Below are 144,179 nucleotides of genomic sequence, written 5' to 3'. Positions count from 1 at the left end.
TATTTCAAATGAAAACTGACTCCAGATGTGCCATCCTGAAAGTTTTCTACAGTTTTGTGTCAACATGTCTGTACTTGGCATAGACAAAGTAGGAAAGGGAGATACAAAGAGACCACCAAAGCAGCCAGTCAGCAGTGTTACCCTGACTCTTGCTGCATTGCCCATATCAGCTATAGACGTGAAATCTGAATTTTTATCTATGCCATCTTCTGAGGTAGGAAGCTTTGGGTGACACGAATTGCTAATAGCAGACTGACAAGGAAGTTTGCAGTTTTGTATTGAAGTGCTGGGTGAAATTTCCTCAGGGAAATTCTGATACCGACACCAAGGAAGAGTGTTTGGCTCTGCCCTGAGCAGAGGCAGAAACCCTGGGAAAGGATTGCCTTCCCTGTCCTCGGTGATGCTGGTGTACGTACCTGCAGGCAGTGTCCTATGGCAGTAAATGGTGAATACTGCGGTTTGCTGTTAAAAATTGCAAAGGGTTTGCAGGGAGGGAGCATTACAGGGAAAGAAAATAGTACTGAGCTTGCCTCTAATTACACCAGAGTAATTGACTGGGCTCAGCGGGGTCACATGGGAATGACTGAAAGCCCAGAATATCTCATTAAATCTCCTCCTACCTACTGCATTCACCAGAGCCATCCCGAGGTTCTCAGATGCTGCAGATATGATCATAGCCCTAATTACAGGGCAACAGGGCAAGCCGCAGGAGAAAGAAAACAGCCCCAGACCTTCAGCAAATGAATAAACAAGCGTAAACTATTCAGTTTATTCCTGAGGCTTGCTCTGCTGTGACACAGGTATGTGGTGCACGCTGCCTTTGAGTAATTGTCGCCGGGTGGCCTCCTGCACTGAGGAGCTGCAAAGCAGGCCTCCTGGGAACATGAGGTTTCTCACAAGGCATAAAAGAGCAACTCTACTTTAATGGGCATTTGAGCCTGCTATTCCCTTTTGCAAAAGCCGCTTTCCCCTAACAAAGAGAGTTTGGAAAGGCACTTAAAAAATATATGAATTTCTCACATCATTGCATGAATTGTGGTTTTAAGAAAAAAAACAGATATTGTGGACAAAATCCATTTGGCTTGTAAACTGTCTTGGGTAGCTAGGAAGCATGTGTTTCCTGCACAAGAACAAAGGGAGTAGAAGATAGAGAATATCCATGGCTATCAGATAAAGGGGGCCAGAGCAAACTGAGACAAGTATTCTGAAGTGATTGCCTTTTTACACTGAGAAACCAAGATAGATCTGGGGCTGAAGATAGAGAAAGGAGGGGTTTGAAGGCAACCTGGAAATTTTATAGAATCTATTTAAAAGACCAGTTTTGCTAAGTTGTCTGTGGACCAATACCATTTTTCTGAGACTGATGCTTTCTGTCTTCCAAGCACCTCTTCCATCTTTCTCATTCAGATAGCCTTGGTGCCAGTGAAGGCCCTGCTATTGTTTTCTGCTGTAACTGACTCTTCCAAACTGTACAACTCTAGATTTTGCTTCTAGCACAAACGCCGGTTCTAGTGTCACACAATACTTCTAGAGTGTGTGTGCCTATACTATGGAACAGAAAGTGTCTGCTGTTGTGCTGCTTTGTGTAGGAATGGTCCCCTCACATCTCTGAAATTGAATGCAGCCACAGGCAGCACCTCAGAAAAAGGGCATCTCAAACTAGGAGCTGATAATAGGGAACAATGTTGGATCTCTGTGTTAGGAGGGACTAGCAGAGTTTTCAGTGTTGAAAAGCAAGCATGCATGGTGGATAAGGTAAGCACAGAACAGGCTGCTTGCTATCACCCCAAAACAAGAAACATCCTAGCAGCTACTGCTAGGAGCACTTTAAAATAGATGAAAGGAAGTACTTTTCACATGGCATGTAATTAAATTTATGGCATTGCTGTTACACATTGGTGGAGACCAGATGTCAGGATGCTGCAGGGCTTATCTCAGTTTTGGGTATCCCATAATTGCCTGCTCCATTCCTGAGAGTGGGAGAGAGGGAGACTTCTGTGCAGCTGTGGAGATTTCAGTACATGCAGGCAGCCTGGCACCCTCGGCAGCCGTTGTGATCCATCGTCCATGGCCCATCACAATGGCTGCTGAGGCCACCAGTCTGCCTGTGTGTACTGGTCTCTTTCCCTCTGGTTGCTAAACACAACTGGAATGAGCAAGAGTTGCTCTTTGACTCAGGAGACTGGGAACTTCTTTTCCAGTTTCACATGCAATTGCAGTAATGGCAGAGTTAAATGGCTCACGGTGTGTCTCCATACAGCAGAAAAGCCAGAGAACTTTAGGGGAGGTTTAGAAGGGTCTTTCCTTCAGAGAAACCAAACACATATATAAGACCAGTACTGACATGAAAAGAATTTCCTTATTCATTTCCTTGGGAAGTAATTTGAACATGTTATCCTCGCTTGTCCTTGAATCTGGTGTTTGCTCTGTATATAGAAATGAACACTTGTACAGAACAGGTTTTATATAGTTACACAGGATATAAGCTATCTATTTACATTTTACTCCTGGTTATTATAGCTTTGCATATTTGCAGGGTCTGCTTTTAGGATTCCAGAGACATCTAGATGCGATGCAGTCTTTCACAGCTGAGAAGTTCCTGTGGTGGCTGGTGCATTTAGCATTATATGAGTCCTTCTGCTGATGCAAATTGTCCTACCATCCATAAATCTTGAAGGTCACCCTAGAAAAAAGTTGCCTTGAAAAGCTCTTGCCTTGCTAAGAAAATCTTGCTTTGATATTAGACACCAGAGTTTAGAATCTGAAGGCATATGCTTCAGGATGGAGATGTTGCGGTTTCCTCCATCTCCCTTCCACACAGATCTTGAGTTGTCCCTGCCGTCCATCTCACAGCCTCAGGCTCCAGGGTGAGTATCTATGTATTGCTGTGTTGTCTGGCCTGTGCTGTATGAGGCGTTAGAACTACTGTAAGCCCCAAACCTCCCAAATCATGTATCAGGAGCCAGAAGAGCTTGGAGATTTTGAGATTTTGTACAAAACATTGATATTTCAAATGCATTGGGGGGTTCTCCTCCCAGAATTCCATGGTAACCAGGTGAGGGGCAGGTGAATGATGACGCACTGCTTGCTTATAGCACTTCTGCAGCTTACTGTTCTGGGGCCCACACCTGATAGTGCTGTTCCCTGGGAAATAATACAGTGGTTGTGTGCATTTCCTACTGTATTTGTACATTTTTTTTTTCTTTTGATAATCTGTATACACGTGGTTCTCTGGCAATAAACATGTTTGCACAGGGATTAAATAAAAATAGGTAAGCAGTTTGATAAAGATAAGTGGACGTGTCTCGTATCAGCTTTGCCTGTGTCATTTTGCTCCTCTTTGTGATTACTTGGTAGTTTTGCAAAAAGATAAATATTGCAGTTTTGGTAAGAAATACTCAGAGATCAAAGCTAAACTGACCTTGCAGTTATCTTGGGATTTAATTATTAACCCAGCAGTTTTGGAATTGGGTGGGACGCTGGCAGCACGCTTTGAGCAGTGGCAAAGGTACAATGTGAGTAATTCCCATATGGAGGCATGTGGTGATCCATGTGCAGAGCCCATCACTGCGAGAGGAGCTGCTGACTGTGCTTACTGAAGAATTTGTTTGTTCTCCAAGCTGGGATTTGGTCCCATCATGTCAGCTGCGGAGCCTGTGCCTCACTTGTTCAGCCCTGGCTCTTGGCATGTGATTAGCTGCCGCACACAGCTCAGCGCGGCTGTCTCTGCGACCGCTGATGCACGAGTATGATGTGTGGCCTGCTCTCAGCCCTGGTATTTCAAGACTTGTTGGGATTTTACACAGATTAATTTGAAATGTCAGAAAACACAAATACTGTGGATTTCTATGTGTTTATAAATGTATTTGTCAGACCTCCCCTCATCTCTCACCAGTGGGAAGGAAATGGTAGCCCCTCTGCTTGTTATCTCTCCTTGACTGCCTGCTTTAGACTTGTCAGGAGGAGTGAATGGATGTGAGATGAATGAATCTGAATGGGACTTTAGATGACTAGACTTCTCACTGGCAAAAGACTGCCGACACCTTGGCACAAGTTTATGGTTCTTCAGAGCATATAGATGGAAAGTATAAATGATTTCTTACGGATTAGTAAGAAAAGTCCAAGCCCAGAGAAATCCTCTGTAGGGAAGGAGTCATTTCAATCTTTCACACTTCAGGTATGAAAGAGCTATAGGAAAACTGGTGAATGTGAACAAAAAAAATGCTTGCAGTTTAGCTCCTGAATGCTTATGCATGAACAGTATGCAGTGCAAACGCTTTGCCAGGGTATTTATATCAGGAAAGTTTCCGAGGCGATGTGTAGCTTACGAGTTCCCCCAGAAATGCAGACACATTTGTTCTCAACATGGCACCAGCTGTACCAGCAGAAAATGCCTTTTTGCACATAGGAGTTGCCTTTACACACCATGTTTTGCAGCTTAGCTGGAAAAAAAAAAATTGGTGTAAGACCTGACCGTAATCACCCAAAAGGCCATTTTTCATGGTAAGAGCAGAACAACTGGGGAAAGTGGAGCAGGCTGAGATATCAGATGTGACAGTATGGACACCAGGTCTGGCTCACGTGTTAGGCCAGGCTCAGACTGCGGTGGGAAGGGAGTGTGCACCCACTGTTGCCAGGCGGTTGCTAACACAAGTTTAGGTCTTGGTGGCCTTATCTCAGTTTGGATTATCAGGTAGGCTTTACAGTGATCCAGGACTAGCAACAAACTCCTGGGCATGAATACGTGCAGATGTTGACAGGCTGGGTTAATTCACGTACACTGGCAAATATTGCTCATGTTCTCTGAAAGTCAAGGTTCACCAAAGGCAGTGGAGGCTCTGGAAAAAAAAACCCCAACACCCCAAAACCAGTGTTTGCCTGGGCCTGATGTGTCAAAGCCAGCATTAAGGCTTATGAAACCCTGGCTAAAAGGGGTGTCTTCCTGCAGTGGGGCTGCACGCATGAGGGTATCCAGTGAGCTCTGGGCATCACTTTTCCTTTCCTGAAAGCAACAGCATGGCCCCAGGCCACCCAGGCTGCTGTCTGGATGTGACTGGCCCAATCCAGCCTGTTTTAACAAAAAAACAGGCGTTACCCCGTCAGGGGGAAGACATCTGCCAGGACTGCAGGATCGGGCCCCAAACCCTGGAAATGAAACACAGCTCAGTCAAAGGCGACGGGAAAACAAAGTCACCTGGAAAGAGTTAGCTGTTCAAACGGGGGGCTGGGAGGGCCCTGCTTTAATCTTTTTATAGTATAAAAATTTTCTGACTGAATTGAAGCCCTACTGTTTGGACTGGATGATGTTACCTAATTCTCAGAAACGAGAGCAGTTGGCCGCAGTGCAGATACCTCCTAGCAAGCTCTGCAGTGCACATCACATCATTTAGTAGGGCTGTAAAAGAAAGGACATTTATTAGGGGGCTTGGGAATGAAACTTAACGTGCTGGCTTGGCCTTTAGCTTGCTGGATTTCATTTCCAGCTCCTCTGTTTTATTTTCCACTTAAATAAATAAATAAATGAAGCCCTCTTCACCCACTGTCCCTAACTACTTTTTGGCATGCCTTTGGATAAATCCTGTGCTGAGACCCTGGGGGTCTTGATGTGAATGTTGTTAACCTCGTGGTGATCTAGCTAAACAGGCAAAGTTCCTGGCAAAATCCACTTTTGGGAGGATCTGGAAAAGGAGGGCAAGTAATGGAGGTGTTAAAAATCACCTGATTGTTGGGAATTTTCACTCTGAGGCAAAATGAAAACAAAATGATGTCCTGAGCCCACCAAATAATGTGAATTTTACAAACATTTATTGCCATTTCCTGTTCCTTCTTCTTCTTGCCTTTCAGCTGCCTCTCCCCACCAGCTGCTCAGGTCGGCCCTATCAGGGTAGCCATTTCTTCCTCACTTCGCGTCTTTTCTTTCCCCGTGTAATATGGTGAGGTGAAAAAAAGTTGTAGTTCTGGGGCCTGGGTTCCTCCATTTACCTACAGGACAGATTTTCTTCCCCACGCAGTTGCCAAAATGGACCTTAAGCTCATCCTGGTGGTCTTGCCCTGCTTTGCACTAGTGGAAGGTGACACTGGCAGCTCTCACACAACCCACCCTGGCTTTCCCACAGCACCAAGTCTGCCAGCAATGGCAGTGTGTCGATCATCTACCCATAGATGATGGGGCTGAGAAATAGCTGATGCTATTTTTTTTTAATGCTGTTTCCCAAAGTGATGAAGAGCTCTTTGGAAAATATGTCCCTGGTTGTGCCAGTCAGCGGTGCTCCAACACCTGTTGGGATGTGAGGAGTCCAGCCCTTGTTGCAGAGAATTTCTCACTTAAAAATAAAATAATGTAAAAAACCCCAGATTGTTCCATTCACAGTATCTAGAGATAAGTACTTAAGTTAAATAGCTAAACTTTAAGTAAAATACTTTTAAAAAGCATGCAAATGTAAGTACTTGGAATGCTGAAGTATTAAAACTGTAACTTCAATTTTGAATGTCCTGGAAATGCACAGGGTGGCACTAGGGGTAGCAGGAGCTTCCATTCTTCCACGCTTTGGAAATCAGCTTATTTCCTTATAGGCCCACTTCTATTTAGCCATCCCTCCCTGTGACAGATAATACACTTGCACTACTTTCCACAAGAAACATGTAGATGCTTAGCAGCTGTCACTGGATTTTTCATCCCTGTATTTGTGTTTTAAGCTTGAATGGCCTGACCCTTTGCCTTCTCTATGCTGGCAGACGAGTGCTTATGCCAGCAGTGTGCTGGGTTACTAAAGCAAGTGCTGTGATCAGTGCTGGAGGGAGGACCCCTGGGAGTGGGATGCAGCTTTCTGGCCTCCCCACGGGTGCCATGAGTGAGCTGGACCAGCGGCCGTGCTCACTGTGGCTTTGCTGCCCACCTGTGCAACTGCCATAATTTTCAAAATGTGCCTTTTTTTCTCCTGGCTGAAAGATCCTCACAGATTTTGGGAGAGCAGGCAGTAGAGAGGAGGGCATATGGACCTGTGCCTGGCACCAGCTAATGGGGTGCTGTTAATTTGTCACTTCAGTATTAATTAAACTAGGCAGGATCCGAGGAGCAGAGTTGTCAGGTGGGCAGGGTCCCAGTAGCACACTGAGAAACCAACAACAGCATGAGAAAAGCACCAAGGGCTTTATTCCGGCTCTGGGAGCTAACGTGCTGGCTTTAGCAGGAGCTGAGTGCACATAACGGCTGCCAGGGGACAGGCTCAAAAGTTTGGTATTTCTCCGAATGAAGGATAATATGAGCTTGACCCAGGGCACTCGGGGCTGAATTTGTAACCATCTGTTGTTAATAGCCTGAAGTGAAACTTCAGGCAAAGGTTTCATTTCTCTTATTATTCATCAGGAAAGTCCCTGGCCAGTGACTGCAGCTTTCCTTGTTAGAGGGAGAGCTTTCTACCTGCTGCCTTGCTGAGGGGCAGGGGGGATGCAGCAGCCCCCATGCTGCTCTGCTTTGAGTTTAAGCAAGTGGCACTGAGCCTCGACAGTGAGGAACTGCTTGGAGACCGTAGAGGAATTAAGAAGCTGAATATAATACATACTCTCTCACCCTTTTCACTTCACTGACATTAAATTTAATCTTCCTAAAAATCCCTGCCCAGGAGCCTATTGAATGGCTGTGCTCCTACGACAAAAAATTTCTACACTGAAATGTACTCCTAGTGTTGCCTATCCACGAGCAAAAGCTGGTTTTAGGCTCTTTGTTAATACAAATCTCAGCCCCTTCCCAGGCCAGGACTGGGTGGAAGGACTACGTGGAAAGCATATACTTTTTTTATTCCAACTGAAATTTTGCAGACAAAGCCTTCCCATCCCAAATGGCATGGACAGATGTTCAGTTTCTGAAGGGACTCTCATTGGTCTCCTAATTGCTCTGCATTGGAAGTCTCTGTCTGGGAGCAACCAGTGGCCAGTGCCAAGAGGTACGTCAGGCAGAGACACAGAAGACTGAGATGTGATCAGATATGTTGGTAAGAGAACCATACAGACAGCAAAAGTTGCAAACAAGTTATCAGGCTTGTCTGAGAACTCCAAGAGAAACTCCCCTGCTTACTAAAATTTCTGATGGAGACTTTTAGTCAATGCTGAGCAACCCAGAAGGTAGAGAGTGTTACTCACTAAGCACAAGAAATTGGAGGAAGAAATGGCACAGAGCTATTCAACCTGCTTCTGCACAGACATTAAGGCATCTCCATTAAAAATTTTGGGTCAAAACTCAAATGTTCCATATGGGAAATGTCTCTCTTCTCTGCTTTCCTCTATGTGGTCCAAGTACAGCAGCTGAAATACAGCTTGTGAAGGCCATCAAAGTTGTGTTTCTGGATCGAAATAAGTTTTCAGCAAAAATACTTCACTAAAAGAAAATTTCTCAGGGCAGGGAGGAGCTTATCTTACTTATCTTCAAACTGCCCAGTAACCATATTGCCACAAAAGAAACACGAGCAGTAGAGATGAAAAGTCACTTTAAAAACCTACTTTCCCCCTGCAGTCTCACCTTCTCAAAATCTTTGCCAGCCATTCCTCTATAACCCGATGTTAGACTCTTACCCCTGAGGGCAGGTTGTCATGGCATGGAAAATGCTGGGCTTTGCATCTCTGCATGGTAAGTCCTAATCACTGTGATCACAGTGAGGAGCTCATCTGACCCTTAACCTTCACGGTATGTGACTGCGCTGGTGGTCCCCTTTGATGGTTTTGAACAAGTTTCTCATGAGATCACCCTTGGCAGGGCAGCATGGTAACTTGCCACTTATTTGCTGTAAGCTGTCCCATCTGCATGCTACCAATGAGTTTGCCCTTGGTTTTTTGCACATTACCTCCTCTGAGGCATCGAACTCGGATGATGCAGAAATTTCCAGAGGTAAAATTTTGGTCTGTAAGGTGCAGAACATAACCACACCACTCACTCTCTTTCTCTTCCTTCTCCCTGTCCCAAGACTGTCACTCACTGGGAAGTCTGTGCTACGCTCTGCTTTTATTCATGGGGCTGTGGCTTATTTCAAGACCTACTGGGGAGGAAGCATCTCCATGCCAGCACAGCCTCAGCTTTACATTGCTGTTCAGCTAGCACCTCTGTCTTTTCCTGCAGTTTTTGCCAGAATCCTGAAGGCTCCTGAATCCCAAAATGTCACCTTTGGGTCTGTGGTGACGTTGCGGTGTGCTGCGACCGGCCTTCCAGTCCCCACTGTCACCTGGCTGGAAAATGGGAAAGCTGTAAGTGCCTCTTTTTTCATTCTTTTGGCCCTGGAGGCTGCTAGCATCCGGAAGCACAGCCCAGGGATTAAAATGCGGGGCTGGGAGCCAGCGCCTGTGGTTTCTATTCCTGCCTTTCTTAGTGACTTGCTGTGCAATCAGGTTGAGTCCACCTCATCTCCCTGCTGCAATTTTCTCCTCTGCAAAACACTCTCCCCCTTCTCCAGGGTGTTGTGTAGATTAATTTTTTAGGGTCTGGGAAGCCCAAGATGAAGGATGCTTTAGATGCTTACAACCTTCCTCTGAGCCAGAGTTTCTAGGACTTCATCATGGGTTTAAGTATCTTTGCAGCCACCCCTCCTCACCTTTCTCCTAATGTGGTAACAATAACATGGCAAAATTGCTTATTTGACAAAATAACACAAACCAAGGTAGTTAGGTAGAGCAAACTGCCTTGAGGCAAAATATCTGTGGGACAGCATATATGCACAGCACATTTGCAGGTGAAGAGATGTGAAATTTTCTAGACTGACCTAGGTGACGCGCTGAAGTATGTCAACAATTTATTCCTGGCTAGAAGCACGTCCTCAAGAAAGGGACACCCTCTCAGTGGCAGGCACCAAGAGATGCAAATCCACTGCTTCTCACAGGAAATTGTTCTGTGGTCTAATTATCCTGACCATTTGAAATAGGTGCCTGCATTGAATTCATCTGGCTTTCATGTCCGTGTGTAAGCTATTGCAATGCCTTCCCTTCAGCTGAACTGAAGAGCCGCTTGACACCCGATATTGCCTCCCCAGCAGTGAGCGGTGCACCACAGTCACAGCAGCTCTGCAGCCTGAGCCTGCCATGGGTTTCCTCCAGTCTTGATATGGTTATGGTGGACATGTTTTATACTCTCTGTGGTCTTTCCACTGCTTTTTTAAGGATGTGAGCCCCAGGGCGTGATGCTGTGGAGGCAGGTGGAGCAGCCACAGCTTGCAGGCTGGCACTTTGCCTCTGGTCTTTCTCATTGACCCCCTGTCAACCACTAGTCCTTCTGGCCATCAGCTGGCCATGACCATTCTTGTGGACTTGCCTGTCGAACAGGACGAATAAATCCTCTTGCTCAAGTTCCTTACTTCAGGAGGCTATCCCCATCCTGCTCTGTATCCCCTCTTTCCATGTATTAAAACACATTATTAAGGAGCCTGGGCTACTCTGTAGGCTGTCTTGCCTTCCTTATCTCCTCTAAACCTTATTGCGTCCTCCAGTCTGATGAGGGCTAATTTTCAATATTCTCTTGAATTTGCTAGGGAGAACAGCAAAGGGATCAGATCAGCTTCTGCAGGCCCCTGTGGGTCCTCAGTAGTTTCTGGAGATAATTATTTTGAGACAACTGCAGATGTGCATTCAAGACTTCTTCCTCATTGGAGAAGAAATCTTTTGGGGTATCTGGGGTCCCTGGCAAGGGCAGAGTATTTCCAGAGCACAGACCGCTGCTCTGCCAAGCTGCCGCCAGTGCGTCGGTACCACAGAGAGCTGTGTGTGAGACGATGCTCAGCTCCTGCCTGGGGCCGCTGCCTGGCTGGTCAGATTCACTCTGCCCCATTCCCGTCTGCGAGGCAAAGTCCAGTCCCTGGAGAGTGGTGCTCCAGACTGCTTCATTTTAAATATGACAGAGAGACCTTAACGAGAACCCGATGCTGGGAAAGTCAGGCCAGGAAGGAGGTGGACTGAAACTCATGCATTTGAGGGCTGGCTCACAAGCAAACAATGGTGAGTCATTTGAAGATGCAGCGTGCCTGCGGCATTATGGTCTCTGAATGCTGACCTGTAATTGTCCTGAGGTTTAAAGAGTGGGAATCTGCAGAGGTTGTTGAGATGCCTTTGAAGAGGAGGATGGAAACTCCTCTGGGCAGCAGCTGCCTTGCCTACCTAAACAGAAACACAATTCCTTTTCCTCCCACTATGCACCATGGGGCATCATGGACCTTAAACGGTAGTTTTCCACACCACAAAGAATAAGTAAGCCAGGTGTGAAGAGGGGTCTGCTTTGGTGGTGGCTGAAGTGGCGTTTTAGAGGCTAAAAAAAGACCTGCCGGAAACAAAATTTCAGGGAACGTATTTGAAAAGGGAAAGGAATCAATTAAGACAAGGGAATGGCTTGAGGTTCCCAGTGGAGTAGACAACAGCTGGCTGGTGTGGAAGTCCTAGGTACAACTACCTGACACTTTCACGTGTGATGTTTCACAATATATGTGACCATGCATGCTGCTCATACTGCTTGCAGCTACCTGAGCACCCTTTTCTTCCCATGGCCGAAGCCAGGAGGAACAATCCTGGCTCTCCATGCTTACCAGGCAGAGTCCAGCACTGCCGGGAGGGGAGCTAACAGATGGGGTATGCCTGAGGCCTGAGGGGTAAAGAGGGAGAGAGGACTGGATCAGCACAAGTGGCTCAGAGCAAGCGCCCACCTCTCCTGGGTAGATGCTGGGAGGCAGGTGCAGCCTGTAAAGAAATTCCTCCTTTCCACCAGGATGGTCCCAGTGGTGTCTTAGTGCTGAGTGGTTTCTGGGGAGAAAAAAATTTCTAAAAATAAATCTGACCAGTACTGTAATAAAAGAGAAATTTGTGAGAAAATATGCCCTGAGTCCCCATCCACCTGAACTGAGGTCACAGCATGAAGCCAAAAAATATCCCTGGTCCCTCCGTTTGCATGGTGACCAGCATACCCCCCATCCTTGATGCAATACTTAAAATAACTGTGTTGGTCTGGTTATTTAGTGATTTCTTCCCATGCACATTACCTCACTACAACTCCAAGTTGAGCTTGAGTGACGCAAAACAAATACATTAATTTCAGCATTTTGTTTTCAGAGAAACACATCTTTACCAAAGATATGATAAAACACTGATGCATCCTGTCTTGCTTTTTCAGTTATGGCTGTTTATACCTTTGGGAACAGACACAGATTCCATTGAAATCGCATTTCTACTAACCTCCAGGAAGGTCAGATTGGTCTCTCTAACCTCTCAGATAGATGCATAGATGGAGTGCTTTGCTGGGATGGATCCAGGGAGACAACTCTCACTGTCCTTAGGGCCAGGACACACTGGTGGGATTCAGGGGCAACTGCATCTCACTTGAATTACATTTGATGCTTCCTATCAGTATGAAGAGTAAAGCAGGCAATGTTGCTCCTTCCTACTGCCTTTGCAAGGTACAGTCTCAGTGTACCATGTCCTCCTACTTTAATAAATGCCACATGAGCAGGAGAGCTGTTGGTCAAAATCAGCAGGCTCCAAGCTCATTTACTGGGAATTCTGACCTGGGAAAAGAGTTGGCCAAAATCACCACATCTGCAGCCCCTTTCATATTTCTAGGTGTGAGATAAGAACATGTATCAGATATCTGCAAAAGTGTAGGAGACAGAGCACTTGCTTTGCTCACGACTGCTTTAGAAGTGTGGCAGTGGTTGTATTAACCCAGAATCAACAACTTCCAAACTATTTTCTTTTCTCCTTCTGTATAGCCATGGTCCACAAAACCATCTTATGCCCTTCCTTGCTAAGGCATCAATAGGCAAACAACTTATGAGAAGAGGTCCTGACTAATTGGCCAGCTCAATTACATGAGCAAAACTGAGACTACAGCCCTCTGGAACTGAAAATTAATTGCAGATATATTGCTGAAGTGCAAAATAGGAGAGATCTTTAACATTTGCTTTTGTCTGTGAAGTCAGCTGCTATGAAAGCACTAAAATACTGCCAGCAGCTTGAGCTCTTTGCCACGTTTATCTGCTTGCTACATATTTCTCTGCCAATTTAAATGCTTGGGGCTGGGTCTCTTAGGTTTTTCCTTGGTTTGTTTGTTTGCCTTTGTTGGAAATATCACTGCACTGGGCTTTTCGCTGTCTTAGGTTTCTGCAGGGTCTATAGCGGAAAGTGTCAAGGACAGAGTGGTTGACTCGAGACTGCAGGTGTATGTCACCCGACCTGGCCTGTTCACTTGCCTTGCCACAAACAAACACAGCAAAACTTTTGGAGCTGCAAAAGCCGCAGCAACCATCAGCATTTCAGGTATGCTGGGAGAGAAGGGGTCATTAGTTTTTTACCCTTGCAATCGCAGTCCTAGCTTCCCTGCTGGGGGAGAGGAAAGGGGTGTGAAGTAATCTGAAGGAGGAGGGAAAGCCTTGGAGAGCTGATAGTGTGCAGGGGGCTAAATTTGAGTACAAGAGCATCCCCCGCCAGGCTATTTGCTCATATATGCTTACACTTTGGAGACTGGCACTGCTGTCATTTCCTGAATGTTTGATGCCGTCTTGTACTTTGTGTCCCAGAAGCACACTTGGTAAGTTCATCCATGTGGAGGAAGTCATGGCCATGACCCAGCATTGGTATCACCTAACAGCAAGGTGAAAATAGCTTTTGTGAGCAGTTTGGCTTCTCAGAGGGTTGCATCCAGAAAGCAGGGAGGTTGCTGTCAGAGCAATACCATTCCTGGGTAAACTCTGCTCCCAGGTACATCTCTTGTTGGTCTCTTCTGTCAGTTGGCTGGAGATAGGACAAGACGAAATGGCCTCAAGTTGAGGCAAGGGAGATTTAGGTTAGATATTAGGAAAAATTTTTTTACTGAGAGGGTTGTCAAACATTGGAATGGGCTGCCCAGGGAAGTGGTTGAGTCACCATCCCTGGAGATATTCAAAAAGTGAGCGGACGGGGTACTTCAGGACATGGTTTAGTGGGCATAGTTGATGGTTGGACTCGATGATCTTGAAGGTCCTTTCCAACCTAAATGATTCTATGATTCTATGATTCTATCTCCCAAACAGGGAAAGGATGATCCAAAGAGGGGAAATACCGGTGGTCTGAGCTAGCTGACAGCATTTGTCACACCAAGAGAAAGGTGGAAGCTTGTGCCTTCCCTCCTGGGACAGGAAAGCAGGGGTTTAGTTAGAGGAAAGAGGAATCACCCTGGACTCCAGACATGGAGTGGTAGCCCTGGTCCTGCTGTCAACGAGACATGCACCTGCCCCTCTCTCTGTGCCTCAGGTTCTGCTCTGTTGAGAAAATAACCATGCCCTTTCTTACACAGGGCATTGAGACCTAGCAGCAAGCTCTTCCCATAAGACACTCAGCACTTGTACCATATTCACATCCCTACTTCTGCTTTTAGCCCAGGCAAGGCTTTGCCCCACAAGGCAGAGCTGCAAATGCAGTAGGGAGGGCAGGTGCCTGAGGCCGGTGGCAGAAGCTGCACTGCTCTTCTCCAGGCTGCGTGTGCTCAGCAAGAAGGGAGCACCCCCCAGACCTGAGCAGGAGGCTGCCGTGGTCTCGTCGCAGCTTCCAGGGGTCCCAGGGCAGAGGGGTCCCGGTCCTTGGCCAATGCTGAGCCTCCTCCCCGTGCTGGCGCAGCCCAGGTCCCTCTGGTGCTGCAAGCGGGGGGCACAGCCATGTGCCCTGCCCTGCTCCTCCAGCCCTGGTTTCTCCCACCTGTTACAGATGCTGCCTGCAGTGAGGGGTGCATGGGTGCCTTAAACAGAGAATGCTACGCGCCAGTTATCTAGGACCCAAGGATAAGGGTAAAGGTGTGGGTTTAGGGTGCAACTGCCCACCTCAGCAAGAACTGCAGTCAACAGTGCACTTCCTCCTCATTCCCTTGTCCCATATGGCATCCAGTGTTGCCCAACTCTTCTTCCCCACAAGAAGCTGCAAAATAAGGACAGAATTTAGCTGCATCCTTTTCAGACAGCTTACAGGTCTCAGACAGATTTCCTAGCATGGAAATCTTAACTCCCACATCTCAGAGGGGGCAATGAAGTGTCATTGATGTCTTTTCCATTCTTTCCTTCTCCTGGCTCATCACAATTCCTGGATCTGGTGCCTCTCGGCAGAGTGGAGGTAAGAATGACTTTCTGTGGCTGCCTGGGGGTTTCCTCTGGGCCGGGGAGGAGAACGATGAACCAAGGGGATTTGGTTAACTTGGCTTCAGTGAAGGGACTGGGTTTCTGGATGCCTGAGGTTCACCTGAAGGGAACGCTGAGCTCCTTTATACAGGCATAATTGGAGACTGGGCCCAGGTAGATAAGGATGTTTCTGTATTGAGCAAGCAGTGGATCACACGCCAGTAAGGGTATTTAAAATACAGTAGTGGGCAGAATATTCTGGAGTAAATTCTGTTCACAGTTACACATCCACAACTTCACTGACCTTATAAATTTACAGGCAAAAGCTTAACTGCCTGTTAAACTCCTGTCTGTACACAGCCAATAAATGTATTTTGGTTCGGTGGTAACCAGATTAGGGCAAGAGAAGTTTAGATTTTTGTTCCAAGCAGAGTTATGGATGAGTAAAACCACTTGTATGTGATCAGACATGCACTTTTGCTTAGTATTTTTTGGAGTACTGAACAATTTGGCTGGCTTTTTCTTTTTATAGTCCTAGCATATTTCTGCATGTTGCACTGGCAGATCAGTCTGGAAGGAAAATGAGAGGTTTAGCCTGTGAGCAGGGCTGGGAGCTGCTGGCCTTCAGAGAAAAGAGCAGAGTCTGAGATAACCTGAGCAAATGGCTTTGCCACTCTGCTGACACAGGCTCCCTGCAAAGGCTCTTGCCTCCCTCGCAGGGGCTTGCAAGATTGATTCAGGAAGTTTGTAAGTGATTTAGTGACCACCTGATGGTGATGGCAGACTTATGCCTTACACCTGCACCCATGTAGGTGTGACAGATGTGGGAACAGTCATCAAATGCTCAGCCCTTCTGTCCTGCAGTTGTTCTCAACATTTGCTGCATGAAATTCCCTTTCTGTGACAAGGCATTTTGAGAAACCTGTTGTTGCTGCTTCTCCATCACAGCCTGGTCCATGTCCTCCCACAGGTTTTAAAAAAAGGAGGAAATGCAGTATTAGCACTAGTAGCTCTTGTCAGGCTGCTTCTGCAGCCCGCTGAAGTCACCAGCACAGCTGCCCCATGCACACCTGTGCCCTCTTTTTCCTCTTGGGCCACAGGAAGGATGCACCTTTCAGATTAAGCACAACAGGCATCATCAGGAAAATGTGAATAATGTGACCTCTGTCATGCCAAGGACAGCTCTAGCAGGCTGCTGGAGGAAGGAGCACAGTGCTGTGGGGAAACCTGCTCTGTGTCAGAGAGATGTCACCATCAGGGACCAGCGCAGGATCCTGGGGGCTGCCTGTATAACATGAAGGGGTGTCCGTGGAGCCTGGGGTGATGCAGGGTGTCACAGCATCTTTGCTGTTTTGGTACTACCTCAAGGAATTGGTGCCTTCCTGTATTTTTTAGCCAGTGTGACATATAGAAAAAAAAAAGAAAAAAAATTGACATCGAGCCCAAAGTAGTGCAGCTAAACCAGGGCCAGGGAGTGTCATCTGCAGACCATGGCATCTGAGAAGCAGAAATTTGGGCATCCTGTGTAAGTCCTCATCCGTGTACCTCCAACTTCCAGAAGAAAAACAGCAAGAACCCTCAGGGTTGACAATGGGTGATTATTTGGACAGGGAAAAGAAATAAAAGGCAAAGATACAAATACTCTGCTGGCTACTCCAAATGGTTGGCGTGTTGTGAATTGAACTCCCTGACCCCAGTTACGCTGACCGAATGAGCAGTGGGGACAGCTGCACCCAGCCCTCCTCCCTCCCTGGTTTGGCCATCCGCCGCACACAGGGGAGGCTGTTTTCCCAGGTTTCCCCCTCTCCCCCTACCAAGGGCACTGCATCCCACAGTTTGCCTGGGTGGAGGGCACAGCCTCACCTGCAGACCTTGCTGCCGTGGGGCAGCCGTGGGAGCTGCTGGGAGCACGGCTGACCTGTGCGTGCCCTCTCCCTGCTGCTCCCTTTTGATGGCTGTGGGAAGAAGGGAGGGAGGGATGACAGCCGTCTCCTGCTAGATGCAAAAAACGCGGGAAAGATAAATAAACAGCCCACGAAGGAGCTGACCCTGCTGCGTAATTTATTGCTCCAGCATAGCTCTGGCCCCATGCTTTGCGGCAGGAGTTTGCAAAGCAGGAGATATGGTGAACAGAGTGAGAGGACAGACCTTGCAGGGAAGCACCAGAAAGAAAATTGCAGAGGCTTGTGCCTTCCTCCTCCCTGCGTCGCCCACCCAAACATGCGCGGAAGAGAGGCAGGGTCAGGAGGGATGCAGGAGCCAACGAGGGGCAGGCAGGACCTTGGTTGGTCTGATCTTATGAAGAATTTCCTGGCATGTGTTGGGTGGGACTCACCTGGCTCCTGCTCATCGAGTCCATCCAAAATTAAACTGTTGCTAGTCAGCAGAGCAAAAAAGCCTGAGTTATCACAGGTGTGCAGCAAGCAGCACAGCTGATGTCTACTGCAGGGAAGCAGGAAAACAAAACTTTTCCCCATTCCCACCCTGGGGGCAGGGTGAGAGGCCATGCTAGGTCACAGCTGTGCATGATTGCTCAGTCTTTTTGCCCACTTACAATGCTAGCAACCCTCGGCCAGAGCCTCAGCCATGGTGCTCACCAGGAGGGCCCTGTGCTCACACTGGGGATCCTTGCAAAAGTTTCATTTTTGGATGGTATTAGCTGTTTTTAGTGGTTATAACCATCTACCCTCCCCTCCACCCTCTGTTAGCTTTACAGATGGCACTTTATTCAGAAACAGATGCTAGGCATCCTGCTCCTGCAGGTGTTTAGGTCTGTGAGTTTACTGTGTGTGTATGATCTTGTCCTCGACAGCAAGCTGTACAAGGGTGATGCAGGCTACTGCAGCACATACAGAGGTGAGGTGTGTAGTGCTATCTTGGCGAAGAATGCTCTTGTTTTCTTCAACTCCTCCTATGCTGACCCAGAGGAGACTCAAGAGCTGCTTGTACACACTGCCTGGACTGAACTGAAAATGGTGAGTTCATTCTGCCAGCCGGCCGCTGAGTCTCTGCTGTGTAACTACATCTTCCAGGAGTGCAATCCCTCGGGAGCTGGGCCAGCTCCAAAACCAGTGTGCAGGTAAATGAAAAAAAAAAAGCTCATCTTTCACTTTCATTTTGTGGGGATGTGTAGGCAGCAGGGGACTGGTGAGGATCTGTCCAGACCTGCAGTAGCACTGAGTGAAAATGGGCCCTCTAGGTTTGCATGGGTTTTCCCTTTGCTCTCTCCTCTGTATGCACAAAGATGACCTGATCCAGCTCTCTCTGTGCTCATTGCTAGGGCACAGACTGACTTACAGGCCCAGATGTCTGTGTTATATCAGGCTTTCAGTGGACAGTGTTGAAAAGAAATATCCATTTGAATGACATAATTGATTTAAATAATTAACATATTGCTATTGGTTAAATCTTACTAGGTCAGTATGTGCTCATTATTACTGTCAAAAGTAATTGCTTGTTTGGATTTTAACTAAATATGGTCACAGTGTGTGCAAAAAATCTGGCCAAGGCAATACACTAATCATTCAGCACTTCCCACCACAACGAAGATGAAACAAAAAAAAGACAACACCATAGACACTGCCGGTGTAATTGTACCTGCTAAACCAAACCTTGCATCTGGCTCTTGTATCCTACCATATGCAGAGAAATGTGCTTTGAAACAGGGCTGGCAGGGACCCCGAGGAGTCCAAAGCATCTCCCACTACAGCTAATCCACTGCTGACAGGTGTCTGTGTGACACGTCCCAGCGACAGAGACACTGCTCCCTCCCCATGCAACCTCCTGAGCAGCCCTTCCCTCGTTGTTCCCTGTCCTCCCACCATGGCCACAGAGACGAGTTTCTTCCCCTCCTCTTTGCAGTGAGATTTTATGTCTTCCCCAACTTCTCAGACTAGAATAAAGCAGTTTTTTTTCCAAGCTAAGCCCATAGGTCCTGTTTTTCCAGCCTCTGAAGCTTCTGCTCCTCATCTTCCCTTAAGCAATAAACATATATAGCCTCCAGCCCAGGTTCTTTTAGTGTTAACTATAACAGAACAATCATTGTTTGGTGTGCCTTGCAGAGGACAGCCCCATGTAGGTATCTCAGGATGAAGCTTTCTTTTTTCTTAACACAACTGTTGGCCACATCTGATTAATATCAATTTTCAGCCCCTGGAGGACTGTTGTCTGGTCATTACCCATTTCACGTTTGGACAGCTGACACCCCTGCCTAAGTTCAGTACTTTGCTTTTGCCCTTCCTGAACTGCATCTTAAAACAGATTATTCAGATTTGTGTTTCTCAGGAGAGCAGCCCCAACTCTATTGTCTCAACTAAAATACAAGTCTTCTATGCAGACTTGGCAAGCACACCACCAGCTGGACTTGGGCCAGGTGTAGTCTACTGGCAATTATTTTTCCAGTTATGTAGGGGCTTTTTAGGACAATAAGCAGCATGTTGTCTTTGTAATCTGGACCTTTCTGATTGCTCCTCCTTTAATATCTCTAAAACGAAGGCACAGAGGAAAATCCCAGCACGAAGCTTGACAATATATTCTGTCCTTTATTTGGTGCCTATGCTGTTTGGTGTTCCTCCACCAGCACAGTAGTGCTATATATCCTACAAAAGGAGTGTATGTGCAAGTATCCACAGATAATCATGCAGCCAAGTACTGAAACTTGCTTTTTGCTGGCAGACTCCTCCCTGCCCCCTTGTTGTTCTGCTCTTTGTCATTGTGCCCTTTACGACATGATCTCTCTGCCTTTTTTCAAGATGTGTGACAGTATTTGTATCTAAGCCACACATGCACAGCACATTTGTCAGCTAAGGATTTTGCACAGTGCTGCACAAGACATTTCAGTGAGATTGGGTCTTGCTTCATTTACCCTGCTCATGAGTGGCCCTGCAGGACCAGGACTTGTGGTGATTAGACTGAAGACCTGCACTTGAAGTCAGGGTGATATAAATCAGCATATATCTGCACTTGATCTCGAGCTAACAGGTACAGCATTTGCAAATATATCTAAATCTTAATGGACTTACCTGGCATCATTTTCCTTCAAATCCATGAGTCAATGTTATGTTTTTTTCCCCCTTTAATGATTTTCCCCAGTGATTTTAATGCAGATTTAAATGCAGCTTTCTTCATAACAAGCCCTGGAATGGCATCCTTCCCGTTTCCTGTTCCCAGAGCAATTCAGCTGGACAACAGTTCTTCCAAAGCCCTAACCCAATACTCCTTTTGATAACTCAGATATCTAATATGTATTTTGAACAGCTGAGACCTCTGGGGGCTCTTGAACACATTTCACATGGTCTCGGCTACTTTCCAATTATCTTACCTGCTTTTTACTGACAACTTTATACCTCTGCAGAAACTGGCTAGACTGCGCCAGTTTTCAGCTGAAATACTTCATGAATAAGAATTTAACTATCTCACAGGCCAGAGATTTCTTCCAGTTTTTGAGGGACATGCTTCGCTTGACATATTTCCATGTGTTTTTGTCTTGTTATTTATTCTCTGCACCACTTTTTCTCTCCCCATGTCATTTTTTATGTTCATTTTGGTTTGGAAGCTAGTTAGCAAGAATAACAACTGACAAACAGCCTAAGTAAAGCTTTCATAAAAATAATCAGGGGGTAGAACAAGAAGTGAAACAGAAGAAAATGTGGGCAATATTTCACTTCATATAAATTAGGATGCAATTTGAATAAAAAATTAGAGTTTTCCTGTTTTTAAGGGAGAGTGATGTCTCATCTCATAGTTCTTGATTATATATACCTTTTACCATCTGCTGCTTCTGTAAGAGCAAAAGAAAACCCCTCAATTTCTGTTTCAACCACTGCTGATATGAAGTGACCAAGCTGCAAGCAACAGTCTCGTGTTGGGAAACATCTCACTTTTGTCTGGGTCTGTGTTCCCCACCTCATCTTAAACAGTCCTTTTTGGTCCCTGAAACGCTACTGACCCACTTGTCCTCTCCTGCTGCTACTGTTCTTTGTCCATCTGTCATTTACGTGACATAAAATTTCTAATAATAATCTCTAGTAATCTTTGCATATGATCTCATCAAGCTCTCGCTGCTGAGGATTAAGTGTTATAACAATGGTATGAACCCAGCTTGAGGAGACTGACCATCCCTCCCTCTGGCTGCCTCACCGTGCTCCTGGGGTGGGTTTGTGGGTGAAGATAACGTGCCTTTAATGCTGGAATGGACAGGATTGCAGAGGAATGGTCTTTCGCATTTTGCAGTTGCACACTGAATAAGGGGCTTGTTTAACGATGGTCAGGCTTCAGGAGTGAAGGCAGCTAATGCAATCCAGATCTCCAAGCCCTTCAAATGCAAGATTTTCTCATTTGTCTTGCTAAACATTTCTTTACTTCAGAAGGTCATTCCTGTTCCACATGTTGTTTAACATAAAAAAGATAAATTACCCCATCTGGCTGCATTCTGGCTTTCGGGGAAGTGAGGAAGGAATAAACCAGCACTGGCTGAAACCAAGCACGTGGCAGCTGGGCTTCGATGGCTTCAGCCTGCAGACTTGAAGGGCATCCATTGCTGTTGCAGAAAAGCTGCTGCCTTCGTAGAATTCCCAATGGCCTCCATCCTTCAGGTGCTTTAGAGGGTTTGCAGTCTTGGTAGTAATCGCCGAAACTCATGGCCATCTGCTTTTGCCAGAACAGTTGTATAAGTAAAGAGACTATATCAGCCCACCAGGTGATGAATTTGGCAAAAACTTTCACCATTTGCAGTGATGCAGTACCTTTCTGCATCACGGTGTGATGGTTGGGAAGGATGTGAATCCGTAAAGGACTTCAGCTGAGCTCAGAAAAAGTAATCACTGCACATGACCTTAAAGCTGATTTTGCAACTCAGGGTCTCAGGAATGAGTACACAAATAAGCAAATCATGCATACATTGTCTTTTTTTTTTTTTTTTTTTTTTGATAGAGCAGGTATTTCTGCCTTGGCCTTCTTCACAAACAGTTTCTGATCTAAGCAACATTTAAACATCCAAAGCACTTCTTGTCAGTCAATGTTTCACAGTGTTATGGAGGTAATACACTGGGTAGGAGACAGGTGTCTTGTTTTACCAGGCACAGTAAAGGTTTTGCTGCAGACAGCTGAGAGATTAAAAAGGGACTGAAAGTTGTCTGTGGAGGAGAGAAGAAAATTGGATGGGTGATTCTGTGAGATTAAAAATACAGGCAAATATTTAGTTTAAGAAGATTTAAGAATTGTAGCTCACCCCTGTCTTTAATAGATGACGCTTTAATGTACAATTTACAGAAGATAGGTAAGATTTTTAGAATGTGCTGAAAAATGCTAACTCCCAGACATGATGTTTATTAGTAGAAGATGACAATGAATCTGTAGGAAAAGATGGGAATGAACTCTTCACAGACTGTGATGTGTGTTGTGTTTTGAGCATAACCCTTCTAGTTAAAAAAGCAGCTTTGTGGGTTTCCTAAAGGAAGCTGTTACATTTTATACAGAGTTTCCTTTATGGTTTATGAGCCAGACAGACTGGCTTAAAGAAGCACAGCACAGTTAATGGATTTCTGTCAGCCTGCACAACCCCTGCTCACCACTGCTAAGTGCAGCCATTGTTATCAAGACATTGACTGCTGTATTTCACTGTTTTTTGCAAAATAATGTAGAGAGAATTGCCTTGCTGTAAAGGATCTCTACTGCTTTAAGGAATGGCTCTCAATGGAGGAAAACTCTCAGAAGGGGATTTACAAGCCAGGGCTGATGCTGCTCACACTTCCTGAATGCAACAGGCTGCCCAGCCTGCACCAGGACCCCAGCACCTGCACCCGCATCCCTTTTTTTGGTAAGGTGGCACAGGCTGCCCGTTGTCCGGAAAGCTGTGGTCTTGATGAGGGAGGGGGAAGGATGTGATCCATAATTTACAACTAAAGTAAAGGCTGATGGTGGGTACCGTCCTGTCAGTGCCTGTGCACAGAACTGTGACAGTCACATCATCTGTTTGCCTGTCTCATCTGACTGGGGTGGGGGAAAAATCCTTCAAGTGAATAAAGCCTGTCTCTTTATTGGGAGGGTCATAACAATCTCATTGCCAAAATCAGTCTTAATGTTGGCAAAATTGCCATTCAGTTGCCATTGCAAAGAAACAAGCTGCTTAAGCACTGCTGGGAGGGAACTTTTTCCCATTGCATGCTCCTAAGCAAGCACCCAGTTATATCACATTCTGGACAACCCCTCCTTACATCTTGTCTTGTCTTTTTACAGATTTTAAGAAGGAGAATATAACCAGTAAGTAGGCTGCTCCAGGCTCTATGTTTCTAGAGGTGGGCATGATATTCTTTGTTGAAGATGCAGCTTGCACAGCATTTTTGTGTTTTGCTCTGGTCCTGGCTGGCTGGATTCAGGTTATTACCAGGGAATGCCTGAACTTCCACATTCAAGGCATAGGGAAACACATTTCCAGCTCTTCAGAGCTTGGGGAGAACGTGGGCTGGAGCTGTTGAAGCCGATTAGAGAGACATGGTGCTTTTAGTTGGTACCCTTCCCTCCAACTGTTTCCCCTTCTTTCTACCCGTTGCTTCTAGTTTTGCTTTACCCATATTTGGTATTTCTGACACTGCTACTGAGGTCACCCCAGCCTTATATGCTGTTACTGACATGGTTACCTACATCAGGCTGGCCTTGCAAGACCTTGCAAGACCCAAAAGGCCCCAGTACTCTTCCAATTATCTCTGAAGTCTGGCTGTTTCTTGCATGACCCCCACAACCAATGGCAAGACCCAGCCATCCCCTGTGGCACTGCTGTGACTTCTGCTGGCCTCCTGCCCTGCTGCTGGTCACGGCTGAAACATGCACATCCAGCTCTTCCAGCTGACATGCAACTGGAGTTTAAAGCTCAGCCACTGAACTTGTCCTGTTGGAAGAAGGAAGGACCTCCCTCCTGCCATGCTTCTGAGCAGGCGAGGTCTGTAGATTTGGCAGTGGCAGGCAATTTCTGCTTGGAAAGAGAAAGTGAAAAAAAGTGAAATTGAGAATTTTGGGGAATTTTCTTTCATGGGAAGGCCTTGGCTCCACCTGGCCACCCAAGCCCCAGGCACCTGGTGGTGCACACCTGGGAGACAAGGGCTTTGGCAACCTGTGGACACTCCAGCGTCACTGCCCAATGCTTACAGCCTGCAGCTGCAGCCATCCCCTCCCTGGAGAAAGGACCACAAGGGAGGGATGCCAGCAAATGAGTGGTGCATTCATGGGATGCTTTCAGCCTCCCCTTGGATGTTTGCAAGTTCAGGACATGGCCTCTGTCTCTTGTGTAAATGTGTGACCTTTTTGTTCAGCTTTCGCAGTATTTTCCCAGGGTGGCATTGCATAGATGTGCACTATTCAGTCATGAATCAGGGAGACATAACGGTAACATTTTAGTGATACTGCCCCCTCTTTTTTTTACTTTAGAGCCACTGTTATGTGTACAAAGGTTTGGGGAGCATGAACCAAGCCATCTTCTATTTTGCCCATCAAAGTTATTCATTAAAGCCCTGTTGGACCATCTTTATTATTCCTTCTGTCCTCATTGTAGCAAGACCATGTATGAGAGTGTCTGCATTTTCCAGGCCACCAAGGACTTAGGGGTGCTTTCTTAGTGTTGCTGTTGCCCCTAAAGCTCTCCATATTGCTCCTCTAAGGTGTCACATTGACGTTTATTTCAGATCTGTGCAAAAGTTTTTTTCATGTTGGTTACTAGCTCAGTCATGAGGCAGGTTTCAGGCATTGCTTTCCCTGCCTCTCAAAGCAAGACATTTAAAATGCTGGGCCTAGACACACAACTTTGTTCTAGGGCAGCTTAACAAGATTTTACACCTCTGCAGAGCTACAGGTGCTGGTTATGTGGGGGCTGCTAGCTTGTTGCAGATGTAAGGCATAACATGGTAGCTTACATATAAGTCGAAGAAGTCCAAGTTAGATCTTTACTTTGCATTTGTTATGGGTTAAGTTTGCTCATGAAGTCCATGGCCATTCCTATACTGAGGTATTCGCATGTCTTGGGCTACAGGAACTTGATCCTGTGTTCGAGCTCACTCACATGGACCAATATTGTTATGGTGGTGTTTCTACCTACCGATGTGTAGTGCCTCGTGAAAGTTCAGAAAGCTAAGGGTCTATAGAAGACCCATAACTGCAAACCTGAGCACAGTGGGTAATGCAAGAAGAAAAGAGCAGATAGTCATCATGATGCATTTACTGTGTTCCTCCAACAGGAGAAACAGGACAAAACACATAGCCTTTGTTTCAAACTTGGATCAAAACTTATACAAAGCTTTCATGAAGCTGCAAAAGATTTGCTTAAAAAAAAAATCTTTATTTTAAAACAGGTCAGGTTTCCTCCTGTTTTTCTTTTTGCTGAGCTGCAAGAACACAACAGAAAATAAAATTATGACAACAGTGTTTGCTGGCTTGTTAATTTATCTAACAAGGTTAATAATGCAGTGGACCCTAATGCATGCCATCAACCAGAATTCTAGCCCCTGGTCAGCAGAGTTTACATAAGATTAGCTAGCATGTGTTAAAGTCTATAAGATGGCATTCCCTCTGTTGTCTTCCTGCTTCCTAGATTATGCCAGCATGCATTAAAGTCTCCTGTGAGGACAGGTGGTGTCTACATTTATGTTTTGGGAACATGTTCCCGCAGTAAAATTCTCTCAAGGCTTTCTGCTTAATTTTTCTGCAGCTGGAGTAAGCCTTGTGTATGGAAACTGAACTACACATTCGTCATTATAAAGAGCATTATTTTATACTGATACTATTCCTTCAGATCTGTGTTGTTTCCATGCATGCTGGAAACCATAGGCTGATTCCAAACATTCAGTCTAAGAGGACAAGCACTGCACAGAGGCAGGGAGGAGAGATACCACTGTATCACTGGGACTTTATGAAGCCCAGCTCTCTGCTACCTACCCTAGGAATGTGGGTGTCTTCCTGTTAGCTCCCCTGTAAGACTGCAGGCTGGAAATCATGCAATCAGTGCTGCAATTTGCTTTCTGCCTTGGTTTGGCATGGGTGGCTTCACTGTGGTCCCGCTCTGCACTTTCTGCATGGAAGTGCTGTGAACTAGGTAGATGTGGCGCAACCATTGCAGGTGCACGGCCTGTTTTCTCAATCTGGAAGAGCTCCAGTTCCCTCTTGGAGTTGTACCAGATTTGATCTTATGTATTGAGCTCAAAATCCATTTAAGTGTGAACAACAGGCTAAGCAGTTCCCTGCCTGCAGTTGTCTGGTCCTTTTACGCGCTTCAGAGCTGTTGCTAATTGCCACATGCTCTCATGCAATGATGTGAAGTTTACTTTTGCAAGTCCTTGCTGCAGGACATGGCCTGAGATGCCTTGACCCTGTGTTTTGGTTTTTTTTTTCCTCAGGGACTTGCTACAGTGGCAATGGCCAGTTTTACCAGGGCTGGGCCAACATCACGGCCTCTGGCATTCCCTGCCAGAAGTGGAGTGACCAGGTGCGCATCAGTGTGAGACCCCCCAAATGGAGAGCCATGCTCGAGGTCTGCTTTTCCAAAGTTTCCCAGAGCCAGGCAGCCCAGTCACAGTGGAAGGGCTGAGCGGGGGACAGGTTGCCTTCATTCTTGAGTTCACTGGTGTTTCAAACCCTCTTCCATACTTCAATCTGCAAGTTCCCCTTCCCATGGCAAGATGGGCTCTCTGTCATTCTGGCAGGCTACTGAAAGGCTGTTTTACCTCTGCCTTTCTTTGATCCTTTGTTTTGTTCTGTTTTGTTTTGCTAATACCAGCAGGAAAAATTATACTGAAACACTAATCCAATTTGTTTCCTCCCCCAAGGCTCCCCATTTGCACAGGAGGAATCCTCAAGTTTTTCCTGAGTTGTCTGATGCTGAGAATTACTGCCGCAATCCAGGAGGTGAGAATGAACGTCCCTGGTGCTACACAAAAGACCCATCTGTGACCTGGGAATACTGCAGCGTGTCTCCCTGTGGAGATGGTAGGCAACTGCAATTTATGATTTCTGCCACTGCATTTGCAAGATGTTTGCATACCGAATGCTCACAGCCACACTGATCTGTTCTGTCTTCTGGATTCAGCCAGTCCTAGTCCTTCTCATAGATTCACTCAGCATATTTAACCGGAAGGTGTAATGTGCACCTTAAAGATGGGAAAATGAAGACAGGCAAATTGAGCACCTTGCCCTGGATTATATTAAGGCCAAAGGATGAAATTGAATTTCCTGTGGTATCAAAAATGGATTTGCCACACTGTATTTTGAGGAGAGAGTAGAGTTTTGGGCTATTTTCCAAAGTTGCTTTGGTTCTGGCAACTTTTTTCAATGATAAAAACCAATTCTAACTAAAAAGAAATCTGAAGAAGACAGAAACATCTTCGCTCTGTGATGCTGAAACTAAGTCTTCCCCTTATTTCTTGTTCAAAGACTAGAACAATTTTTGAAACATATTTCATCCAAGGTGCAGAGTTTCTGGATCTCAGTGTTTTGAAATAAGACAATTCTGCTTGCACACAGAACAGGGGTGCTGTGGACTTAAGAGAACGCAAGTCAGTATCAGTTTAGCTGACCTTAAAAAGAATGGTTTAAATTTCTTTCTGTTCTCAATCACTGCATGTACAGATTAGCATTTTCTAGAATGTCTCAGAAAGTACTCAGTAGTTGACTACCTGAATAGTATTTTTCTAATGATACAGCCAAATGTATTTTACACTAGTTTAACATATTTGCCCCATAAAGATGCTGAGATGCAAATTGTTGGAGGCAAGGGGATATTTCAGGAAAGTATCACTGTGTACTTACTTGGTCATACACTCCTCCCTGCAGATTCCTTTTAGGACACACGATACATTGTGGTCCACATTGTAGACCATTGATCTTTCCCACTGCAGACATTACTATATTTGAATACTGTTGAGACCATCAGATGTGATCTCCCATCTGTAACTCTTGCAAACATTCCTTACCAAAATTGTGTTCCTAGCTCAATGGAAACTGTGTCTTGGTCTTTACCAGATCCTGGGTTTTCACAGTTGGCAAGCAGAAATGTGTTTTGCTTTCTGCAAACTAGGCTTCCCTAGTACGGTCCTCTCATGTGGTCATACAGTTGTATCTGTAATGTCAGTAATTCTCAGGACATGAGGCTGACTCCGTAAATACCTCTTAGAGAAAGCCCTATAAATGAGCACAGGCATAACCTTCTGATTTTGTTTGCATTACAGCATCGCTACCACTAGGAACAAGAAAACCAAATGGAGAGACTCCACATCTCCCCCCTCCTCCTCCTCCCTTTTCCCCTACATACTCCATGACTGTTATCATCTCAATCATCTCCAGCTTTGCCCTGGTTGTGTTCCTCAGCATTGTCACCCTGGTTTGCTGCCGTCGGCGAAAGCAGTGGAAAAACAAAAAAAGGTAGAGCTCGGGGCTTAATTCAAGGCAGCAAATGCTGCTTTGAAAAAGGGCTTGCCTGTTTCTAAGAGCACAGTACTGCAAACACCTGGGGGGGGGGGGGGGGGGGGGGAGCAGCCCTCCCTTTGCCTGCGGCAGCCCAGTGCAAGCTCTGGTGAGTTCCTGTGCCAGAGCAGAAGGTGGTCTGGTGACTGTTTTGGGGACATGACATGATGCCTTGCTGCAAGGGTCTTCCGACAGCCCTGCTGCACCTTCCTTTTCCATCGTGAAGAAACCAGCCCCAGAGGAGGTGCACATAGTTCTTTCCTGGTTGAGGGCTGTGTACACACTGACCGAAAACTGCTCTGTCATTGCAGAGAGTCAGAGACACCGACGCTCACCACTCTGCCCTCTGAGCTCCTCCTGGACCGGCTGCACCCCAACCCGATGTACCAGCGGATGCCCCTTCTCCTCAATCCAAAATTGCTCAGCTTGGAGTATCCCAGGAACAATATTGAATACGTGAGAGATATTGGGGAAGGAGCATTTGGGAGAGTCTTCCAAGCAAGGTAAGCGGCCTGTATGTGCGTCCTCTTTATCTGGAGGTGCCTGGGAAAAACTGGCAGTCGGCCAACCGCTTATCTGGGCTCTGGAAATCATTCATTCTTTCACTCAAACCAAGATCAAATGCATGTGCACCAAATGGTACACTCAGGCTTGAAGAACTGTTTCTGCTGTCCACTGCTTTCTGTTGGTATTTGTTAAACTTTTGTCACAGATGACTCTCCTGTTCTTCTCTCTAGTAGATATAATGTCTTACTCACATACCAAAGTCTGGTGTAAAAGCTTAGCTATATTTGTCATTACTGTTTTTGCCAAGAGTATTGCCTGTGACATGTGACCTATTGTGAAATTCTTGCATTTTCCAGTATTTGCGAATTGTCAGTGTGTGGTGTCCTCCATTATAACGCCAACACTGGCCAGTAATTACCACAGAAGGCAATGTGTCATGCTACAGTTAGGTCCTGACCCAGTTTCCATTTGATTCAGTGGCCAAACCAAACCAAAGCAAAAATCCCCTAAAAACCCAACCCACTTAGGCCAATAATTTTTTTTCTCTGTGTGTCCCCTTTAGTTACTCATTTTTTATTCTTGGAATTTGCAGCCATTGTTGCCTGTTTTAAATTTAAGGTATTAGATGAGATCCCATTTCTGTGAAATCTCATGGGAGGTGAGATCATGCACTTCTTCAGATACAAAAAATGTTTCATTGAAAAACCCAGAGATGAACCCAGTCCTGCCTAGACTGAGGTGCATGGAAGGTGTCTTGTTAGCCTTGACAGAGTCCGTAATTTCTGCAGGACAGTCCTTGGCCAGTACTGGTCTCCTCGGAAAATCCCATCCCCAAATTCCTGAAAGAGAGTGTCCAGTTCCATGTTTACTCAGGATGGTTTTCTTTGTCCTTCACAAGTTAACAAGTCTGGGATGTGACTGATTTTGTAGCTGTATTTGGAGAAGTGTATGATGACCTCAAAAAAACCAGGGGAGTATCAGAGTCCCACCACAGGCCAAGGCCTGCCTGGTGGGACTGCTCCCATTGTCTTCGAAGACAAAGGACTCTCCTTGCAAAAAGCAGTCATAATTGCAGATACTTTTAATGTTTATAGTTATGCTGTTGATGTATATGCTAGGAAATGAGTTACACGCAGGTTAAATGCGTTAGAGCAGGCAAACAGTTTCAATAGCTGTGATGGATTTTTTTTCTAATGAGGGGATGCATTTTTTCTAATGGAAGAAATGCAGGCATACTTCTCTTTAATACAGAGAGAGCTAAAAATAACAAAGTTCGAAGGGCGTGCAGTGGGAAAATCACAGATGCTTAGCCTGTGTGATTGATTGTTAGTCTGGATGGCAAAGCCAAACGGATCTGAGCTTGAAATGAGAACAAAGCTGCAGGAGCTGCACCACAGCTGTGCTCGGGGCGCCGCACGCCAGCCAGCGCAGGGGCACAGGGCAGTCCTTATCCCAACCTCAGCACAGTGCTCAGGATGCCCTGCGGAGCATCGCCATCCCGCTTGTGTGGTGGGGGTCTTCACCACGGTGCGGGTGTGCAAGCAGGGCAAGCGGTCTTCCTGCCAAGTGCCGCTTTGGCCCTGCACTGGGAGCTTCAATATAACTGCTGCACAGACCTTTCTGAGCTGGAAATGACTCTCACCCACATCAAGCAGGACCTCTCAAAGGGCATTCAAATGTCACTAACTCACTGGGTTAAGCAAGTGCTAAACTGGTGTAGAGACCTTTTATGTGGATTTCATCCACCCCAGTGCTGCAATTTCTTTTAATAAAATGTTTTTGTTATTGTCAGTGGAAACTGGGAGAAAAAGAGAAGGGGAAGAAAAAAAGCAACACATCTTCATAGCCAGCATTTGCAAAATGGAGAGTACCATACCCTCAGATATGCCTGCTCTCTGTGGCTCAGGGAGGAGCCACAGAAACATTTCTTCTGAGGGGCTTCCTTATTTTTATTAATATCTCTATCAAAAGTCCTTTCAAGGCCTTGTATTTCCAGGGAACATTTAAGCCACTGGCAATTTCTGTGCACCTCTGGCAGATCAGCACAGACTCTGATCCAGTAGTGCCAGCTGTGCATCCCTCCCTGTTACTGAAGCTATCACAACTCAAATTGTTGCCTTCCCATCTCAGATGGATAAAATGTACTTGTCTAAATGTGTTAAATGGACATCTCGAGCTAAGTTTAGTAACCCTCTTACTTCTTCTGGTCTCATATTTCTCCCTCTCCTGTAAACACAACTCTGTGCACGGTGCCAGCGATGCCTTTGCCAGTTGGCTTGCTGTGAGTCCTGATTCAGTGTTTACTCACTCTTGGGTCAAGCAACATGTTAGGACAGGAAGCGTCTGGCTATCGTTTACTAGCTTCTCCTGAAAGGCTGCTGTCTTCACGGGGTGCAGCTTCACACTGGAAAGGATGAGGAAGTAACCACTTACCCTAACAGTTGTCCTTAAAACAAGATTCAGGACCTGGCTCACGTCTGTCCCTACTGTGTTTGATGGCTGACTCAGGGTCCTCTGCCCCTGGGAGGACCACGCTGGCCCCACATGCTACCAGAGCACCAGCCCCATGTGGTTCAATGCAGACCAGTATGCAAGTCTTCTCCCAGAGCTGGAGCTGCATGGTCCAGGCTAAGCCTGAAGCCCAGGATTGCCTAAAAGCCTGGACGTGGGGTCTTTGCTAGCAGTCCAGTAGACCCCCACTGCAAAGGCACAGCTTGTTGTGTCTGCAAGAGACAAGGCTGTCCCTAAGGTCAGAGTTTCTCTGACAGAAGTCTCCTCACATTCTTTGCAAGTGCAAAGGGTGTTTCTTTGACCTGCTGTCTCAAATACAGCTGAAGAACAGTGTGGATGTTCATTAAAAAAAACCCACAACAAAACGAGCCTCTGCCAATTCAGAGCACTCTTCTGCCCAAATACAAATTTCTCTGAAGGGTAGGGTAAAGGTAGGTCTCCACCAGCCTCAGTAGATGTTAATTTCATCATGTAATGATCTAACAGAAGCTACCCAGCTATGATGCTGAGGAAGATGGGAGACAGGACACAATCCCAAATACAGGTTCAAGCTGCTCCTCAGTTTTTTCACAGTTACTGCTCTGGAAAGAACACGTGACTGGAAACTTAAAGTCAGGCACTCTGTAGATAGGTTCAGAGTGAAATCCCTAACTGCACTGCTGGTTAGTTCTTTGAATGACAAGTACTTAAAAGCCAAATGCTGTCAGTGTTGCACAAATCCATTGATGGTGAAGAAGGCGAGGACAGCTGGTGTCCATCCTGTGTGCAAACAGTGGGCATCTCTCCTAAGCATTTAGACAATCACAAGAGAGGAAGCCCAAGGTAATTTCTGTTGATGCTTCCCAGTTCTAGCAGAAATGTACCTATTTTCTAGAAAACATGTCATGTTCTGGCCTGCTGCCTGAATTCTCCTGTTAATTTCAGAAGCAGCAGCTACCCATTGCTCCCCTGCAGATGTGCCCCTATCCCTTTGTGCAAAGACTGTCTTTTGGGCACCAAAGGGGTCAACTTCAACAGCTGTCTGCCAAGACTGCAAACAGAGTCTGTCTCTTGTCTGTCTGTCTTGTCTGTCTGTGATCTTGTCTGTCTCTTGTCTCACATGAGTGTGATTTTCCCAGGTCCGCTAAGAACTGGGCTTAAGTAGCACAAGAGCTACCAAGGGTGAAATTACTTGCTGTTGACTGAAGGCCTGTTAAAAGGCTTTGTGCAGTTTAATCTCACTTAAGTTACATTTAGGTTAGTTTACATTACAGGATTTCAGTGAAGAGTAGATGGATGGGTGTACTTCAGGCGTTAGACTGGGGTGAGTTTCTGTCTCCAAAGCATGCCCCTGCTTTGGCACTGCACTAGGTCTGCACTAGTTCTGCTAGCCAGTGATGAGTGGTAATCTACAATGAGGCTGTTTGGAAGAGATAAAGGCTGTCCTCTTTTTACTTTTAAATGCTCTACTGGTTTCTTCAGGCTGTTGCTGCTGACTTTCTTGAGCGCTGAGATTAGACAGCAGCTAGTAGGTGCTGGTACTTCCCCACTCCTACTAGACTGGAAACTTGCTGCCAGCATGGAAGAAAAAGGAAGGCATTTTGCTGTAATGGAGGCAGTAGCAGACAAGTGTGGAGTCTGCTGTGGCATGCTGGACCTCCTTGCCTGAGCGTCTCAGCTGTGATCTGGCCACCTGTGAGATTCCTTTCTTGATGGGCACCCTGCCATCTTCTGACATTTGACATTTACAGCATCCAAGTGCAACTGTTGCAACTGTCGTATGTCTGGAGTACATGACAAGGAAACTGGAAGTTTGCTTTGGAAATCAGAACCTCCTCTTGGGGCTACTGAAGCAGTAAAATAACCTGGCATTTGAGCAATGGGAGGGGAGTTGGACTGGCATAGTAGCACGACACGTAAATGGGCACCGCTTTCCATGGCCTCTGGCTGGCTACCTGTAAGGAGTGTGTTTTAACTGCAGGACCAATGGGAAGAATTCATGTGGTCAACAAAATGCACGTCTGAGGTTTGATGCATGTTTGAAGAGCGGAAAGTTACTCTTCTTTGGCAACAGCTGCCCCTAAATCTTTGGCAAGTCCATCTAATTAAACTTGTTGAGGGCGCAGTGACCTGTGGATAAGAAAACAAAATGAATCTGTGATTGCTCTAAGTCAGGATGCTCTGTTTCCTATATATTTGTGTCTCTAAGCTCTAGCTGAAGATTCACCAGTGTCTTAACGTGGGTGTATTCACGCATTACGTTGTTCTTCAGACAGGGCACCTGTATGCTTTGTCCCTTGTGTCCTGTCACCTATTTCCCCAAAACCTGCATGAGCTTTACTGTTTCCTAGACCTCAGCTCCACCACGTTAAATTCAGCTGAAATTAGCTAATGCGTTTATAACTTGTTGAATTACAGGCACACACACATGCCACACACACACGCACAGAGAACAGTGGCACACACAGAACAGTGGCAAAAGGCTATTTTCCTTACGAAACCAGGGGAACATACTTACTGTAATTGTTACTTTCACAGTAATAGTAGCCAGATGTACCAGTGCCACCATTATGCCAGGTATGGGACAAGATTCAGTGAAAAGAGGCTCTTTCAGCATTTTCATATAAAATTGGTTTATTTTTAACTCTGGTAAGCTCAATTATTATACCCCAAAAGCAAATTGCTTGGACTGAAGAGTCCATCCTGCCCTCCATGAAGTTTCTGATGTGACCTTCAATCCAGGGAGGCTTACCAGCCTGTTATTTATTTATCTCTTTACCAGTCATAGTAAAGAGTCTGTAAGCAGAAAGAGCAGTGATCAAAAAAAGCTATACTGGATTTAGTCCCCTCTGAACTAAATTAAATGTCTCTGTACTATGCAATGCAGATATGCTTGAGGTGAAGATGGTCTTTCATGTTCCTTCAGTCGGTGCTGGGGCCTTCCACCTTTTTTTTTTCCTTTTCTTTTTTTCTATCAGCCTATCCTTTTGCACCAGAAACAGACCCTACATTTGGTGTGCATGCATCCATCACTGATGTTTTCCTTTCTCCCCTCCCTGCAGGGCCCCAGGGCTGCTGCCATATGAGCCTTTCACAATGGTGGCAGTGAAAATGCTGAAGGAGGAAGCGTCCGCAGACATGCAGGCTGACTTTCAGAGGGAGGCAGCCCTCATGGCAGAGTTTGACAACCCGAATATTGTCAAGCTTTTAGGTATCTGAATGAGGTGCCCGTGTCCAGGGTACCACCTACTGCAAATCTGCTGGGGGGTTGTTGGGCATGCAGGGGTAAACACACATGCGTGACTGGTGCTTAATGCAAATGGCAATATTGGTCTCTTTTGCAAAAGAAAATGCCTCTTGCAAAAGAGGTGAGCTTTTCTATGTGCCACTGCATGCTCTGCTAAATTGTCCACCAGAACAAGTCTCCAAACGTAGGTCTGATGCTGTTAACTTAACAGGATGGTGCATCGTAATAAACCCTCCTTGTCCTGCATTGAGTATACTGTTGACCATCTTGCTGCCTAGCTCTGCTTCCAGTTTAATAACATTGGCACAGACGTCACACAGGGAAAGCACAAGCTTCCTTGAGCTGCGATATATTTTGCTGGTACTTAAAAAAAACTAGGCACAAGTCTTGTTAGTTTTATGGTCCCACTTACTATTGTGATGTCTGAACAGTCACCAGCATTAAAAAACCAAAATGAAACGAATAAACAAAAAATGCCAACTGCAAAAATGGTCTCCCCCTTCCCTTTTACCTTCCCCTTCCCTTCCCCCCCTTCATTTGTTTAGAAATTCTCAATGCTGCAGCTTGGCTAATAGGACATTATTCTGAGAAGAAAGCTGCCGACCAAATTTTATTTCAGTAAATTTTCAGTTTTTGACTGAACTAGATGTTGCTAGCCACCTTCACCTGGCAATCCTGCTCTAAGTTGTTGTACACAGATCTGATCCCTGTGAACAGGCAGCTGAGAACTTCATTTATTTCAATAGGATGCTCCACAAAATTTGGAAATAGATAAACCGCAGTTTTGGGAAAGCTGAGTTGATGCAAGTAATTTGTCTAAAGAAAAGAAAAGCAGGAAATGGCCCAAACTCAAATAAACATTGTGTTTATTGTCAACACATTTTAGGTCAGGAAAGGGCAAAGGTACAGGAACAAACTAGTTTGACATTGTGGGGGCGTGGAGAAAACAGCCATGTTGTTAAGGCAGCTTAGACGATAAAGCTCTCACATACATTCCTCATGCTTGTCAGATCCTGATTTTATCACACTGGGAACAGCTATCTGCTTTTCCTCAAATATTCAAGTGTTAGGTCATCAACAAGAACTTCAGATTTCACAATAAATTGGATCACCAATTGCTAAATGATGGCCCTAAGAAAGCAAAACACATACATTTTAAAGGCTGGCTTTTGCCGGTTGGCAATTTAGTAATAGGCACACAAATATTTTTGCCAGATCACTGTATGCTCAGTAATGTGGGATTGGGGTCCTGTACTAATGCTGGCCCCAAGTAAAGGTTGTGTAGGTCTAAGCATGTGCCCTTCAGTGGGACTGGGTTCTGCATCTATCAGATGTGGCAACTCTCTCCTTTCTGATGTCTGTTTTTTCTTTGTCTTATTCTCTCATTTTTGAGCATCTGTGATGATAAAAGTAATTTCTGCAACCAACATTTTCTGCATGAGCTGTTAAAAAAAAAAAGAAGAATCCAGAAGTTGTAATGGGAGTGTCTTTGCATCTCCAGGATTCCACTGAACCCTTGAACAAGCCCTTTGTGATTACTCCTGAAGTCTTCCGGCATATGTGTAGCCCCTACACCCATATCAGTATAAGTACAATAATTACAACAAGCAAAAGAATTAAAAAATACCATGATCAAAACTATAAAGGTTACTTCCTGAAAGTATGTCCTTCCAGTTGCAGCTGGGAAGAGGCAATACTTCTGTTAATGCCAACTTAAGCAGGATTGGGCTCTTAATTAAACGTAGCTCCAAAAGTGTGTCTTTTTCCTGGGATGTCCAGAGAAATCAGGCAACTACATGACTTGTTAACATCTCCCACAGAGTTCAGCAATAGATCCCTGGTGAAGGAGCTTCAAAGACACAAAGGGATGCTTGAAAACTTGATGGTATTTGCATGCTTCATGTTTCTCTCTGTCCCTTCATGCATTGTTGAAAGTTTCCCCTTTGTGTAAGTATTTTCTGAGACTTTTGGTTTTGCACAACAGAACCCTCTGTGCTACCCAAATGACTTGCATGGTCATTTCTTGCATCACCTATCTTCTTCAGGTGTGTGTGCTGTTGGGAAACCGATGTGCCTGCTGTTCGAGTACATGGCCTACGGGGATCTCAACGAGTACCTGCGTGACCGCTCGCCCCGCAACCTCTGCAGCCTGGTGCACAGTAGCCTGGACACACGGATCCGCCTCCCCAACCCCATGGCGCTGAGCTGCACCAGCCAGCTCTACATTGCCAAGCAGGTGGCTGCCGGCATGGCGTACCTCTCCGAGCGCAAGTTTGTCCACCGGGATTTGGCTACCAGGAACTGCCTGGTGGGGGAGAACATGGTGGTCAAAATTGCCGATTTTGGTCTCTCGCGGAACATGTATTCAGCTGACTATTACAAAGCGAATGAGAACGACGCCATCCCCATCCGCTGGATGCCCCCTGAGTCCATTTTCTACAACCGCTACACCACAGAGTCTGACGTGTGGGCCTATGGCGTGGTGCTGTGGGAGATCTTCTCCTACGGCATGCAGCCCTACTACGGGATGGCTCACGAAGAGGTCATCTACTATGTGAGGGATGGGAACGTCCTCTCCTGCCCGGACAATTGTCCCCTGGAGCTCTACAACCTGATGCGCCTGTGCTGGAGCAAGCTGCCTGCTGACCGGCCAGGCTTCGCCAGCATCCACCGCATCTTGGAACGCATGTACGAGAGGGCTGTGGCCACCCCGTCGGTCTGAGGGATGGGCCCGGTGGTCCCCGGCGTCCACCTGTCCAGACTGACTCGGACAGGCCCATGGGCTCCTGAACGGCAGCTCCATGAGAAGCCCCGCTTTAGGGGGAGGAGAAACAGCTTGTTCCTCTGCCAGGTGAGAAGTGTGGGCTGCACCCCCCTACCGTGGGCTCTACCTCCCTGAGTGGGACTATACCTCCCAAACGACAGGGCTGACCCCTGGCCACCAAGCCTGGACTCCTCGGGTTGGCGAGGGTGCTGGCTGTGCTAACTCAGTACCTATATTAGGCATTTCCAGGAGCACAGAGTTCCCCAGGGAAAGCAAACCAACGTTTTGCTGGCAGCACTTCCCTTCCTAACAGGTCCCTCCATGTCCTTCTGCATTTACGCTCCTGGCTTTTACCTTTTTCTTCCCTTCCTCATATGTTTTCAAGTATTATTTAAAAAAAAAAAAAGATTGCAGAATTTAATCTTTTGGGGGATACTCTTTACTATTTTCTTTTCACATACTCACTTCCTTTTGTAGAAAAAGGATGTTTCTGAAGCCATAGGCCACTTTCTTTTTCCTTTTAACTTCTACACTCTCTTTGACGCTCATGAACATAAGATTGACAGAGCCAAAACAGGAGCCCGCAGGACCACTGGCAGCCGCCTGCATCTCACGTTACAGGGACGGGCAAACTCCTGTCAAGCATGGAGCCTTACATTTTCAAAAGTGGGAAATCTACAGTGAGGTTCATTTGATGTCTGTTAAGATCTCACCCAAAAGCTTGCCTCAAGCATTGCAGCCCATCTTTCCTGCCTTTTCCTGCAACAAAACTGTTTGGTGCTAAGGGAGAAATTCAGTCCAAAGGCCTTGTCCTGCACCTGGTAGGTCTCCAAGGTGTGTTTAATTGCCTCTGCCTGCGGTATGGTCCTCCCTGCACCACAAGCAGGGAGAAATGCAGCCCCTCCTTGCAGAAATGTGGCAGGTTGTGTCACTTATTTATCTCCTTTTCCCTTCCAATCTTTGCCTTCTGTTTCTGGTTTTCCCTTCCTGACAGCAGCTCCTAACTGCTGTAAGCCCCACTGCAACGTTTGCTAGCCGCCTTTCCTTGTGCTGCAGTTTACAGGCACAGAAGGAAAGTGGATGCCTGCCGTGAGTGGCCTTCAGAGACAACCTACCAGTTAGGAGAAGTTGGAAAAAGGGGGAGTTCACACTCTGCACAAGACATGTTGCAGACTGTCCATCTGCAGAGCAAAGATAAGACTGCCTTGGTTACACATGGTCCACAGTCCACCTCCAAACACCCAATGTTGATTCCCTGCTAAAAGTTCTCCAAATTGTAATGGAAACTTCAGTGCCAGAGAAATTTTGTTCCTCTGAGGACAGGTTTAACCTTCTATTTCTTTGGGCAATGAGAAACAATTGTCCCAGAGCCTCACTGCTGATATGAAATATAGCCAGAGGCAGGGATGTCCATTATCCCTGCAAAGCAGGAGTGCCAGTGAGTGAGCGGTTGGTGTGGCTTCCATAACTGGGACATACTGGTTAAGTCATCCAAGAAACAGCAGTGGAGAGCAGCCATCTGTGGGGCTACCAGGAGTAGCCTTGGTTTCTGAAAGGCAAGCTTGAAAAGCCCTGCCAACCATTACGAAGAACAAAACTGGAAAGTACGTAACTTCCTCTGCTGTTTTCCTGTAATGTGAGCTAATCTTTGCTACATCAGAACCTTATTTTTTTTTTAAATAACCATAGTTCATTCTGGTTCTGGCCACAAGAGCATAGTTTAGTGTTTTCAGACCACTGGTGTCAACTTCGCTTGAAGGAAAGCACTTGCAACTGCCCAAGACAGTGGGAAGAAAGAGGAAGCTCTGCTTGGGCTGCAAAACTTTAAAATGCTTGGATATCTGCACAGTGAGCACAAAATGACCAGTGCTGTCTTACTCATTTAGCAGTCCTGCCATCATGCTACTATGATGCAACAGTTTACTGAGGTTTGGATTCTAAAAAAAACCCTCGAGAACCCCAAAGCCCTCAATTTAAATAAAATAATTACTGGAGATCCTTACATAGCTCCTGTTACCACATTATGACCACCTCACAGTCCTCAGCATTAATTTCTGTTAGGTTTTGTCAGCTACCTGGCTGTCGTCCCTTCTCTGCAGTGGAAGGGGTGAGGAGGCAAGTCTGGAGGGATGGGAGGTGAGCTGCATCCCCAGCTGAGCAGAGGTGCCTGCAGCCTCTGCTGAGCTGAGCCCCAGTGCACAGCCCAGCAGCTGCTCCATCTCTGTAATGGAGGGTGCAAACTGAAGAACCTTGCAGTGCTTGCAGCAGCAGGGGTTTTGTCACTCCCTCTGAAGAGGGCAGGGTCAGACCTTGTATGTGGGTAGCGGTGTGGGTCCAGGCACCCAGCACCTCCTCCTAATCTGGGAAGTGTCTTACACCAAGCAGAGGGTGCAAGAGCAGGTTGTAAAACCTGCACCATATGCTAACGTGAACAAACACCCATTTACAGTCCAAAGGACAGTCTGCCTTTCTGCCTTCCAGGATCCCAGAGCTGGCTTCAGTCACTCACTCTCCATTTCCACCAGCTAGATTGCTTTGAAACTGTGATCATGGTTTTCTTCTTGTTTTCATGTAGGTGAAGTTAGATGCCTGTAATGTCATGTGCTATGAAGTTTCCCTCACTTTCTTTATGAAAGAAGGACTCCCACAAACTCAGAAGAGTAGCCCTTTTCATTGCACTTTCCTAGCCCAATTCCTTCTCTCAGTGACCGCCATGTTCAGGTCAACATGGGTCTGCAGTTATAAAACAGTGGAAAATTTGGTTTTCCTTGTCCAGCATTCCAGCCCTTGCTCTATAAGCATACACTGAAATGTGCAGGTGGGGATGGAAAATGCTTCCTGCATTGTAAGAGGAAAGAGATCATTTCAAGAGTGACTCACAGGGAAGCTCTCTGCAGCATGCTCACCAAGGATGATAATCACTTCTGCATCGCCATCCAGCAGGAGAGCTTAGCACCTAAATGGTGATGTCCTTTGAGGATTAAAAGGCAGACAGACCTTCTGCTGCCTTGGTGTGTAGATGGATTTTACCCTGAGAGTTTCCTCCTGTTGTACACTTTTAAGCTTGCTAAAAGCTGGAAGTTGAATTGCTTTCACAATTTACCTTCTTTCACAGCTTTCCTTTCTCCTCCTTTTGTTTGAGACTTCTGCTTTCTTCAATGTATGTTATACAGTGTGCTACTCCAGAGACTTCTAAACTTTCTGTATAACTATCACGTAACTCAAATTATTTTGAATGGGAGTAAACAAAGGGATTGTGAGAGAGTAGAAGAGAAAGAAAAATTTGTTACTCAAAAAATTGTTTGCAAACAAAAATATTTTTCAGTCTCTAGTTTGGATTTGGTTCCCATTGCCACTGATGGCAGAGGGAGCCTTGCAGTCAGTGGCACAGGATGAGAATCCTAAGAGGATTTGCAGCACATTTGATGTACCCATTCCCTCTGCAAGTGCCCTGCCTAGACCATTTGCAGCATGTATACAGCTTTATCCCGGATGACACATTGTGAAATCTGATCAACGAAACAGCACAGAAATCCTCTCATGTTCCTGTGACTCTATTTAACAGTTGTATTTAAATTATTAAAATGCATGTTAAAAGCATAAATTCTGTAATTGATTGGACACAGCCTGCAACATGATGAAATTTGGTTCAGAGGAATTGCCTCTCAAACACACTGTGGACTAAATTTAACTGTCTGGTCTCATTTCTCCAAGGGTATATAGTAATTATTAACCTGTGATTGTTTGTTATACATTTCATGAATGATGGCTTTGAAAGACATCCCAAGCAGAGATGTTCATTTCTCATTATCCCAACCCGTGTAACTCATGTGTGCAATATTTTATAAAATAAAGAGATATCAGAAAAGGATAATACTAATTCTGATCTCTCTGTTCTTTTCCTCCTCCAGCACTGGATTTGTTTCTGAAAATGGATGCATTTCATTTTATTCAAGCAGCTTTATTACAGTTTTAATATCACAGTGGTTATACTGTAGGCAATTGCAGTTATAAGCCTATAATGTGTGCTCAAAGGCATGTTGTTTTGATGGGTTAAATTGGGTGCTATAGGAACACATTAAGACACTATAGACTGAATAAGACTTCAGATGAAGAAGCTGGTCAGGTTGCTCTGGCGTCCAGGTCAGAATGGGAGAGCGGTGGGGACTCAGCATGACAGGTCCATGTCCTGACACTAAAGATATAAGGAGGAGACAAAGGAGGATGTTTTTTACAGCAGCATGGGTTGGAGTCCCTTGACCACTTTCCCAAGGTGAAAGACGTCTCATGTAGATGGGAATGACATCTGCTTTCCTCTCAATTTCTGCAGGCATTTGTGCCTGGATTCTGATCTCACACCTAGACATGCTGGGAATAAAATCAAAAGGGAATTGAGTTCGCTGTCTGTAGAACACAGCTGAGAAAAGTTTGTTACTGATATGGTTTTTCTAAAGAGTCATAACTCCTTTTTCTGCACATGATTCTTGAACATGAACTCATTCAGTAAGAGAATTTTAACTATTTTAAAATTAATTGCAAATATTTGACAATCAGAACTGGGGAGTAAACCCAAACTTCCTGACTACAATTAGCCAGGCAAACCATGAAGTACATTCTTCCTTTTTTTTTTTCTCTTTTTTTTTTCATTTGTCCAAATACAATGTAAATGTTTTCTGCAAATAATCTTCCTTGAAATCTTAGAAAAAAATGTTTTGTAAATATTACCCTCACTGAGAAAGTCAATAATGAAGTAGGGAATGAGTTACTTTTTTTTGTCCTTTCAGTTGGGGCTGGCTCTTATATGCCAAGTTTTTTCAAGGCGCAAGGAGAAGTGAGACCCTTCTTTCCCATCACAAAACCAAATGGTTTTGGAGTCTTTAGAGACACATTATTTTAGCCTGGGTTAAAAGGCTGACCCTGTGACAGAATCTGTCACCTTCAGCAGCGCGATCAGTGCCAGGCTCCCCTCCTTCCAAACCTGCTCTGTGATCACCTGAACTGGCCAGCACAAGCAGACATCCCCCAACATCATGAGTCACCCTGAGTATTTTGGGTAGTACACTGCGTGAAGCAATGAGACTAACACGTGGCTGGGGAAAGCAGAAGCATGTAATGGATTATTTCATTTTCCTTGGATTTTATTTGTATTCTCATGAATGCATATGCCTGTGCTTGTGTGTGTGTGTATGGGAACGGGCAGGGTGAGGAAGCACACTTTGTGCAAGGGGAGAAAAAGATTTGTTTCAGTCAGCCCTCTGTGCAAATTTCCTGTTAAGTCTTTCAAAACCTTCACTTCACCCATTTCATTCTGTTTCAAACTTCTCATCTTCAGCTGGACGTAATGACATCTTGCTTTCTCAAAGGAAACTTGAGGTCCTAAGAGGACTTTGCAAAGTCTCTGACAGTGCGGTGATGTGGGAGCTGCTGCCCCTCTCTGCTGCTGGTGTGGAGCTCTGAAGTACATGTGAAACTGCTTTTCTTGTTTCATGAAGAAATCAGAGGCTGCCAGTGGTTCTCAAATGCAGGACTAGGATCTTATTATTATTATCAAGAAGGAAAAAAAGGGGAAAAAAAGAAAAATCCTGTCAATTTACCAACTCCACCAAAGACATAGAACCTGCCGTAATAACGTCATGGATGTTTTTCAAGTTTCCAAACTTAGGAGAGAAAATACGCACTCATTCACTGGAAAATCTTTAGAAACTCACTTTTTTATATAGTCTTGCTGTATGTAGCCAAAAGTATTCCCTAGAGGCAGCTCTCCATACTGGTGGTACAGTGGCCAGCTGTAGCTGTACAAAGGGTAATGTCTGAGGAGCTCAATGCCGTCCTTAAAGACAGTACCTACAATTTTCTTCCAAAGCAGGAGGTGGTAGCCTGAAGTGAAGGTTGTACTTCATACCACTGACATCTTTCTGTGCTAACACAGCACCTTCTAGTGTCCTGCAAATTTAGAATTGAGTAAATAACAGTTTCATCAGCAACTGATAGACAGGATGTTTTATGACAGATTTGGACTAACATGCAATCAATTAATTAATTGATTATGTTTATTACAGAAATATTTTTTTCTGCCTGCTGGGATGCTTTAAATCTCATGCCATTTATAGGCCGACATATTTACTTTGCGACTCTGAGATAACCACAGTATACATTTCTACTGGGCATGAGTGAACACGTTGAGGCACTTGCATGTTTATCTGCCCTCCCCCACAGCTCTTATGTAAAAGAGATGTTACAGCTCAGGAGTTTATATAGGCTGGCAAAGTTTTATGTAAACAAACAACTTAATGGAAGAGGGGATCTGTGCAGAAGCGAGGAGTGCTGGATGAATGAATGGGGGTTATTCACTCTCCTGGATGGTGAGCTCATGCTGTGCTAAATTTAACTTCTTATTTAAAGTGGTGCTAACTTCACAGCAGCGACACTGGAGAACAGGAGGGCTTTGGTTACGGTGAAGACAGGGAACTTCCCGTGGCTGGCTGGGAGCAGGCAGGATGACACAGGATCTCTGTGTGGAAAGGGCAGCAGGGAACGGGGCGTTCCTTACCGGAGGAGCATGCCACTTTCCCAAGGGATGTGATACCAGGCGTGCTCGCTCCCGTGCTGAATTCACTCGGATTTGGCTGGGATTTACTCCCCGTGCCTTTGCCATCGTTCCTCCTGTTCTGGAGCACAGCGAGCTGTCTCGGTGCTCCAAGACCCTGAACTCCCCATGCCTTGTGCTCTTCTCAAGGAAAGTGGCAGAACAGCCTCGCTCCCCTCTCCCCTCCCTTCCACCCAACGCTGCACCGCTTTCATTTGACCGCAGGGTCCGGGCAGGTGCACGTCTGTGGAGCAGGGCAGCACCAGCAAACAAGGTGCACGTTTCCACGGCTCCTACGGCAGAGAAAGGACGTTGGCTGTGTGGCCCGTGCTCAGACCAGTGCTACCACTGCCCCAGGCAGGTGCCCAATGTGTGATACGGCTGCAAGTCTCCGTGGGGCTGGGAGGCTGTGCCTTGTTTAGAAAGAGTTCCTGGCGAGGACTGTACAAAATGTTCAGATCAAAACCTCCAGCAATGTGAAGCCACTTGCGTTTGGGTGTCATTACTTGCCCTGATGAGGTTTGCTAAGAGGATCTGCGAGCCGCTAGGCTGCTGCTCGGCTCCATTTCAAGAGAAACTGGCCTGATTTATAGCTTGGTGTCAGTAGCACATCTCAGTCCAAGAGTCGTGGACTGGCAGGGGAATGGCCAAGATGACTTGGTATCGGTATGTCTCGCATGTGAGATCTTCAAGTCAATAGCAAACCATGCTAATGATCTGTCCTCTCATTAATCTAGGTTGTGAAAAATTGTGAAATACTGTCTAGGCACCAGGTGGCACCTGTCTAGACAAAACAATAAAGTTTTTGGCCAATCTATTTTACTGTGTAAAACACCACATGCAGACATGACACTATGATACTTACACACTGTGCTGAACAGGGTTGCTGTCTCTTTTGCAAACAAGGAGCACTATTTCCCTGAGTGTGCAGTGCAGCAGAGTATTGGATTTGGCTTGCATGAGATAAATCCTGTCAATGAAAGGGACACACTGCCTATTTGGAAACATACCCTGACTCAGCAAGACTTGCACAAATATTTTTCTTGGACAGCTACCATACAGTCAAGTAGCTGCTACTACACATTTGCCCTTTTATGCCACTCCAGACAAAGGATTATCTGTTAGCAAGAAGATTTTAAAAATAACTTGAGATAAAATGTTAGATTGAAATCTTACACATGAGATAAAACTGTCCCTGTCTATGATAAAAAATATGCACTGTTCATCCTTTTGGGACTCTGAGATCCTCTTTGGCTTTGCTGGCAACCCTTCTAACTTTACTCAGAGTTTAGTGGGGCTGATAATTATTCACTGCATCTCCCAACACAGGAATGAAGGGGCCTCCAATGAACTTAACAATGAGGAAGCAAAAAATGTTACACAGGACACAATTACATGAACAAGAGGCTACAGATACCAAAAGTATGAATAAATTTAAAGAAAAAAAAGAGATCACACAAATTCACAGAGGGGAAGCCCGCCAATTTTCATTAAATTTGATGGTTTCAATGCCTTACAGTGCTGTTTTCTAGAAGCTTCTAGAGGAACACAAGACAAAAAAAATTACTTTATAGATATAGGTGTGACTTGATCTGGTGCTTTTCTTAAAACATCTGCTGGTGACAGTTGGAGTCAGGATACCAAATGTCTGACCTTCTGATGCCTGATTTACTACTTCTATTGTGAGATTCATTTGCAAAAGGGCCTGGGTTGTAAAATCTGGGCTCAGACCACAGATGTCTCCTACCTGAAGGATATTTGGTTGGTCTGAGCCTGACATAAGGCATGTAACTGGACAAAAAAAAGTTAACTTCCTGTTTCCCTGTGCAGTGTTTTAGTGTCTCTTGGATAAGGCTATAATACCTACTGAACCAACATCTGAGCACCCTTCAACAGGCAAACGCCTTGCGTGCATCTGCAGGGCCAAGGGGATCAGAACACTCTTCCTGGTGTAGCTCAAAGTCTTGTTACCCACTGACTTTTGAAGCCTTCAGCATGTTTCCAGCTGACAAAGATGCAACAGTACTAAAAATTGAAGGGAACTAACGGGGAGATACAATGAAAAATAGACTAGAGAATACAGAGCAAGGAGCCAAGCTCATCTGCAGAGGCAACTGCTAGTGGCATGAGCTGAAGACCTACAGCTGCCCATGTAGTACCTGCACTGCAACGGAGGACTCCAACTTTGTGATCCCACTGTGCTGGCTGGGATTGCACACAGCCATTTTCCAAATTAAAATCAAGAAAACATGCATTTTGAGTCCTTGCCTTTGAGGCAGCCATAGGGAAACATGTGCTGAAAGCTGAATGCACACTCCACCAGTTTCTGGAGTCTGGTCGTGTCCCTAAGGCTACCCCTGTGCTGAACTGATTTGGTGTGTCAACATTTCAGGATCGAGTAATTTTCTTCCTGCAGATTTGGCAATGCGGTTACTTGTAAAACACTGACACAGTGTCAGCAGCGGCATTTCTTCACAAGTGCCCTTTCCATTCAGTCCCTACCCGCTATCAGTCTCCTGGCTTCAAATGATTGCAGCCAAACATTATTCTTTCAGTTCCAAACCTTGAAACTGTTGACCTAAGCAGCTGGCTGCCTTGTCTCCCCCGGGCAGGCCTTTTTCCAAGGAAATCCGTGATTCATCTGCAGATGGGTCCCTGGATCAGCAGGCAGCTCCACCCACAGCCAAGAAAACCGGCAACCCCAGTGCTCGCTGCCCCAGCAAGGATGTGAACCCCACCGCTGACATGGATGTCCCTGCATTTCCAGAAGCTTCTTCCCATTCGTTTTGGGCTCAATGCTTGGCTGAGCGGTAGGAAGGAGAATGGCTTGCAGGCACATCATTTTCGTGGTGAAACCATTCTGCTGCAAATCTGCTTTGCAGAGACACAACAATACTGCAGGGCAATAGCCATGAGGGACCTCAGGATGGGTGTGACTACTTTTGGGATGGCTTTTCTATCCTCTTGAGGAACACAATTTGTCCTGGCTGAGCAGCAGCAAAGGTGTTGATGCTGTTACTAAGTAACAGGCACAGTGGGATACAGGAGGGATCATTTCCTGATCTGCTCCATTTCCTGGGGAAGGAAAAGTGGGGCAGAAGTAGAATACTCATCCTTTACCCTTCCCCTGCATAGTCAGTGCTGCTTGCTAGCCCTTGAAGTCAAACTTCCCTTGATTTTGGCGCCAGCAGGAGAATTTGGCTTGCTCAGAGCATGCTTGAAAATGCCACCCTCGCTGTTGATTGACAGTGACGTTTTCATAACATCAGTGGTTATGCAAGGCAAAGATTTCTAACATCTGTGCTGATGTGAATCTGCACAGTTTTGATCATGTAATGTAGCTTTTTGAGTTGCTGCATATTCATGCTGGATTTATATGAGTGAACTGTACCTGACCTCCTCTGGCAGCTTCCTGCGTGTAATTAGAGATCTCCTGGTGACAAATTTATGCTCGGATCCAAACAGTTTGGCAAATTCCAGATATAGTAATTTCTGGCAAGCTGGGAATCCAAATAGCCTGATGCTGCCCCTGAGACGTCTTCCTGGGGGACGCACGCTTTTGGTGGCAGAAGCACAAGGAAAATTTCCTCGCCCTCTTTCTCCTTTCCCCTTGCCTCACTTTCATAAGGAATAGGGTCCTGGCATCCGCTGCCTGCCTGAATTAATAGGTTACAGCGAGCTCTGGGGAAGTGCCCTTCCTATGAGGTTTGCCTTCTTTAACATCAAACATATGTTTTGATATGGTCAAAATGCTGCTGTCTGCCACCTACACCAGAGCAAGTTTACACTGTGAGGCTCCCAAGTCAAAATGACAGGAGGGCATTGGATGTCCCCTGCCTCCCTAACACTTGTGACATAGCGTTTGTCACTGCAGCGGAAGGAGAGCAAGTGGGAAAAACAAGGAGACATGAAGCACCTTGCTAGATCAAGTAGTTATCACCTAAACCTGCGGTGGTGGGAAAGGGAAGCTGTAACCCATGGCAATCAGGCAAACTATCAGCCCTAGGACTTAACTGAAGGCCAGTCCTAGGACAACTAGAGGTATAGTGCCAGCCCCATGGGAGGTCTGGCAGACAAAGGGTGCTGGGGCCATTGAGATACTTTACCCTTAGTCTTACCTAGCACAATTCTAGCCTGAACAGGCAAACGGGTGGCCTTAGGGCCATGGTGAGTTGCCCAGCAATGTTCAGTGAAGCATGGATTTGTCTAAAACCCATTTTCCTTATTCTGTCCAAACAGAGGCATCAAACATACACCCACAGTAGCATAATGGAAATTTTGAGAGACCTACCACAGCCAACTCTTTATCTGAGGCTCATACAAAATGGGATAGTCTGTCTGCTGGTGAGCAAAGAGAAACTCTCTACTGCTATTGTGAATGTGTCAGGATCAAGCTAGTAATTAATCCCTGTTGTGTATTTTGTATGAGTTGCTGAGAGCTACTCCTGTGGAGCCAATAGGTGAGAATACGTAACAAAGCTTGCCATAGGGGTGTGTGCAGTTTATCCCTTTTTAAGTACAAAAGTTCAGTGTTTGACACAGAGACTTGCCCATAAACATCTGACTAGGAACCAAAAACCTATTACCAAACAAACAGGAGAGATCTCTGAAACATGCCTGGCTATGTTCTTCACCCTGCTCCTGCTTTTTTTTTCTTCCCACAATCTTGGGTAAAATACAAACAAAAATAGGGTATGTGTCATTAAAACTATCTATTATATGTAGCATAATGGAGTCTGAGCTAGCTTTCATTCAAGTCAGTTGAACAATTTCCATTGACCTCACTTGGGAGATGGCTGCAATCCACAGCAAACTGTCGTTAAGTTAGTCACAAACCCAATCATTCAGAAAGCAATGAGGAGTGCCACGATGGCTGTTTTTCCCTCGTGTTAGCGTCCTTGAGGATGCAAGACAATAAATGTGCCTGAACCTGAACTTCTGGGAGAAGTTATTTCACAAAGAAACAGGCCCTTTTACAGGCTCCTTCTTCCAGGAATGAACCAACTTCTTCCACAGAGGTTCTATACTAAATCAGTTAAACTGAACGTGTACTAGAACAGTATTTGGGAAACTGTCTTGGAGGCAGAGGGTGAGGATTTCTGTTGCTTTCTTTCATTCCTATGTATATCACTTTTTTGGCTGTTGGAGCTGGCTGTCTGCTGGCTTTCTCTGACAAGGCAGTGACAAATTTCTGCAGGAGTCCTGGGGCACAAAGAATTGCTGTTTGATGAATAGTGGACAAAATTAATACTGCTTCAGACTTGGAAGTGGCTGGGACCACACAAGTTGCATCATCACTAACATACAGCACTCCTGGCTGGGCACCTTGGTGTTATCTCTGATTGAGTGTTATTTGTTTGAAGGAAAGAGAAGAGGGGTGGAGGGAATCAACTCATCAGCTCTCACACCGATTGCCCCAAATTTTCACAGTCCTAACTAACCGTGACCTTCTTCCCTCTCCTCCCTTCAGGTCCCAAGAAAACAAGGCAGTAACTCACATGACTGTATGCCTCTTCAAGTCAGGCTGCTTTGCTCTCCTCCCCCCTTTCATTGCAACAGCAAATTGAGGACAAGATAAGGCTAAGCATCGCACTCAGTAGCATTGAGCTTTGTGGAGGCTGAGACATGAGTAGTCACTAGCTCTTGGCTGCATATAAAGCTACACATTGTATCTTTTATCAGCTGGAAGCACAGCAAGTTAGACCCTCCCAGAGGGAAAAAAAAAATCCAAACAGAAATCACCTGTGCCTCTCCATGTGGGATTAAGAAATGTCAGGAAGAAATAAGTTTCTCCCTACAAAAGATAAAGAAAAAAATCCAAACAAGACGAGCTATAACTGCTGAGCTCCAAGGCTTGCGCAGCTGAGTGAGCAGGGGGTCACACAAGAGAGAGCTATGCAGGTGTAAAGAGTAAAGGGCTGCGAAAGTGACAACAGGTTTGTGGAGGTCAGATGTCTTGGCAGGGGCGTGTGTCTATTCTTTAGGGGATGCTGGTCTGCCAAAATGTGATGCACAGTCAAATTGCAGCCACAGACTATGCTGCCACAAGGGAAAAGATAACATAGGATATTTTTCTGGGAGGAGAATGAAATCAGAAGAGCCAGAAAAGAAAAAGTCATGAGGTAGGAGCTGACTGGAGGTCATTTACCAGTTCCTTCAGTTCAGTTCTCCTTGCACACCCTGTGAGGGAGACAAAACTGACTTTCGGCTAGCCGATACCACTTCCAGGAGGGAAACCGTAAAGGTTTACAGCTTTCATTTCATGCTTTGTTTCTGGACCACAGTTTTCTTTGCCAGCACATTTTGTGTGTCTGTGTGTGTGCTCGCAAGCTTGAAGCAATGTCTGCCAACTTGAGCAGGCTCAGGCCACATGCAGCATCTGTCGGCTCTTAGAAATAACAGCCGTTGCTTTTTGGGGTGGGGAATTAGCTCATAAATATTTACAAGAGTGTCAGTTACTGAGACGCAGAGCTGTTAGCAAGACATTTCGGATCAAAATATGGGAGACGGGGCATCAACATGCCTGTCTACTCTAGTCTGGTAATTGCCCAGAAAAATCATTTATGAGCACAAGGAAAGCAGTTTCCCTTCCTCTGCTTCACAAATAAAGCAACAGCGTACGTTGGAGAACAGCTGCAAAATCCAGCACTGCTCAAAATGTGACCCTTGAGACTGCATTTTTCAATCCATATTTAAGCACGCCTCTTTCTTGGGGGGGGTAAATAACTTCTCCCCACACCCTCTTGTCTTGTAGGAAATCAAGCCTGAATACATCAGCGTAATCATCATCCAGAGTCCCAGGTCACACAGCCCCGGCCCCACTCAGGCAAGTGCCAATGGGAGAGACCCAAAGGTCACCCCGGTGTCTTGACTCACTGCACTGCTTCCTGATGAGAGGACGTGGCCATGCTGAGCATCTCCTGCAGGGACAAATCCTGCTCTGACTCTCCTCTTGGTAGGGCGGTCCACGGGCTTAACAGCTAGGCGCTTATGTCTCTGGGCAAGGGCTTGCTCCTAATCTCCCTTGGAACTCTCTGTGGCTGGGTCACATCTGCAGGCACTAAATCAAGATTCTGAAGGCTACTCTGGCCTTCGCGGAACCAGAAACTCGCTGCTGCAAGCTGGATGCTGTCCTTGTCTGAAGGAGCCAACTTGCAAACTTGGAGGACAGGTCCTTGGAAAAAGTAATGCCTGCCTCAAAATTTAAATGGAGTTTTTTTTTTTTAAGAGGTCATGGATTTTTTAGTAGAAGTTTAGTGTTAAAAATTAGGAAAGTTTTTTTTTTAAAATTTTTTTTTTTAATGACCATGTGGTAAAAGATCTCAAGGTGTGGCACGGTGTTCTGAACAAGAGTACTCCATATCAGTAATCCAAGGGTTAGAAAAGAAAATAAAAGATGACCCACAGTGGTTAGGTGTCAGACTCCAGCATGTGAGGGAGTGAGAGGGTTGATACGGATCACCTCATTTTCCCTGTTCCAATCCACATGAGACACCAGCAGAACCCAAAGGTCTGGGAGTATGGGCTGGACTGGTCTGCAGGAAGCTCAAGGACGGGGATTGAGAGGGAGCTGGAGATCCTGGTTTGGTCAGAAATCCACAGCTTTGTCAAACGTGGAAAAGCCTGAGGCCTGTGCATAATACATGTAGCTATGGTCCATTGCTCCATTTCCAGTTATTTCTCTTCCCCTGCTTCTTCCTGAATGTGCCTTTTGGCCCAGCATGTGGCACTGGCTTAGGCCTTGTCCTGACTGACTTATTTTCGGGCACCTTCCCTTATGCAATGCTCCAGGTGTAACCCTGGAGCACACAAGGCTTTATCCACATAGATTTAATTGTGGGATCAGGTCTTGAAGGCAAGATTTCTTGGAGAGAGGCTGCCCCTTATTCTGCGTTTTTCCAGCACTCAGCTTAATGGAGCTGTGATCCCAGGCAAGTCTGGGCATGGGAGTCAAGGAACAACGGCACGCGAGCAGCAGCCTCTTGTGTATGTTATCCACTAGGTACTCACTTTGTAGAGCAACTACATGTCTTAAGCCATAGCTCATCTTCAAGAAGTGACTTCGTCTGCACAGTTTTGAGATCATGTAGGAAGACTCTCAAGTCCTGCTCTTTTTGCTGGGTGTTTTGTCTCTCAGCTGTCAGCTACATTAAGTGGGAATAGAAGCAGCTTTGTTAAGTATCCTTGTGGCTCTTGCAAGGCACAGAAACTCAGGGTGTTGGAGACCTTTTAAGGTGTGCTGGGCACAAAGGGACTCTGCCAGCAGACACTGAAAATCCCGAGTCCTGCTTAATTTTTACTGCCACATCCTCCCTGGGGAACTTGTGAAGCTTCACCACACTTCCTCTCTCCAGCTTGTTTGAGTGAAGAACACACACTTGCTGCACCAGTGACCACAGGAGACACTCTGCTGTCCAGCAAGACAAGATGAGAGAGATGCCCAGCATCTGTAGGGTGTCCGATGCAACAAGAACAGAGGCAGCCGGTACATGAGATTTTTGCCAAAGATGCCAATAATGTACCTGATCCTACCCATGCTGTCTACCCCTGATGCAACTCACAAAAAAGCCTGGCACTGGCAGCTCTGCTGTCCTACCAGATGCTGCAGAGGTGAGCATCTGCAGGGCCAAGTCCTAACAGCTGGAGTGACAGCATGCAGTTCCCTGTCTCTCATGGCATCAATCCCTCCAGACTGGACGTGAGTCCTGAGGCCACGTCAGCCCCTTGCTTCTCCACTGAAATCTTCCTTTCAAAAGCTCTGTGCACATTCTGCTTGCTCTGATCTGGTGGTAAATTATACAGACTGCTAATGACTGTTCTGTGGGAGGTCAGGAGTCTCTAGGAGGGAAACAGAGGATGCAGAATGATGAGACAGACTCCAGCATGTTCTTTTCACAGCTCTTGATTTGCCTCATACTATAAAATATGAATGGTGGGGGAGTAATGAACTACAAATTCGATAACTGATTTTGGAGATAAATTTAAAAGTGGAAAAAATAATGGAAAATAATTAAGTTATGATAAAAATCTGAAAATGTTTTAAAAAAATCAATGCTATAGTATCCAAGGCTCACTAGAGTGTTACTTTTTCTTTGTTGAGGGACAGAGAAAAAAATACCATCATTTTTGGTGGAGACTCAGTCTTTTGAAGTGTAGAACAACAGGTCTCTTGCAGTGTCTTCTGCATTTGCAGTGCTCTTGCAGAGGCAGAGAAAGGTAAAACTACATGTATGAAGGAGAAAACTAGATGTATGATGGATGGATAAAACCAAATGTCTGAAAAAGTTCTGAAGAACTATGGTGAACACAACAGATGTTTTGCAAAAATAAGAAGTCTCTGTCAGCAAGATAGGCACTTCCTTGAACAGATGAGGTCTAATTTCACTATTGTGTCAGGACCTACAAAATAAGCAGGGCAAAGCTGGACTCTAGCCTCTGGGACTAGAGGCTTTTCAAATGTATGTTCATGTTTGTCTCAATCACATGTAAATAAAAGTGCTTTTCTGAAAGTAAGAAAAAGCTGTATAACTCAGTGACTTAACCTGGCCTTTATATTATACTTCAAAATATCACCTTTTCCTTATCATTGGCCTTAATTCTACTGCCCTTCTCTGTGCAGCCACACAGAAATGCATTTTTAATTTCAACCATGTGCTCAGATGCTTTGCTGGATCAGTACAAAGCCTTATGTCCCTGGTTGAAGCTGACCTTCACAGGGACTGCTGTGACACTCCAGCACTGAGAAAGCCAGCAGAGCTGGGAATTTGCTCTAGCGCCCCATGGGAATCGCTCAGCGTGTGAGGGATCAAGCTTTTCCCTTTAATAGAAAACGGGACCTGAAATGTGCTCTGCCCATTTGGTTCCTGAGCACTCCCAGGAAGCTTTTGTGCAGCCTTCGGCCAGATCTCCTTTGCCTTCCCCACAGTGAAGCAGTAGGACCATGAACCTGTTGGCAATATTATGTCCCTGAACTTTGCAAATGCTTCCCTGCCTGCTCTCTGGAGGAGGAATGTCTGCTGTAGGGTGAACTTAAAATTTTCACATGACACAGCAATTGTCAGGAACTGCAATATATATTCTATTTAAGGCTGTATTTGTACCAGGTTATTTTTATTAAAGGACTTAAGAAAGACAGGGTAGAGGTAAGAGTCCTTAGAGGATGACCTAGTGTGACTCAAGCCTTACTCCTTCTTTCTGCATCAGTAACTTGCACTGACTTCCCAAAACACAATAAAACCAGAAAATAACTGGTCTTCAGCCAGTGCTTTTCCTCTAATTAAATCATATCTACAGAGTATAGAGGCACTGTAGTACTTGTTTAAGAAATATGATCTCTTAAGGTCTGTCCTGTGTTTCTGAAACACATTTCCATTACAGCTTATCATCTGTGTGTCTGTAACTTATACAGTGTCCCACTTTGTCAGCATGCAAAAATTCAAAGATATATGCCCTCAGCCTACCCCTTCATTCACATGTACCTGGTCAAGTTCTTCCCAATTCCTTTTTTTCATTGAAGATGCCGTAGAAATTTTCAGCTCAGCTCCTACTACAGATGGGAGAAGCTCTCACCTAAAACCAAGGACACGATCTTTCTGCATTATTCAGTGCAAAAAAGAAGTGCATCTCCCTGCCCAACGCATAACTCTCCTGCAGGCAGCAGCCTGAGAAGCACAAGGCCTTCCAATCCTTGCTCGACAGGTCCCACATGTGGCCAAGTGGTGGTGATGATGTAAGAGGAAGGTCACAGCCTTTGAGACATGACATGTCTCAAACAATGGGGACAATGTCTTTTGTGCAGAGGAAGTACATCTCCCAGAGGGGAACATGTATTGTGTTTCACGCCACAGAAGATGGAAGATGTTACAAAGCTTTGGCTGCCAAGTTGCTCGTGTTTGCAGCCCTGGATGCCCTCTGTTTCTCAGCTCCCTAGCTGCTGGCTAAGGGAGGCTTGCGAATAAACAATTAAACAATATTGTCAGGGGGAAATTTTCCAGGAGTTCTGTAAAACATTGTGGTCAGCTGAAAACAAAACAAGGCCCGATCCCTGGCAGGAGGTGTTCAGGACATTGGAGGATTGAGCCTGCACTGAGCCAAAATAAATCCCAAGGAGCAACAATAAGTCAGCAACCTCCATGCTAAACAAGAGTTTCCTTCAGTTTATCTACTTATGTAGTGTTACTGCTTTGGTGTCCAGGTCCTGAAGAAAGCGTTTTCTCAGAGACCAGAGGTCAAACAAGACTCTTCAAAAGTAATAGACACCTCTTCACCTCTCACAGTGTTCAGGACCACACACTACTGCAAGCTATGGACATGTCTCCAGAGGAGAGGAAAGCTTCAGTGATGCTGTTAACTGCAATTTTAAAAGGTTTGCTGCTATTACCTTAAGAAAATAGTAATAAATACCCCATCTGCAAGCTGCAGAGTGAGGTTGCTCCAAGCCAGCACTTTAGGAGAACCCTCTTTGCTGCTCCATAACAGAACCAAGCAATGCAAGGGCAAAGTTAGTCTGTCCATAAACAAGTAAGTAAGTCTGTGAAGGTATGAGTTGGGTCAGGGACATTCTTCTATCTGACTCTGCAGACTACCACAGAGATACCATTGGACACAAGATAGTGCAATGAACTCAGTTTAAAAGCACAGATTGGAGTTTTCAAGGCAGCTTGCAAAACCTGACCACCTAGCTCTCTGCAGACTACAGGGGATCTGACTGAGCAGGGGTTACTTGGGGTAGAGCACAGAGCAGGTGAAAAAGTAACCCAAAGTAACTTCCCCATCTGATTTCAAACACAAGGCTACCAGTCCATTTGATTTCAGATTAAAAATTCAGTAAATGCTGGTGTTTAAGTCTTAAAGTCTGCATCCCAGATATCCCTGGGATAGATCCCAACGTTTGTCCGAGTCCAGACACAGGCTCTGAACCTTCCTGTAGCTGATAGGAAAATGCTGGAAAAATACTAGAATACCTGGAGGAGGGACAACTAGCAGGCAAAAGTGCTATAAAGGTATTGTTTTTAACTATTCATGGCTTTTAATGCAATGTCATGACTTGTAGATGTTTGAGTCCAGAATTACTGCTAAGCTTTGATACCAAAGCAACGCATTCAGTCCTGAGTCTTCCAAAAATACTGTGTGTAACAAGCATGGTCTTTTTTGCTCAGAGGCTGTGTTCCCACATCAAACCTCCAACATTTAACCACAGATGCAGTTGCACACTGCAGGGTTGTAACTCTGAGTTTCACACCACAGATTTTTAATGTCTCCATGTATTCCCTCACTCAGTTCCTGTGCATCTCATGGTGTGCATATACTGTTACACAATGATTCATTACACACACGCAGAGTCATGTCAGAGCAGCCATCAATAAGAAATCACAAAATGCTGGAGAAAGAGGTTGCCAAAGATCCCCCCAAAAGTTGACATAACTACTTTAGGACAGAACAGGAAAAGCACAGGAGTGCACATTTATTTTCTTGTCAGAGGATTAAGTGAATCAGAAATAATATTAAGTTCATGTCAAACTTTAATATGCTAAATGATTTTAAAAGGTGTAATGAGGTCATATGCTCAAAGGCAGCTTAAATTTCTGGGTTTATATTGAACAATTTTGTTAAAATGAAACAAAATGTAAAAAGCAGCAGATATGAAAGAAATTGTTAGCGCTACTGCAGAAAACCTTGAGGAGTTGAAAATGTGTTCTTTCTAGAAATGACTGTGCTTGATCCCTGGTGTGTGTGTGATTTCTGGCTTCATGCAAGCTAGGAATATCACAGGAAGCTATCTTTCAGATTATTTCATTCCATCAATTTCTAGTCTTATCCATATGCAAGCCTAGAAAATTAAAGAAAAAAAAAAAAAAGAAGAAACTGACTATTTTTGATCCTGAATGTAGTGCAGATCTGGAGAAGCTGAAAATATTGGTGCAGTGCCAGAAGGGTCTTTATTTCAGCAAAAGGGACTGGTCCAGACCTGACTTTAAGGGCATTGGTCCCAATCCTGTTGCCACTTAAAAAGAAAGTGTCTCATCTTTGCCAAGTGCAAACAGGCCAATCCATGGCAGAGGCACAGAGAAGGGTGAAAAATAGCAGGATATGTTCCTGGTGAAAATGGAAAATGGTTGAAAGTCTGTGCACATATACAAACGAATATCTTCCTTTTTCCCTTCTCCATCTCTTGCCTAAGGCCAAAATAATGCAATGGTCCAACTAACAAATGGATCCTGGCTCTGTCTTTCAGTGGCAAAAGCACAGACATCCATTGTCGAGAAGGTCTGACTTAAAGGATAGGGGAGTCAGCAAAGCCAGCCAGGGACAGTTTTTGAAGACTGTGTTACAAAATAATAACATGAATGTATTAAGCAGCTTGGGAAACTTCACAATTGGCAAACTCTACACAGGAACTTACCACATGTTTTCCAAGAAAAAAAAAAAAAAACACATAACTCCCCCCATGAAAGCCAGCAGCTTTATTGCTGCCTGGCTGCATTGCACCAAGCCTGCGTGGGAATGAGCCACAGCCATCATTCTGCTCGCTTTACTTTGCACCATGCTTTCTCATGCGCAATGCAAAAAATGAAACAAGAGAGGGAAAGCAAAATCCAGAGATAAAAGCAAGGAGAGGCAAGATACGGAAAATTAATGGAGCAGAAAGATGCTGAAAGGCCAAATGGCAGGGCTGTGCTGTTCCACCAGGCTCTGTAACATGGCAAATGGCTCAGGTTCTCTACTATTTTATTACAAGCAGATCACATGCAAGGGCTGGATCATCTGTCCTGGGCAGCCTGGTGTTTCATACTCCTTGGCCTTGCCTATACAAAGCTTTTTTTTTCTCCTCTTCAGGTTTCTTCCTGTTACTTTTGCTGGTGTAGTTCAATTTCTGACAGCAAGAGAAAACATGTTAGCGCATGGCGTTTAACCATGGTGCCAGCTAGATCTCCACCCAAAAGATTTAGAAAGTAGTTCATTGGCCAAATCCCAGCTTTCACAAGACATAGGTCACGTCAGGCTGCATCGTTTGCCTGCTGATTTGGATGCATTTGGATGGAGTGGTGTATATGGGGAAGAGTTGAGAGGAGAGAAGGCACTACCTTTTCTAAGTTCTCCAAGATCTGAAAAGATTTACTGAGAAAAATCCAACTAGGAACAAAAAAGGCCATCAAAACCCAACGTGGAAGCTAATGGTCTCATGTATCCCCATGACTTCCAGGTGCTGGTGCATCTGAAACCCATGAAGACTGAAGGGTGACGTGTACCCACTTTGGGCTGGGGGAAGCGGGCAGAGACAGTGTGAAGCCAGCATGCCAGAGACTCATTTTTCAAGGTCCGGATGCACAGACTGCTCAGTTGTGGATCACGAGTGACACACAGTGGAGGGGTCTGTGAGCAGAGAGGGGATGAAAGGCAGGGTGCAGCTGGAAAAAAATGCACCATGCCTCATGCTGAACTTGAGAAAAACCACACTGTGCAGCTGCGGGACCACTCCTCAGCAATGCCCCCAGCCAGTGCTCCTGGGCTTTCAGGCAAGCGACTGTAAACAAACAAAGGAGTAGGAAACAGAAGTGGAAAAAACCCCAATGCCTTTCTCAAGAGGAATTTTGGCTGAGAAAAAGTAACATAATGAAACAGGAGCTCCTCTCTTCAGCCTACAGTTAACACAAGACAAGTCAGAGGAAAAAAACTTCCCTTTCATGCTCCCTAAAGAGCCCCAAGCACACCTCCCAAACTGCAGCCCCCAAGCCAGCCTTTGCTATTAACTCCTTTGTCACCACAGTGGGTCCCTGAAGGTCCTCTCTGGCCAGCTGCATCTTTGGTGCTCTGCTGTGCTAATTCAAGACGGTTAGTCCTTAAAAAGTTGTAGTGCATCCAGCTGCGGGTAGAAAAATATGGAAACTAGTTTACCCCTAAACACCTCCTCATGAGCTTTCATGGAGTGTTTTCTAATAATCTGAACTAATGTGCAGAAAATCTGATTTCCTAACTGTGTGCTGGGGTTTTTCCTAGCTTCATGAGCCAAGCTATTAAAACTACCTTGTTGCCTTCTTTTATGCTCTTTCCTTCTGTGAAGATGAACAGGCTGCCTTTACGTTACTGCAGAGGACAAGGCAGGGTGGGTTTAATGAGTTAGTCAAAGTGCAGATGCATTTTCCAGGGGCAGGGAAGGTGGTTTTGTCATCTGGAGGAGCGTGTATCTGCTCCTGCCTCAGTGCCTGGCAGGCACAGTGCCTCACCCATTCTGGCTCTGTCTTCTGCATTGCAACTGGCTGAAAACATCTCCTACTTGCTATCTCCCCATGAATGTGCAGCCAATTTTCTCCTTCTTTTTGGGCCCCCCCCCCCCCCGCCTCTTTTAGAATAACAGGGATTGTGAGATAGATTTTGCCTTTCTTGATCAGTGTAAGTTGTACTGTCTTTGGAGAACAGCTCCTCTGAAATTGGTGAATTGTGCTATGAGCTCCAAGTAAGTAGAGACAGCAATTACTTGCTGCAAAACAGGGAGTTTTGCAGATGAAGACAGTTTAGAAATTAAATGTAGGTCATAGTTTTCATTGAGGTTTATATACAAATAACTTGCAAAATGTTATTAGTAGTGCTCAATAGATTGCCTTAGTGACTGGCAATCGACTTTTAAGGTGTCCAAAGGGCAATGAGTTGCCTCTAGCCATCCATTATTTCAGTTACTTGAAATCCAGCATGACATACATTAGGCATGAAGTATTTAAAATCTTGTATTAACCTATAATAAACCTTTTCCAGCAGAACTTTAATGCAAGTTATGAATGAGGCTGTTCTGCAGTGCATGGTGCCCTTTCTCTCTGGATAGATACTTAAAGTGTCCTGCAGAATGCACCTATGCCACTAGGGTGACATATGATAACCTGCCCTTCCTGTAATCTTCTCCAGGATAGTACCTCAGGTCTGGGAAAGTGAAAAGTGACTTTGATGGGGCTGTACTGATTTATAGGAATTGTGGTTGTAGCCCTGCAGCAGTTTTTCATTAAAAGTAATGGGGGTTATTACTAAACCTGCTAATGATTTCCTAAAGTTTTAATTTCAAGGCATATGGCTGTAAGGAGTGACTTGGTATGGGGTCATTCTGTTTTCTTCCCTTCTTTAGAGTCACTTTGGGAACAATTTTTCGTCTTTGCATATGGTTGTACCACTGCAATGTGATAAAATTCCCATACCAGTTCTTCACTCAGAAAATTTATTTCTGAATAAAGGGCCTCTGTGACTAGCCAAAAATTCCTCCCAGAACAGTTTTGTGGAAAACAGTTGCCAGCTCAGAGAGTTTTGATTCATTAACCAGATTGCTGATAGGAAGTGGGCTGGGAATAGTCTTGGATGAATTGTATGAAATAACCCCCAAATTTCCATATTATTTGAACAGTCCCTGTGTGCACACAGCCACCCTTCTTCTGCCTGAGACTGCAGGAGTGTCGCCATACCTGCAACAGGGACAAACTGGGACTCCTTGCCCAGGTCACACTTACCTGCTCATTCAGTCCCACTAAAACCAGTACAACAGGCTGCCACAGATGACCAGGTCTAATGAGTCTGATAAATGGAGAGATATTTATATTACCATTTAAATAGCTATTTCTTCTTCTGCTGCTGCTTCTTTGTTATTGGCATACAGCTACAGAAGAGGAAAGTTTATGAAATAGAAAAGGGAGAAATTCTGATGTGCATGAACAAAATGAACACAGCACTGTGAAAAAAAGGGGGAAAAAATGGCCAGGAAATAGACATCTATCATGTATCTTCTCAAACTCATGTTAACTGCTCCCCACAGTCCTGACTTTGTTTTTTCCAGCAAGATTATTTCAAGTTGTAGAATCCAAAGAACATCAGAAAACATCTTGCCTGATTCATATATTCACTGATCCAATAGACAGTTTTATAATTGAATCAGTGTCCTTGGAGGAGTAACTGTATATTTGTCCAAAAGCATTTTAAAGGGCTTAGCAACAGATTGAGACAGAACTTCATACGCGACACTCCACACCACCAAGTATGCAGCTCATAAGTTTAGCATGCCATTTCTCTGACAGCAGACTTCTTCCCTCAGTTTAACACGCAAGGATAGGCAGACCAGAGCCTCCCAGATATTTCTTTCTATAGGGTGGACTCATTTAGAAAAAAAAGTAGTATAATTTTGATATGATCATTACACATGTGCAAATCTCCAAACTTTTATTTATTCCTGCTGGAGCAAATCCTCAAAACATATCCCTTGATCCTAACCCAACAGGTTTAAATTTGCTGAGAAATTCTTGGTGGTGCCCGGAGGCTCTCTGTAAAGTTAGGACTTCATGGTGCTAGGTGCTGCAGAAGCATGCAAGAAAGAGGATGTTTTTGCCCCACATCTATGACAGCATGCAACATGTGGGGGAAAAAAGAGGGCAGGGAGAGAGAGGAGAGAGCAAGATAGCAATATAAACATGTTTTCATGTAGACAAGCGCAGCTAACTTGTTGAGAGCTGCCATCAGAAGTCAACCTTCTGCAGATGTGTTTCTTCCTAGATCATAGAAACTGCTTCTGCTCTTCTCCTGGCACTTAGACACAAAGAGATGCTGTGACTGGATGTTCCTGAGGAATTATGCTTGGGACATCCAGGGCTACAGCTGAGAGCTTCTTTCACAAGACTGAGAGGTGAGCTCAAAATGGAGAGAGGGGTGCCTTAAGTGGAAGTTCTGAAAGATAGGAATATTGGGTATTGTTAAATATTCAGGTCCTGCTTTTACAGATGGTGTGACCCAGAAATGGAAGAAATTTGCTAACGGAAAGAAACCTGGTGGAGCATTGGTCAAAGCAGGTAATGCAACAGGGAGCAGAACGGACTGGCAGACCATCACTGAGTCAGGAAGCACTTCGGAGATAAGGAGCATGGTCAAAGAGAGATGAGGAGAAGGTGAGATGGAGAGGGGAGGGAAGGCCCTGTTTTGTGGCAACAGAGCTGAAACAATCAGCATCTCCAGCTGGTAGAAAATGAGGAATTCTCCTCTGTTTTTAAGGAGGACACTTTGCATCTGCAATGTTCAAGCTACCTTTTAACTGCCTTGAGTTTCTTCCAGGCAGTTAGATTTTTCCAGATCACCTCTAGACTTTTATGGAAGAAAAGGTCACTTAATGACACCCCTTTTTGCAAGAATTCATTCCACAAGAATGTCCAATAATCCCTTGGCCATCTCATTGCTGAAATATGGATTTCCCAGCGGCGGTAAGAGACTTGCTAAGCAAGCAGCCCCAAATCCTGGGATAGCTTTTTACAGCACAGCTCACATGCCTGTGGTGCTTTGCACAGTTTCCTGAGAAGCACGTGTTTTGATTCAGTTTAAGATAATTTAGAAGATAGACTAGATGATTAATCTGCCTGTTCTGGATACAGAACTAAGACATGCAATGTTAATGGATTTCCAGATTCCCGTTTCACAACAGAGATGACAGCTGTGGATGAAGAGATCCTCTTGCACCAACACACAAGGTTTGGTCTGTTCCTCCCAAGGTCCACAGTCGTTACCATCCCTGGGGCCTGACATCCAGGCACATGGTCTGTAAAGTGCTTTGGGCCCCTCTGTGGTGCAAGGACCTCTCAGTGGAAGATGATGACATTTTCTCCTTGCTGCATTGATGTTTCTTTTTTTCTCTCAGGTGCCTCTGGACAGATGCTTGCCTGCCTTTCCCCCTCTTTGGTCTGACAGTAGCTCAGATTTCAGTTGGGATTACAAGCATTTCCTGACCACTGGTGTTTGGGTTGTGTCAGCATAGGAGTTAAAAGCTATTTCCATCCCATAGTAGCCAACCAGCGATACTTTTAAAAAAGAAAAAAAAAAATTAAAAAATTCTTTTTACTGTTTTTGCTGTTTTCCTCTGCTGTAGTGGACACTGACATTGCTTCTAGTGAAGACAGCTGACACATTTTTGTGTGCTTTTGCAGGTCAGTCTTTGTGTTTATGGCTTGCAGAAAGGGTTAGATCTTTGGCCTTATACCCTTAAGCCGTCTTGCTCCTCCTGCACAGCACAAACTGGTATGGCCACAGCCTCCTGGCATAGCCTTGCCACAGACCCTGGCATGGCAGACCTGGAGCTAAGGGGTGTCCAGCCGGTGTGGTCCCAGGGTCCCCTCCTCGGGCAAAGGAATCAGCCCCTGGGGACACAGCATGCAACCAACTGTACCACATCTCCAGCACTTCCACCCACAGTGGCATCAGGAGACTTGTGAAGAACAGCTCACATGGCTCCTAGAAATGCTTCCTCTGGGTCACCCACACCGATGTATGAGTTTTCCAGCTCTCCAAGTGCTACTGGTTTTGACTACATTTTAGCCACCAAAAGCTCTTTTTCCAGCCAAACCTTGAGAAGTGGCATTCTGAAAGGGATTACTATGTCATAAAACATTAGAAAATACAGTGAATGAGAGAAACCCCCCAATTATACATGAAAAGTCAAACTGATGGCACAACCAGTATTGGCTGCTTCTTTTTTCTTCCATTTGTCAGCTTTTTTCTTTTCTTTAGCCTTTGGAAAATAATGTGCTACTTGGATGGTCTCCTCTAGGCAATGATCACGTAATACTTCAAATTAGCTAGGTGTAGGGGTTTATTGACAGCATTACACACTAACACATAACAACACTTTAAGGTGAGTTATTGTATCAGCTGAGGTTACCAACAAGATGCTTGTCTCAGCATACTCTTTCAGCTCAAGGAGCTCTGTCAAACTTTTGTACATTGCCAAAGCATCAGCACTGACAGACAACCAGAAGGACAGGATTTGCTCAAAGATCACCAAGATTTACGAGTGATGCATACAAAGTATAGCAGCACAAGAGAGATGTGCATGAAGCAGGAAAACAAATGATCATTTTCAGCTAACTGTAGAGCTACTCATCTCTGACACAGGTTGGTCCCCTCATGCTGTAGCTGCTTGTACCTATCAGCTTACCCTCCACTGAAAGACTGGCTCTGAGTAGGATTTTGAGGGGACATCAGCTCCTTTTTGGCAAACCAAGGTGGAATGGACCAGCAACAGTATTTTTCCTGCTCTTTGGGTTTACATTAGTAAAATCTTGGCTCTTGTGACTACCACTGAAGCCTACAGAGTCATAGTATGTCACTAGCTATAGCTAATCAGAGCATGGGGGATGAGAGTTTGAGAACTATCCAGCGTTGGGCTAACTCTTCTCTTTCTGAAGCCACCATGAATTTTAGCATCAGTTTCAGAGACAGGGTAGTGCCAAGTGCTAAGGAAAAAGACACCTCTTGAACAATGAAGAAGTTGTTTTAAACAACTGTATGAGAGAGACATTTACCTGGGTGCATACAGTGTATACACTGAGTTGGAATATCCAAGCAATGGTTCTCAAACCACTTTGTAGTGACACCACTCCCTGGATCAGACAGACAGAAAACCCTCTGTCTATGTGGGCTCTGCTTTCAGTTTCCATTTCCTCTTTACAGCCTCCGCACGTCCTTTTTCCAACAATTTCTCCCTTCCTGCTGTTAACACCTCTCCACACTGTGAATGTCGTCATGCTGTCCCTTTCCTAGAGTCATCATTCAGTTCATCTCTAGTCTTCCCACATCAGCTACTAGTCCTCATTCACAAAATAATAGGAAATGCAGTCAGCGCTCCTAATGTGTCTGTGCTAACGTATGATGGATCTTTTCTGGAAAGACCTCCAGCAGCCTGTCCTCATTCAACTACATTATTTCTATTCACTCTGTCAGGGTTTGCTGTTTGTTGCTTCAGAATTTGCTAATGGCAAGCAGTCACAGAGCAGTTCTGGCTCCTCAGCCCTCCTGCTGCAGCTGGAGATGGGAGAGGCACTTTCTGGGATTTTTAAGGGCTAGTGATATACTGGGCCCTGCCTTGCAACTCCCAGAAATAATCTTTGGAGGTCAAAAATGCAAGGTATTTTCTAAAGGCGGCCCCATCTTCGTGCCTGGAGCTGTGAGCATTCGCCAGCTGTTCAAGATCATCCCTTTTGGCCAATAAAGCATACGCCAAAAGCATCCTTCAGCCAGTCTCCTATACATACCCTAAGCTTTCCACTCTCCACACAATCCCACGACCTCTTTTTATTACAAAAATCACAACACAGTGAGGATTTTTGCACGAGGGAGTCAGTCACCCCTCAGCAGATGTACAAACTTTGTGAACACCTCCTGAGAACAACCCACTGCAGAGCCAAACTGGAGGCTTTTTTTGAACAGACAGAGAACGGACTTACAGGCCAACACCGCACCTATATTGCTGGTTGTTGTCCTTCTCATTTTTCTTTTGGATGTCAACTTATTTGTTGAAAAAGAAATATCTTAAAGAAAATCACTTTTTCTACCAGTGTAAAATTTATTGTAGCTGGATACCCAGCTAGGTAGCAGGTAAAAACAGTGAATATCAAATGAAATGGTAAATAATTTTATCCACAGCTCTTTTTTTGATTCTGGGAAGAACAATAGATAGTGAAACACATTTGAAAAATTGAAAGGTAAATGCATATCAGTAGTTATCTTCCAGGAATATGAATTTTTAAATGTCCACAATGTTGAAAAGGAGCTGCAGGAAAAGCGGGTTGCTCCGCTTACGCTGAAACCTACCTTTGATAATATGAACAAGCCCCCTGTCTCTTGCCAAGGTTGCCATCATGTTGCTGGGTCTCCAAGCATTCACACTTGCTTCTCCAGGGAGGACAATGTGCCAGGCAACAGGCATTTCCCCCACTGGATGTGGATCATTACCTGAATTCAGAGCTCCAGTTTTTCAACAACTGGAAAATTTTCTTACTCCTGACTCTGAAAAGCCTCTGAAACATATATGACATGAGTGGGCCACAAATTGTAGTGGCAGGTTTGTAGGAAATGATGAAGCTGGATGGTAATGTTTCTCTGAAACACATTTCCAGTGTCAGCCTAGGATTCTCACTGGTTGTGAACAAGATTTGATTTTTCCCCATCATTAGCACTAATTCTATCTGAGATACTAAAAATTATGTGGAAAGCTTTTCTTTGGAAATCTCAGCCATTGCATCACTATGATTTCAAACTAAGAACTTGATCTTTACCTTAAAAAAAAAAAAAAGCAAAAGTGTTATGAGGATAACCATAAGGACAGTAGGAAATCCACGTTCAGAGCCAATGCTCAGCCAAGAATTATCAGTGCCCCACAGTCACACCTGTAGCCTTCCACGCCCTGATCACTTGCTGTTGTGAACACAGATCAGAGATTTAATACCAGTTTTTTTCACAAGGAAACTTTGCCCCTGACCTGAATATTAATACGGTCTTTAGCCTTTGTTTTTATTTTCATGAGTTTTCAGGGATTACATATTGTCAAAGGCAGGTTTAGCTCCCACTTGAAAAAGAGTAGAAGCAGTGCCTAGGTTTTGATTCTGATTTTGTAGAGATACATCTGGAGTTGCTTTTCTGATTGCAATAGCATCATCTGGCTTTTACAGAGAAATGGGACAAGATCATGTTTGTATGGATGACAGTAACACCACTTCCTTTATTTCATCTCATGTGGTTCTGAAAACAGCTTAAATGATCTATTTTAGTAAGAATTTAAAGCTGTTAACCTGTAAAAACTGATTTTTCCAGGGTATGCTACCTGCAAATCCATGCAAACAAGTTAATCATCTTATTGCAGAAGTAGTTGCCACCGGTGTATTGAACACTGCAGCAAACCTGATGGAGACTGCATGAAAGAGGAATGCTGTTTCCTTCCTAAGAATGGCCTGTCTGAAGAGCATTTGTTTGCTCTAATGGACAAATGCTCTTATAAAATGGATGCAAAGGGTTGGCATTGTGCATTCCAGTTAAACCACTGGTGTGACCCCTTCTTTTCTGCCTCCAAAGAGGTGTCCAAGGACTGAGCAGGTGTTGGCATCCTGAGCATCCTGAACATCCCACCCTGAGGCATGCTGCTGGGCAGTGTGGGAAGCTCTGTGCTGGCTTCAGTCCCTGGGACTGTCGATGAGACTCACACTTCCCTCCACGGCAGGGATGGTCCCACTCAAACCACTCTGAAGTCAGAAGGACTTCCTTTCCTTTAATGGCCTGGGATAAAGCAGCAGACCCCTGAACTCAATGATTTTTCAAAATAACTTAAATGAGAAAGCTTGCTTGTGCCCTGAGACATTAGCACTCTAACTTTGGTTACTCTAGAAGCAAACCCCTTCAATGGCACCAACCTTGTCACTCTCGGGTGCCATATTCCCATTCAGTTATGCTTGCACTTGCAGGGGAAAATCTGTGTTGCCTTTCTGTCTGTTTCTACACAGAGGCATGAGCACTCTGCTGTGAGGTTGATTTTGAGCCACTGTACTACCTTCCTTCGGCTTGGCTGAACTTACTACAACAAAATTCAGCAAGAGGGCCAGGCGGATTGTTTCAGCAAAACATGGCTATGGCCATGGCCTTTGCTCTGGTGAGGGAAACCAGGAGTGCATTTCCAGCCATCACAAAGGGGAGGAAAGAAATAAGCCCAGCTAAACTCAACATAACAGGAAACAGAGGCGCTGGCAGCTGGATGGCTTGGGCTCCATCCTGCACAAAGTCTGATGGAAACCAGCCCAGCGAGCTGGCAGCTGGCCCACAGAGGGCTGGTTTGACACAGTTACCGGAGACCTTCTCTTCCCTGGATTAGATGTTTCATCTTGGTATTTATGAATGAAATCTCTTAGTTGCCCCTGGGGAATTACCATGCATGAAAGGACCACGGACCCAAGAGAGGAAACCAGGGAAAATGGCTAGGGAAAAGCCAGGTCATGTTTTTTCATAGGGTGTTGTGGATTCATGCTCCCATCCAACAGCCATCTCACCCGCTAGTGAGTTTGATGCTGTAGGTTCCAGCCAAGAGCCTCCGTAATGGATCTCTTGTTGTCAGGTCAGTCTGCTCTAACAAATGGTGCTCTGTGCTGTAGTCATATTTTGGGGCTGAATGGCTCTTCTCCTTGTTTTTCAGGCAGAGCCCATTCCCTCCTCTCTCCTCCCAAGCACCACAGGCTCACCTTTAACAGCACTCCACAGGTCCACGTGGTCCCACTGATTTTCCATAACCCTCCTCAGCAGCTGTAAGGGTCTGGGTTTGCTTAAATGATAAACCTGCTGACTAAGTCAAGCCTTCCAGGCTTTCAGGAAAAACAGCCATTTCCTGCTGGACACTACTTCAGCATCCTACTTTTCAGCAGGTCCTTTGATGGCTTTCTCATCTCCAGTCCTGCAGAAAATCAAGCCTTGCAGTTCCATTAGGTTTCTGGCTGTGGTCCAGCAAAGCTGAACTGCAAGGAGTTTTTCAACTTTAGATTTAATCCATTACATTTACGATTTTCTAGTTTTCTCCTCTTTTGTTTATCATCACTGAACATATATTCTGCCTTCTTCCTTCTTCACTATTTTTTGGTGTCCAACCACATTCTGATGTAACTCCCTCTTTCTGCTTTCCTACCCAAACTCTTCTCCAAGAATGAGGTAAGTACATTACTAACCAGCTCATGCCTGAGTTGACAGTGAGTCAGCTGGGTGACTGAGTTGCTCAACTGAGGGACTCTTGAGTCCTGCACCAGAAATGGCCTCATTTCCTGGTGGAAATGCTCTCCCATGGGGTGTTCATTTATTGCTCTGGGTTCTGAAAAAACACATTACAAAGAGGCATTCCCCATACTGCGGAATTCACGATGTAAGGGGAGCAGAGGGAATAAAGCTATTACCCCTTACTGAAATGGAAAACTTAGATACTGTGGGGAAATTGCCTAGTCATATACAGCTTGTGGCAGAGCCAGGTATCATTTCTATCTCTGGAGTCTTGGCACAGTATTTTACTCAGCTGGCTGTATTTCCTCTTTCTTTTGATTATCCCTTTCATTTGTTGACTGTGTCCTGGGTCTCTGGGTTAGAGGAAGGACCGGAAAGGAAGGCACAGGATGGTACAGTGACTGGACTGCTGTATTGTATCATGCAGTGGCCCTGTGCATGGGTGCTGAGCCCCACGAAAGGGGCATGCACTGGAACCACAGCCACAGCCCTTCTCAGCGCAGTGCTCCACTGCCAGCTGCAGGGGCAAATCCAACTGCAAATGGGCTGGGGACGGCTAGGGAAGAAGGAGAAGGCAGAAGCCCACCCAGCCTGGTGGTGTGATTGCAAAGGCTCATGTAGCTTTATTGATGAACTATTCTTTGATGAATGACTGGATCTGCTTTGTTTTTCATTGTATGCTTGACTTGCACACAGTGTTAACTAATGAAATCATGGGTTTCTTTATTAAAATCACACGTATGTCACTGTTAGTTCGTAGCAAACAACATGGCTTCATAGTAAATTTATACAGGGTGTAATTTTTTTCCACTCTTAATGAAAAACACACTGTTTTGTTTGGACCATCCCCAGACTTTTCAGTTATGGAGTTGCTGAAGGTGGAAGCATGTGGGAGGTTGCTTTAAGCAACATTACTAGCAAAGCCATTTACTCTGAATATTGGCTGCCCTTTTACTTTATTTGGATGAAGAGTAATATTTTCAAAAGTGTCTGAGCTACTTATGAATCCATGGCCTACACCAGAAAAATTTCACTGGTGCATGCTGGACTGGATGTGATATTTTTCCTTCAATGGTTGCACCTTCATACAGTAATACAAGGCACTGAAACAAAGGTGCCTTTTACTAGCACAGTTTCTTTTTGGTTCCTGAATCAGAATAACCTGGACTCGCACAAGCAATAGTAGACTAGTACAGATATATTGACGCAAGAGGAGTTGTGTCTTTTCCATTGTACTCAGCAAAATGAATGCAGACACATTTGTGAGTGACTTAGGGCACTTGGGAAGAAAAGTAATTTTGATTTTCAGCCAAAGTATTCTACCAAAACTTTATGCTGCTTCAGCTATGCAAATGTTTTGGGGAAATGCTAGCCTTGCAAGTAAAGGGACAGAGCACTAACATTAAAAACAAAATAAATCTGTGCTAAAAAGGATTTCTTTTATACCACTGTGCACTGGAAAATCGGAAGAAAAAGCAGGAACTTGAATTTTGCATAGATGACTTAGATGTTTTTTCTTACACCACTGCCTGGTGTCTGCTCAGTAATAAAATGTCTAGCTGTGCTGCAGGAAACTTCCAAAATGCTATTCAAATGATGGAGAAAAAGAAAATCCCAACCCCTGCTGCAATGCACGGGATACACGCATCCTGCTGGTAGTATCTGCAGCAGGACAGCTTCTGGTGCCACAGCTCAACCTCCCACCCAGGCAATGCAAGCCAGAAATGCCCACTGGCTGGGAGCCACTGGAGAGGCAGAGGTGCCATCAGGCTGTCATTTTTTCCACACTCCAGGGAGGACCTCCTCATACTGACAAAGCCATATATGTTCTTTGACACATCCTTCTTGGCTGAGTTATAGCCATGGAGCACAAGTTAAAGCCACCACCAAGGAGCCCATCCCAAGTTCATTTTGGAGCACTGCAATTGACATCTCCTGACAACAACCCTTAAAGTCTCAGCCCAGACAAAATATATACCCTTCCTTTCTGAGACAGGTCTGCAATCATTATAATCCACATCATGGGTTTATTCTAACCATATCATTCCTTCCGTCCCAATCTAGTGGTGTTCTGCTGTATCCCAAGAGAGATTTCACCTCTTCACAAAATGCTAAAGGCAGGGAAGAGAGTAGTCCAGCCTGGCTCCATTTCATATTGCTGCTTGCAAACATTTTTTGCCATGTCCTTCTTGCAACATGGCCATGTAGCTTACCTGTGGCTGCTGCTCCTGGCAAGGCTCCCCTGGCACAGCTACCCACCCGGGCTGACTTCTCCCCCGAGAGTGACATGGGGGCTCCCCCTCCCCTCCACAGCACCTTTAGTCCCTGCCTCCCTCTGCACCACTGCAGCCGTGGCAGGGCAGAAACTGGGGAGGGTGAAAAAAAACCTCCCTGACCACATCCCCTTCCCTGACCTCACTGGGCACAGGTCAGATTCAGAAGCTGGAGAGGGCAGTTTTCAAGGACTGCAGTCCTTCTATAGCAGCTAGGTTTACATGGTCTGTTTAAGAAAGGAAGCTGTCATCTATGGATGGCGATAAAAAAAAAAAATCATCATTTCTCCCTTTACAGTTGCTCTTTGTGCTTTTCCAGGATTTTGGAGCACTTAGATTCAGGGTGTTCTGCTTAGAAAAAATAAAGTAACACTGCCCAGTGTTTGTCAGTTTTCTGCACAGAAATATAAAATAATAATTAAAAAATACACCCTTTTAAGTGAAAGTCTTCTAATCCTGCAAGTTTTCATGGAGTTTGTCTATGCAAAATCGTTGCCTGTGTCATAATTGTGTTTTATTTGTGCACTTAGAATAAGTCATTAAACATGCTTGGTGTTCCCAGACTAAAATAGACATCACAGCCCAGACACTAAGCATGTGTCCAGCTGACGAGAAAAGAGGTCTGACAGTCAAGGGCCCTGGTTCCCGCTTTAGTTTCCTGTGTGCTCCCTCTGGTAGATCAGGTGTGGATGGCTTGTGCTTTTAACCATGTGGACTGAAAAGCAGGATTTCCACTTCATAGAAAATTTGCAGGTTTTTTCTTTTTTTTTTTTACCCCCAAGCCATGTTTCTGAGGAAAATGATAATCCGCAAGGAAGGCTGGTGCTTCTGAACCACTGGCACTTGCCATTTCCAGCGCACTCCCCCGCTGCTGTGGGTCTGTGCAAGCTTAATGTGGTCATGCCCAGATGCCCCAGCCTGACTGCCCCTTCCCCAGCAGGAGGCTGCCCTCCCTTGCAGGCGTGCGACGAAGAGCTGCCAGCCCACCTGCACCAGCCTCCGTGAGCTCCTGCACCTGGGGTCTCGGAACTACCTTTCCTCCCCCAAAATGCAGAAGTCGTCTCTCTCTCTCCCCTAGCTAAGGAGGGAAGAGGGCATGGGCATGCCAGGTAGCAGTTTCCTGGACTGGTGCTGTCACCATCCCTGCTTGTTGAGCGCATGACCCTTCGGCCAGCAACCCAAAACTCTCAGTTTGCTGCTTGGCCGCCATGTGCTGGGTACTTTATAACCCCAGAGGGATGCCCCCACCTGGACATCCGAGGTAAAATACGTGATGATGTGGGGAGGGGAAAAGAGCCTGAGTAAAAGTAATGCCAAGAACCAGTCTTTTGCAGATGTCCACAGGAGCACAATTTTACCCTTCACTTCCTCAGGCACAGGCTGGGAACCTTTCTCCTCCTCCTCCTCCTCCTCCTTTTCCTCCTCCCCAGTGTGTTGGCCACCTCCAAAATGAGTGGTAGGCACTGCCAAGCTTGGGATCCAGGAGCGCACAGGGAATTGCTGACACCAGTGGCTCAGTGCAAGCCTGTGCTGTCCGGAGCTGGACTGTTCCTGAGCCCTGTGACAGACCCTCTCCTCCTTCTGCCCCTGTGCCTGTCCCAGGTCAAGAACTCCTTGTCCCACTACTGCTTCCACTGACACTGCTGGGGGCAGCAGGGCCACGGACAGGAGCATGCATATCTCTGAACAGCAGGAGAAAGGACAGGTGATCTGAAGACTAAACAACAGTTCACGCCTAAGCATGTTCATGCAAAGATGTAGGAATGATGTTTCAAAAATAAAAGAAGGGTCAGTCATCTTTTTCAAACCCTTAACCCAGTCCAGATCAGGAAATCTGTTTCCCTGATGTGCCTCTTTAAGAAATGCCATAGGGGCAGCCAGATTGCCTGCAGCATATTACATTAGCTGTAAGGACATATATATGATATTGGCATCTTCCCTGACACAAGAATTTCTAAACAAAATAATTGTCACTTGCTAGCATCTAGTTGTGGCTCAAAATCAGACCGCACTGTGAGCAAACAGGAGAGTGGTCTGGAAGGCAATAGCAGCTGGACTAGCTCAAACCAGGCAGATTTTTGAGTAACTCTCTTGAACTAAGGAGTGTTTACATATTTTGAAAAAGCAGGATTGCAAAAAGACACTTGAGGACAAGAAGAATGTACAAACTTCAAAATCTGTGGCAGAACAAGCATTAAAATATCCAGATATCATGAACCTTGGAAAAACAGAGAAGTGAAAAAAAATAACCTATGTCAGTCCTTGAAGCACCCTTCAATCTTTTAGTGGTAAAACACCATTTATATAAAAACAGTTTAATTTTGTGATGAGTGTGGGTGGGAAATGGGAAGGTTTCTCTTTGTTTCAGTTGGCCTTTTGAGCTTTTAATAAATGAAATACACCTAAAACAACAAAGTCTTCCATCAGACAGAAAAAAAAAGTAATGCCATGGAAAGGGTATTATTCTTTCCAAGAGAAAAGGGCCCACAACCCCAAATCCTTTCCTGAACTTGCCGGAAAGCCTTTGAAAGGATCATAAACCAAATCCTGCATAGAAGGTAGAGGGTTCTCTCCCATGTTGTCCCTCCCTCCCTGCAATTTTTCACTTCCCTGTTCTTTATGTATTGTATTTATTTATTTCCTATAGAATCACAGAATCATTTAGGTTGGAAAAGACCTTTAAGATCATCAAGTCCAACCGTTAACACTGCTGAGCCCACCACTAAACCATGTCCCTAAGCACCACATCTACATGTCTTAAATACCTCCAGGGATGGTGACTCAACCACTTCCCTGGGCGGCCTGTTCCAATGACTGACAAACCTCTCAGTAAAGAAATTTTTCCTAATATCCAATCTAAACCTCCCCCCTGGTGCAACTTGAGGCCATTTCTTGTCATCCTATCTCCAGCCACCTGACAGAAGAGACCAGCACCCACCCCACTACAACCCCCTTCAGGCAGTTGTAGAGAGCGATAAGGTCTCCCCTCAGCCTCCTCTTCTCCAGACTAAACAACCCCAGTGCCCTCAACTGCTCCTCATGAGACTTGCTCTCTAGACCCTTCACCAACTTCATTGTTATGGACACGCTCCAGCACCTCAATGTCTTTCCTGTAGTGAGGGGCCCCAAACTGAACACAGCATTTGAGGTGTGGCCTCACCAGTGCCCAGTACAGGGGACGATCACCTCCCTGCTCCTGCTGGCCACACTATTTCTGATACAGGCCAGGATGCTATCAGCCTTCTTGGCCACCTGGGCACACTGCCGGCTCGTATCCAGCCGGCTGTCAACCAGCACCCCCAGGTCTTTTTCTGCTGGGCAGCTTTCCAGCCACTCTTCCCCAAGCCTGTAGCGCTGCATGGGGTTGTTGTGACCCAAGTGCAGGACCTGGCACTGAGCCTTGTTGAACTTCATACAACTGGCCTCAGCCCGTCGATCCAGCCTGTCCAGATCCCTCTGTAGAGCCTTCCCACCCCTGAGCAGATCAACTCTCCCTCCCAGCTTGGTGTCATCTGCAAAACTTACTGAGGGTGCACTCGATCCCCTTGTCCAGATCATTGATAAAGATATTAAACAGAACTGGCCCCAGTACTGAGCCCTGGGGAACACCACTTGTGATCGGTCACCAACTGGATTTAACTCCATTCCCACCCCATTCCCCCAGGGAATTACAAAGAAACTGTGTGGTAAAAAGCACCTGGCGTTTACCTTCTAGCTTAATTCAGAGACGGTTTAGGCTACCTGGAGGCAGTGCAGAGAAAAGCAACACAAATGAGGAACTGGAAGTGCTCTTTGGAGGGGTGACAAGAAAGTCCAGCAAGAGGTTGGTGTGCAACAACTAGAGGGAGGAGCAGATCCATAACCATGTAAAGGCTAAGCAGTTAAGAAGAGGAAGGCTTTAGACAAAAGTGGAAGAGGCTCATTTGCATCTGCTCCTGCTGGGTACCAGCTCATCTGCAGCGGTCCTGTCCTCCCAGCCATACCTGGCCTGAAGGGGCAGATCTCAAAAGACACAAAGGATGGGGGGGCTTGGCCCATCCAATGCCGGGGAGTGCGCTGTGGGCTCTGGGCACTGTCATCCCAAACGTGCTGGCTCTCCAAACTCCTACTCTGCGTGCTGTCTACGGCGTGCTGAGGCTGTGTCCCGCATTGCTGCACGTGCTGTGTATTTAATGTTAACAGATTGCCATATAAACAGTCTGACTTTGTCAGCAAATGGTGATCCAGGGCTTAAAACAAAAAATCCCAAAGGCATTGCAGTGCGTTTTCACAAGGCGTGATTTATTTAGCAATTGTGTATTTTGGCTTTCTGCTTGTTATGTCCAGCAATCAAGCTCTGTGGGGCTGCTTTACATTACACATGCCATGTCATGGAAAGCCCAGCACCATGGCATTAGGCATGAACCACCAGGGGTTGGGAAGAGGAAAAAATCAAACTCTTCCATTTTTATATTTTTGTACCTAATAATGCCCTGAGTGATTAGTACTGCAATTTTACCTTAGGAATGCCAACTTTTTTTTCTGTTATTTTGCTGAAGCAGACACTTGATTTTTCTCAGTACCTAAGTGATTAGCTTCTCTAACAAAAGGCAGGGTGTTAATCAACCCTTTACCTAAGACCTTTTTTCTTCAAAATGTGAAATAGGAATTAGCATAAAAAAAGAGTCTTAAACCAGCAATGCTCAAACAGCACTGAAATAATACTTTTTTTTTCAGTACTTCCTCCTTCCTATAGCTTTGTGTGTGTGGACACATTCATTTCTATATATAAGCTAACCAGCTTTGGTTTAGACAATGTATGACCTTCTATGGTTAAGTCAAAACTGGGGACACATTCTAGGACAAACATGTCCATGCATAGCAAAAAAGGAAAGGGAGTAGAAGGGGAAAGGAGAAGGGAAAAGGGAGAAGGGAGAGGGATAAAGAAAAGAAGAGGGAGAGGGAAAAGAAGCAACAGGTTTGTTTTGTCTCTGCAGGAAAACTTTTCTATGTAGCAACAAGAGGAGGCCTGATGTTAAAAGGTGCAAATGTGGACTTGAAAGGAAGGAAGGTGGGCAGGTAGGAATCAGGAACAGAACTGATTATTAAGTGATTTACTTGAAATAACCCACCCCTTCATTGTCACTGTGTTTCATCCCTATGCTATCTCCTGGAACAGACCGACCCATGCCTCTACAGAGACATGCTTTTTGAGTAATTCCCCTCCATATCCAAAATACCAGCTCTCCCAACGAAGGTTATTTCTTGCACACTCCACATTACACATGCTAAATACTTTATTGTACTAGATACAACCTCTAAACATTTACAGTAAGTGCACTTAATAGCAAAATTGTTTGCCAGACCTCATTGGCTCTCTCCATACTTGTGAGTGAGAAACATTGTTTTGTTTAAACAGGAAAACAAATGAACAGATTCCTGAGTCTCCCACATACACTTCTGGTTATCAGAAGTTTATCACAGGCAAACGGGAACATTGCATGGAGGCTCTTGCTAAAATCTGGCAGCTTATTAGTGGGCTGGATTTCCATGTACCATAGAAGACAGCAGCATAGTTTAATATCCTTGGGTTTTGGTGTTGGTTTTTTTTTTTTTTTTAATATCAACCTCTTTTTTTTCTCCTTGATAGACTTAGAAAACTGGAGCTGGGTGAATAACTTTGTGGAAAATCCTCTAAGAGAAGAAAATGGGAGGAAAGAAAAGGAGCTTTTCTTGAGGCGGCATGGCTGCACAGGTGAGAGTTAATACTCTTTAAGCTATTTATTAGAAGTGGCCTTTCCAATCAAACAGTAAAGCCTGGGCAATTCAGCTGAACAAATGAGACTGCAGTTGCAAATCCCCTCCATACAGACACTAGCATATAGCACAGACTGATTGCTAACGGCAAGAACTGGTCGGAAAGGACACGATAGGTAGACTTGCAATTGCAAATTGCTCAACAGGAAAGCCCTTAAGAGGACCAGAAAGGAAAAGCCTGTATTTGGGTTACATTACTTCTGCAGCAGGTGGAAAAGAGCCAGTCCGCTAAGGCTGACCTCTGCCAGCTCCATCCCGTCTCATGGTCAGAAGAGACCCAAAGGAATGACAGGTGCAACGAGGATGGGGTCACGCCTTGGCGTGGGGGGGGGATGATGCCCTAGAGAAACACCTTTGCCAGCTCTGCTTTGCATCACCTTGATTCACAGTGATAGACAGGCTACGGGTGCTTGCATCAAAGCCTCTCCGTCTGGTGGTATCTTCTTTAATCCCACCTGGGGAGAACAATCTGCTGGGTTGGCTTCTATTTCTTTCACAGAAAAAGCAGCATGGTTTTAGTCCGTGGGAACCTGCTGCAGTGAGAACAGACAGAGCTGGTGGTGGCAGTGTCGCAGAGAGCAACCCCAGCTGGCTTTACAGTAGTTAAGCCTGGTGTCTGGTAGCATTCTTTTGGGGCAACGTGCAGGTCAGAAGCTACAAAACCTGCTTCAAAAGCAGAGCCCACTTGAGTTGCCCATGACAGGTTCCTTCTGGGACCCAGACTGGCCATGGCCAATGCCCCCTGACCACCACAGAGCTACAGACCAGAAGACATACTCCTCAGAGTGACCTGAAAAGCTTTATCTCAGTGCAATGCCATACTGGGACAAATTTATGCTGATATTGAAAAGTTACTTTGGAGGGTAAGCAGAACTAAGATACTGGACATAAAAATATATCCTTTCCTCTTTGACACCCAAGTTACCCAGGCGTAGTTTGCACCATGAACATAGCATGCCTGCCCTTTCTTTTTCACCAAGTGACCTATGTCAAGCCTTCACTGCCAGCTTGTTCAAGCAGTGCCACAGCTGTGACTAGTTGGGAAAGACATAGTTAAAAAAGCAATGGTGGATCTTGGGGCAACTATTTAAAAACCGCTGTTACTGGTGCACTGTGGACAGACAGGTGTCCTTGGTTTTAGGAATCACTGAAAAAGCTCTTAATTGGTCTGCCCTTTCTTCCTGTGCCAGCTATCTGCCCAGCTTTGAGCATCCCAGTCAGCAGTGAGCGTGAAGCTACCAGGAGATCTCAGAGAACTTGGAGCAAAAAAAGTGTTGACAAGGAATGCAATGTGCGTCAAACACAGAATATATTTTCAACTTTTCATGTAAATGCTGTGACTAACAGCTATGTGGACCAGTGGGTCACCCAGCCTCCCTAAATGTGATCACAACAGGGAGTTAAAATTCTACCTAATAATCCTTTATTGAAAGACAACCTTTTCAATTAGTTTTCAGACTTGTGCTTCCACTGAAAAAACAAAGTAGGAAAAACACATTTTTTTTGACCTGTGAATGATTTAATCAACCATATCTTTTAATACACAACTCCCCAACTCTACAATTGTTGAAACAAACACCATTACATTTGAACTTCAAGAGGATTTACTTGGACCAGAGGCAGCCAGCAACAGAAGAATTTTAATGACTGTGGGAGGATCGCTGGTATTTTAAGAAGCTTCTAAAACCTTTTGAAAGATTTGAGATAAGTAAAAATAAGTGGAGCAGGTTTTTTTCCCCTAAGTACTTTGCACCATGTTTTCACATAGCAAACTGAGTTCTGGAACTGCACAATGAAGCTGGAAAATCTGAACGGAAAAGCAAAAGTTAAAAAAAAATCTGAGACGAAACCAAGTGGTTTGGGAACCACACTAAAGAAGAGAGCAAATGAATCCTTCTATTCCCAGCTCTGGTTTTTATTCTCTTTGCTCACAGCAGCTTTAATTTCATTAGCTTGCAAAGAAACACTCAATCCACAGATCAGATTTCTCAAGGATATAGGGAGATCATGTCAACAAAACAAAGCACTAATTAAATTTTTAAACAGCAGCCACATGCTCAGTGAGTTCCTCTAGTGGAATCGTACAAGCAACATTCACATCCTGTTGCCTTTGATCGAAAGCATTGCACTTCACCTTTTAGAAAAGAAAAAGCCACCTGCTGCCAGAAGCGCTCCTGGATTAATCTACCCCACAACTGAAATTTAACTGCTGTTAAGCGTTCAAAAGGTCCAGCTTCTTGAATTGTCGAGTGCCTCCCTGGAGAAGGGCTGATCGGTGTACCTGGGCAGCAACTCCCACCTGTCGCAATTACAATCAGAAAAGCCTCCTTGGACATCCATCTTCATTCACCCTCTGCACCTACCCATGTGTCATGAACAATCACAACCCTGGTTTAAAATTATTCACCCACAGCTTCTCCAAAATCACCACAGTAAACGAGGGTGAATGATTTGCTGCTATTTCTTAACATCATCTTCCCACCCTATTCAGGAGAGATTTGATAAAGAGCATGCAAACAGCAGCAACAAGGTCACTTGGAAAGGGCAACCCTCTCCCCAGCAAAAAGTGTCAATGATGTCCTTCTTTTGTGGGGAAATTTGGGACAGGAACAAGTGCTTTCCATGGATCCATGGAAGAAAGCAACTCTGAGCACTCTGGAGAAAAAGAAATTGTTTTTCAGTCAGATGTCCCCTGTCTTTGGAGGCACTCTTAGCCTCTCCTTTCTTCTGCTTACCTGTGCCAGCTCAAACATCACGCAGGCACTAAAAAATTTAGGAGTGGCTTAGCAAGCAGATGCTTTTAAATGAAAAAGTTCATACAGACTGTTCTTCTCTTTCTCAGTAGTTATGTGGATATAAACCAAATCAACTTACATTCACTTGCTCTCAAACGCAGTCAGAAAAAAGAGCTGTTTGCCCAAAGCAAGTGCAACATTCAATACCTCGGTCAATTGGCAGATAATACTGTGTTTATCGTCTCTGCTCACTCCCTCTTCCACATTGTCCACACAAATTTGGCTTGACAGTACAGGTGAATTTCAGTTTTACTGAAAGCAGTGGCAAAACTCTCACTTTATTCAGTGGAGACAGGTTTTGCTGACTTGCTGCTCTTCCCTCCCTCAGCAAGGAACTGTCTCTTCCAAGCAATTTTATGCTTGAAAGTGTAAAATCCAAGCACCTCTTACAAGCAAGAGATGCTAAAAACTCTGCTTTTTGCTGGGCTGACCCTACCCCCTCCATTTCTTCCCCGCCCAAATAGGAGAATATTGTCCCTTGTGTTACATTCCAGTACGGTACATTGAAGGATACACCTCTGATTTTTACTTTGTTTTGTTTGTTTGTTTTTCTTTGTTATAGAGGCAAATTACGATGAGGAAAATAGCCCCAGGAATTTACTGTTGATATATTTTACATTGTTAGGAGAACACGCAGTTTCCCAGAGAAAGGTCCCAAGTTTTTTATCAGCAAGATCCCATCTTTGCTCATATTTACCCCTATCAAGGAGTTTTGATTAATGTCACTGCTTCTTGGTAACCCAGATTCACTTGAGTGGCATTCCTCCTCAAAACAGCCATATATGAAAAAATCCATCTCTTAGCTTAGCTATCGACAACGTGTGGCTGTTATATTTAGCACGGTCCAGTCATTTGCAATAGACAACTACCTATGTTGTCTTGACTTTACAAAATAAAATTGTCCCTTAGTAGTTCTTAGTAGCCCACTGCTTTTGAAATGAAGGGTACATCATTTAAAAGATACCTTACAAAGATTTCTCAGTGCAAAAATGCAGAAGATGTTTTGTTTTCAATTACAAGAAAGGTTCCATAAAACCGCATACATTTTTTTCACATTAAAAATCCCTTTGCTTTCCACCATGAACAAGAAAAGCATTCCAATGCCATAAATACTTTGTTTTTTTAGATCTATCAACCTGACTGTAGCTCTTTAAGAGCGTTAGGGATTTGTCCTACTTTAAGAACTTGTCCATGAAAAACTTGGGACCCCTCACATGTTACACATTTCATACCGCACTTCAAAGAAGAACGTTAAATACCTTGTAACTAGAGTACTGTTTATTTCATAATCTAAACAAACACTGGAATACAGTCTATGCTTTTCTACTTTCCTGCAGACTTTACAACGAGCTTTTTTTTTTTCATAATTAAAACAATCTGCATACACACAGAACATGCATGCTCTCTAACAGCAGTAATGAAGGTAAGAAGAGTCAGTTTCCATCATCTTCTTGTTGCCTGTATTAGAAAAAAATACTTTTGTTTTTACTGTAGTTATGGCAGTGTGGCTAAGGATACGAAGACTAGAGCACAGTTTTACTCCCTGCACAGAAAATGTTCATCACAAGCATGCTGATGGTGATAAATATTACATGTCTATTAAATGATAGGCATACTTTTATCCCCTTTACTCCCTTTTTAAAAAGACTAAGTGGCTACATGTAAATGCAGTGAAGCAGGTATAAGCTTAATTAATCAGAGTTGATTCAGACTGGCACCAAGATGCAGCGAAGTCTGACAAAGTCTCAGCAAGGCTTTCCATGGGCTGTCGATGACCTCTGCCACAAGGCATCTGCCTTCTACTTTTTGAAAGTAGAATCAAAGGCCTTGCAGCACGGCCAGTCCTGCGGACGGGATGGACTTCTCCGGTGTGTTGGGCTCCCTGGAAAAGAAGCACTTGTAGTCCATTAGTGTTTGAGAAAACCTTGTGAGTGGGTTACCTTCCCCGGGGCCGCGCACCCACCCCACTCCACGGCGTAGCCTGCTGCTCTTTGTCGGCCACGCGGCCGGCTGTGGTTTTACACCACTGAGTGGTCATTGCTGTGGACGCCAGCCAGGATGGTGTGGTTGAGCGAGGATGCCGACCGGTCCGAGCCTTCGGTGGGGCCGTTGGTGCTTTCGCTGCGCTGGCAGCAGAGGATCTGCTTGAAGGTTGCGCTCATCTCCTTGTCCCGGTAGGAGTAGATGATGGGGTTCATGGCAGAGTTGAACTCTGCCAGGAGAAGGAAAAATTTTTCATAGGCCAGGACGTTGCACTGGGGACAGCAAACATCGAGGAGCAGCAAGACTAATCCCGGGGTCCAGCAGATTATGAAAGCACCTATGAAGAGAAAGAGCGGACAAAACACAACAAAACCCACAAATATACTAATGCACCATTACTCATCAAAGCACTATGAGAACCACCCAACTGGAAGTGACAATTGTTAATTTTCTCTTTCAAGAGTATCGTTCCCACACTATTTCTTCACCAACCTGATGAGAAGGACGCTTTTTAAAGATCTGTAAATGGTTATGGGCAGCACATCAGAAGAGCAAGGCATTCCTCCCCACACTCGCCATGTGAAACTCTGCTTGGCAAATACATTTGCATTTAAAGTTGATAATGAGGAACATTTTTTCCCTTCAGCTAGAGACCTCTGACTAATCAATCTCTTGATCAGGAGAAACAATGCTGCAATTCTCAAACTAATAACAACAAAGAAAACCTTTCTGTGAGTGCTGTGACTGAAGCATCAGTAATAGAAAAAGAGTGGTGCAGGCAGCAATTCTCAAGAAAAAGAAAGCCTGGGTCTTGTTAATCCATTTCAGCCCCATTATGTAATGGAAAGTCCTAAACACACATCCTTCTTGCACTGAAATGCCATCCTTCAACAGATCTACTTCTTTTCTTAGGGCTCTATTCAATAGAAATTCAGAGGCTCCTCGGGCTTCAATAGTGTAAATGCCAAAGAGCCTTACCCTGATTAAAATGCTTCCCCCTCCTTTCTCTGCTTTTCAAAGCTCTGAGGGGAATAAAGCCCAGAACAAAATTCAGAGTTAAATGCAGAAATGAAATCAAATGCCTTGCACTTTATTTGGAGTACTGAGTTAAACGAAGACGATAACTCCTTGCAAAGTTAAAGAGGTTTTAAATATAAGCACTGCTGGGGAAGCCCTTACACACCCACCAATCATGCCAGAATGAAGACAGTGCTCCTGAGATTTTCCAGGCTGACATGCTTGACTGAGGTGGAAACCAAGGTCTTATCATCAGTGGGCAGGCTAAGCAATAAGGGCTTCCCAGCACTACCCAGTGAATGCTGTTTTCAGACAGGTTCTCCTGTCACTGTGGTATTTATTTGTTAACATGCTGCCTCTGTTTTTTTCTGCAGTGATGCTCTCTGCACGTCTAGCAGCTGACTACAGTCAGTTTCCACGGCACACAGACTTTTTGCTGTGCCTGCCAAGAAGGTGCCAGCTATTTCCAGCTTGGGCAGTGGCGACTGTAACCTGTGCAGACACCTTTCTGTTTGGATACCAAACCTGCCTAGATCAAACAGAGGAACATTTTCCAAAGGGCTTTGCAAACATGCAGGGTGTGCTGGGCTACAGACACTGGTTGCTAACCAGGCAACCACACACAAACTTTCTACATACCCAAAAGCACACCTAAACTGAACTTGCTTGCAACTGATGGTGCCACAGTGCCACTCAATGCCTATCACTTTTCCAACCAACAAAGCTCGCAAAGGGAAGGAAGCTGGGAGGCAAACTGCCAGCTGCCAGTACAAAGTACCGACGTGTTTGGCCAAATGACTTTGTTAGGGTATGGCAGCAATTTTACAGCATAGGGATGAAACTCTCCCACGCTGAGGTGGCATCAAACACATGAATCCACTTCATAGCTTTTGTCTGCAGCTCTTTCAGATTCCAGCAGTCCTAGAAAAGAATACTTGAAACCCATGCAAAGGACTACGGTCTTTTGTCCCTTCCTTGTACCTGTTCCCAGAAGAGTAGCAAACTGCATCCCTTTATTTGCAGGATTGTCCACGTTGATACAGAGGCTGCCCTCTGCACAGAGCAGCTCTGCTGAGATGGTTTCTGCAGAAACAAAGCCAATCTTTCAAATTCAACCACTCACTGCTGAAACTGTGCGTGTTGTGTTCAACCTCCTAGCTAGCGAGGCAGCAGTGGACTTTGTTCCAGCTTGAGCATGTATTTTCTTCATTACAGGCTGCCTCGGGAGAACAACATCAGAGACGGGAACACTGCAAGTCATGGGATCTACAGTCAAGGACAAAAGACGATGACAGCATCCTCACCAGGCCTGTAGCAGAAAAGTCCAGTGTGGGAACAATGGAGCTGACAGGAAAGCTCTCCTAGCGTTGTTCAAAGTTGCAATTGAAAGCTTCCAATTTTCCAACGTTTTTGGTTGGTTTTTTTTCAAATCTGTTGTTGAGAAGCTAAATATGCCAAACAGAACGTCCTGTTGCTATCGTTTTTGGGTATGTTAAAAGCAGCAACAACAAGAAGCAGTACGGTGAGGCAGGTAGGCATTTACCCCTAAGAAAGCCCCAAAGTCTTTGACAACAGTCCACATGCAGGCCACTGCACTGAACACTGGTCACAGGTGGAGTTTCTGAGCCTGTCTGAGCTCCTTAGTATCTCATATAGGTCCAATAACCTATAGGCTGAGGCTTGATGTGGTTGCACTCAAGAAAAAGTGGATGGTGGTTGAGCAAGCACCTAAATGCTCCGTGCAGCTCGTGCTACACTGAAAAAAGATAAAAACAAAGGCTTGTCTTCCCACCCAGCTCTGGAAGAGAATGGAAGTCATTATTCTGCAAGTTGTCACTCTGCTGTTCACGACAGGCCTGGAGCTGGGTCAAAGATGTGCTGGCAGCCCGGGTGTCAAAAGGAGAAGATACTCATGCTGCACAGCTCCAGACCTGCTTCGGTAACGTGGGCTTTCTGCTGCCCCAGCCCCCAGCCACAGGCCAGGCTGACTTTCCAACCTGTGTCCTCCACGTGGCAGTGGAGCACACAGCATCCAGGACTGCACCTTTGTGCAAACAGGGCTAGTTTCCAGCTTCGGAACAGACGGCTCACTTGTTATTGGGAAGTAAAAGCCATTGAAGCCAGTCCCATTCAGTCTAGTGGGTTTTGTTTTACTTTAGCTGCTGGGATTTTCCTAGCAAAACCTCCCACCATGCTAATGGCTCCTGTGGCTTATTAAGTTAAGTGCTTGCAAAGGGTGACACAAACAATGCCTCAGGTTTTCTCACTTGTTATTTAACTGTGAGTACCCCGGAAAATACTGGAAAGCATCACTCATGGTAAGGGCATGTTTGAGTTAGGTACAATGCAAGGAACATGAAAATGTCAGACTCCTGTTACTTCAGATTTAGGAAACATCATCTGTTAAACACAGAACTCTTTCCCTGGAAGGAAAAAAAAGCTTGAAATTTATTTTTTCTACTTCTTACTTGGAACATTTGTCAAAGTAAAGTGATACTAAGCTAAAAGTGAGGTTAAATTCTTCCCTTTCCAGAAATCTGTTGTGCGTTGATTTCACCAGGAATGAAGATCTAAAAATATCATGTCTAACAGAATAATTAAATCCAAAAGCTTCCTGCTGCCATATACTGAAAAGCCTTAAGCATACACCAAAATCTTGATGTATTTTTCTGCTCAGGAACAAAATTGAGAGCAGTCCAAAGTACAGTGTGAGTAATTTCCAGGTGCATCTTAACATTTTACAAACTTGGTCAATGTTATCCATGTTACAATGACATAGAAAGCAGACCTACTGCATTAATTGAATCAAGTGTCGTCATCTTTGTGGACGTGACATTGTCATGCCATGGTACTAGAAGAGCCCAACATGCACAAATAAAATCACAGATGGCATGTCCTTTGGTGGCTGAAGAGCACTGTTGCCTGGACAGATAGAGGGCTGACACCTCCAATCGTGGCTGTCCTCAGAGGCGCTGGCACCACAAAAAGCTGACCAAGCTGTTCAATTGCAGCAGAAGGAACATCCCTGTGGTGCACAGCCAAGGTCTGCCCTGCAGTTCTGGCAAGAGAGGGCCAGGTGAGGAAGAACGCCTATCAGACTGAGGGGTGAATGACTAGCCATGAGACAGGAAAGCTTGAGAGAACTGGAGAAATGGCACTGCACCTTTTAAAAAGATTTAAGGAGACAAGATGGGAAGGGTCTCTATAGACTGAGAGGCATGTTTTACAGTAGGAAATCTGAGTTACAACAAAGCAGTTGTGACACTAATATCATTTTCTGTTGCTGTGTGATACCTCTCACCCAGGGCTGAAACTCCAACTCCTCAGGCATAGCCTGTCTTGCTGCGCTGTGGCAGAAATCCACTGGGGGCTTTCCAACGACCACAATATGACTACATCACATCTGTCCTGAACCCTCATCTAGTGTACCAGTGCAAATTGTATTTCTGTGGTAGTTGGATGCTTGGAAAGTCCTGGGTAAGCATGGCATGGCCTCACAGCAAGATTTGATTGCAAGAGAGTAAAAACTGTTGCGGGCAGTAGGCATATGAAACCAACCATGATAAATGACACAAAAATGAGTGACTAGAAAAACAAAAGAGGAAACAACTGCAAAAACCAGCAGCAGAAAAGAAACTAGCTACATGAGAATAAACACCGATGAACCAGTCATTGATTACCAGGACCCCAGACTGGATGGCTACTCATAAAATTTCTCAGGTTAGCAGGTGAAGCATTTCCTAAGCAGCACTGGTGGGTTTTTTTTTTTGGCCTTTTGCCTTGGACAGGGTAAGTCTGCTTTTAGTCCATGAATGTTTATTTTCCTCTAACTCACGACAGCAACATAAAAGAAGCGCTTGTGCTCCTGCCAAGTCACACACCTCTGTCCCTCAGAGGCTGCAGCGTGATGCGGCTTTTGTCAATGGACACCTATTCTGAAACACCCCTTTTCTCCTGCTTAACCATATGGTGTCCCTTGTGTGTTCCCTCTTCCACCCATCTTGGGTGTTGACCCTGGCTTTACTGATTTCTAGCATGGCCTTACACTCACCCTGCAAATTCCTCATACGGAGAAGTCTGTATGGAGGGGTAAAATATGGAAAGGGCCTCTTTTAGGAGTGAGAGAAGAGAAAAGGGGAAAAAAGATCTTGCTTGTGTTTGCAGTTTTGTTAAGATTGCAGAAATAGGATAAGGCAGAGAAGACCCACTCCAGCTGAACTGCAGGGACATTTACATTCTGCCACTGTTGCCCATCTCCCCTTGTTCACCTGCTGTCCTCTCCAAGTCCCCTCCTGTTCTCAGAGTGGCACTTGGGATGGGTGGCTACACCACCTCTTCCACTGGGACAACGGTGACTGAGAGAGGAAAGGACACCGAGCATCACTGCCAGCTACCAACAGGGAGAAGGGTCTTGCTGTACTTTTTGCAGGCTGAAAGCAATGCTATGGGGAGAAGATTTGTTTTATTTAACAAAACCATAGCGAAAAAGGGCTACAGAAATGCCTGGCATTTCCCACATCCTGATACAATCCCACCCTCAGCAGGGAAAGCCACTTGCTATGCTAGCTGAGGAGCAAACTCAGCAGCTGCAACACAACTGCACTTCTTCATGCCCTAGCCATCTGTAAGCTGTATCAATAACCCTCCTTATCACACTACGTATTATCTTGTGCATAGCATGAATAGAGATAAGTACTGCATGAAATAGTGCTTACTTATAGCTGTGTATTGTTTTCCCCAGATACAAGAATTAGAGAACGAAATCTAAAATGAATGCTGAATTATTATATATGCAAAAGATCCATGAGGATCATTTATCACGCTGTAAACATAGTGTAGGAGTAATTCTTCTAATTCTAGTCTGACATCATTTTCCCCAATTTTGCCACAACATTACTACAATATAGCTTATAGTTCTTGGTGGATGAAAACACAGTTGTTGCTGTTTTTTGTAGTTTCTGCTGGAAATAGTCAATATTGGGGTAAAGTTTGCTTCCATCCATGGAATTTTTATGTGAAAAAATAAAATGTGACTACCACATATGGACCAGATGAACAAATGTAAAATAATCCTATCCTAAATTTGGTAAATCCTCAGAACTTCAGATATGAAAGGCTTGACTCTCCATCCACAGACTCCAGAAGGCTCGGGGAAGATGACAGTCAAAGACAGTCCTTGAAAAATACCCCAGGTAGGGGAGAGCAACATGCAGTGTGCCAGTAAGAATGGTCTTCTTGAAAAGACTGTTATCAAAACCCCTTCATTTATTTAAGGTGTCTTTACTTAAGGAAGCTGTATGAATTTTGAATGAATGAGAGATTCGTAGCACACTCCTCCTGCAGTTTTTGATTGAGTGCAAAATGCTGCTTTCTCTGATGTGTGTCTGGGAGACTTTGACGGAACAGCCCCTTTGGGTTTCAAGCCAAACATTTCTCTGGTGGGACTGTGTGAAAGGAAGGGGGGATATCTCCAGCAGTGTAAAATAGGAAATAAGAAACAAAGCAAGGCTAAATAAAATCTACATTCATATTTATGCAACAGTATCTTACATGTACTTCTCGTAATATGATTTGGAGCAAGAGGTCCCAAGCAAATATGAGAAAATACACAAGTAGGGGGGCATACGGGAGGACCTGGGTGGTATGAGCTACCAGCCTGTCTTTCACTGCAAGTGCCTCATCCCTGGGTATCTCCATCCAAGTCTCCCCTGAGCTGAATAGCTCTGAATGTGCAGGTTATAGATAAAATCCTGACCTCAGCTCTTCCAGGTGTCTGAGCTCCTCATGAAAAGTTGACAGGTTTGCCAGATTTTTCAGTCTACTGCACCCATGGTTTGCAAAGGGATCCTTAAACAAACTGTTTCTGCTAGTACTGCATCCATTCCCTGATTTCCTACCTTTTCCACAGCTATATGCACATGCACACTCCAACCTCTTCCTGAATCCTGTTCTGGGATTTTGAGCTGTTGAGTTTGGTCAGACTTTGCATAAAATAACGCCTGGATCATGTAGGAACACAGAAATCATGTCTTGCTCCAAAACATATTTCCCTTCCCAGCAGGAATACAGTTATGTGTCTGCTTCAAACATCTGTCTTCACCTTTGAACTCCTGTGCACAGAATTTATTCGCTGTTTAAGGCATGGCTATCTTTGTCAACAAATCAGCCCCTCTCTGAGGAACCTGGCTGCTTCCCTCTTGAACCATTTATCTGTTTTAAAACATGCTAACAACTTAACATGAAAGCCTCCTTGGCACTCTGCCTGCACTCTAGCCGGGCTGGGAGGAGCAGCAAGCCTTGCCCACAAAGAGTGAAGTTCCACTGTATGTTAGCATCACTTCATTCTGGGCCTTAATATTTAGTATTTCACCTGTGTCTGTTCATCCCTTTAATCCTCCTCCTCATCTTTCCTTTCAGAAAAAATAAAAGAAAAGTAAAAAACTCTTCCTAAATGGACATACAGTCTTGACCACAACTGGTAGTCCTGCCAGCATATAGACTCCTTTGCTACAGGCTGGCCTCTGCTTTTCCTGTTCTCTTCCAATGCTCACATCACCACATTGCTCCCGACAATTCATCATTTAAATACTCACTCTTACAAATCCATCAGTAAAATCTTTAGGTCAAACCCCTCTTTTTAAGCCAGACACAATTCTACATCTAGACCTGCTGCACGTAGGGCCAACTGAAGATACACCTGACCCTCCGTGGCATTTCACAGGGTGCTGACAACAACCATTAGCCAACAACCCCATTGGCACCACTAGCCACAAGACCGCTGTCTCTGAGCATGGAGATGCTCAGACAGAAAACGCCTGCAGTCGGTGGGGCTACATCTACAGCCATCACGCCTTCCTGTTTCTTGGGGTGGCTGACACCTTTGGTCTTCTCCTCCTCCTTCAGTTCGCAAGCCCAGACCAGAGATTAATAAAGAGCAGGTCTCCCTCAGGTCTCCCTCAGCAGGATTCGTAAATGGCAGCTGTGGGAGTCCTCATGAGGTCGCTCTCTGCAGCACTTTGTGCTTGCCACCCGAGTGCTTGCTGCCCAGTGCTGGAGGCAGGGTACGCCGACACTCAGCCTCTTGGCTTCCTTCTGGAGGTCCTATCTGCTGGGTGTTGTTCTACCTGGACCCTGGGTGGCCTTTCCACAGAGTGGATGTTTGAGATACCACATGGGTCTCCAAGCCTTTGCGTATCTCTGTAGTATCTGAAGCTTCTGAAGTCTGAAACAGCGACAGACAGAAAAGCCTGGGGAGGACCAATAACAAAACAAACCAAACTGAAGAGAAAATGAGATGTGGGCAGAAGCAAGCCATCAGAACTGACCTGTTTATTTCATGGGTGCTCGTTAAACTCTAGCCCAAGTTAATACTTGCTTGGTGTCATTCTCTGCTTGCTGCTCGCAGTCTCTGGCCAGCTGATGCAACCACCCTCAAGTACTCCTTGGCTGACATCTCTGAACAAGAAACCAAGTGCTAATGCAAATGGAGGAGACCAGGACTGTTTTTCAGTTGACACCTGCAAACCAAAGGTGTTTGAATATGTCCTTTTTTTCAAACGTATGCTTGTTGTGGTTTTAAAGAATACTTTGCAAAGATGGCACGTGCAAACTGTTTTCCAAAAAGAAAAGCAAAAGCTGGAACCCATGGCAATTTATCTGCATCCATTTGAATTCCTCAAATCAAAGGTTGCTAAGGAAAAACAGAATTCACCACTGATCTAGTGACTGCAGGAGAGAGACAGTGCTCCCCCCACTGCCCCCTGCAAAAGAAGAAAGTAAGCCTTTTATCTATAAAAAGCGCTTTAGACAAAAACAGGAAGTCATAAACGCCAATGGTCAGGATTCCAACTGATTTCTAAATTCATAAAGATATGTGAAGCTAATCTCTGAAGAAAAGCCTGGCTGTTGCCAAAGCAATCTGAGTATTTATCTCTGTGTAAAGAAAGACAAACAGTAGTCCCCATGGAGTTCCGCTGTTGCCAAAAACCTGACACACAGAGGAAATTTTGCTGTCTTTTTCAACTTTCAGGCATTCTAGATGAGCCTTCATGCTCTATTGTGGACACAAATGCTCCTACAGTCCCAAATCATTGGCGGTAGCTTAGCTGGAAAACGAGCAGAAAACCCCAGCTGGTAAGAGGCTCCTGAGGCTCATGTACTGGTCTCCCTGGGTCACGGTGACACAGAACAAAGAAAAGCAGGCAACAGATGTCTGGGGAAAATCAGAAGCAAGAAACTGCCTTTCAGTCCATATCTGGCAACCTACTTGCATCTCCTAGTCCAAACTCAGCCAGGATCCTCTTGACGGGCACTGATTGCTTACGGTCATGACTTGGGGTGCCGGGTGGGGGACAGACCCATCCCTGAATGGCAAGAAGACCCTGTCCTCGGGGTCTGGGTGAGGCTTTCAGGTCCCAGACATGGGGCAGCTGGAGGTGACCAGGTCTGGTGGCAACATGAAGGTGCCTAGGAAAAGACAAGAGGTCATCCGAGGTAGGAGCGGGGCAGCTGGCGCCCTGCAGGCAGGGCTCACAAACCCAACATTGTTCTGCTTGCCTCTGCAAGGTCTATTTAGCGTGCTTGGGACTTGGGTGTTTCACTGCTTTTCTAGTACCTGCAGTTTTCAGTCACAGAAAAATCATTCATGGCCATGTTGAAAAAATTCTGTTTTGCCCACTTTTCCTTTGGAAATCCATATACCCCCTGTGGAACTCTGGTACTTTCCCAAGGACAGTCACAATGCTACACTCAAACAATACAGTTTGTTTAGCAGATTTCAAACAACTTTGGTACACAAGATTGTTTAATTGTATTTTCTTTTGTTGTTAAGGACATTAAGTGTTACTGGTATTATGTTTGGATAAGCTCCAGTTGCAACACAAGTTTCCAAATGAATCATGGGTGGATGCAATTTAATATGTAAAGGACTGCTTTGATTCTTACATAAGATGAAACTAGTAATATTAGAAGGAAAATACCAGCCTCTGTCTGCTTCCTTAATAGGAATAAAATTTGTTTCTCCCATGCTAGTACCAGAGTGTGATTAGGAGAAAGTGTTACAAAAAGGTAGAGATACTTAAAATGGCTGTATTAATACCAGCTCTACCTCAGCTGCAAGAAAACTGTGTGTGCTTTTGTTTTTATATAGCCGTACTGCAATTTATCTGATTATAGCTAGCTGGTTGAGCTGTGGTAGACACCCCTCAAGGGAACTGCATTAAGACCAGTTACATAAAACAGTTGTAAGAAGCAGAATCCAGTGTGACAGCTGTGCTCCTCTGGGAAAACTAAGAGCATGAGCCCTGGAGTGAAGTGGACAACAGGGAAAAAGCCCTCTTGCTTAATGGGATATCACTCCAGAATAAATCTTCCTGGAAAATCAGTCTGTCTTTTGGATGCGTTAGGATAGCCCCCTCCCCCAAAAGACCTTCTACTCCGCATCTGAATGTTAACAAATCAAAATACTGCCTTAAAGAAGCAGCCTTGGACAGACTGTACACAAACAACAGCACTATGGTAAGTCACCTGTACACCTCACCACCCAAGCAGTGTCAAGGCCGTACGGATGTGGCTCGGGCTATTAGACTACCAGTGAGGCATCTACAAAGAGCAATGACAGAAACAGAGGGAAAGCAGCAGACATGGCAACGCACTTCCCAAGAGAAGCACTGAGTGAAGAAGCACCCAAATTTTGCTCGTGGTAAGTATATACTGACAGCTTATCAGAAGGGTAAATTCCAGGTTTTAGCACTTAATTCTAGATCTACTCTTTTAAACCTGTATAGATGAGGCTGATAACTTGTGCAGAAAATACGGCTTTTGGTCTATATTTCTACGCTGAAGATGAGATATGGTTTAAAGGGATGCAGCTACCTCTTGATTCTCACAGATGACTCTGAATTTCCTTGGAATATCTAATTTTCCCTGTCTGGACAAGATGCCATCATACCATAACTTATGTCTTAGGTGTCAGGGAGAATGAAAGATTAGTATCTTATCAACTTCTACAAAGCCAGTCCCTGTATTCATTAAAAATACTACCATGCAGAAAGAAGCATTGCAGCAGTGTCCAGTAGGTACTTTTTTCCCTGTCAGAAGCGTGTTTGCCATCCTGCAGCATATAATATTACTGCAGTAATGACAGTATTTCCCATACTTAGAATGGGAAATACAGTGAACAAGTCTGGCAATGTTTTATTGCTGGTGGTAAATATCTGGATCCCAGTGGCAGCTTCTCTGTGATTTCCTTTGTATTTACCATTACAGAATCTACATTGATTTAAAGTCTTCAGGCAAACACAAAAGACAGCATTGATAAAATTTAGCCTTTATTTCAACTCAGAGCTTCAAGAATCACATTACCAAGCCATGCATTACACGGGGGAAAAAAAGGTGTGGTATGTCTTCAGCTAGCCCTTTCACCAGTACACAGCTGTGGAAAACCCTGGGAATGCAGCTATTGGGGGGTGATGCTTTGCACAGTTCTGTTCTATGTCATTACGTCAGGACAAGCAGGCAAAAAACAAAGCAAGAGAAAAAAATCAGAATGCGTTAGACACCCTCATCACTACAAACAAGGGAACCCCAGTCTCATCGACTTAAAGGGTTAGCCATTAAAACTGCTTCTGGGTTAGATGAGCTATGTGTCCTCTCACTATGACTGAGTTACCCCACATTTTGTGCATTTATCGGAGACGTGAGTGTGATTTGGCACACTGAACTGATCCTGGTTTTTCAGCTGGTTTTCAGGAACAGTGCTCTACCTTTGGCAGTCTGCTCTCCCATTCTAAATTTAACCCCTGCTAAGCAAAGTATGGCACCTAAAAGTGTCCAAGAATAGTGCTTGCCTTTCAGCTACTGTGTTAGCACCACATCCTGTGTCACTGTGGCTTAAAGATTTCTACATAAATAGCCTCCGAAACCACAAAAAAGAGCACTATCATACTATTTTGAAGGTTGCTCAATCTGCGTGTTTCTGAGGATGTGACTCCTTTGACCTCTGGCACGCAGTTTGCTCCAGTGTCCCCATAAAAGACTGTAGATTTTGGCTATGATAAAAGAGAACAATAATAATGAAGAAAAAGAAAAGCAGCACTAAGTCTCCTCTTTCAGTTCACTTACTCCCACCTACTCATGAAAGAGCAATTGTATTGCAGCAGAATACTTAAATACTTTCAATGCCAAAACGGGGCTGATTCCCAGCCACCTTCATCTCTTTCAGGGGTGTTCATGAGAAGTGCCAGACAAAGGTCATTTAAATCTAGACCCTATCTACCAAGCAAGGAAGGAAGAGGCGTTAACATTGCTGCTTTCTCTGTAGCATGCCTCGACTGCAGCTTGGCTTTGTCCTTGGTCTTCTACCGCTGGGCATGAAAGAGCCATCTCTGTTGCCACTGAACTCCCGGCCTCTCTAATGAGACTGCCAAAGACAACAGTAATTATTTTCTACTGTCACCTGCCTTCAGACTAAAGGTGAAGCCAACTCGTCTCTCACAGTGACACAGAGAAGGCAAGCTGCTGCGAGGGCAGGGCTCGTGGCTGTGCTCGGGCAAGCGCTCCCGAGGGACTTGCCGGGGAGCGCGCTGCTTCTGCAGGGCAAGAACTTGAAAATTTTTCCCTTTTAGCACTCTCTGCTTGCCAGGGACTTCAGTCCTCAAGGGATATGGGATCTGAATGCCATTCAATGTAAAATCTTTGGCAGTTGAAAATGAAACCCTCTAGAAGTTTTCAAAATACAAAAGACATTTTAAACTGTTCTCTGAGATGCTGACCAAGCTGATCTGGTAACAATTCACCTCACCATTACGTATGGCAGGGCAGCACTTTACCTTTTAAAATAACCACTAATAACAGTTCACTCAGATGTAGGAGATCAGCTACATACAGTGCAGGCCACACCAATGGCTGCCAGAGGTAGAAGATACCAGTGAAAGCATTTGCTTCACACTTGAAAAGCCTGAGACTGCATGCAGAGAATGACAAAGCAGTGGCATCCAAAAAGCAAGCCTAATTTGTTCTGCATGCTCTGAACGGCCCTTAGATCTGTCTAATCCCTTCCGATTGATCCCGCATGCTATGCCCACCGGCCAAATCTGCATAGCACACTGCTTTGATCACTCCACGGGAACAGGTTCTAGATGCAGGGTTGAGCTGTCTGCTCAAAGAAAGGGGACAACATATAAGCAGGGAGCCAGCCGTCAAAGAAACTGTAACTCCGCTGACTTCCAGAAGCAGTTGTAAAAACAGTCACAAATGGTACAGCTGCATTGAAAGCAGGCCTCTAAAAGAAAACCAAAATGCTCCTCCGTACTCTCTCTGTGGAAAACCACAAGAAGTTTCTGCAAGGTTATCAGTCCTCAAAAGAAGGTCTTAGAACATCAAGGCCACCTACTGTATTGCATCTTTCTGCTTGAAAAAATACAGGGTTGCAATCACAGATACAGGTTGCAAAATAGAAAACCTACCTAGCATAACACCAGCTGTTGCTCCCCAATGAAAAAGGAACTGAAGGACTAAGACTGCTACCAAACCATAAAGGCAGCTTCCAGCTGGATTACCTTCAGTAGCTGCACAGGTCTGCAGCTTACCTATGGGGCTGAGGAGGCAGCGAATGGACAGACTAGCAGAAGGGGAGAAACCGGGCCATGATGATTAAAAACCAACACGTCTTCAAATTCCTGCTGCCAGCTTCTGAAATGCTCCATGTTAAAAAAAACACCTACAGCACCAAGCAGACAGGCATTGGACAATGATACCGGCATGTGTCCAGGAGGTGGAACCTGGAGACACAGGAAATAAGTTTTATTGCAGTGCCAGCTAATTAAAGCACCTACACTGAGTACTCCTCCTCCAGCACACACCCAAAACAGTACCTGCAGCATCATTCAAATATTTTAATTCAGCACTGGTCACAGTACTTTAAGTCAGATTATTTTGGGACAGACACACTGGTATATGAATTCACAAGATTTCTAAAGTTTTTTTAGCAGGCATTTGTGGGCTTGCACCTAAAGCAAACAGGAAGCTGCATGAGATAAACTGAGACCTTTGAGGCAAAAGGCCCTCCATTGGGGAATTTTTGGATTTACAAAAAAAAAGTCAAAAAAACAATTAGTACATTGTCAGCAAATTGCTTGCAAAATCCTTCTACTCAGCAAAATAATTGCTTCCAAGAAGTACCTCTGCTGCTCAAGCTCAAGTGTTCAGAAAAGAACAAAACCCCCTAATCATTCAGCAACACACTGAAGGAAGCCAATCAGAGCTGACCTCATTTTCTTTTAACCATGAAAGGAATATTGAGGCAACATTGAGGTAAGCTCCAACACAGCAGCAGCATGTAGGGGAGGCGTATAAAGGAGGAGCCCTAATACAAAGTCACATCAGCCTTTACTGGAATTCATTTAAAGCTCCTGGTGATACTTGCTAGCTTCTCACCATTTTTCTGCAGAGCTCTGAGCAGGAGGTGTAGCAAAACCAAGATAGCAAAATTAGGGATGAATACAGCAAGGCAGAGAGACCATCCCAGTGCTGTAGGAAAAGACCATGCCTCTAGCTGCTTGTCTTTAATAGGCAGGCTTTGTAGCCTGGGGATTGATCACAGCTGTGTCTCAAGTAATAAAGACCCAAACCAACTAGCACAACAAGCTTCAGATCTGTAGGTTCTTACTATCTTAGCTGTTCTGCAGACTATGAGGGGAGGAGAAGGGCACAGATTTTGTGTCTCTGGTACCTTGCTGGAGAGGCAAGCAACAAGGGATGAGTCCACTTGTTACTCCTTCAAAATTAACCAGCATTCAGACTTCTTAGTTGCCTGGTGATGCCACAAGCATTTTTACTGGCACCAGTGCTCTCTCTGCTGTCCTGCCATCTGAATACTGATATTGTAACTGTGTCCATTAATGCTCTATCTTTGTGCACAAGAATACATGGCTGGGAACAGGGTAATGGCCAGGCAGGTTTTCCAGACTGACCTACTGTAAGTTTGATGATTATGTGGTATTTCCAGCACATATTTTTCTGAAAACACTCACTGTTTATATTTATCATTGACTACACTCCTGCCTTAAACAGCATTTATCAGAGAAGGCACATGCGAGTTTCACCAGCTCTAATGGTTTTAAGGATGCAGCGTTGGTGTATGCAACCAGGCTGAACACAGCTAGAGGTGCAGGGCAGGTAACGTGGTCTGGGCAGGACAGTCTTCGCTCCCTGCCAATTTCATCAGCGTTTGGCTGATCTTACGTCTGAAGCCATTTTGCAAAGCCTGCAGCATTGGGATCCCATCTGAGCCGCTTGGGTTGGCGGGCCCCGTGCTCCAGTGCCTGGGACGTTGTTCCCAGTTGCGATTCAGCTGCTCTCCTCCCTTATTGACATGGCTTAGGTGCGGAGTTTGCTCTCCTCCCACCTGACCCACAGCTGGAGAAGCCCACATCAGTGCCCGAACCACGGCAGGTTTTGCAAAACCGGAGCCGCGCATGCCTGGGGAAGGGAATGCATGAGAACAGAGAGGCACAGGAGCACCACTGGACCCTGCTTCCACTCCTACCCTCCCAAAACCAGGAAAGTTTTGCCCCAGCAAGTCATAAACAGCGCCAATCTCTCTCAGACAGTGCTGGCTCTTGCTTTTTCTTTGAACTGGGAACAAGGGAAGCTCCCTTGAGATTAACGGCTGCTACTGTTGCCTGTTGCTGTGACTGTCATCTGGCATTGATGCTCTGTATGTTACTGCAATCGGCCATACATTACATTCATAAAAGAAAAAAAAAAGAGGAAAAAACAGGTGCCTGTAACTGATCCACAGCCTGGGTGTTCCTCATCTCCTCCTCCCTATTCTGCATCACAGAGTAATACCTGTATTCATCAGGGTCACTTTGGGTAGGAGTTGAGGGTTGATGGGAGAGGGTTGAATGCAGAGATCTCCCAGGGTTCAGTCACGGCTGGCAAACACTGCTGCTAGCAGCAGGTCTGAGCTTCAATGTTGCTGCAATGCAAGTATTTTGAGTAGCAAATTCAGTCGTTCACAGTAGACGGTGCAAGGTGCAGGCAAGAGCAAATACATCAAAAAGCAAGGAAATGAATTTGTCCGCAAAATGCAGTACACACTGTCAGGAGGCTTTGAGATAAGCAGTGAGATGACCACATACAGTACAATGAGCACATGGAAGGGGAAAGGCAGAGGAAAGCATACCAGTGCCTGAAAGAGTGTTGCACATCACTGCAACAGCTGCATGTAAACATTTGCAGATGCAATTTAAAACTTAATCTTTTCCCCTGAAATGTTCTACTGAGACATGTGTAAAACAGATGAAAAGAGACAACCCCAGACGTTGTTTACAGCAGAAGAGGGCCATACGTGACCTGCCACCTCTCCATCCTTCTCCCTAGCTGTGCTTTCTGAATTTCGTGACACTGTGGAAAGTTGTCCCATTAAGCCAGCATCACAAGGGCATGAGCTGTCTCCTTCCTGTATGGAATAACCAGCAGCACAAACTTGCTGACAAAACCCTCCTTGCCACAATTCTTAGGTAATTTTTCTGGGAACATTCATACTTAAAGCAATCTGCAACACGCTAAGCAGGGAGAAGGAAAGGAGTGTGAATTAAGGAATGGTACTGATGGCTCTCTCTGGCTCACTTAGGACTGCACGGCTTTTCAAAAGCATGTTGTTATCACAGGGCTAGAAATTATTTAATGCCACTGTGGCATTGTGTTTGTGTTGCCTTGCTTCCAGGTCATCTAACTGTTTTTGGTTTTTTTTTTCATTTTTTTGTTTGTTTGTTTGTTTTGAGGAGTGGTGAAAGCAAAACCACCAGCACGCCTCCATGCCAAGGGAAGTGATGGGACCCTGTGGGAGTCCTTGCTGGAAGATGCCCTGGAGGGACCAGGAGAAGGAGCCAGAGCAGCCTCCACTTGTGGCTTCCTCTGAAAAAGGCCAAGCAGTTCACAGTGCTCCACCAGGGAGAGTCATGGCCACCTTCCGTAATGCTGCCTGGCATCACGGCATTGCCAGGGAGTGAAAAACCTTGCTCATAGGAGGCAGACCCAAGCCCCAAGCCAAAGTCTCTACCCCAGCCATCTGTTGGGCTTCAGAGGCAACTGCTACAACCAGAATTTGAGGGCTCATCTTCCCGGTGCAGACCCACCACCTGCGCTAATGTTTTTCTTTTCTCAAGCATTTGTAATGACTCAGGGACAGGACACAACTGGAGGCAACTCCTGCCAATGCATCACGTGCAGACCAAAGGCACATTAATCAGCTCTTGAGCGCTCGTGACCTCTAAGCAGGTCCTGGAGCCAGAGCTGACACTGCCACAAAGAGGGCAGCTGTGGTCACAGCAACGAGGGATCCCCTGGAAAAACCTCACACCAAGGGCACAAATTGCAATATGCATACACACCCTTTAATCTCAAATGATGAAAATAATCTAGTACAAGTCCTCTCCATCTAAATTAAAGAACAATTCATACATGAAGTGAGCTACCAAAAAATCAAATACTTCCAGATACTTCTGTTACTGATATCTCTCATGCTGGTTCAGGAAGTTTCTGAATCTATCACTAGCCTAGCAACTTTTCTCTCACAGCTCTTTAAAACGCTGGCAACGTGCCTGTCTTTTCGAAGCACTTTGCATTTTGTTTTCCTGGGGCATGAATGATAGAGGTATTTAAACAAAGAAAATATACTTCCAAGCTTCCAAGCATGTGGACTTTTTTTTTTTTTTTTTTTGAAAGTGGTCAGTCCATGTCATGGAAGTGGAGGAGATGGTTTCAAGATGTGGTGACATACATCTCTTATTATCACAGATTTCAGCACATGCAGAACTCCACCATATCACTCTATTGCAAAATAGCATATGTGCAGCTTTACAGGCAATTATATCAGGACACTAGTGCCTTTTCTATGCACTTTAATAAGACTACTTTCTTAAAAACAATAAAACTTAACTCTTTAAAACAGTATCAGAAGCCTTCTGCTTGTGTTTTTTTTGTTGGCTGTGATTTCTGCTTTCTTACACACATCTGAAGAGATGCTCAATGAAATTGCTGCATCCGACAGACATTTTTCTTTCCAGTTTGACAGCAACAGCAGCAAAAGGAGGCAGTGAACTTAACAAATGAGAAGAAGGATATCAAAGCTTCTCTAATAAAATCTCTGGCAAGTATAACATTTTCTTCAGTAATTTTTTTTATTTTTTGGGAGATCTGCACTCAACAGTGCAATATGTAATGGAGGTATCTTTGCAAGATTCCCTCTGCTGTATGAGTCAAGGGTAACTCTTGATAGTCAGCGTGTTCATGCAGGTGACCACTCAAAACTTTTGGGAGAAAAGCATGTTGTTTCAAAGTGAAGTGCATAAGGTACAAAGCTTATGAATGGACCACGCTCAGAGTTTTAATACATTTCATCACTGTTTTTTAAGGTCAAGACTGGGTTTTAAAATCTGGTTCATGTCTCTGCTAAGATTTCACCAACATTTGCAGTGAAATCCTGGTGTTAACACAGCCAAGTGCAGAACTTGTGCTTCAGTCAGCTCTGTATCCAGCTCCCTCCATTCGTGTTAAATGGAGAAGGAGATGTAAGACATTTGAGGCACTGTCATATGCACTCTCTCCTGGAAAATTGCTATGTCTGTGGCTGAACATCCCCCCTGAAGGGAAATACTCAATTTCTTTCTGGATCAAGCCTTGACCAGCCATTATCTCTGTGCAATCTAATTTTTCAATTACTGATGCTCAATCAGGTCCTGAGCTTAGAACTGGAAGTATGTGGCAACCAGGTTAAAATAAAATAAAACAATTAAAAAAAAAGTATCTTTTTGGTGTTGAGTTTCCTGGAGGAGGCATTATAGTCTTCCTAGAAAAAGCAAAATTTTGGGGAGCCTGGAAAACAATGTATCCTCTGCACCTCTAACCACTGCTGCGGAGGACCTGTCCCAGCCCTGCTCAGTATCTGTGGGCTCCGCTGTACCCAGAAGGAGCTACTCAAGGCAAGAAGCTCCCCAAGCCCCCCAGAATCTTAGCAGCAACAGTAAAACGACCTGTGCTGGCCAGTGGCCAAGGGCAGCGGGCTCTGTCGCACCCCTGTGCCCCGCTCCCTTGGACCTGCCCAGCCAGGGAAGCTGGGAAGCAAACGCCTGCCTGCCCAGCTCTGCAGGCAAGGTACTCAATAGTCCTCCTGCTGAGGTAGTTCTCTCCTTCAGTCAGCGAGATAAATCAACAAGAGGGCTCAATGGTGAATATTTAACTGTACTATCTTCTAAACCTTCCAAGGGAAAAATTTTAAAGTTCCATATCCAAAATTAATGGGGGATTTTTATCTATCTATCTATTTATTTATTTATTTTTAATTCTTAGCAACTCAAAGTTTCCAAGGAATTCAGGATTTCTTCTGAATGTAAGCAACTTGCAGATGGGCTGCAGGGTATGAAACAGGCAATTTCAGCAAAACCAAAAAACCCTAAAACATTTCAGAATCTAGAAAAAAAAAATTAAACAGTTCAGCAAAGGCATAGTACATTAAGAGCTCCCTGTTAATTAAATCATATTTGCTTGTAAAACCAACATCCATATTCATAAAAGAAATGTAAGAGGTTAAATCCTCAATGCATGTTACCAATAACAACAGTTCGATTAGATCTACTCTTATGGTTTAAATACACCTATTTTTAATGCACACTGGAAAAACGATAGTATTGCCAGTGGCAGGGTAAAATTGCAAGAAATTCTTCTTCCATTTCACAGCCTGGTTCCAAAAAGTCAGGAAAAAAAAATTATTTGCTCCTGTTCCAGGAGTAAATCTCTATACACTGGATATTTATGCCTACGACAATGGTTTGCAGGAAGGTCGCTACACTTTGCTTTCTGGAAATCGGCCTGGAATTGCTTTCCTCTGCCATGCCACAAGCCAGGAGAGCCCAGCAGCCCAGTCCGGCTCAGAGGCACCTGAGATGGGGCCACCGCTGCTGCGGGACAGGGTGGTCCAGGCTGCGATGGCCCCGCCACATCCTCCCACAGCATCCACGTACCATCCTGGCGGCTGGGCTGCCTCTCCGAGGTGCTGCTCCCGCCTGCCAGCGGAACGGCTGCAAGGCCCAGAGATAAAGTTATAAATAAAGAAAGGGAGTGGAGAGACGGGAACAGAGGGAGGGGAGAGGGAGGGTGGGCGAAGAATCAAAAAAATTTAAATAAAAGAAAAATCTCATGGGAAACAGCATCAATCACTAGTGTGTTCTCTGGAATGTGCTTAAAAGGTCACATTTCTTGAGTGCATGCAGCCTTATACACACCTCTCGTGCTTACTTGGTGCGGCAAGCGAGGCCAGTGCTGCGTGTCTGAAAGCCTTCTGCTCTTTAACACCACCACACAGCAGCACACGGTAAATGCAGCACTCGGGTGCTTGATGGACTGAAAGTTGAAGTGTTCATCTAAAGAATGCTACATTAATAATTTCCAGTTAATTAGTTTGCTTTGTTTATTTAAATTGGCCCCTCCGCACTCTAGACTGAACCGAGCCAAGCTCTTCTGCTGGAAAGACAGAAACCAGCACAACTCATGTCATGCAGAACACCGGCTGAACCACCAAGGATTAGATGCTGATTATCCTCAGTGCAGGACCATTTTTAATCCCCATGGTCTACAGAAGCCATATAAGCCTATTAATGAATATGCATTTCCTTTACCTTTTTTTGGGGGGGTGACAACAATAAGAGGGATGTTAAGCTATAACACACTCCGATATTACTCTCTCCTTGTTGAGGGAGAGTAAATCCAAAATGCAATTGGAAGGCAAAGCCCGTCCACAAGGCTGAGCATCAGGCAGCAAGCAAGCAGCAAGCGATGATCCCTCTGCACCCAGCACCCCTGCACCTATGTCCCACAACACTGCTTCTACCCGGGGCAAGGGCTTTTGGGGAAACAGGTTGCAAAATGCAAAAATGCACAACAGGGACACACAGAGCGACGTCAAGGGGCCGAGCCCGAGAGGGATTTTTTGCAGGTGGCTGTTTCGTGCACCTCCCGTCCCTGCCGCGCAGAGGTGAGCACCCTCCCTGGGCACGGGGACAGTGCGGGCAGGACCCCCCGCCAAAACCTAGGGATGAGGGGCCAGGGCCAGCTGCCGGATTAACAGCTCTCTTGGGGAGTCTCTATCTTCTCTCCTCACCTGGGGCTGACAGGCTTTTTCAACAGAGATCTCATTAAGGCCATAGCGTGCCTGAGAAAGAAAAAGGAAGAAACCCCCAGATCTTCATGTCTTCAGAGCTAAATCCTGCAGATCACCCTATATTCTCAGCACTAGAACAAAAGCAGAGCAAGTGAAAAGCCAATTTGCTTCATTACTCATTTCGCCATGTTACCTAACAAGCACGCATATTGAAATAGTAACAAAAAAAATTGTAACCTATTTAAGGAACAATGAACCCATTCCACTGCTGTATACTACAAAAGACACTTTCAAAAGATGCATTGTTGAAATACATTCATAAATCTTCATGCAGCTCACACAAGTTCCAGAAACTATGCCAAGCATTATCAGAAATGCAATTTTTTTCTGTATTTCACAACGTACACAACCTATCAGCTCCTGTTACCAAGGTACTGCATCTACTCCAATCTCACCTAACAGTGAGAGGTTATCTCCTTTTCTCTAATATAAATTATTGACTTGTCAGCTTCAGAACAAGAACTTTAGGCAGCACATTTTCTTGGGAAATGATTCTTCAGTTTCCTAAATGCTGCTTGGTATGAACTGGCATGCAAGGGGGGAAAAAAACCCCAAAACCTAAACACTTTGCAACTGCACACTTCAAATTAACCTTATGGGTAGTCAACCTCTGAAACAAAAGACAACACAGATTAAAATTCAACCAATTTACCTATTCATCTTGACTGCATGTAAGACTGTCCTTCCTGTTGCTGTCAACCTTACAGATTTTTTTTTTTTAGCCTTTAAAGCTTGTGCACCACCCCACCACATCCATTCTGCACTTTAAGATGGGAAACTCAGTAACACACTGGCATCCATGTGGCTTCTAGCAGCACAACCTGCATTTCAGGTGACTTCTGGCAAGTCAGATTGAAGACCTTCAACAAGTATCTTCCATGGCCCTGAAAGGCACATCCATCCCAATGCAAACCTCTTTCTGTTTTCAACACTCACACCTGCAACTGAGGTAACTTAAAAGTTTCATTCGCGGCCAGTGCAGTTACCAAATGGAAACTGTGCCTTTAATATGGCACATGCTCAAGAGTCTACAGCAGAAGAGTAGCTGACCAAGCAAGCCTTTTACTATTCTGAAATTATATAAAAACCCTCCATTTGCAGCTGATGAACCATACACTTGAAGTGAAGCAATAGATACAAAAATGGAGGCTTTACCCTGAACTATCTAAAATGTGGTCCATGACCTCTCCATCTCCTTCACAGGTAGAAAAGATGATAGAAATTTCTCAGTCTCATGTGGAGGATGAGACTGGAACACCTGAGCATGTCAGCAGGACCACAAGATACTATGTTCACCTCTTGCCTTAAGGTAGAAGAATAGCTTGTGAGATGCACTCTGCCACTCCTCCAGGGAGCAGGGAGGGCAAAGTTTTAAAGTTGCAAACTGTTAATATGCGTTTGGAAAGCTCAAAAGTTTGTTCAAATGAGAACTCTGAGAATACACAGCAGTTGCTTTTGTGTGCAGGGGCATGTAAACGAGAGCGCTACTGGGGAGGGGAGACTGGATAACGTCAGTAGGAAACCTAGACAGAGCAAAGGCTTGTGATTCAGAAATTTAAGAGCCAAGTATCTCTCTGCATTGACATTCTTTCAGAAATCACCCACTGTAAACTAAAAATACACTACATTTTACATGGTGGCAGGGCAGTCCCCTTCATGTTCTTTGGCTGCCATGCAATACTTATATTTTCTTTTGCTTGGGCACATGCATGGCAAAGGCAAGGGATCTCCCGGAAAATGAACTGGTCAGCACTGAACTCCATTTCACTATCTGCCTCCAGAGGAGGAACCAGAACATGGTGTGCCCTGCTGGCATGACTTTGAACATCAAAAACCAGCAGACACGCTTTGCAGGTCTGCCATCTCAAGAAAAACAATTTTTCCATCATGAATTTCTGTTTCGACCTGTGCAAGCAGGGGTTAGAAACCCCACATGTCATTCCCAACCTGCTTTCTACAGTGTGGTACAAGCAGACGGGAGTTGTTATGCATTTCTATTTGCATGGAAGACATGACTTTACTCCTTCAGACTGTGCCCTTCCCCATCCACGAGGCTCCTCACAGCCTGGAGTTAAGTGACTCTTTGTAGCCCCTTTGGCAATTAACTGACAGCAGCGGGCTGTTTTACATGTCACTTAAAAGTTGTCAGTTAGTATGTATTGAAAGAAATGTATTTCCCATTAAACAGTTGTAACCTGAAGGTACACACCTCACTGCTTAGAAGTACATACCCAAACTCATGGCTATGCTAGTAAATTTTTAATTGTAACCTGCCTATGTCAAAAGTAGACCTTGTAGCACCTTGTAGCTGATTGACAGGCACAATGTAATTGACTTCTTAATATTGTTACTCACCTCTTCACTCCTCACTCTGCACGCCAGCTGAAGAGATAAATAAAACCCAGTCTGTTCCCCCTATGTTTAAGGTTTGAAATGAAACGGGGTTTTTTTGTAATTACGTAGAAGTTTTTTCTCCCAGATCATGGGAGCTAACTGAAATACATGTGCAGTAGCATCGGCACCGAAGCAGTCGGGGTGTGAGGGGCAGCGTCACAGGGGAGAGTGGCAGGCAAGGCTGGGTCCCTGGTGCGGCACCCCGGCCTGTTTTGGGGTGTTAGTACAACCGCTCCAAGTTGGGAAGAGTGAGCACAGTTTCCACTGCAGCCTTTTCGCTTGTATAAGCACATGCAGTTATGGTAGAAAATATGTCACTAAATACGTTTGTTTTGATAGTTAATGAAGGTAACTGAAGTTTAAGAAAATCCAACACATCATCAAGGAAATCCAGCTACGTATCTAAAGTAACTTAATATATTTTTTAAAATTTCCTTCAATATTCCTTTTATGAACTACAGTTTTCAATTTTAGTTTGTTTAATGGAAGAAAGTGGCAACAAATCTACAAATGTGCAATAGTTTTACACAGCTTTTTTTCTTTCTCACTATACACACAGCTTCTGCTTGGAAAATTCATCTCTACGTTACTCCTTGTACTTCTAGAAAAGTAAAAAGTGGGCACTTAAAAGCAACTTCAAACAAGGGAAGACGAGAATTATCAATGCCATATGTCAGAACAAGTTCCTTCTGAGGTTACATCAATATCAGAAGATGGGAAACAGCTCCCCAAACTGCTTTCAGGAGAACAAGGAAGGTAGTGAGTCCAAGGTCAGAGGAAACGATTTCCATGAAAAGAAGATAAATGTAGGAGCTTGGCAGCTTTTCCTGCTTGTAACAGCTCAATTCCCTCCCTCTTCTTCAGGAGACGATGACTTCCTTCATGAAGGAAGATAGTTCAAAAATCTTAACTGTCCTTGCATATCTATGGTTACATTAGCAAATTCGTACTCAGATACCAAGTACTTTATTGAAGCAGAAAGACCCAAGACAGACAGTTCTTACTCCAACACAAAGAAATGCAACAGAATTGCTCTCTCACTCCCCTCAAACTTATCTGAACCTTTTTTTTTTTCAAAGTACCCTCATAGGCTTTTAGCGCTAACATCAAGGAATTATTATTTCAACCTACCGCAACACACAGAGGCTGCTCTCCTAACATCAGCCCACAGCAGCAGATGTCCAGCCCTGTGGCAGGTATGTCTGGGACAGTTCAACAGACTAAATTCTCACTTCCCCAGCTGCAGAACTTAAGGTCACCCTGCCCACAAACTTCAAAGCACTCGTCCCTGGGCCTTTGAACACCTCCTGTTCGCCGGTGGGTCTGGAAACCAAGTATTTTCACGTATGGTAGTCCCCCTTGCTCCAGTACTTCATTAAGCAGCACAGACTGATGGACAATACTTGAGCACGGAAAACAAATGCTTCAGACTTAACAAATGATGTCATAGATTCTGAAGTCTCATGACCTTCCATACAAGCTCTGAGTCCTTTTACCTGCTCTCCAAGCACTGATGGGAAAGGGTATGTGTCTGCTAGTGGACCTGCCACATATACAAGAAGCACACTTGAATGGAATATCAGCGTTTCTCCATGTGGATACAAGGAAAATGAACTTCAGAGACTTTTTTAGGCTCAGCAAAGTGGAAAGGTGGCATGAAGGTTTCCCAAAAGAGAACTGCAGAAAGCATGGGGCTTTTCTGCTGCTGTTCCTGCTTTTCAGCTTTAAAGAAGGGCATCAAATGTGTGTGTGACAGAAACTTAAGTCATGGAAGGGCTTGGGGTGGGAGTGGGGGGAAAGACCTTTGCCTGAAAGAAAAAAGAAAAAAAGCAGGCCACCTGTGAGCTCAGCAACAGCATCCCAAGCTGTAAGAAATAGGAAAATAGGAAGCTGTTCTGCTAGTAAAGGTAGAACCAGAAGAGCTCTGAATCACATTTTTCTTTCACATTCGGGTTCAAAATACATTTATTAAACATGCATAAAGTAAGCTGTTTCCTTGAACACACTTTTCGTGCTGAGACTAGGAGGGAGGCGCAAAGGCTGTTGTCTGAAGGCTATCTATCACTCACTGCTGACCATTTCCCACTCCACTGACCGTCTGCTGTACCTCAGATGTCTTAGCAAGCCTTTCCACCGGCAATAATTTTCTGTTTTGATGTTAAGAGCCATAGTTTCATTGAAACTATAAAAGGCAAAAATAACTTGGGGTTTAAAATTGTATTCTTCTGTTTTCACAGATTACCCCAGAAAAACAGACAACCCACAATACTTACTCACACTGCTCATGTGCAATGAAGCAACGCACAAGAAGGAGCACCACTTCTCCTCTCCCACAAAACAGTCTCTTGTTCTCAATGTTTTCCACTGGTGGAAACAAATGATTGTTCAATGCCTCATTGAATGCAGTTTTACAATGCAACAAGTTAACAGCTGGCATTTTTGTTCACGTAGTTCCTCAAGCTGAGGTCTAGCTCTAAGTCTGGCTTAGCATTTGAGCGGTTTTCGCTGGAACATGGGAAGGACAAATGGTATCCCAAAGATGAAAACACAAGACAGTGGCTGGACATGGACATCACCTCTGATCTTCCATACTGCAAATTCTTTGCTTTAACAGTTATCAAAGATGTATCAGTTTTAACTGAGGATGCAAGAAATTTAACCCAATGTCAGGGAAGAAATTAAGCAAAACTTTTAGAACTGAACTCCCCATGCAACTATGCACTTTCCAGAGGAAAAAAATGTTATCTTGCAAGAAGCCATTTTGTAAAAGCATTATTGTTGCCTCCTCTAAAGGATGTATTCCCATCTTCTGTTCCAAAAAATTCAGCTCAAAAAGCCTGAGATCAGTAGGTCTCGGTCATGTGCTGACATTTTACATGTAAGTCTTCCTGCACACGCTGATTTTCAAATTTTTTCTTTGGTAACTACTTCTACCCTGAGCTTTCAGCTTTTCTCAAAGTTTACCAAGACCTCTGTGTTAGAGCAAATGTCCCACAACACGTCCCCATCTCTGCTGTTTTGGAGAAGCCCAGGTTAATGAGTACTCACTCATGGATGTAGCACTGCTAAGCAGAGTCAGATGGCAGAGTGAGATATGGTACTAATTCATTTTGGTTTAGCATGGATTTTCACTAAGTGAATTTCACTCCTTGGCCAGCAGTTTGTTATTTCACCTGGATCTGACAGAAAAGGTTGGATTCTATTGCTTGAGGGTAAGGGTGAGATTTCCAAATCCTATTATTTATAAAGAAAAATAAAAATCAATTCCCTTTGCCTTGCTGAGAAGAATACCTACTTCTGCCATTTGAATTCATTTTTAGAAGCCTTTTGGAAACAAGAGACAATGTATGCAAGCAATTACAGTTTTATTTATTTTATTTTTTTTTAATCAAAAGCTGAACTTGAGTACAGACCAAGAACTACTCAAGGTTGTCCCTCTCTGGCCATTCTTGGAGGAATGCAGAGAGCTTTCTTTTGCCCTTTAAATTTATTTCTTCCCTGAAAAGGTAATAAATTATACTGAAATCAGGGGAAAGACTTTTATTAAACAAGGCCTCATTTCCATCGTATGTAAAGGAATGGGTTTACTAGAGTGACTTTCCCCATTCAAAAACAAAATAAAATAAAACCACATTCCTGCCTTGGGAAATGATGGAAGTTCCTCAAAGCACAGTTTCAAAGGATCCCAAATGAAAATAAATAATACTTATTCTTAACTGAAGGGGGAGAGAAGGGGAAAACTTCCAAATGGTTTCCCCAGGGTGAAGCAATGAATTACACAAGGATACCTGGAATACTTTAGAGAAGAGACAGTTACCAGGGACTTAGCAGCTTTAGCTGGGGATACAATAAATTTAATTGCGAGAGTCAGTGAAGAAATTAAGCAAAACATTTAGAATTAGACTCCCAACACACCCCACCATGCTCCAGGTTCAGAGAAAGAGCTGCCTGGATCCAAGGCACCAATAACTTCTGCTTCAGCAAGGAGAGCTTGTATGGGCTTGTTTTGAAAAAGAAAGCTAGTTATGAACTTTATCACACAAATGAACTGACCACAGTGTAATTTCCAGATGCTGTGCTTCCTTATTCTTTTTCCTTTCAATATCTTCACCATCCAATCAGTACTGGGAAGAGATTTGGTTTGGGGCTACTAGACAAAATTCAAAAAGATCAACTGGAATTCATTTGTAGGATTATAAATTACAATAAAAATGATCAGTGAGTGAGATTTAGAGAGACAGATTAACTGTCAGAGAGCACACATAGCACTGCTTTTACTACCAGCATGAAAAAAACAAGCAAGCATGAAACATCCTATGCAAGTCCAAAGGGTCTTAAATTTAAGACACACTCCAATCACTGCATAATTATGTACAGATTACAGCTTAGATCCTCGGCAAGTTTTCATGCCTCCATTATTTTAACTGACAGCAGAAACCCATTTTGCTGATGAAATATAACTCACTGATTTTTAATAGTTCAAGAAAAGTTGTCTTCCTTTCATAAAAGAGTGCTAGATCTGTCTAATATAGTAATAAAGCTATATTTATCAAGAAAATAAGAATATTGACATTTACATGTACAAACATAAAAATATTAGACCACTCATTATGGATAACAGACCATGAAAATTCTATTTTTTGTTATTAAATCTGAATGATTTCACAATGAAATCTTCTAACAAATATAAGCAGTAATACGAAGACTTCCATTCTGCTTCACCTACTTGCAAGATGAATGTACACTGTTTTTTTAAGTCAATACCAAAATGTCATTAAGATGCATGCAAAAAAAAAAAAGATAAAAAAAAAAAAGATAATACATTATAAGTAGTAACAGCAAGCCCTGGAAGCCATCCCCACTCCAACCTGTATGTGTTATTTTCCTCCAAGGAGCAATCACAATTACTCTTAAGGACTTCCACTAAGAAAAAAGAGACAGAAATCCAAGCCATCAAAAATCCTGTAGGATAGGGTGTGCTATTAAAAAAAATCTTATAGAATAATTTTAATGAAGATTTCACTTCTTCATGCAAATATATGATGATACAGCTTGAAAATACTGCCATCACACTGCAGCTCTGAAAGCACTTATTATAAACCTTCCCTCTCCATACAATGGTAATAAGAATTAATGTTATAAACTATGAGGAGTGCTCCCTTTAGACTACAGTAATCAGCCACAATTTCCCAGTTTACTCGACTGTGGGTTAAATTCACAGTTTATGCACTTTTAAAATATACTTACCTAGAAACACTGGGACTGCACATAACTGCACCCTGTGTGCTAGAACAGAAAGTCATTGATGCTCAGACTCGTATTGCCAGCGCCAGTTCCAGAGTTTATTGCCCTGTTTTTCCGTCAGGACTAAATCAATACACAAGTGACATTACTGTTACGCAGGGGTCAGGCAGGGTTGGTGATTCTGAACAAGTCCCCCATGCTGGCCACAGGCTAACCCGGTATTTATGGCTTCACACTCCCCCACTTCCAGAGAAGAAGCTGTGAAATGTGCTGCTCTCATCTGAACTCCAGCTTGATCTCATTGCCCAGCCCAGCTCTCCAAGGAAAATGTAATAACGTCAAGGAAAAAAACCAACTGGGCCCCCAAATGGGGCCACCGCTACCTGGTGGAAGGACATCTCCAAGCTAAGATGACATCCTCATTTTCAGTCATCTCAGAGAAAATGCGGTTGGAGAGCTCGGCTCTCTTCATGCCAGCAGCACTCCTCAGGGAAGAGATGAATAGGTGAAGTTGTCTTCTTCCAGCCGCGGGGCTCAGATTTAAACCCTGGCTTCTCCAAAAGATCCTCTTATCAGTTGCATTGCACTAGCAGGGCTGATGTTTGCTTTGGCCCACCAGAATAGCTTTCCATGGGCAGGGAAGGTCTGCTGAAGTTCAAGTGATGCCATAACCAAGCTCTGTCGAGACAAGATCATCTTCATCTTGGCCCAGGACCACTTACGTGGTAACTAGTGAAGTACAGTTAATAAGGCTTAGGTAGGTCAAAGCTTTACAATTCGGGGGCCAATGAAGATAGGCCACCCCAGTTAACCACCTGACACTGCATGAGGGGTATGGAAATAAAGGCATGCCTCTGGCAAAACACAGGGTGCTGTCATTCAGATTGTAGCACTATTTCACGGTCTTATTTTCTACTGAAAATCAAGTGATCTTACTGCATGAGGGGAGAAAGCGGGAAAAGATGCAGACTGCATGCCAGAAGAGACAGCAGAGATATTGAAAACATCTTTTAAAAAATGTGTCTCTACAGAACTTCATGTTTTTGACCTTGGAATGAAATGCTATGTAACAATCAATCACCCAGAAAGGTTAAAGTTATCAATAATGCACTTTATTTGCTTTAACTGTCTGGCTACAGCATATGTTGACACTCACGTGCATTACCATAGTCATTTGCTGCTTTCCATCCCCATTTGGTACCTCGTTGTGAAAGAAAAGCTACTAAAGTACAAAAATAAGTCTCCCATGCAATTCACAACTGTGGCAGAAAGAGAGGGCAGGAAAAAAATTGTTGCTGGGCAGTTCCACCCTTCCAGATGTTATACTAAACTTCCAGATGTTTTCCTTGCATTTATTGCTTCGTTATAATAAGGGACTGTCTTCAAAAACAGTGAGACTCCTTTAAATTAAAATAGTTTATACAAAAAGAACCTTCACTTTTTTTTATCTGTGCCCACATTAGTTTCCAAATCATGCAGAATAAACCACATCATTGCTGCAAACAAAGTGGATGGTCTTACAGGCAGGAAAAGCTGAAGTGTCTTTTTAGTTCCCAGGAACATAAAGGGTAAGCAATCATGAATTCATTGTTTGCTCTGCCTACATCCTGGGGGCTAGCTGTGGTTCTGGGCTCAACAGGCATGCCTAATTTTGGCCAAACACCACTGAGACCTCACCCAACACGGAAGGCTAATTGGCAGGATTGGTAAAACATACATATGAAAGTTTGTTGCTATTACTGTTATTTAAAATTCAGTTATAAAACCTTAACATTGTACTCTCACAGTCTAACTTCTAAATAGAGAAGGATGCCTAAATATGTGTATGGAGGTATAGGGAACACTTATCCACATTGCAAAAACAAGAGCTGACAAGTTAAGGAAGGGTCTTCAATCAGCATTTAGGCAGGCGAACATACAGGCTAACTTTCCAACAATAATAATCTAAGCTGGTAGTTATCTACAAATGAGGGTATATAAGAACCCCTAGAAGACCCTAGCCTTTCATGACTTATTCCAGGCCATGGAAATCCAGAGCAGAGCTAGTTTTTTCCACCCCTGAGCTCTGAAATCCTTTTTCAGTGCTTTCACTGCTTCTTAAAACAGTAGTTAGATATTGTCATCCATTTGGGGGCCAAACCTGCCTTTGGCCCAGCCAAATGCATTCAGAGTCTAACTATGACCCCACCAGAAAAACAGTTTAGCTTTGTCCTTAAACATAAGATAAGAAACCGTGGAGGATGGAAGAGAGGATGCCAACTTTCATCTGTCGTATCTGCTAGGTTTCTGCCTGTTCCCTCGACTGCTCATTTAAACGTAACACATGGTGGTGGTGAAAGGCAAAGTGTCACTGAACTGCAAGCCAAACCAGACCTGATTTTATGGCTGTGTGCGGTACACAGATCAGTCCTTCCTTAGCCCCAGCGCAAAGGAAAAGCATGCTCTAGAGAAAGAGCTTTATGTTCCTTGTTACTTTCGAAAGATTTCAAAAGCAGCCTTGTTAAAAGAAAAAAGGGCTCAGCTATGAAATCACTTCCTTCTGTTTAAAATATTTTACTCGAAGAAAAACAAAAGGGCACGAGGAAAAAAAAAAAAAAAATCTGTTCTCTGCTTTTGACTTGTTCCTGGGATTCAGCATCCCACCCGCTCTGTGGGATGACGCCGTGTGCCAGATCCCGACCGCTCCAGCCCGCGCGCCAAGCGTCCGCAGCCCTCCCCGCACAATCACCCTCTTGTCGGAGGCGGCTGGCGCCCGCCCCGCACAGGCTGACAGCATCGCAGGACTGCGCCCGCTTCGGGGCAGCTCTTCGCCTCTTGGAGCAAGGCAGCAAGGCGCGCGGAGGGCAGGCCGTGTTAGGCAGCTAACGAACAAGAAGCTCTTGTGTTAATTCCGCCCCCCCTCCTGCCCCCCGAAACGTAGCGTGGATGGGGACAGAGGAAAAGACGATCTTCTGCTTGCAGCAGCGAGGCTCTGCCTGGGAGTACAGCCAGCAGGGCGACTTCAGGAAGACCAGTTTATGGAAGTTTAAAAGTCAAACGACCAGTTCATTGCTGCCCAAATCACAAGGGGGTTACTTACGGCTGAGCAGCATTTTAACAAAGATCCTAAGACGAGGACTGGTTTGCCTCCCTCTGCCAGTGCTCATAGGTTTACTCAGACTCCCCGCCCTGTTTTTCCTCGATTCCCAAGGCACCCTCCCTCTCCTCCAAAATGAATTGCCTCCTTCTGGGCAAGTGGGCTGACACACACCAACCAGCTCCCTGCCCCACTCAGCCGTGGGGCAGGAGAGGAGGGAGAGGGTTCTTATGAATAAACTGAAACGCTTCCCTTCTCCTCTCCACCTCCAGCAATAATGTGGGTTCTACCTCAAACAGCAATGTATTACCCTGATCTGCGCTATTAAGGAAGACAGGGGGTCTCTTCCTCCGTGTTACTGAGGTTCACTGATGCAGAAAAAAGCCAGATCACACGAGATAAACGTTCAGCAAGTTGCTCCAAGCAGCCTACGACACCCACCTTCTCTGCATTTCCCAAAGCTCAAACAGATGAACTCACAGCACTATGCACTGACTACCTTTGAAGATGGCACTCAGGAAATACGACACTCAAAATTAAATCTTCTGCTTGTGAAAATTTTAAGCCAGACATGCAAGCAGACTGCAAGCAATGCCAGAGCACCAGGACACCCGCCTGATCAACAGGCTGTCCGAACCCCTACTCCAAAGTGAGGTACCACCAAACCAGCACTTCGAAGTGATGCTTAGCTTTTTTTCTTTAGAACCACAAAACACTGGAAATGCAAATTCAGTAATAGGGGGTGGCACTTGCCAGCTGATGGCAACTCATGAACTTTTCTTATGGTTCATCTAACAGTCTGCTTAACACCCTGATGCACAAATGTTTAACCTCCAAAAGTCTCTGTGGTTGCCCCCAGGCGTGACTCTTGGCTTCAGGCCATTTTTTAAAATTTATTTAAAAAAACCAAAACAACGAAACAAACCAACAATCCCACAGCTGTTTCCCAGCCATCTTTACCTTGCAACTGTGTCTCACAGGTGGTAAGGAGGTGAAAGCATTGCTGCTTCTTTGCACTGTAGCCCTATGACTGACCTCCTCCAACCAAATAAACCACACTGCTTTGAAAAACAAACAAACAAACAAACCAACCAACCAACCAACCAACCCACCCCTTTTCAAAATAATACCAAAGTGGGAGATCCAAATACAGGATCAAGAGTGTCACAGCCTGGGAGTGCCTTTGTTTTCTTCAAGCAGATTTAATAAAATAACACGTTACCTCTCTCTGCAAATGGTGTTCTATGCAGATTAGAAGAGGTGCTAAAGCAGAGTGTGTACACAACGCCGAAGGAATTTAACTGCACCAGTAGTAAGAAATAAGGTCCTGTTTGAATTTTGAAGAAGCTTCAACATGTGCCACCTGCAGTCCTGAAAAATCTTACTCCAAGTAGCCCCAGTGAGGAATCAGAGATACTATTGAACTACATGAGCAGCTAAACTTGAGTCGCCTTCAGTTTGGCTAATGCTACTTAACCTCTGAAGTTGTTCCACTGTTTCCAGAACAATACCTGGAAAAAATAAGGTACTTATTAGGGAAAAAAAGGGCTACTTTATGTTCCTTGTACATCTCTACTGTCGTGGCCACACTGTGTGGCCTGTACATCTTCCCTGTGACCTCTGCTCACAGGAGAATGGAGGAGGGTGCAGCCACTACGAAGCCTTCCAACTGCATACATACCTCTAGTCCCATAAATGCCTGGGGTTAGCTGCCACGTGCTATTTATTCAGTGAATGTTTATTTATTCCTACAACTCTGCATTGCACTGGTATAAGCACTTACTATCCGTGGACTGCCCCCCCCCCCCCTTTTTTTTTAAAAGTCTTAGCCAGGCTTTCACCTCACAGGAAATACTCCACTGCTGTATGAACAGCAATTCCTTCAGGAGGGAAAACAAGCATCTATTTCCTAAAAAGACGACTGCAAAACCTAAATTTTCTTTCTGTTCTTAACTTCATCTTGCCTTCTGTGAGGAGGATGACGGAGATGGGGAGGGACAGATTTTGGAACCACCAGGCAGTCAGGAGAGGTTTTACCCACCACTACAGCCTCCCTCACAAAAGTCACAGAGAGTCTTTGCCTGAAGAGAAGAGCAGGACACGTAGGAACACAACTTATCAATGGCTGAACAGGTTAGTCAACTACACAGTTCATATTCTGGTTACAAAGCTAATAACTAGGTCAGAGAGCAACACGTACATTCTTAAACTAACATATGAGTTGACACAGTGATTCACAACAAATCTCTGCAACTATTCTGCTGCGTTTGTGCAGATAGCAACTGCTAGAAAACACAAGTCATGGCATAAAGCCATGGAAATCAGGATGTCAAAGCCAGAACTGGGGCTAAGTTTTGGGCTTTGTAGACTGTGTACAGTTGCTTTTACAGACTACTAAGGGAACTTCACGATGCAACAGGCTACTAGGATCCCAAGAGACCTGTGTACCGTGCTGGAGGACCTCATGGGTAGGAACACAGGTTGGGACAAGGAGACAACCACCACTGTCCCTGCCTGCCTGCAGCTCACTATCATCTGCAGCAACAAAGAGCAGAACTCTGACCAGGGAATGGTACCCAGCATCCAGGCTGTGCTTTTTCATAAGGAAAGTGAGAGCCCCAGACAAAAGCCAAATACAGCCATTCACAAAAAGACAGGAACCTTCTGACTCCAACGTGTGTCATGATATTTGCCTCATGTTTTCTTGTTTTGCAAGCCCTGAAGCTTAGGCATCTCCTGAGCAGTGTGCTGAAGCACACCAGTGCCTTATGTGCTACTTTTCTGTATTAGCAAATTGGCAGATACTCAGATGTGCCAAACATTGTAGACCTGAATGAACTGTACATGCAGTCCTGCTTAACATGCAAAATCTTTTCATCAATAGCCTGTAGCCCCTCACTGTTCTCTAGACATAGGAGTACTGCCTGAATAAACACGACACCTTTTGGGTGGCAAAAAGGAGACAAGAGGTACTTCAGTGGAAGATTGAGCCTTCCCTGTACTATTTTAAGGCTGCAGCCATTTGGCATCTTCAAAGGCAAAAGGGTGAACATTGCACATGATAGGCTGCTACAACAAGCTTTAAACATGCAAGCTGCAAAAAACCCACCATCTGACATCTCAAGGTCCTGGATTTTCATCAGTTTCATATTACAGGGCTGAGTGACCAAGTCTCTTATACCCACTTCCATAAACAAGCTTGATGATAGTCCCGACACAGTAACAAATGCTGGGGGGTTCTTATTGCCCCTACCTCTTCTAGTGTCTTCCAAATGCTGCTGACCTCCCACAAGCTGGACCTGCATTACTGAAATCACCTGATAAGAAACAGAGGGGGAGAACAGGGGAGGCAAAGTAAGCACTTACCAAGCACAATGACCACAGTCTTCAGGAGGCTCATCATGGTGTCCCGATTCCTGCGGGGTCCAGAACTGTGTCTGGACATTCTCATAGTCCTTTGGCGGACATACCCAAAGATATGAGCATATAGGACCACCATGACTACAAAAGTGACCAGGTTGAAAATAGCCCAGAAGACCAGGTAGGAGTCACTGTAGAGCGGTGCCATGTTGGAGCAGTGAGTGATATCACAAATACAGTTCCATCCGACACTTGGTATGGCGCCCATGACAATGGCCATAGTCCAGATAACCACAATTACGACCACTACTCGCCGGTTGCTCATCCGAGTATGTAGCTGCATTCGGAAAACTGTAATGTGCCGCTCAATAGCAATGGCCAACAAATTGGCTACAGAGGCTGTCAGGCTAGTGTCAATAAGACCCTGACGGAGAAGCCAGGTGCTTACAGTCAATCTTCTAGTGTTGGGTCCTGTGTTGAACATTAAGTAAAAGTAGGCCAGCCCTGCAAAAAAGTCTGCAGCGGCTAAGTTGGCCATTAAGTAATAAATAGGGAAGTGGAATCGGCGGTTGACATAAATAGCCACCATAACCAAGAGGTTGGCCAGCATTATGAAGATGCAGACGGTAATCCCCAGTCCCATTACAAGCTTGCTGACAGTGTTCCATTCAGTGGCTAGATATTTTCCACTTCGGTTATAAAAGAAGGCAATGGTTTCATTGTAGTAGCACTGTGGTTCGCTCATGGCTGTGGACTGAAAGAAGAGGGGAAAAAAAAGAGAGAGAAAAAAAAGAATATCAGAACTGAAAACATATGATTGCCTCCACGGACAAGACATGCACAGAGAGCAGGGAGGGGGACAGGAAGGGAACATGCTTCAGAACAAATTTATTTTTTCAGACTAAATGGCATTCCACAACTTGCAAACAATTGCTCTGAGGAGTCTAGTAACAGCAACCAGATTAGAAACAATCAGAAATTATTCCATCTGCTCTGGGAGCTAGCATGATTTCTGACGCAGTTGTAAATTGCATAGCAAATGAGCATGTGGCCAAGCAGACCTGCTGAAAAATTCACTTAAAAAGAAGGGCATGCAATTTGTAATTAAGAAAAGTAAACTCTGTTACAGGACACCTTATTTATGTTACCAGTGCATAAAACTGTTTTTTGGCTGTAGCAGTGTTACAAAAAGAGCTCCTCAAAGAGGAGGAAAAGTGGATTACATTTCCCAGCACATTTTGACTCATTCAGGTCTCCATCAGGGGCATTCCTTCTTGTCCTGTCTTAAACTGGGAAGAAGACCCTAAATTAAGCTCATCAATATGCTCTGAGACTGTGATTTTCCAGGGCCACGGGCTATGTCTTTCCATGAAGCATGAAGTGCATTTATAAAGACTAAAAGAAGCAGGCCACTGTATTTCTATAAGCATTCTTCTTTTTCCATCAGTCACATTTCTAAACAGGGTTTGAAATACATCATGCTTTTAAGTATAACTCATCTGAACTGGCTTATTCCAATTTGAAGTAGAAGGAGTGAGGCAAGAAATCAGAAAAGCAGTATTTGACTTAACTAGTGCTAAAAGCCTCAAACCTTCTTTCTTGCTTTAAGTACTGTTATGGCTATGTCAGGGAATACATGATTAATTTCCTTGCAGAGTACTCAGCTGAGCACAGCTATGGGGCAACAAACAAGCCCCATACTCCACAAGAATGTAGAACTTTTGCATAAAACTGTTAGCTAACAAGAAAATGCTTAATGAATTTCCTTCCTCAGTTATAATCAATTACTCAAGGTGCAATTCCCAAAAGGCAAATCTTAGAAAAAGAAACCCCTCTGATTAACATCCTGGTTCCTTGTTTAGCATGGCTTAAAAACAAGGATGTAAAAATAGTGATTAAAAAAACCAAACCAAGAAAGTCATGCCAAAAAAGTCTCTTCCTAAAGAGGCCCAGCTCTGACACCCTGCTCTTGTGGCTGTGAAACTCTACTGACTAAACTTGAATTTTTACAAAAAGAGGAGCATTTTTAGGAAGAAACTGGGTAATAAGGCCTATCGAAGAACAGATCAACAACACTACAAGATGAGAATTTCTTCCCATTAAAACATGCAAACAAACCCCTATGTTTTGGACAGCTCCAGCCATTCTGCAGGAAATGCTACAGCTAACGTATTCTTCAAGTTAAAACCAAAAATATACAGAATTGGGAAACAGAATTAGTAATTGGACTCAAGTAAAAATAGTATCTGATAAAGATTTCCTTAGAATTACCCAAAGCTATTTCTGTTTCCTTTTGTTTCCCTTTGTTTGTCAACACGATTAAGCTAATTCCAGTAAAGCAATACACAAAACTTTCCACCTATATCCCAAATGCTTTACATGACATTTAGATTTATGTTAAAGAAAAATGTCTTTTTGGAATGATTTTACCTCCAACCTAAACATCGATCAGAAACATTTGCAGACCCAGGATAATAAAATGCTAGAGTAAATAGTATTTCTCAGCACAGTGACTATAAAATTTTTATTGTTCCTCTAGGATACATCAACTCTTAGGTTAGAAACATTTCAGCCTTAATTATTTAAGAATTTTAAAAGTTCTCATGTAGGATCTCTCTGTTGCATAAAATCTCCCGATTTATAAGGAATACTTAACAAAGGGAGACCTAGCTACAAGACATCTGGCTTTAATTCTTTGGTTAAAGACCATGTGGTAATAACAGGTCAAGTATAGGAACCCTTAAGGGAGAGAGGAAGTCATACAAATGAATTAGTGGCCCTTATAAAAGCTTGCCAACATCTGCATTAATTATGTGAATGCCCTGTTTTTTTTCTCTCTGTAGGAATATCTGGATGCAGTCTTACAGTCTGAATTACAGAGGAGGTCAGGACTCCAGGATCTAGGGGACTTCTGCGATCCTGAATAAATTCTCTCTTTGTCTATATATTTGTCGATCTAAATTTTTCTTTCAGATGGCTGCTGACGATTCAGCCACAGGTAACGATTCCTCCTCTACGGTTATTCCTGTGGAGAGAGGCCAGTTACACCTGGCAGAACGCATATTTTTAACTCAGATATTTAAAATGTGGTAAACGTCACTTTCGTCTTCTTTTTTTTCTTTTTTTTCTTTTTTTTTTGTGGCTTTGTTTTCACATGGGCTTAGAATGTGAATTATCCCCTGATTTTGTACTATCCTCCCCAGCCTTTTCACATGAAATCTGAAACAAGATATGATAAAAAAATTTGTCTTATTCACAAAATGCCAAGCCAGGGCTGAATGTATGCAACACACATAACAGTATGTAAAATGCTACAGAGTCAGACTTGTTAAATTTAAAAGCATGAAAGAACTTGAGCAATCTCGGAGGAGTAGCATGAAGGTCACTGGCTTCTTCTCTCATTTTGAAGACACAGGAACAAAACGCTCTGTTCACAGATGGGATTTTGGAGAAGTTTTGTTTTTAGAGCGTGCTAATCTAAAACTTGGGATCTCCTTTAAAAGCGAACTTTTCAGTCCCTAAAGAAAGAAGAGCAGAAGAAGAGACAGTTTGATGACAAAAGTTGAAACAGGAGACTCCAGATGATCAGCTTTTTCAGATGCCAGCGCCTACCTTCCAGGAAGGCTTTGACCTCCAAGGTCACGAATATACAAATCCCAAGGCATTGCATTTACCCGTGACGCTGGTATCTGACTGGAAAGGCTCAAGCAGGAGGGAAATGCAACGTACCGCTGAGTAATGAAAGTGTTAACATACCATAATGGCATATGCAAGCAGGCAGATCCATCCCCTCTCCTGCCCCTGCAGGAAAAGGGGCAGGGAAGTTTATATTTTAATTTCCTGAAGTTTCACTCAGTGTGTTTCATTGCCCGGGTAAGCCAGATGTGCAGTGCCCTGAGATTTACCTCATCCATTTAGTATATCTCAACAGAAGTTTAAAACAAACTGAGCTGCAAATTGCCCATGTTAACTAAACCTCTAGGACATATCTGTGTAGAAAAAGAAAACATCTCAATTATAAACCATAAAGAGAGATAAAGCAAAACAGAGTAATAGCAGACTAAAAGCAAAGCCTCCTCTAATCATGTGAGGTTGATCTAATACTCAAGACACAGTTGTCCCAAACCAGAGAACAAGAAAATCCTGAGTACATGGAGTTAAATCTCTCAATATCAAGAGACGTAGATAGAACCACAACACAGCACACACACACCAGGAAATTTGGCACCAGGACTTAATAAGTAAAACTCACTCTGCTTCTACAGTCAACACCTAGTTGTCCCGTGGCCAGAACATCACCTTGGCACTGGCCTTCCAGCCACTATCTGCTACAGTTGTCCTCTCGGCTCCTCTCCTCTGGTGGTACGGCGCCACGCCACTGGGGTAGCAGTGGGGAGACTGGGAAGAAGAGCCCATGTCAGCAACTTTCCAGTGCTTTCCGTTTGATTCATCTTGCTGCTGCCCCACCTTGCCATCGCAGCTTAAAGAGTGGCATGAGGATTTGCATCCAAGGCATGCAGCAGATCGCTCATGGGATGTCCTTGGGTGAGAAGACTGTTACCCCCTTCCCATTTCGGGGAAGATACCGGAGCGGAGAAGGCACTGGCTGCCTGGAGCAGGAAGGTGAGAGGGGATCTCTGGATCCTGCCAGCTCAGTGGTGAGTGACAGCCCACCTGGTGAGGGCTGTGCATGAAGAGATGCTTAGGGTAGAAAACAAACACCAAGAAGTTTTCAAACACTGCTGATTGATACTGTCTAAACGAAGCATTAGTTAGCACAAGGTGCCTGAGGGGCAAATGATCAGTTTACAAACCCCACTGCAACCCGAGAGTTTGCAGAGTTCCTCAGTCCACCTAACAAAAAAAGATGAAAAAGAAAAAAAAAAAGAGGACAGCCACCCCCACCCCAGCGTGCATGGGTGCATTTATTTCATGCCGAGAGAAACAGAGCTGAACATTCTTAGAATACTAAGGTCTGACTTTTACAGAGCTTTTAAAACTTGGAAGCCACAAAAATGATTCCATACCCAAGAAAACTCTTAAAAATATTTTAACCCTAAGCTTTCCAAACGCAGTCTGCTCCTCTCTTTTTTCCCTTTACTGAATTAACCTCAACATGCTGCTGTTTTCTTACCCAGAACAGAGGGGAGATGAAAAGCAATTTATTTGGCAAGGAAGTCTGAGGAAGATGACAATTTTGCATACAATGAAATGTGAAGTACAAGCCAGAGACCTCAATTTTGCAGAAGTCATGCAACTTGCATGCAGTCTCCTTGAAGTTTGGGAGACTCTGAAGAGACTCATTCTATACAGGATGAGCTTTTAATTCTGAGGTAGCTACCCTTGTATCCCAAAAATAATATTTAGCATTCTCAGTGCTGCCCAGAAATCCAGAAAACATTTCAGAGGAAATGCAGAATTGGTAATGGTAGAATAGGAGTCCAAAACAGCAGTAGGTGTCTTACAGCTTTACATTTAGTGCAGCAGTGAGTGGAAAACCAGTAGCACTGCTTTCAGTTTAGGTAAAATACTCTGAAGTTTACCAACATATCAGGAAGTCTACAGCTGAAAAACTTTGGGGAACTGCCAACTTCACAATCCCCACATAAGGGTATCAATTAAGAATATCTTTAAAATAAGCATAAGCAAGTAAGTATAAGAATAATTGAATCAATATGTAAATACTTTCTCAACCCACAGCTGCAAATACATGGGTTTTATGAAAGTAAAGTTGTAACAGATGAGAAAAAAATTCCAATTTGCAACAAAAAATTCTCCATTACCGAATGAAAAGCACAAACTATTGTTCAAACTGCAGAATTCGAAAGGAACAAAAGGTTTAAAAATAAAGGGGAAAAGACAGTGTTTCCTTTAAAGATGAAGGTAGAAGTTAAGAAGGCATTTACCCCAAATTTAAGTCAAAAAATCAAAAAGTCTCCAGACAAGGATCCTGATTCATTATAGCCTTACGTCTACTGTGCCTTATGTACAGATATAATTTCATCTGCACAATGGAAGTATGAAAACCTACCACCATGATACAACAGCTCCTCACATACCCTTTTCAGAACTGCACCTCCCAAAGTAATCATTCAATGGACTTAAAGAAAAACTTGTATAAGATGCGGTGGTTCAGTCACAGCAGGCTAGTTCTTCATTTCACTATCCTCATTTTTCCCTTCACATAGCTGAAAAGACAGGAGGAAATGAATCTCTTTGCAACGGGATCCCTTTAGCTCTGCTATGACATGATAAGGCATAAAGTTACTTACGGATCATGAGGCAATAGCTAGCATATCCAGTAATTTTTAGGATGCTTTTGTAGTAGACTGTATTACTAAGGAGTCTCAGAGCTAACAAATGTCCCAGCTACTAGAAATTGAACTGAGAAGCTCTCTGTATCCTACAGTTTATACCTGAAAAGGGTAACCCAACATACCTACTCAGTGTACCAAAGAGACCCAGTCACCAGCAACCCTGGAAAAAGAAGCAATTTCACTCCTGGAAGGTATAATCCACAAGTGATACAGATCCTGTTGGAAACTATGATTATGGCCTCCACAGACTGACTATAAAACCAGGGAGGGTGTTGACCTTCCTTCGTGCTTATTCACTGTCAACTACTACAAAAGCAAGTTCAAAAATAACTTCCGTGGGCTAAAAAAAGGAATGGGTGAGAGCAGAAAGTCCAGCTAACTCTAAAAATGCCTTTCTTCTGGAAGACGCCAGGGTTGCTAACTGTCAGGTCTGAAATACCCTGACTCGGCCCTGCAGCTTTTCAGGATACATAAATCAGGAGCCATGCAATTCACTACTGAAATACAAGAGCATTAGTGAAGAGCAGTGACGATCAGGAGAATACTGAGCTGGCCAACTGGGGCCCAGATTGCCAGCTCTGTGGTTTCAACTTCTTGCACTTTCTACTGCTGCAGAAAGGAAGCGTGCACACGCACATGCACACACACGTGAAATCTCTTTCACTGCAGAATTCTGCAAGCAAAAGAGATTTAGGAAATTAAAAAGCTAGAGGAATTGGAAAAACACATCCAAAAGACAGAGAGTGAACTCATCCCTCCAGCAACCTACCCAATAATTCAGACACTGCTGTAGTGTTGCTGTTTTTCCACAGATCCAACATTTTCAGATGAGCTGCATCCCTCGCAAGCACTGCCTACATGTTCTGATGAATGTTTTCCAGTTGAGAAGGAAATGAAGACTGTTTGAATCAGGGCATAGTTCTACATCATCACATCCCCTCCCCCCCGCCCCTTACATTGCTAGGATGGCTTAGACACTTTGATTGCTAAAGATTTGTTCCTAGACCACACAACACTTCTCTGCTGCCTCATCTCTGGCTTCCAAGCTCCTCTCAAACGGAGGCCACAACTGCGACGTAGAGGTATTGCAAAAATAAGCTCATTGGCTTTGCCACTAGGAGAGACATGATCAGGCATATTTAGCCCAAATTGGGTAGCTGAGCCCAAATGTGCCATACAGAGTACAGAAAGGGTTTTTGCAAAGCTCTTCAAAACTCATTTTCTTCTGGGGGAGCTTTCACAACAAGCTAAGCTTCACAAACATTAGTCAAACGCAGGTATAGGCTCAGCACCTCCTGGCTTTGTGGGAGACAGGAAGGCAATTTCATTCTATCATCTGATTTAGTGATTGAAATACGCCACCTCTTAAGCTTTCAAAAAAAAAATAAAAATCTGTGTCATGATGCAGACTAGGCTTCTCCACTACCTCGCCCAGTTTCGTCCCCAGTTGCCTACCTGCCTTTTCCTCAACCTGACACCTGAGCTGCTGTGAGTCCCTGAAGGCTGCTGTGCAGGATGAGTGCAGTGCAGGACAGACCTTCCCCAAAGACGTCAGCCCCGGGGAGAGCTTCCTGGAGACAAATGTAGCATGCAGTGCCCTATCTGTGTCACTTTAGAAGTCATCAGAGTGGAAGAAACGAGGAAAAAAAATAATCTGCACCTCTAACATCCCAAGTGAGTTTCCATGTGTAAATAATTACAACGTGCATCCTTTGGGCCCAGGTTGGTGCTCAGTGAGCCAAGCTGGGAATTAATTCTTGGCTCCAGCAGCTGAAAGACTGGACTTTTATGCTGAAAAAATGCTGTAGGCTATTGGGGCTACTTGCACCTCCAGGGCACACCTTCCACCACTCCTCACCAAGAAAACCAGCAAAGTGAGCACTTGGGAGAGTTTAGTCTACAAGCAAAAAGCTTATGCAAAACTATGTTAATGAGAGTAGCAAAGTTCATTTTGGACTGGAAATAGAGATTTCCAAATGGTAATAAGAAGACTATCCTGTGTTTACCATGGCAAGTACATTTTTTTCTCAAAATATACATCAGACAGTTTGGGTTTCTTTTGCTTTGATGCACTGCTTTGTGAAATATATAAACAGAATACAGAAAAATCTTTCTCTCTCAGGGGCCTGGCAACAATGGGTTCTCTATCAGTAACTTGTTCCTACACTACTGAGCAGCTGCCTATAAGGCAGTATTGGTCTACTTTGAACAAAACGGAGATGTATTTTGAACTCCTGGGAATCTCATCTAGTATAAGAATTTAAAAAAAAGCATACTGGTATTTAAGCTTCCCCTGTGATGCCTGGATATACTGCTAATCACAAACTGTTTCTTCCAGTCTCACCATTTCCTTTTGTTCTCTTGTTTACCACCAGAGGTCTGTTTTGGTAAAGAGGTTAATTTGTTGACTCACCTAGAAGGGGAAAAAAAAAATCCATGCGTTTGATGGCTGCAGAAATTTAGGCACCAAATCCAAAATGCAAATCGTATTGGGCTTTGCTGGGGAAAAGGGTTACAACAGCTGTGCCACCCCACAGGAGTCTGTTCTGAAGCACGATTATAAAGAGGAAAAAGGTACTGAGGATGACCATTCTGTGGCAAGAATAGTTTAAATCTCTTCCACTGTAATTCAAACAAAAAGAAGGGAAAATAGACAAGTATTCACTGGCACAGACAGGGAGAAGTGTTTTTTGGCTCTGGTAACCACATGGCCATGAAAGGCCACTATAATGGAAACTGCTCTGGATTTCTCTTCGGAACAGCTGCAAGGCAGTTACTTAAATGTACTCGTTTACTTCTAGTATTTGGCTGGTAGGATCCACTGCTGGCAAAAGCAGAAAGAGAATGATGAATTTTTGTTGTTTTCTTGTTTTAAGCATTTCTGAAGCACTGTTGGAAGTCCCTGGTTCATTAAGCAACTGGAGCTCAAATCATTTCTTCTTCAAAGCTTTTACTGCAGAATTCATCTCATGCCATTCACAAAGAGAGAAGATACTAATCACTCCACAGAATACATTAATCAGTTTAGATCACCACTTGTTATGGTTCCTTTTTGCAAACCGTAAAGCCCTCTGGGACAGTAAATGCTTCTTACAGAATTATTTAACTTTCTGCTTACCGCATTATCAGACTAATCAGGTTTCTATTATATAATTTTGCTTATAGCTGAGGTATGAAGTCATCACACGTACCACAAAATATCCCCAATTTAAAAGTCAAAAAGTTCTGTTACATTTTGTTTCTCTCTCTTTAAGAGCAGAATGGCTTATCTAATCTGAAATCACTAGATTCGGCGCTACAGTAAAACCCCATTGCCAAAAACTCAAAGCATATTCTGGAATTTTTTTCATTTCACTGACGACTTTGACATATTGTGAATGGTGTTCCAGAACTATTTTCTATTCCAGATTTGAGCTATGGATAGCTAAACTACCCTGAAACATTACTTATCCTTCACATATAAACATGACCAAGATGCCTTAAGTCTGTGCTCTTAATCACCACTTCTTACATCTGGTAACAGGATGCTGAGGGGGAAAGAAGATGGGAGCAGAGAGCTTTGGACAGGTCAGTGTACAGGGAGGGTATGAAAAGACATGACTGTGGAAAATGTGTTGCTTCAGTAGAGGGTTGTAGAGAGCACCAAAATCAGTTTCTATGTTGACACACTAGCAATAAGAACATTTTGAAACACTAACAACAATTTCATACCTGGTATCAAGAAGTGACTTTCAAAAACTTTTTCAAAATGTGAATCTTTTGTTACCTGACTCAGAAGACAAATCTTGAGAAAGATACCATTTGCAATTAAATTAGCAGGAACTTCCCTCATTGTGGTGCTACAACAAGCATCCGTAGGATTCAAGCCCAAGTAAAAACCTGGCAGGGTGGGCTTCAGATTGCAAAAGATCCTGCTGAGGTCTCTGGGATTCTCCCCTGTGGTAAATAAGGGTCTATCCTTGTTTGCCATGTGCAGTTAAAGGACTGATGATAGGCAGAGGAATATTTATTACTGAGATGTATACACATATGTACATACACATACATGTGTATACAAAACAGATAATTCTAAGACTACTTTGACGAAATATGAAGGAAACCAACTATCTTGGCAATGCTAAAGGAAAGCTTAAAGATAAAAAAAAGATTAAAGATAAAGAAAGTTTAAAGTGAGGTAGCAAAACACTTCCTTTTGTAACTGAGATGCCATCTAGCTCATGCAGAAGGCATGCAAGGTTACTTCCAGGTTTAAAAAAAATCGTTTCCTTAAAACATCAGTCTCTAAATGTCTTCTGCAGCACACTGTGGCATCTGCTCGGTTTTAAAAGGCAAAATAATGTCCTCCAGAAAAAAAAAGTATTTTAATGAATATAGTTTTCTAAACTATATCCAAAATTCATTTGTATGTCAACACAAATGTGAAAGGGAAGACCATGCAGTCCCAGTCTGAAAAGTGCTTTACTTCAATACTTCCATCTAACGAGTTGTCTCTTTAGCTATGTGTCTCACTATGTTCTTGCCTGTTAAAAGGCTCTTCCTTAACCTCAGAAACATACACATGGCTCCCAGCTGACTGTTTGGAGATGTTACTCCTTTACATAGGATTCAAGACTTATCTTAACCGTCAGACCCACAATGGTTTAATGAAGTCTGTGAGAATTCATGCATGCATGTAAGTCTGCCCATATGGATATCAAATTTGAGTCCATTTTTACAACATGAGGTTGAGACAATGATATTTTTCTACCGTCATTTCCCACACTGAGATACCAGTCTTTCCTTTACTTCCTGTTGCCACTTCTTTTTGGCTCCCAAGTCAAATCTCATTGAAGCACAGTCTCTAAAACCCAAGTGTGGAGGAAGAGCTGTCTGGATTACCAGTCAATGACCAGAATCATCCATTTATCTCTAGTCTTTGGTCTAGTGATGCAAGTCCAGGGCAGGATTTATTCAGCAGAAAGTCCCTGCAGACACAGGAGATGTGTATTTGTTTGTGTGTTAAGTACAACAGAACGGTGACTATGCTGATCATCAAGTCCTTGACAAGCGATAGGTTTTCTTCCACCTATTCTTGCACCACAGTTGACCTTTGAAAGGGCATTTATCCTGAAGAGCAATCCTTAGATACACAAATTTTTTATACATAAAGAAGGCTCTGAAGAGAGAAACCATGGAGGCAGAGGTACAAATGCCTTTCAGAACACGTGGGGAAACGGCCTGGGGGAGCCTTTCTCCAGAAAGGGAGAACAGTCTGGCAGCAGCCAGGCAGCCTGGGACACAACCACACAGCATCCAACTCCTAGCAGGTATTCTATCCTGCTGTAAAGACACAAAATCCTTCTCTGACCCTAACAGGGACAGAGACTTGAAAAACAACAAAAATACTTCTAAAATATACTAGTTCTCCATTTGAAACACAGGAGGAAGAGGAGCACAAAGAAGTTTCTCCAAGGCAGATTTTGGATTCAGCTCATTCCACATCACCACCCATTAGCAGACATGTTTTTTGTAACTTCACAGGGTCCAGGGATCTCTGAACTACTGCACTTCTCAGTGCCTATTGCTAAGAGGTGTAGTCTCCTGAGCCAAAGAATCTCCAGCAAACAACAACAACAACAAAGCAAAATAAACATTAGATCTCAAATTTTCTGACATCTACTTTAACCAGTTGTGGTGCCCTCTTCAGCAAAATACACATCCTTAGAAGTTTTAAGTTGTAACAGACACTTGGGTCTCTATGAAGTCAAAGGGACTTCAAAAATGCTTTTCTGAGATGAAATCTTGACTGTTATTAACACCTACTTTTCTGTTTGTAGTATTTACTTCACCAGAAAACACAAGTACTTGGTGTTCAGTACATAGAGCTGAAGAAATCACTTAGGTATTTATAAATATCAAGTCTGAAACATGCTCTTTGATTCATGAAAGCAAGATTAGTGTGTTAGTAATTTTAAGTATGTTATCAATTTTATTGCTGCTTTTGGCTTAAAACTTAGCTTTTCTGATAAGAACACTGAACCTGAAATTTCCTGCAGTATTATTCCAATTGAACCACATTATGACTTTCTTCTACTTTGTATTCATTATGCACAGTAAAAATCAAACCATAGTGCAGGGATCACCTACATGGAGTCAATAAAGATTGTATTTTGCCATGTATTTTATTCTACAAATAATAGAATAACACAGGAATATCACGTGTCGAAGTATAACAACACTCTTAGCAAATTATGAGAGTCTTTAATACAATACTTCAGGAAAAGTTCCCTCGATGACTCAGAAGTGAGACAGGAGAAAAAGCTAGGATTCAATAAGGAAGTAAGAAGGAGGTTCAGTTGGTTCAGCTGTCAGAGTTCCATCATGGTCCACTCACCTCAATCACTTCAGGTTGGGACATCATGGAGGACGGCACCAAATCAGTGGGGATATCCATGGTAGCTCAAAATGTCCCTGCTGTCCTTGCACCCTTCCTCTGCACCCACAGACCCTTGGTAGGAACACAGAAGCACTTCCTCAGACCCTAGTCATGCTGTCATTTGCTCCTAGTAGGAAGGAAAAAAAATAATTGTTGAGAATACACAAGAGAACTGGATATGCAGTCAACACCCAAGCCCCTCGGCTGCTGCAAAACCATCCTGTGAGTTTGCACAACACAACTTGCTTACATGACCATTCACAACAGATTTCCAGGAGAAGTTTCAATGGGCACATTGGAATTTGGTCCAGAACAGCAAAACAATTCACTTGACCACACAAACCAGAATTCGCACAAACTGAATACAGTCAGAAGGCTAATGCACAGACCATGTACACATTTGCAAGGAAAGATGGTCACCTCCAGAACACTGGAATCATGTTAACGTTTCGGGGTTTTTTTTGTTTTTGTTTTTGGTTTTTTTTTTACCCCCCCACCAAATTAAAAAAAAAAAAAAAAGCCCTCACAGGAGATTACTCGTAGAATTACTTGCTGGAATTTAGGATACATTTAATTCCTCAACATCTATTGTTTACAGTTCCATGATCACATGAACTTTTCTTCTGTGTTACAAAAAAATAACTTAAATATCATGCCATCCTTAGCCTTAATTTATTTTAACTGTATTTACTATTTTTGCCAGATAGGCACAGATTTGCTGTCAGTGAATATACTGAATTCTTGTGTAAAGTTTGATCAGATGATCCAACAGAATGAACTTATTTCCCTAACTATCATGTTTAGCAAGGTTAGATCAGCTTCTGCAAATGCTCCTACTCTTTTGTGCAAAGAAAACCGAACAAAAGGGGAGAAAACTGTAAATGACCAAGAAATTAATCCCATTTAAAAATTCCGGACTAAGGCTACTTCAGTTTTTTTCCCTCAATCAGCTCAGACATATACCACACAACCCACAAATTAGCCACCAGAGAAAGGATTTTGGAGAGACACCTACCGCTCTCTGTATCTACCACTTCCTATTCTGTAAATCACAGCGGAAAACCACTCATACTAAGTGTATTCAGGATCCAACAAACATACCAAAAATGATCCCAAACCTAACTGGTATTTTTCAAACTGAGACCATGGTGCTGTCATACAGACAATACTAGTAACTTTCCTGGCCACTGGTTCATTTTTTCAAAGGCAACACTTACTTACCAAGCCAAGAAAGAACAGATAAGTGCTGTAGGAAAGCTGTACTCCAGATGCTTTCCTGAGTCAGTTATGCCACCTTTTTTTTTGTCTTGTTCATTTAGACTCAGTCTTTGCACACCACTGTGGAAATTATTCCTCCTTCTTAAAAAGCATCATCCTGAAATGCCTGCTTCACATTTCAACACATCCCCACATGCCTTACGTCACATGTAGCCGTCTCATCTTCCAAGCCCTAGGATCACTTTTTCCATCTTTATATAGCTTTCCAGTGACCCCTATTCTTTCCTACTCATTTCTTGCTAGTAACCTTTCATTCTTTCCACTCCTTGCTCCAAATTTCTACTACTATACTCACAGAGAGGGCAGAAAATGGAGATTAGCATTCCTCCAAGAAAGCCTTCACTGAAGTCAGAGAATCTAGATACACATCCTTCAGGCTTCCTGTTTTCTTTTCAAAAACAGAGTTTTGTCTGTTTTCTGAAATTCACTAATTTTTCCACCGTGCATGACAGATGAAGGAAACAAATAGCATCAACTTGAAACTACTGCTCTTCTGATTTAGGGAAGCTTTGCTATTTGACCAAGAAGAGATTAAATTTCAGTAAAACTCCATCAACAGCCTCAAGATCCTCAACCAGCACATTTCATCACTGTCTTGTGAGCTGTCACAAATGTAACTTAAATAAGACCTCAGAAGACCTTTGTTTCTGTTCTTCTCAAAACACACTTAAGTACAGCAGTTCATTATTAGTTTCTTTTAAAATTTATTCTCTTCTCTTAATCCTAAAATGCTGCCACTTTTGGATAATGAAGATGGGGAACACTATCTAGACCAAAACCAGAGGTATGCTTAGAATCCTGTTTTCCACATATAAAAAGGAGAGAAAACGATCATTTTTACTAGGGAGCATCACAGAACAGAAGAGAAAAACTAAAGAGAAAAAAGAAAAAATCTTAAGTCTGTTCAGCCTTTAGCTAGCTCTGTGTACTCCAGGTAGAACATAAATGTCAGAAAAAGCTTAACGCCATAAAATCCAATGAGCACTTCAACGCAGATGAGAGAAATATGCCTGTAGTCATTTTTCACCACTGTCCAAGAAATAGAAAACACAGGATTAGTACGAAATTCCAAAGCCTATGACCATTTCACATTTCCCCTTCTGCACCTAGCTGCATTTTCATTGCTTGTATTGCGCTGATCCCTCAGTTTGGCTAGGAAAAGGAAGGCTCTTCTACACACACCTTGGTTCTCAACCTCCTGAGCACAGCATACACACAATGATTAAGAGTTTCTGCCAATTAGGCTCCTAAAAGCATTCCAGCTGAAAACAGGTTAGACTTTACAAAAGGACTCTCCCCCCTGATCCCAACCTGCCTCGTCTTCTTCAGCAATAATGAATCACAGAGGGGACTGTGCTTTCACGGCAGTGCAAAAACAGGCTGACTGCATCCAAGCAAACAAAGGTGGCTCCTAACTTGATATCCGTGTGAGTTCAGGGTGCAGCCCCATGTTTTTCAAGAACTGCAAATAAAGGGAACAGGATCCTCAAATGAACTTCGCTAAAGGGCACTATGACAGAAAATGTAATCTCTACTAAAAAGAAAGCCTGAAACACAAAAGCACAGGAGTGGCTTCTTACTAATGAGATTTTGATGGCTTGCTGCACTACAAAGCATTGAAAAAAAGACCCAAATTTGGAAGTAGAATCACACATATAATTCCCAAACACTGGAACTGCAGGTGTCATGAGCGAATACCACTCTACGTACTCTTCTCTTGATAGACACTGCTGTCTGTACAGAATGCATCTGGAGGACTGCAAAGTGGGGAAACACGTTAGATATGTATTTAAAAATTGTAAAAGGAAGATCATAGAATTTCTTATCCTCTGTGAAGGTGACTCATCTCTAAGAAATAATGTTTCACCATAAACTACAACATTTAGATAGTAATTTATGGTAACACATTGAGTTTTTGGTTAACGGAGGAAAAATAATAATCAGCTAATGCTCAGCAGAGTAGCGCGTATCTAACACACAGAGCAGGAATGCATCCTCACCAAACAACACATACTGCTCTCCGACATGCTATGATTAAGCATCATGATTTCTGGATCAGCTGTCCGAGACCACAGAAAAGAGGAACCATGCAGTTTTGTCATTACTTGGAGTAGTTAGGAGAAATGCAATCATGCATCACAAAAACATCCATCTTGAAGGAACTGCTTCCGGAAAATGCACTACAATGACAAAGATTATTACCCTTATTCCTCCCCAGTTTCTTGCACAGTACATCATGACCTGCAATATAGGAGTAATACGGCAATACCAACAACTTCTGCATCACTGTGTATCTCATCTGGGCCAATATACAGTGCCTCTGCTAGAGTAAGGTGCTGAGACTGACAGGCTAATTGGGTTTTCACAATCTGCGGCTGTCTCCTGTGTCAGACAATTTCAGGTGTCCTGCATTGTTACCGCCTTTCAGCTTTGGTTTCCTGCACCCCTACCAGAGCATCTTTTGGTACCACAGCTTGACTTCACAGGCTTCAAGTTTCTGTATCACATGACTGAAGATGCTGATTTGGTATGACCTTGAAACTGTTAAATGTGACTTAGCTAAACAAAGCTCCCTGCACACCTCTAGTGAATAAAGGACTAACTTACGGTTTCTCAGAGGACAGTTTTAAGTCCTAATTGATCCCAGATGGATAGAACCCATAAACCCATCAAGGGAAAGAAAACATTCGAACAACATGTAAAAAGGTGAAAGAGTAATAAAAAGATCTCACATAAGGGTCCCACTTCCAGATGTCACTTCAGAGACATTCCAGATTTCATGTGGCATCTGAAATCCTGCCATCCAAAAGTAATCATTTGGCATCACTCACCTCTGGCAGCCTCCTTCACTGAACAACTGCTGCCTGTAAGCATTAGTTTGTTCAACACACAAATAAAAGCATGACCCCACCATGGCAGCCTTACGAAGCAAAAAGGCAAGCGATCACCATCCAGGGAAGAGCAACAGCAATGACCTGACCTGCCTACCACTTCATTTTACCACTTGTTAAAGTGATGGTGATAATATGAATTTTTAGGTACCTACTATGGACTCAGAGGTGTTTTTCTGCTCTCCAGTAACCACTTGGTTAATAAATGAACAACTACAGATAAACTGTCTAGCATATAAGAAAATAAACATGAAAGGCAGAAAAATTTGTTTCAATTTCACGCTGCTAAGAAAAGAGAAGAGGCCTTCCTGTTACTCCTTCCTCTACTATAGAGACTGCTAGAACTATTGCAATAATTCGGATTTTCTTTTGCAAGTTACAGAGCACTAGATCTTCTTCCTAACAGAAAGATATTAACTCTTCTGAGTCCTTACATTATTTTAAGTAAAGCCTTCACCACCTCTGATGTTGTCACTTTGAACAGTAGATGTACAGATTCACTTACACAAATGCAATTCACTAGCTTAAAAGTGGTCTGAAAAAGTTATTTAATAGTGACTCTTCAAACATTGAAACTTCTCTTGACATATACTTTAAAGCAATTGATAAAAACCCCCTAAAAAACCCCAGGATCTGTCAACATGATTTCATATGTGAGCAGCGGTACCTGCAACTGTGAAACGATAGTCTCAGCAGACTGGCAAAGGGCAAACCACACCACAGAAATGCACATAAGAAGCTCTTGGTCTCCCTGAAATTGCAAGATGATTCAAACTCTAATGTCAGTATTGACTTCTTTCAGTTAGTTTCAGCAAGCCTTTGCATAAACACAGCACTCATTTTTTATTTTTTTTTTTTGCATTCATCGTTCACTACTAGTTAAAATGAGGGGAAAAGCCACATGCCAGTTCCCTGTCCTGTCACCTCAGGACTTTCCTCCTCTTTCCTCGCATGGCATGTCTGGAGTGCTGTTTCTGCAAAAGTCTTGTTTTGCATCAGGGACCAGACTGCTGAATCTTGAAGTGAGTTTGGTACGTGGTGTACTATAACAAATAAATGTGCAGAATGAGCTGCATAAGGCTCATGAAACTTTACTGGTTGACCTGCCAAAGCACAAGAACAAGCTGAACTAATTGAAGTGGTTATGACCTCTACAATGCATATTTCCCCTCAGTTCTACCCTCTCTACTTGTTCCAGGGTATGTTCTGCCTGAAATGAAGATAACCTTCTGTGCCCTGTGTTAACTTGCTCAGCAATTAAGAGAGCTGCAAGAAGTTAATAGCTGTGATTCAGTATTGGGCAAAAGAAGCAGAAAAGAAATAAAAGAGAGTTCCAGACAGATGGTGTGGCCCATTGTTGTATTCTTGCCTTATAAGTCCTTCTGAACAACCGCAACAAGTCTTTTCCCAGTTAATACGACTCTTTCCATACTGACTCCCCATCAAATTTCTGATGTCTCAGAAAACAGACGTTCCCGTCTATTGCCTCAGCAGATGCATCAATACAGTTTAGAAAATAACACAAAATTAACTGTCCCTGTGTCGTGGTTTAAACCCAGCCAGTGATCGACACCCAGTTAGTCCCCCAGCAGCGATCCCCACCCCCAGTCCCCCCAGTTCCTATACTAGATGGGACGTCCCACGGTATGGAATACCCCTTTGGCCAGTTTGGGTCAGCTGCCCTGGCTGTGTCCCCTCCCAACTTCTTGTGCCCCTCCAGCCTTCTCGCTGGCTGGGCACGAGAAGCTGAAATAATCCTTGACTTTAGACTAAGCACTACTGAGCAACAACTGAAAACACCAGTGTTATCAACATTCTTCTCATACTGAACTCAAAACACAGCACTGTACCAGCTACTAGGAAGACAATTAACTCTACCCCAGCTGAAACCAGGACACCCTGTCAAACTTTGTTGACAGTGTGTATATTTGAATACACACGTTTTTACTGTACAAATTCTGCAGCTCAGTTGGTATCAGCCTGGCTCTTTCACCTGACACCCCTCTCCCAAAAGCAGGAAAAAAGTCTTTACTGTTTTACTGTGGCCACTGTGAAGGCTCTTCGGTGAGTAGATTATTCCCCAAATTAGAAACTGTTCATTCTTTCAGGAATTGTTTTTTGTCTTGGGGTTGTGTTTTTTGCTGTTTTGTTTTTTGGGTCTGGGGTTTTTTTGCTTGGTTGGATTGGTTTGGGGTTTTGTTTTGTTTTTTGTTTTTTTTTGTTTGTTTACTCTGGCAAACCAAGAGTCTGATCCTGTGCCCATGGTAATTCATTGCATCTACCATCTCTTACTATAGCAATAAGTATCGGAATATATGTAGTAAATGGTACTGATTAAACAGGTTAAATAGCAGTGAATCTGAAATTACACTGCTGGAGTTGGAAATTGTCAGTAATAGCATGGAACACAGTTATCTATTTCTAATGTCACAGGGACTGATGTGAGCACTGACTGGGCTGTACCACTTTTTGTATACACTCTCACAGAAGGAAACGGATGCAACTATTCAGCATGCCTTCAGACCAACAACCAACAAATTGCCCAAGTTATACCTGTTATTACAGCACATGCGACATTACCCTCTGTTGTCCAGTGAGGACCAGTTATGCAAACACGCCACCTCTCAAAGCCTTCCCATCTGTTGCTTCTAGCCACTGGACAGACTGCTTTAAAGAGCTACAGAGCTATAGCATCTCGCCCATTTGGAAGCTTTTCATAAGAGTGAATAAATTCACTGTGAAAATAGATTTGTGAGGTTTTACTGAGGGTTGTGGAAGTCTGGGAGGGGAGTGCCAGAGGAAAGGGACAACATCGCTCTGTTTCCCATGCTGGCTGTACCATCACCCCCCTGGAAACAGCCTCTGCCGGTAAAGCCAGACATTTCTTGAGTCCAACTTCACTGTCTAGAAAAATAGGTTTTACTGGAATTTGCTAACATATGGAAAGGTTCAGACACAACAATAGGAAATCTCTACCTTGCAAATATTGCAAAAAGACTCAACCACAGTAAAACATACTTGATGGTCTCTGTTCTTTCCCACTAGCAGAAGTGAGTATCACAGAAGTTACAACCAGCCCCAAGAAACTGGCCGGGTTCTTCAGTCTGAGAAGAAAGACCAATGACAGGCTGAAGATGCAATGAAACCGAGCTACTCATTCACTTCTGCAGAAGAAATTGAGATCCTCACAGGAAACGAGGTGAATTTTCCATGCTGAGGTTATGCTAGTACATCACACAGGGGCAAACCATAATTTTTCACATGCACCAAGACAGGCAATAACTATACAGAATAAAAGATGCTTATGTAAGTAATACCTTATGCCCAAAACACAGCACACACATTTGCCCAAACTGCAACTGGAAATCAATCCATATCCAGAAACATTTTTCCATCAAATCCCGGTCCCTGTGGAGAAATGACTTAGTCATTTCTTTGCAGTAATCAATGGTTAATTCACTTTGCTATTAAATTGTCAGTTCTTTGCAGGTATTGTTTAAGAGATCAGACCTTTTCTTTCACAGGCTGAGTGGGTTAATCCAACAGCATCAAATTCTATCCAGAAAATTTCTGCTCACAGAACTTCCGTTATTGGTGAAGTAATGCACTGTTTGTGCACACACATTTCCAGAGCAATTATTTAAAAAAAAAAAAAAAAAGAAAAAAAGGATCATTTTCCAACCTGACACAAAAGATGAACAACAACAAAGAAACTGGCTAGACAAAATATCATTAAGGCTTAAAAGGGAGGGAAGGAGGAAGGAGGGAGGGACACATGCAACAAGAATAATGCAGTACTTTAAATGTTTCTGTCATCAACAAATGACTTGTTAATAATAAATAAACTGGCAACTACAATGGACAATTGAGCTGGTTGGCCCAAAACCCCAGAATTGGTTGGTACTAACCCCTCTCTCCTGCCATCACTGGCTATATGGTAGCACAGTAAGATTTTGTAATATTCCATCCATCAAGCTAGGGGCTGCATCCCAATGCCTGGAGCTGCAGGAGCACTAGCAGAGCTGCACTTACAGGACGTCCCGTGTGACGGTGAAGGCTTACAAACATCTGCAAAAGGGTTGGCAGCAAGGTAGGCTGAGACAGCCTCCTGCCTAAGTGCTGAGAGAGACCAGGAGAACAGCCTCCAGCAAGACCTCTGGACAGCAAGTGCTGTGGAGATCCCCTCTTCTGGCTGTTGAAAACATCATCTGCTTTCTGGCTTTTCTCAAGTGTGGTGTTTTGTTTTGTTTTTTTTTTTAATCTGAGCACTTGTGACTTCGACAACCAAAAAAGCAGAAGGACAAAAACTTTCCCAAGTTCAGATCTAATGGAGCCACTGAACATGTCAGAGCAGATACTGTCTACACCAGTGCTGCTCCAACTTCAGAGCGACAATGTCCTAAACAATTGTCTTGGAAGTGATTCAGTGTCACAAAGATACACCACAGAATCAGGCGTTTTATTATTGCTATGGTCCCACGTAAGTAATACATCTGCTTCTATGTTGGTATGACGCCTGCTTTGATTGCACTTTGTCAGCCAAAGCGTACATTCCACCTAATATATAGCACAACCACCTCTTAGCCACTAAGAGCATCAAAAGCAGGACAGCAGCATGTTTAGCTGTGTATCACCTTGCAGATTGCTTTACTGAACAGCAACAGCTGGCCAGAGCATTCAGCTTTTACTTAAACCAAACCAAAACAAAATAACAACAAACAACACCTTGGGAAATTTAACTGCAACTTGCCCAGTCACCTGAAAAGCATCTTACAAAATGCAGAAGTCCAAAAGCGTATTACAAAAGAAAAAAAAACCAACAAAACAAAACAAAAAAAAAGGAACTCATCTTTCCTACTTCCCCTTCTGCCTTCAGCCAGCTCACACCTGTACACCTCAAAGAGTTTTTAAAAGGTGCTCCAGAGAAGTGTGCAACTTCCTGAAGCTAGAATAGACTTATAGTTTCCACTGCCTCAGTCTTCACTTTAAGGAGTGCAGTACAGCTGTTAGCCTTGCTTGTGTAAAGAAAAAGGATTAATTTTTCAGTGGTAATCCAAGGCTAGAAAGAAAATGATTTCAACACAAACTTAAAAAATTGCCCCTGCATTCAGTAGGACTCTTCCACAACACAATAATCAACAGAGGATCTCAAATCAACGCCATTTGCATTCATAGCGCAGCCTGTGCTTCAAAAAAAAAAAAAAAATTACATCAGTCAAACCTTTTTGAATAGGAGTTCTGTGGCTAATCAGGGAAAGATCATTGTTCTGGTATCAGTAATTAATAATATGAGTTCTACAAGACTGCTGCTAAATCTTCCCATGACAGAATACATCCTGCAAGGAGTTCAGCAACAACGTGTCAGGCGGAGCCTCCTTACCCACGCTAAACATCTTCATGACCTCTGCAGAGGCAGCATGGTGTGAAACTGTGCCTTCTTCCCCACTGCAAGGTTAAGACGACAATCTGTGACTTTATTCGTCTACCACACACTGAACTAATTTACATCAATAAAATAGTGCCGCTGTGCAGTGGCACTCCCCCCAAGAAATCACCTGCTCTCACAGAGAACACATGGGTCAGGAGAGACATCTTCCCAATCATCCCACTGGGGCAAGATCAGAGCCCCTGCCCATCCCCCCCAAAAAAGCAGAAGATCAATCTGAATATATAAAAGAAAAAAAATCCCCATTCACAGATTTTCAATGCACAAAATTCAGTAGATAGTACACTACCCTGAAGCATTTATCTTGCAGGGAAATCTTTTCCATATGCCACTCTATTTTGCCTGTCACCATGCCTCATACTCCTTTCAAGCATGACAAAAGCAGGCTGACCACAGTTATGCACTGGGTTCCACCAAAGGGCACACAGTTCAAGCATCTGTAATTAACCTATGCATGTCTGCCTTTCTCCTTTACCTCCTCTGATGTTTATCCCCAGAAGGGAACTTCAAATGTTTTACTGTGGCCACCGTGAAGGCTCTTCGGTGAGTAGATTATTCCCCAAATTAGAAACTGTTCATTCTTTCAGGAATTGTTTTTTGTCTTGGGGTTGTGTTTTTTGCTGTTTTGTTTTTTGGGTCTGGGGTTTTTTTGCTTGGTTGGATTGGTTTGGGGTTTTGTTTTGTTTTTTGTTTTTTTTTGTTTGTTTACTCTGGCAAACCAAGAGTCTGATCCTGTGCCCATGAAGTTCAAATGCATTTCGTTGATGACCTCCATGGCAGGCAAGGGAGGCAGGAGGACTCCCACTTCCCCAGGCATTTGCTACAGGTCCAACCCTGCTGAAGTCAGAGAGCCCCATCACCATTCTTTCTGCAACACGTACGTACCCATGAGATTTCCTGTTGTTGGTTACTCATGGCAAAAGGTATCTGAGGACATGACGTTACAACATTGGTGGAAGCAGAACAGATTCTCATTTGGCCCATCGTGACACTTATTTTCAGATTAATGGAAATGACCAAGAACATCTTGAAGGGAAAATAACAAACATCTTCCCTCATCTGTGTCAGTGGTAGCAAGATGTTCACTTAAAAGCTCTTTTTGAAGGCAGATAAAGGTCCCATCATGAAGGCAGGAAACTAAACATTGCTGCATCTGATTAAAAAGAAAAAAGATTTTTCTTGGCCTTTCTAGTCTTCTGTGTCCAAAACAATTAACTCCTTTCTCTCAAGATATTCTAGGGAATTTGTATTTTTACTACTCTGACTTCTGCCATCAGAAGAAAATGCCACATTTTACTAATAAACATAAAACACATTTTGACAGGACAAACCCATAGCATTTGGCATTGTAACATGTGAAATCATGAACACACTCACCCTAAGTCATGTCAATTATGGTACAAACTGGACTCACATCAGCAGCAGGCTAATCCACAAGGCATGCGGCAGCACACCAGGTTTCTCTGCATACTGCTCAGATGGCATTAAAAAAAATAAATTTAAAAAAATAAAAATCAAGAGGCACTCATCATTTTCTATTTAAATCTCAACATTTTTGCTGGAAGTGCCACCATCATGCTGTCCACAACTGAATCATGCTCCTTTTCCCCTTTCAACACAGGGTACTTTTTTCTCTCTCTGCTACACATTGAGGGACTTCAAATCTTATTTACCATTGGAAAAAACTTCCATTTAGTTTGTGTAGTTGTCTTTTTTAAGAATCCTTTCTGTACTTCCCTGACCTAGGTCAGTTCGCACCATCCAGTGCAATTCTCTCACTTGCTCAACCTCCTTTCCTGATTATTTCCATATTGCATCTATTCCACACCCATCTCTTGGGCAGCATTTTCTTGCTGTTTTAAAATCCAAAATGATACTTTGTGTTCTCTTGAAGCCTCCTACTCCTCTGAAAAGCTTCTTCTGAGCTTTGTCTGAAAAGTCCAAAAAATTCTGCATGGCTTCCTCAGTTTTCTCATTTTTCTGCAGTTCTCCCTTTAAAGCCAACACGTCAGGTTGCCTTCCCATTACCATCCAGAACCTCTAGACTTATTTCAGTCATTATCTATCAGGAATGTAGCTTCTCCTAATGACCTCCATTAATGCTTGCTTGTTAAGGATTGCTTAGAGATGATTGTTGCTTTGCCACTCAGCAAGGCTGGAGAACCTCTTCCCACTCTCACCTGGGGGAATGAGTGGGCATCTGCCTTAATGCAAGGGATGCTGGCTGGTACATGCATGTTTCTTCAGATGCATTAGGACCTTCTTCAACAGAATGATCAGGTCGACATAAGATAACATAACCAAACCAAACACACACAAGAATTGCTTTAAAGCATCTGTACTAACCACAGCACCAGCTTCAAAAAACAGCCGTACCAGCAGCTCCAAGGGGTTTTTTGAATTAATGAGTGCTGGAACAATAAGATATCCCTCAAAGTGAATTTCTAATTTCTCTGTTTCAAGTAAAAGCAACGTGAACTAGGAAGACTCCAGGGTAATAATTCATGCCATCATCTAATTTCAACATTATATTACTACTTTAAACTTCAAGAAAGAATCACCAGAATAAAAAGAGGAAAAGTACAACTAGACACCAACTGCTGGAAAATAACACCAATTTGCTTAGGCTTACATAAACAAGTAACTACAATGAGGATGGTCTCTCATAGCACAACCACAAGGAAGCTGCTGTCATGTGACAATGTTCTCATAATCTGCACTTTCATCGTAATAACTTGTAAAGTACCAAATACTTCTAAAGTAATTTCAAAACAGTTTTTGAACTCTTTTAAAATGGTTTATTTCTACTGACAGATGTTAAATTCGAAGAAGTTAACTAGCAGGGAGAAAAGTTCAAAGTCACCATGGATAGCTCATCATTTAAGATGCATCATTAACTGTTGCTAGCATCGTGCATGCATGTGTGTGTGTAAAAGGAGCAAGTATGGTGCATGCTTTTGTCCTCCTCCATTATAAACAAACAAAAACACAAGCAAGGAGCTGCTCATTAAAATTATTCTTAATGCTAGGATTGCAAGAAGCAGTTTCCACAACACAGAGCCAAGATGGAGGCATTGCCTCACACTGGTAGTTGACAGAATTTAACTCTTAGTGCATTCTCATCACTATTTTGCTTACCAATCAGTATCATTAAAGAAGACAATAGTAGGCAAAGTCACTTTTATCAAGGTGTAAATCACCGTATAAGATATCAGGATGCTTTTCTGCAGCTATTGCTCCTCAGCAGGAAAAGCAGCAAGAATTTATCTTCTCAACAACTTACAAACAGACATTTAATATTTATTTTCAAGAAGAAAAAACGAAGTGATACAATTCAACACTTCCACGGATCAGCAAAAGAGACTCCATTTGCTAACCCTACCTGACATGCTCCAGCTTTTGTTTAAAACTCAGAATTGTAGTAGTATGCTGGCATTCTTCTGAAACAAGTTTGTATTCAAACATTCAGGCAATATCCTTTTCACTAGATAAAAAACATCTGGATGGTAACAAAATGTCACAATTCTCTAAACAGCTTTGAGGGGGGCCAGAATTAAAGCAAATACTTCTTTTTCCCCCCTTCATCCACAAAACAGATGTTCAATCTTCAGGCCGAATGAACCACCACAAAATAACAATAATCTGGAAATGCTGAAGCCAAGGAAGTCCACAATTAAGCATGCCAAACCCCAAACCCCAAATTACAAATGTCCCATCCTAATATAGATCTACATGGGCCCTGACCAATGGTGTGCAAACAGGAGTTTAATTAAGTTTATCTGAAATAGAAATTTGCCAACCACCCCCCACAAAAAAGTACATTAAAGACTGCAAGGCATCAGCTTAACATGGTTCAGGCCAGCACGAAGGCAGACACAGTAACTGTTTATCAGCCCCTCAAACTAGAAATAACAGTCATGCTGCTTCAGAAATATTTTTGTAACTTCTGCATTAGTTCAACTGATTGTTCTCCAGGCAATTTCTGCAGTGCTGTATTTTGCATAGTTAAGCTGAATGAAGTTTGAAAGAATTTAGAATTGACAATTAGAAAGAATTATCTTAATGACAGGGTTTAAATTCCCTATTCTCACGTCACTGCTTTTTCCCAAGGCCACAAACTTATCTGATGGACAGCAGTGACCCAGAAATAAGATCTTACCTTTGATCTTGCCACGATGGAGGGGGAGCAAACCCAGTAGCTCAAGACAACAAAAATCCTAATGTTGACAAATGAAAGGTAATTACTTCTTGCCCACCATGCAAGTCTCTGGTGTGCTCAGGACAATACACCAGAATCTGTGACTCCATGCTGTAAAATCAGGGCTGGTTACTAGTTTCTTGGCAGAGGTTGAAAGGGCTTGAAAGTCTGCACCATATTCCCCATTGCCTACAGCATCCCAACCCAACCAGTTGGGGTTTTTGAGGAACAACTTTGAGGGATGATCAGGAAGTAACACACTCCCCAAAATACCCTGGGAGCAGCAGCAGCAGCAGCAGCTGTCAGGGATGCTTAGTAAAGAGCTGCAGCAGAGTACTGGGTTTTGGCCTCAGGTAGCTCATGCTGATCATTCCATGAATTCAAGATTTATAAATGTAAAGCAGTTCTGAAATGTGCCCTGAAAGGAGACAGATGAAAACACCAAGATTTCATCACCCTTCTCTCCAACCCTTCCCCTTTCAATTATCGAGTGAAGTCTAAGGCAACTTAGGCTGCTGCCTATCTGAATAAGCAGGTAAACACAGAGGATTAGCACACAGCTTGACTAATTCACTTTAAGAATTGACTTGGATTAACTCTGAGTTAGTTTAGCAGACAAGCTTTTAGTGCATACTAAAATGAATCAAGTAGGGTGTTGTAAATTCACACCATACTTCAGCGATTGCTCAACTTCTCTGACTAGGTCCTCAGCATCCATACTACCCAACAGAAACAACAAATATTTCAATCAAAATATTTAGGACATGCTGAGAATTCAAGTGGAAAACGAAAAGCCAGGAGGCAGAATG

At 44.0% G+C, this 144,179-nt stretch overlaps 2 protein-coding genes across 2 annotated transcripts in view; one reads left to right on the top strand and one right to left on the bottom strand.

The window, feature by feature from the left end:
* MUSK (muscle, skeletal, receptor tyrosine kinase) overlaps window positions 1–37,507 on the top strand; it is a 54,446-nt gene extending 16,939 nt beyond the window's left edge. The window contains exons 6-17 of the mRNA XM_010578138.1: window positions 9,110–9,234; window positions 13,116–13,275; window positions 15,090–15,096; window positions 17,914–18,180; window positions 22,742–22,917; window positions 23,337–23,360; window positions 26,480–26,568; window positions 26,909–27,068; window positions 28,307–28,499; window positions 28,853–29,044; window positions 34,601–34,749; window positions 36,831–37,507. Coding sequence (XP_010576440.1) covers window positions 9,110–9,234; window positions 13,116–13,275; window positions 15,090–15,096; window positions 17,914–18,180; window positions 22,742–22,917; window positions 23,337–23,360; window positions 26,480–26,568; window positions 26,909–27,068; window positions 28,307–28,499; window positions 28,853–29,044; window positions 34,601–34,749; window positions 36,831–37,507 — 2,219 coding nt within the window. The remainder of the gene's footprint in view (window positions 1–9,109; window positions 9,235–13,115; window positions 13,276–15,089; window positions 15,097–17,913; window positions 18,181–22,741; window positions 22,918–23,336; window positions 23,361–26,479; window positions 26,569–26,908; window positions 27,069–28,306; window positions 28,500–28,852; window positions 29,045–34,600; window positions 34,750–36,830) is intronic.
* A 43,283-nt stretch (window positions 37,508–80,790) lies between these two features.
* Window positions 80,791–129,684, bottom strand: LPAR1 (lysophosphatidic acid receptor 1). The gene is made up of 3 exons (XM_010578137.1): window positions 129,516–129,684; window positions 116,832–117,579; window positions 80,791–81,850 (listed from the first exon to the last, which is right to left on the bottom strand). The coding sequence occupies exons 1-3, from the start codon at window positions 129,573–129,575 to the stop codon at window positions 81,549–81,551; spliced, it is 1,110 nt and encodes a 369-aa protein (XP_010576439.1). The 5' UTR covers window positions 129,576–129,684; the 3' UTR covers window positions 80,791–81,548.
* Between the last annotated feature and the right edge of the window lie 14,495 nt (window positions 129,685–144,179).

This window comes from Haliaeetus leucocephalus, unplaced genomic scaffold (assembly GCF_000737465.1).
Source record: "Haliaeetus leucocephalus isolate CR32 unplaced genomic scaffold, Haliaeetus_leucocephalus-4.0 Scaffold605, whole genome shotgun sequence".
Classification (NCBI taxonomy): Eukaryota; Metazoa; Chordata; class Aves; order Accipitriformes; family Accipitridae; genus Haliaeetus; species Haliaeetus leucocephalus.
Note: the sequence above shows the minus strand (reverse complement) of the source record. Positions and strands in the feature narration are given on the sequence as shown.

What these genes read in the sequence shown, in the direction of transcription:
- LPAR1 (XM_010578137.1), bottom strand. Translation starts at nt 129,575, where the DNA reads ATGGATATCCCCACTGATTTGGTGCCGTCCTCCATGATGTCCCAACCT. An exon ending in CCCAACCTGAAGTGATTGAG is followed by an intron (nt 117,580 to 129,515) that starts GTGAGTGGACCA and finishes CTCTTCTTTCAG; the next exon opens with TCCACAGCCATGAGCGAACC. An exon ending in GACTGTGGTCATTGTGCTTG is followed by an intron (nt 81,851 to 116,831) that starts GTAAGTGCTTAC and finishes TTCTCTTCATAG; the next exon opens with GTGCTTTCATAATCTGCTGG.